The following is a 144,179-nucleotide window of genomic DNA, read 5'->3' on the forward strand; positions in this document are numbered from 1 at the left end:
CCCCTCGGCCGGATGCTCCGAGCGCCGGCGGCTTCCCAGCCCCGGCCGGCTCCAGCTGGAGCCGAGCAGCTCCCAAAACCAGGAGCCGCGTCAACGCGCCCTCCCCTGCAAGCCCGGGGGAGCCGGTCGGGCCGTGCCGGCCCGGAAAGCCCGTCGCGGCACCCTCGGGTGCTCCCCGAGGCCAGCGCGGCCGCCAGTTGCAGCTCGGCAGCGCCAAAAACGCCGAGGGAGCCAAGGAGCTTGGCAAACGACGCGCAAAAAGCAGGGCTCGCTCCCTGTGCCTCGGTTTGCCCCGGCGACGGGCCTCACCCCGACGGCGCGGAGGGACGCGGGCTCTCGGCTTTTGCCCCTTGTCGCCAGCTCACGAGATAAACGCAGCGTCGCGGTTCTGCTCTCTGCAACTCCGGGCGCCGCGCTGCTCCTCTCCCTCTCTTGAAGGCGCAAAGCGAGCGCCTGAGCAGCGGCCGCTTTCTCCGGGTGGAAAAAAGCAAAAACCGAAAAAAGGTCCTTGGAAGCGAAGGCAGATTTTCAACATCAAGACTCAACTGAAAATTTTAAGTTACGATTCTTGCAAGCCTGTTCCTAATTAACAATGAAAGGGCTTCCAGCGAGGAACTGAAAATAGTGGACGTTCGCTATCGAAATGATTATTTTTGACTAATTTTCCCTCCTCAAACCCTGAAGTACCTAAGGTATGCGCGTGAGAAATGTGCATAATAATGAAGCTGGCAAAAAGAAAAAAAGTAGAGGCAAAGAAAAGGCTGCAATTTGCAAGTCTGATTTCACAGCCAGCCCGAATTTGATGGGGGAGAGGCGGGAGAGCTGGAGAGGATGGATGTGGGGTGCCCTGGGAATCGGGCTGCTGCCCATCCAGAGCCGCAGCGTGCAGGACGGGCACGGGCACGGGAGCCGGCTCCTCCACGCGGAGGTGGCTGCCGTACGGCTCTGGGTGCGCGAGAGCAGAGACACCGTCGCGTGCTGCAGGATCCTTGGTCGTCAGAGGGAAACAAGAAATAGCTCGGGCTCCTCTGCTGCAGACTTGCAGCTCGCAGCGCATCCGTCCCTGGCACGTGGCATCTGCCCGGCTCTCGGGCCGGCCGACCCCTGCCATAAATCACCGTTTTCCTGCACAGGGAGAGAGGAAGATGTAAAAGCGGCGAGTCCCAGGGGCAGAGCCGTTTCTAGGAGAGCAGACGTGACATCTGCACTCAGTGCTCCAAGCCCATTTTCAAGAAAACGGCCCATGGCTGGAAAAACCGACCCAGAAGCCAAGGAGAAGAGGAAGGCAGGCGCTAGCTGTCACGGATGAGCGAGGAGTGATGCACTTCACTCGTAAGAGAGAAGCAGCAGTATGTTTTATTGAAATAAGTTGGTGATTAAACAAAGTTCAATGGTAGATAAGACAGTGATTCAATAAGGGTCAATGGCAAGGTTCACTCAGTTATTTACTGCAACAGAGGACAGGGTCAGACAAAATCAGCAAGGAGACCCTCCCGTTGAGTCGTGAGGTTCAGAGTGGACTCCCCTTACTTTCCAAACTCCTTCTCAGAGGAGTCTAGGTGCGGCTGGATCCAATCTTAGTCCCAGACTTGGGTTTGGTCAATGGTTTATGTCTAAAGGATTATGTGCACAATCCATCCGAGGTACAACTTAGCCAAGTTTGCAAAGTTTTCAGCATGCTATTAGTCACTTACCGAGGACCTGTCATGGGTAAGGAGCCTCTCGACCTCGAGGAGCAACCTGGAGAGGTGTCCCAACTCCAGGGGAGATTCACCGCCGTGCAGCCAGCTGCCGTGCAGGAGAGCTCAGCGGGCTCTGGGCTGCAGCGCTCTTTATGGGCACGGAGTTTGACTCATGGTCATACGACATTTGGTGTGGAGATATACCCCAGGATGCAGGGTCAGGGCTAGGAAGGGTGAGTCACTCCCCGCTGGCCGCGTCCAGATGTTTCAGGTCTGGGCACGTGGCACGGTGGGAAGGAGGCTGCTTTGGAGAGAGCTCAGCTTTTTTTTTGCAGCAAACAACGGTCGTTCACCAGCGGGGAGCCCGGCAGCGGACTCGGGATGCACGAAACCACAGGGACGCTAGCGAAACCGCAGGACCCGAGCGCCAACCGCTGCGACAAGTTTGCGTTTTAGTGGGATCGGCGCCCCAAACCAACTCCCGTCGCAGGAGCACCAGCGCAGGGAAGGGCTGGGAGCGCGCGGCTGGGCTCCGGCGAGGCCGGGGCTGCCACGACTTGTGCTCAGATTGGCCCAAACCGCTGCGAAACTGCCCTGAAGGTCTGTAAGAGGTAGCTAGGGAGAGCAAGCATGGGGTTAATCCACTGCGCAGGGGTCTGCACCTCTACTGAGAAACGCTTATGGGAGCCTGCCAGTTGGCAGGGCTCTCCTGCTGCAGGAGGAGGAGGAGGAGGAGGAGGGCTCACTTGGCCCTCCTGCTGCCCGAGAGCCCTGGGAGGGAGCTCTCCTGCTTGCAGAGGCTTTTCTGCAGCCTTGGAAAAGCTTTTGCTGTCGGAGCAGACGCAGCAGGATGAAAAGCCTCCTTTCAGTTCTGCTGCGTTGCCTTTGAGGCGCGCAGGGATGAAGAGCAACGCTGTTCGGCTGAGCTGTGCACCCGGCTCCTTCAAGGAACTTCCCTCCCCCAACCGCAGAACATGATTTTTCTTTCCTTCTTTCCTCCGCCTGCATTTCCATATCCCTGCCAGGCTTCCCCCGGCCTCGCAGCTATCAGCATCTACCAGAAGCGGCTGTTTCCTTTGCCACCACCATCTCTGGTCTCCATCAACCCCAGCAACGTTAAGGGAGGCCGAGGTGCCTCGCTGCTGAGCTGCACAGCTGCCCCCTCCCGAATTTCCCGGCTCGGAGGCAGGAGGAATTTCACAGCGGGAGCATCTCGGGGGTCACATCGCGGCACTCGCTGTATCCCCCCCTTCTTACCCCAGGGACACTTTGTTCACCTCTATGGCTTCCGTGGCTTTCGGATCACAGCAACCAGACGCGTGCTTGCCAACCGCTGGCGCGCGGCCGCCCTCGGCCTCATCCCGAGCAAGACAGTCGAGCAGATTTCAGCAGGTGTCCCCACGTCCCTCCTGCGCGCTCGACAGTCACCTGCTGCCCCTCAGCGATGCGCCGGGCTCTGTAGCCAGCGCCGCTGCCGCGGGTTCGCCGGCTCCCGACGGCAGCGTGGGAAGTGCCTTGGGGCACCGCATGCGAGAGCACGGAGCCCTCTCGTCCTGCTACAAAGCATGCGCTGCATCTTCATTTCCCAGAAAATGAATTCAGTTCGGAGCCGTTAGCTACCTGTAAATATCGGTAACGTATTTTCTTATCTTTTTTCCAGTAACACTTCTGCAAGATTTCTTTCCGTATGGCTTTCACCAGTGCATGATGCGAAAAAAGTCATTTCCCTAAAGCCTTTCCTTAATGCGTTTTCTTCAGTCAACTCTGAAAACCACATTGCAACAATAAGCAAACCCCATTCAGGCAGCACAGCAGAGTGCTATTTCCAAGGCACCAGCGCCGTTCACTCCCCAAACACCTGAAAATCAGTGCAAAACAGCACGAGCGGCACAGCCAGGCTTGGAGCGCGTCCACACGGGAAATCAGGTGGACTAAAGATCCCGGCAGTGCCAAGGCGGAGCTGTAGCACTGCCTAGCAGGATCACCGTGGCCCAGGAAAAGGTGGTTACGCTACCGTCCGGCCACGCAGAACTTCAAAAGGTATCGCACTGGCGAAGAAAAAAAGTTGCACACAGAAAACAAGTTTGCCTCGGCCATTAGGTATTCGACCTAGTTGCACTCAAGATTTGCTGCAAAGGATACGTGCTGTTCACAGGTCACGTACACAGAGGCGTGAGACTTACCTAAAACCTGCACGGAGTGGTTAAATGCCGGCGCTCAGTCACGGACGTGACGCTTCTATTTACAATTTCAGGCATGTGAAGTTGGGGGCAGAGCCCTACAGCAAGGCGTGACCGAGCTTGTGCAAACCTCTAGGCTTTCTCCGCAAAGCAAACGCGTAACGTGACCTTGATGTGTTGGGCGAGCGGCTCTAGAGAGCTGGGCCTCTAAGGCTGCACTGCCTCCTGACGCCCCTTGGTCCTTGGCGCCTACCTCGGAAACGCCCCCCGGATGTCGCGCAGGACTCGGCGCGGCAGGTCGTGCTTGGCAGCCCGCGGCGCCCAGGCGTCGCTCACCGTCTGCTGCGTGAGCTGCCGAGCGTGCAGCCCGCGGCGCCGGAGGCGAGCGGTCCTCTCCTGCCCAACGCCTCCGCCTTTCCAGCAAAAGCCTCCACGGCCACGGGAGCGGGAGGGAAGCAGCGGCCCCTAAAGCCAAAAAAGGATCCACGAGGCCGTTAGGATCCCTGCTGTTAGGCACGCCAACGACCTTCCCTTTTAGACCCGACCTCCCAGGGAAACAAGGTGCGGATCCCACTGGCTGCCTTTCCATCTTCTCCCCCATCTTCTCCCCTAGCAAATTTTAAATCAAGTCTGAAATGAGGTGGAAGGCTACGGGGTGATTCAGTTCCCACCAATTTTGTGAGAAATTCAGCAGAGGAGGGAGCCCGAGGGCAAGGCAAGCTGTCCCAGCAGCCCTCCGCGCCCTTGGGAGCAGCCAGCTCGCATGGCGGCAAGCGCGTTGTCCACCCATCCCTCGGCCACCCTGCTCCATCCCTGCTATGGCGTGACCAGCAGGGTCACGGGGAGATGGAGTTAATACTATGTGGGAAAAGGGACAATTAGAGGGGGAAAAAAAGTGACGTAAGTGAGGGGGAGCCAGACAACTCCTGTGGTGCTGCTCACAGGGCAGCCGGCGTCAGGAAGCAGAGCACTGGGACGCAGACATCTCCAGACTCGCCCCACCGATGTGGGTCGATGGACCAGCAAGACCTAGAGCACGGGCCAAGGGATGCACACGTTCATGCCGGAGCGGTTCTTCTCCTGGTGAACCAGCCCTCGGGAGCAGGAGGCACTGCGCGCTCCCAGGTGGCGTCGACCGTGCGAGTCTCAGCAGAGGCAGGAGCTCCTCCGTTGCTTCTGCAAAGCGCCCTTGTTCCTCTGACGCCGTGCCGTCACCGCTAACCATACCCGGCCCGCCACCACATCCTCCTGCCAGCAGGCGAAGCTTATTTTTGGAGCCCACCTTGTGCTGCAGAGAACAGAGCTGATCCCAAAAAAGGCCCTTCCCAAAGCAGCAGCTCCATCTCAGCATCATCTTCCTCCTCGTTCTCCTCTTCCTCCGATGCGGTTGCCAGCAAGGGAGAATGGCAACTGCAAAAAAAAAAAAAAAACCCACCACCACTAAGCTCATCTGTGACTGATGCTTTAGGCTTATAAATTGCAGCTGTCCCATGGCAACGTGTCAAACGTATCGCGCACAAGTTGCTGCGTTCGCACCATTACCCACATCGCAGTCCTACCCGTAGCCATCTGTTTGGAGCCGGGCCTCTCGACAGGTGGCTAGTGGGATGGCAAGAGGAATCATGAGCTTCTTAGGAGATCTTACCGCATGGGATACACTGATTTTCTCCCAAATACCCTGCCACCTGCTTAGGAACAGTCCCACCAGGCGCTACCTGGTCTGCCCGACCGGAGCAAGGCGCCCACGCTAAACCCCGTCATGCTGACAAGTAGCCTCGGGACAGGTATTTGAGCTCGTGCAAACACGCTTCTCCAGCAGCTTTTTTTTAACCTTTAGCCTGTGGCTTGTTTGCGCTGTGCTGAAACCAGCCCTGAAGCAGGGCAGATGTCAGCAGAAAACTGCAGCACCCGCTTCCCTCCGCGCCGTCCCCGTCTCTCTCAGCTTTCTCTGGAGACCGCAGGTAGGAGTCCTGGGGGCTGCATCGTTTCCAAACCGCCGCTTCCCCCAAGCGCTGCAGCCCCGTTCCCGCGGAGGGGTCCAGCCGAAGGGTGACACGATGCTCCCCGTAGAGGGGCTGCTGCTCGCAGCTGCACAGTCCCCCCAGAGCACCCACCAACCCCGCTGCTCCTAGCACCCCGGGCTTGCTGGAGCAGCACATTGCCCCAGCACCCAGCCCCAGCAGCCACAAGTTCTGGCAAGGACCTCCAGGCGTGAGATTTCCAGCCTTCCTCCCACTCCTTGGAGCGACCCACTTCAGCCTTTCCCAAAAAACAGACGTGCCTTTTGCTGCCGGCAAGCTCAGGGCGGGTTTCCTCCCCGACGCATTTGCTCTCCAGGCTCAGCAGCCCCGACCCCCACCACAGCGTAACCCACTCGCATCGCAGGTTTTGCTGGGAGAACCAAATTGCTCAAGTGTTTTTTGTCCGTGAACTGTAGACCTGGAAGAGGAGACGTCACCGACTGACCGCTTGGCCCAGGAGGCCCCAGCCTGGCCCAGGTAGACCCCTGCCAGCTGGTTCGTCACACTCACAGACAGGTTTCCCCTCAGTGCTAAGCCTAAGTTTGCTTTTTTACAAATTAAGCTCTTTCTTGTCCCATTCCTGCTTTGCAAAAAACCCAAGTTCCCTTTCACGTGCTGGAAGGTGTCCATCCCTCTTCGGGCATCTCTTTTCTAGACTAGACCACCGCAGTCCCTTCACCCTTCCCTGGAGGCTGTGCTTTTTTAAAATCTCTGCTCTCTCCTGTTTCCTTCTGGATTTTCTCCAGTTTGACCGTGTCACGTCCAACATCCAAGACCAGGCACAAGATCTCAGCTGAGGGCCCATCGGCGTTGAGCAGAGCGCAGCCGCCACCTCCCACTTCAGTGGGGTCCCTCTTAACAACACCACCTTTCCTCTTCCTTAGGGGCTGCCCTGGCCAGTTTATCATCTTCTCCCACCCCCCCAAAAAAACTAGTTCTGCTCTCTAAGAGCGCATGGGAAGGAGGTTTCAGACTTTCCACTGGAACTGGCTCCCCCCCTCCCCACCACACTTCCCTAAAAGGGTAATTCAAACAACTGTAATTGTACATTATTTTCTTTCTGAATTGCCCCTCTGGATACTTTATCCTCTTTCAGCATAGCTCTGAGGAGTACAATCTTATCTTTCAGCTCCAGCAACGCTGACAATTTCCTATCTTCTGACACCTTCTGCTCATCACTACGTTAGGCCTTTGTTGTATGGTTGACTAAAGCAAAATTGCTTTTTGTTGCAATTTTTCTGCACCCTAACCCAGAAATGCCCAAAGAATCAGAGTCGCCTTTCACAAGGCTCATCTGTTGGCTGCTGTAAGAGTCGCCCCTGCTCCGTCTGAGGCTCCTCTAATTCTGTACCAGCCGTAATGTTTGCCAGCAATTAAGTCTCCCCTATTGACACTGTGCAGAGCTTTTGTAGGTGAGATACTAGAGATATTCAGCTGAGCCCATGGGCACTCCCCGCTGTCCCCTATTGTTTGTTTTCTCCTATTGAAAAAACTCTTCTGCAGAAATTGCTTTTCGGTACTTGCATCCAGAAGCTTTTCCCAGCTCGCTCCGCAGCAGCTTCCTCGCTCGCTTTTGTCTAAGGAGCGAAAAGCTCTGAAGCTCAGACTTTTCCCCCTACGATACACCACATCCCAAAACTCTCCCATGGGAGACATCCAGTCTGCCTTCTTCTCCCCATTTAGCCCAGCACCAGGCCTCAGCAGGTCACAGTACAGCCCAGCATGGTCCTAGCCCTCAATCCAGCTCCTGGGCCAAAGCCCAGTCCAGCAGCAGGGCAGGACCAGGCATAGGCTCACCTGCACAGCCCAGACCAGGGCCCCAGGCCTGAGCTTAAATGGAGCCCTGGAGCAATGGGCAGAGGGTGTGGGGGGGGGTCCCAGGTGAGGCTGCTCAGGCCATTAAGGGCCCTGACACTTAGAAAAGTTTGGGGCTGGACCCACAATCCCTCCTTCCTCATGGTCACTATTTATTTTTGGCATCACGTTCCCAAGGGAGAAGGGAGCCTCAGGTTGCATCAAATTGCTTTTGTTAAGCTGCTGCATCCCTAGTTAAAGTAAACGTGGCCTCTCCTCTGGAGATCCTCTGGCTCGGGCTCTGTCCTTCCCCCCTCTCCTTTGACTCCGCGTTTTCTATGAGCTGCTGCCTTGTTGCACCCTGAAGGGTGCTGGTTCCCGCTGAATTGCTCTTAAAAAGGTTTCTTACCCAGTTTGCACCTGCGACTGGGAGGGACGTCCTCCGTCCCCAAGCCAGCGCAGGCAGCCCCAGCTCAGAAAGCCTGATCCCGGCCCGAGGAAGCAACGGGAGCCGGGGATATTAAGGCTAGAAAAACCACACATCTAATCTGACCTCCTGCAGCACGCTGGAGGTTGAGCTGAGGGCAGGCTTAGCTAAGTGTATCGCTTACCGCACTGCACAGGCAGGCTGACACCTTTAATCTTGATTTGGCTGGTAAAGGCTGACCTGCAGGGGACGCTGAAAATCAGTATCTTTGCACGCGGGATACGTACAGTCGCCCGCCGCCCATCGCTGCAGGAGAGCTGGGCCGCCGTGGGCCGGGCTGCTTGCGAGCTCTGGGCTGATCTCCTGCCCGGCCTGTCCCCTCCGTCGGCCTCCGCATGATCCAGGCCTTATTGGCTTCATTTCACTGCAATTACAGGCGTTTAGTCGAACGTATTGGCGTTTCTGCCCGGCTGGCTCCGCGCAGGCGGCTGCCGGCGGGCAGCGGGAGCGCCGCCCTCGCCGGCAGCCCGGCCGCAGCCCCGCGGAGCTGCGCTCGCGCGGGCGACGCTTCCCAAAGCGCTGCGCGGCGCAGGGCACCCGGCGGGCGACGCAAGTCAAGGGTTGGCCCGTCCTCTCCTTCTCAGCAGGCCCAGGGGATGCCCGACGGCGAGCAGGGCCAAACCCAGCCCTGGCGAGGAGGTGAGGGACCGCGCGGCTCCCTTCGCCTCCTGGGCAGCCTCTGCCTGCGGGCTCAGCACCTCTGCGGCAACACCAGCGCCCGGAGGGCGCTAACGGGCATTAATAGCCCTGAGCTGCCTCCCCTGGGACCCCCACCCACCCCCTGCCCATGGCTCAGGAGCCCATTTAAGCTCAGCCTGGTCCTCTAGTCTCTTCTTGAGTTTTGCTGTAAGAGTGCTGGTCTCCAGCTTTGCTGTGGGTCCTACTGCTGCAGGCTCCCAACTCCTAGGCTGGCTTCCCAGCTTGACCTTGGACCTGTTTCATCGCTATGGACCTGGCTGATGATGCGGACTCTTGGCTGACCCTGGCTGCCTCCCCTGGTTTGCTTTGCTCAGGTACTGTGGGGCTGGACTGTGGCCAGCAAGACCCCTGCCCTGCTGCCCATGTTGTCCCCCCTTGGCTCCCCATCCCTCAGGGAGCAGCTAGCTCTCGCTGCTGCCTGACACAGCACCCCTGCTTTGTAGAGAGACCTCCACCATCAGTGGTTGGTGCCCTTTGCTCATTGCAAGGACCTCAGGCAAGCCTGATCTCCAGCTTAAAAACATCACAGATGGCTCTGGGGAAGAGCCTGAGGGATGAGGTGCCCCAGGTCACCGCGTGCAGGACAGAGAGCTGCAATGGAGAGCAGCTCCCCGGCACCCCCGTGCTTTTTACCTCCCAGGGAGATGCCGCGGCACTCGGCACGTCTGGGCAATGCGGAGGGCAACGGGCCGCCCTCGCTGCAGGAGCTGCCCCAGCCCGGCTCGCACCGCCGCACAGCCGGCCCTGCGCTAATCCATGGGTGCCACCTGCCGTCTGGTTTTGCCGGCATCATCCACAAATTCACCTTCAGGCAAATTGCTCCAGATGTTTGGGGTTTTCCCCCCTGCTTGCCCGTCACCCGGCCCCTCGCCGTGACCCGGGGTGGGAGAGAGCGAGGCCGGGCGCAGTCTGCCTTCGCCGGGATGGCAGGGCCGGGGCAGCTCGCGTGCGTTTGCTCCTGGAAATGAAGCTGTTGGACTCAGTTTAACCAAAAGTTGGGCGGGGGAAGAAAAACATTACCGTGTGAAGGAACCAGATGAAGAATTTGCAATTAAGAAAAACAATTTTTTTGGTTGGTTCAGAGAGAAGGCAAAAAAGCACTTTATTTTTTTCTTGTTCTTCCCCCTTTCCTGCAGAAAAATAAGTCGAGGTAAGAGACAGTTCAGGGTTTTTCTGGTATAACAAAGGCAATCCAAACATGCCAACGCTTCCTGTTTGAGCAGTTTTGTGTTTATATTGCACATCATTTTGACCAAAACTACACTTTCTGTCACAATGTTTGTTTTGCTTGAAAAGACATTTCTCCTCGGGAAAAAAAATAAGTTAAAACATTTTGACCAGTTCTGACAGGAACATTTGAACATGTAGGAGAACAGGGGGGCTGCTCGAAATAACCGAACTGCCATCACCGAGTGGAGTTGACGCGTGTAAAGCTAACTGTCTCCAAAAGAGGAAAGCACATCTACACCCATCTTCTCTAATTACTTTCCTGGGGTCTTTCCTCTCTTTCAGAAACACCATTTCTCTGCCTTTACAAGTTTTTTTATTCTCCTCATTCCTTAGAACATTTCTTTTTCCAGTTCAATCTTTTTTCCTCCTTTTAATTTCTTTCCTTTGGGATTTTCTCTTCCTCCTCTGTCTTTCCCCATGAATTTTGCAAAAACCTGTCCCCCTCACCTATTTTTTTCCTGTTGGCTTTTCCTCCAAGCTCCAATACTTCCATCAGCCAGCACCCGTTGACTTCCTAGCTGTGATTTTTGGCGTGGCAGCGTTAGGAGATGCTGAATGCTGGTAGCCGGACACAGGGGAGGCTGCTGCAGCTCTGCGTGCCCAGGTCCAGCCAGCAGCGATGTCCCAACAGGCACGCGTGCGTACTGCACATACGTACACAGACAGAAAACACAGCACTCATGCAAACAGAAGCAGCACCAACAGCCTCCTCATCTTCTCTCTGGCTGATCAGGACGAAATCCTGTTGGTGGAAAATCTATACAACGCGGATTCCTCTAGCGATTGGTTTTAGACACTCGATCCAGTTGCTGGCACCCCAGACACGCGGGTTCTGGGACTTGTGGTCTGACTCCCAGGGCTGGTGCTTAGACCTCCAAACAGACACACACACGAGGAAGAGCGAGCCCCTCACTCAGAAAAATAGTTATAAATGGAGTTTAACAAAAAATGTAGTAAGACTGTGGTGATCAGCTGCAGGCCAGACAAGCGTACTGGCAGCCCCGTTTACACACGACTGGCCCTTTTTATCCCCTTTTCCCTTTTACTTTCTCATGCTTTTTCCTCCCCAAACCACCTTGGTGCCTGCCTTTCCCTGCCCTGGGTCCTTCTCCTAAGCATCCCGTTACAAGTTTTGCACAACCCCGAGCTGTTCTTCCCCCGCGTCCCGTCAGGAGTCGTTCCCCTGTGGCTGTAAGGCGAGTGGGAGAGCCACCTCTGTTGACCCACCAGGAGATGAGCGGGACGGCGAGCTGCAGAGCGGCACCCCTCCAGCACTCTGCAAGGCAAGCAACGGCCGCTGAGGCCGAGGAGCCCAGCAGCTCGAATCGGAGTCTGGCTAGCCTCACGTAATGTGTGTGTGTTGCATTACGTGTTTGTTAACTCATCTGTCTCTCTCCCCCGCACATGCAAAACAAACACAACATATATCTCGATCACGCATTTAGCAATGCAGTCTTAGCGTGCAGAGGCATTTTGGCTTGCAAGTACACCGTATGTGTGTCTGGCTACAAGCTGATTTGAGTACAGATCTGTGTTTTCACTAGCTTGGCACCATCAAAGTATTAACCAATGTTATTCAGCATTTCTCAGCCCTGTAAGACCCCTGCAATAGCTAAGTTCCCTGCTAGATGTCACGCAACGTTTCACACTCTACCCTACGTTTTCAACTTTTCAGTAACAGATTCAAAAGAAGGTGACTGCAAGTGAGATCTCTAGCGGCAAAGCTTTCTTCAGGTGCCAAACTATATCAATAAATACACAGAAATAAATACACAGGTGTCTGTTAACCAGATAGAGTTGCAAGAAGACGGGCTCAAAGACGATGCACACATAGGGGCGATGCCTCTGCTGCTCTACAATGCAGAAATAACTGAAACTGTTTCCTGAATTTTCTTCTTCTTTGCTTGTTTTTAAGTGTGAAATATTCTACGCCACTTTTGCTGAAGACCTGAGAATAATCAAATGAAGGCATCCCAGGTGGTGAAAAGATGGGCTTTGACTGAGGGGGAGGAAATAAAGGGATTTTGAGTTACAGTATTTGGAAGTTTTGACATGTCCAACTTCCCCACCCACTCACAAGGCCAGGAATCACCAGCGCTGGGATCTGAACCCACACCAGCAAAATCGTCGCCCATAAGGCCCACACTTCAAAGATTCAGTCTGGTGGAATTTGTAATAAAAACTGTTCTTTCCTCACTATCAAGCCATTATGCTCAGTAAATATTACAGTGGGTCCAGGATTGGCAAATCCTGTTTTTCTACCCAGCAACTTCACTATAAGTACGATCTGTTGTAAGAGGAAAGGCTTTTGCAGATGAAAAGAGCAGGTTTTTATTCCTTACCAGCCACGGCAGCAGCGTATGGCAGAACACATCTTACTATCTATATATAGCCCGTGCACACTACAGGCCTGGTATTAACCCCATTGAAATCCCTCAAAAAACTCTTGAAGACAACAGCAGGCTTCAGATTGGGTCCGTCGCTGGCCCTCCTCTGTGGCAGGCCAGGGTAATCCTCCGCTTCGGTTCCTCACGTGCATTGGCAGGAGCTCTGTATCAACCATAGCCCGCAGGCGAGCTGAGTCTGCACTTCTTCATTAACGGCTCTGGGTAACCATCTCCTAGCAGAGCCTTCGAGGGAAGCCCCGGCGCCAGGGATCAGCGCTCCAGCTGGTCACAGCGCCTGGCAGGCACGTGCACCGGGGCGAAACCAGCAGAAAGCGGGGCAGTGCATCTGGGGATTGCCCCCAGGGCAGAGCCAGAGAAACCTGGCAGATGGGTTATGCAATTGCGCAGAGAAGATCTAGCAAAACTGCAGTGTGCTGAACCGGTAACGGGAAAAAAAAAGCCTGCTAACTTCGGCCCAAGACTCTGGCAGGATGACTCATTGCGAGCTACCATGGTTACGAAACAAGTATTACTGTGCAGATCCAAACCATGCTCAGAGGCAAGTGCATCACTAACTAGTTCCAAACTTGGAAAACATTCGCGTGTAGGTAAGGCCTAATACTGAGTGGGTGTTTGCAAAAATGAGAGTTACAGCAAAATCCACTGGTGCTAACGTTTGGCAAGCAAAATAGCAGGCCAAAAGCAGAAGGAAGGACACCATCACGTGAAGCCTTGCTTTCTGGTTCTTCTTGCCTATTCCTTCTGGTTTTCAAGTGCTACTGTCAGAAATGTTCCACAGCATCATAAATGAGGCGAAAAAGAGGATGTTTCTGCACCATGGCAAGAAAACAAATAGTAGTGTCACAGATGATTCAGCTGGCAAGAGCACTGAGTCATGGAAGCACACCATGGCACTTCCCAAGCGCAGGATACATGGCACAGTGGAATATCTGACGCGGATCAAATTTAGTACCGAGGCATCCTTGGAGAGCTAGGGACAACCCTGACTACATAAAGCACTAAACGCATGCCTAGCCACGTCTCCTGTGTGACCTCAGCCACTCGAAGCTGCAGCGGTAAGCCCATGGCCATCGCCAAAGTCCTGAAGCACTCAAGCAGCAATTTCATCGGCCTCAACTGAGTAGCGGGGTTTTCATGGAAAAGGTGTGTCAGCTTCTCCTTTTCAGTCTGGTTTCTGAGACACACGGACACTAAAAGGACACGGATTCTGCTCGCTAAGGATCCGCAGAGAATAACCAGGCCAGGCCTGGGAGAACGATCAGGGAGGTAAAGCCAAGCAGCCACCAGGAGCCTGCTAGGGAAGAGGGAGGGGAAGGCACAATTTGTGCAGCCGGTGCAGGCTGCGCCCTGGTCAAACAGGGTGAGAAGCTGTTACCCTTCTGGAGGCTACTACCACGGAGGTGAGCAGGTGCTGCATGCTCTTCCCCAGTCCACCGCGTTGCGGGTTCACTGACGCGGCCTTCAGGGCAGGGATGTCTGCAGACAAGGTAGAGAGCAGCAGAGAATTAAGACATTATTTTAACGGGATTTAATGGCAGGGAAGGTTTCCCTGCAAAGGGCAATACAGCTTCTAGCGGTGCTAGCACGCTCCCAGAGCCGCTTCTCCGGTTAGAGGAGAGGATAAGGAATATTAGACGCTCCTTGGACAACTACCGCAGGAGTCTGATCCTGTAGGGATTTCTAGATGGGAGCGGTGTTCCCAGCAGAAAGCAGAAAACGCGTTCTCGAGGGATTTTCCACTTCTGTGCTGGTGCCTCCCACAGTCTTCTGCGAATCTCGTCTCTCCCCGCCTCGGACGCTTGCTAGAGCGACGGGTTGGCGTTCGGCAGCGCGCTCCAACCGTTTGCGCCGTCCTGTGACTCAGAGCTGTCAGCAATCCGGCCTAAACGGCCAGCTAAACCGGGTTTACAACCGCCTGGGCTCGCCGGAGCGGTACAGAGGCAACCAGAGCGCAGGCCTGTCTGCCTTTTGCAGCCAGGGGAACGAAGAGGGGACTTAGGGGACCTGCCCAAATCGGGCGAGCCTAGAGGTGGGCGCAGCCAACGGGCGGCCGGTTCCCGCTTGGCCTGCGCCCGACTCTACTGCCCGCCCGGGGCAAGCTCCTCCGCGGCCTGGGCCTCAGCGCCCTGCCCTGGCAAAACACCCAGCCGCTGGGTATTTCTGCGGAGAGAGCGGTCTGCCGTGCTGCTGCGACGGCCGCCCACGGGGCCCGGCCACAAACGGGCTCCCCGCGGCGGGCAGCGCAGCGCAGCGGGGCCCGCCCGACCCCTCACCGCCCGACCCCTCACCGCCCGACCCCTCACCGCCCCTCACCGCCCCTCACCGCCCCTCAGAGCCCCGCGGCGGCGCCCGCCCGGCCCCGCCCCGCCCCGTCACGTGCCGCCGCCGCCCCGCCCCCGCCCGCCAAGTCTCGCGAGAGCCGGCGGCCGCGTCGCGAGAGCTGGCGCTGCGGTAGGAGGTCGGAGGCAGAAGGACGGAGCCGGAGCCGCCTCGCTCCCCGGTGCCTCCCCCGCCCGCCCGCCTCGCCCCCGCGGCGCCGGCCGGCCTGCCTGCCTGCCTGCCGCCCAACACAGGAGGATGCCGGGCTCCGGGCCGCTCCCCGTGGCGCTCTCGCTGCTGCTGGTCACGGCCAGCCTCCTCCCGGGACCCGCCGCGGCGCAGAGCGGTGAGGGCGGGCGGCGGCGGCGGGGGGCGGGCGAGCGGGCCGCGCTGGGGTGGGGGGGACACGTTGCTAGGGGGGCGGCTGGTTGCTAAGGGGGGGCGGCTACGGCGGGGGCGGAGGGTCAAGCGGCGGCGGCAGGGCGGCGCGCTGGGCGCGGCGGTGGCCCGGGCGGAGGGGCCGGCGGGCCCGGGGGCGGTGGTGCTCGGGCCGCCTCCCCCCCCGCCCACCTCGGCGGGCCCGGCCGGTGCGGCGCGCCGGTCCCCCCCGCTCGGAGCCGGCCGTTCAGGAGGCTCCCGCGTTGTTTGGGGGGGGGGGGAGCGGGGCCCTCGGGGAAGGGGCGGCTGCGGGGAGAGGGGGCGGCGGGGCTCGTCCCTCCTCGGGGGCCGGGGAGGCGCCCGGCGCTCCGAGCGGCGGCCTGCCCGGGGCCTCGCATAAGATGGAACATCTCTTCCCGCCTACTAAATCTGCATCTGCTGAGCGGCTTTAAATGATTTATAATGCAATAAAATTGTAGTTCCTTAGCAACTAAGGAGATCCTCTGATAGGACCGCAGAAGGAGGAAACCCACCCTGCTCTGTTCCTTATAGGACAGCATGGGCTAAATCTAGCCCAGCAGACCTCCTCCCTGATGAGTTTGCAGCCAAGTGCATGACAATTAGTGGCAGAATGAAGCGGGGCCAAGAGGCTGGCCTAAATGAGTGCGATCCTAGCACTCGCAAGGAAGATCCTGCGGAGCTTATAAAAATGCGTGTCTTAGCATGTGATCCTGAGGCCAGAGTGCATTGTAAAGTCAGTCCTGGGCGCTCCAGAAGCGCGGAAGCGCAGTCTTTCTGACGGGTGCTTTCTTGTGCAGCATCACGGTAGAAGCGCCAAAGGGAGCCCTTCGGCACGTAACGGCTATAAAGGTCAGGGATACTGACCTCACAAGAGACCGATTTACGTGCCCTGGGAAAACCTGTCTAGGTGGGAACAATACCTCCTTACTATAACGGTGGAACACAAGTTTTCATCGTTGCTCCTTTCTCCCTCCTTCCTTTCTGCTCTGGAGGTGCTATATAGACCTAGCAGTTACCTTCTCTTGAGGTGAGAATTTTGCATTGCAGCTCCATGGACTGCATGCTCTAGAATAACCAGGAGGCTTTCGGTGTGTTTGACGATTGTAATGCAGACATAGGTTAGAGTAATAATGGCCTGAAGATCCAAAATATGAATTATTGCCTTGGGATGTGCAGTGCGAACCAGAACTGAGCTTTATGTTAACCAAATAGAAGCAGCTTGAGTAGGTTCATTCACGCTACATGAATGAAAACTGTCGGCTTCCTGCAAGACCAGGGACTTTCTGAGGAGCCTAAAGGAGTCTGGGCAAATTCCGGGGACGTTCAGTGGGAACTGGGCATGTCAGTCCTGTGAGCTCCCAGGAACGCGCTAGTTGGATGGTGCTGCGGAGGAAGTCTGGTTCTGTGTTGCAGAGATGCTGCCTGGTTCCTGTGATAGTTCTGCTATCTGAGCACCATCTTGGCAGAGTTCATCTGCCGATGTTATGTTTCCAATTTCATTTGGGTGAAGGGAGGTGAGCAGTCTTCGGAAACACGAGCTAAGTGGGTCGTGTGCCCGAAGCTTGCTAACTCTACGCAGGAACAGCAGCGTGTCCAGGAACAGCAGGGTGTCAAATGCTGGCAGTTGGTATAGAAATTCTAAGTAGCCGGCTGATAGGCAGTGCAAACATTTGTTGTTTGACAGTAATTACAGGTCTGAAGGTCAAAAATGGAATAAATTTTGGGGGGTAGATGGAAGTCTTTAGCCTTTCTGTGCGTTAATCATGACTCCCATTGCTGATGTGAAGCTAGCCAAGCAGTACCAACTGTTAGCATGAGGTAAGACTGGAGACCCCAGATGTAGTCTGAAAGCTCGTTCGTTTTCATTTGGTTAGCTAGGGTCATCCTAGCGATTAAATGGTAGCAGAGACTGAGCTTCTGTGCTGAGCTAGAAGGAAATGCGCATAGGTGTGTGGAAGCCTTCTTGAAAAGGTGTAGAGCGCTTAAATTTTTGTAAAGCAAAGTGAAAGGTGGGAAATCCTTCTGAAAGAGGGTTTATTGCCGCTAGTTGAAGCGCTGCTCCAGCTTGAATATGAAAAGAAATATAAAGACTGTAGGCCCAGTCGTAGAGGAGCTGTTTTCTTTTGGCCAGCAGTGGCCAAGGAGACGCTTACCAAGGCAAAACAATTCCTTTTTGCTTTGGTGTAAAGGATGTGTACAGCCATTTAGTAAACTGTGTATACTTCTTGCGAGTCATTTGAAAAATAGTGTTCTTTGAATAGGTATGTCTGAATACGTTAGTGACACCTTGGTTAAAAATCCCTGCATAAATACTGACGGGTATGCTCTTCGAAGGATCCCAGAGCGTACACCCAAGAGTTGCACAATCTGTTATTGATACGTAGCCATCGCTGTAGTGAAAGGTGACACTCCAAAGTGTTTTTGGAATGCAGAGTAACACTATGCCAGCTTAGGATGAAAAATGAACAGTAACGTACCTGTTGAAACTGCAGGAGAGGTCACAGTGCTTGAGGAAACCACTCACTTCACCAAAAATTATGTGCTGTGGAATCCTGGCTTTTCTGTTTCTGATAAGAGATAACTGTTGAATTGCTAGTGATTTTTTTAATTAATGTAGTTAAGAATATTTGTAATTAAAATGACCTACAGATTTAAGCCTACTAAAACTGTAAGTTGGTTTTTTGACGTTTGTATGGATTCTTTTTAGAGCTTCTACATGAGCACCTGAAGATCACAGAACAAATTTACATGTCAGAAATTAAAACTTTTCCCAAGGAGTCTTCTGAGAAACTTGTCAGGTTCTGCAAGGCTGCACTTCTGATGCGTGCTAGTTTGTCACTTGTATGCAGAGCGTAGCTTAGATGAGGTGACAGAAAGGAGGGACAGAAGAAAGATGAGGAAGCATGAGGAGGAACAGCTGGAAAAAGTCAGTCTGCCAAGAAGATCAGTGTAAAACTGTAGCTTCCAACTGTGTTTTGTTGGAAAATTACTTTAGCACTTCAGACCAGATGGTATCCTCCTGATGGAATGATGCTTGACCTGGGTACTTGTTGTTAAATGACAAGCCTTTCTTTGGTTGCTGTTTTTTAACCATAGCAATATATTTGCCTCTCCAGCTGCTTCTTTAAAACTAAAGACTTCAGTGTACTAATACTTTCACCTTAGAGTGTTTGGATTTAAAGGAGCATGGCTGTATTTTTACTCAGGTCTAAAATAGATGCTTGGACTGACTCTGTTAAATCCCCAGTGCTTCTCCAGTACACCGACGTGTGAGCTGATTCACTGTTAATTTTTAAAGTTAGTGCTTCCCTTTTCAGAGCTCTGGTCTGGCAAAGCGCATTTGAAAACAAACTCGATCACGTTTTGTGTGGAGGAGTGAGTTCTTCAACATCATATTTTTTTAAGTTGTGAATGCTGATTTAGTAAAGCTACGTAGGATATTCAAAGCTAGACGTAAGGACAAATAAAGAAGTTAGCTGGCACTTGTGTTGCATCTGCTCTTCTCATCCTCTGGTTGGGTGAGTGAAAGGGATCTAGCTGGCTAAAAACATGATGTGGCTTTTCTCATGGCAGAAACCAGTACAGACGTGACCATAAAATCGAGGTGTAGTTGTCTCCCTTTAAAAAAAGCAAGCAGAAAACCTTCCTTTTATGCTTGTAATGCTTCTTCTGACTGCTGATTCTCATCCATTTTGCACTGATTGTATCCTCTGACAAATGATTTTAATGGTCCCTAGGTAAAACTTAGGAACAGTTTCATGCCGCATTTATGGAGACTGAGTGTGGGCTGAGCACGGAGGAAAATGTTCAAAGTTCTCTTCTCTTTCCCACTGTTTCTTTTCTTCTTCCTCCTCCAACTCCCCCATAGGAAGCTTAAATACAAGCAACATGACTAATGTGTCTACACTTGAAAATTGCACTGAATTCTAACAGATCTCTGCTGTCAGGTTAGGCAGGAATAAGCACTAGTACTAATATCTCAAACAATATTTTTAATTCTGGCAAAAACCAATTCAAACCCACAAACTCAATGAAACTAGTTTTAAAGGGTGACGTTTGCTCAGAGCTTTTTCGCATCCTTACAGTATGATACTTTACGGAGACTACTTGCTGTTACGTTCAGGATTAAGGAGCGTTGTCTCCCTCACAGTGAGCTGCTTCTCTCGCTGCAAGTTCTACTTTAGAGGAGGCAATTGTAAAACACAGCATTGTAAGGGGCAGTGCTAGCCTGTGAGGAGTCCTTCTGTTGTAAAGCCAGAGCAACTGTGTGTGTGTACTGTTCTTAACTTCTAGTGTTGGAGGTGCTCCAGCTCCCCTTTACAGATCTGTTAAGATTAAAGTTAGCTAATCTGTTTCTGCTTATCTGTTAGCTGGAAAGTTCTTCTGTAAATCTAACCTAAACCTGCTTTGCTATCGTTTTAGGCTTTGTATTCCTTATTCTAAGCTGCACAGCTATGGGGAGCAGTGTATTTCCTTGTCATCAGCAGCTACTTTCAGTGCTCCTCCAGGTTACTTATCATGGTCGTTCTTCCTGACCATTCCTGTTGCTTTTCTGTGGATTTTCTCCAGTCACGTTTCTTGGAGTGTGATATGTAAAACTGGACACAATTCCAGTTGGGACCAGACCAAAGTTCAGCAGAGTGGAAGGATCACTTAATGTGTCTTGCATATGGCGTTCCTGTTTGCATCATAATACAAATGCTTTTGTGCGATATAACGTTGTTGACTCGCGTCCAGTGGGATCCCTTATGGTGGTCAGATCTTACTGTGCAGAGCTGCTACTTTACGTTCTATTGCTGCCTAAACCAAGTAGTTCTTATATGTTCTTATTAAAAAGGCATCTTATCTACTTCTGATGTTTTCTCCCAGTTGTCAAAATTGTTCTAAAATCTTACTCTTTTCTTGAGCACCCACCGCTACTTCAGCTTGCTTCTAGCCCATCATTGGCCTTATTGCTCTGTTTTTCATCTACTTGTTTGCTTGTTATAACGTAGCTTCATGTACCGTGTGTGTGTTTTAAGAGATAGAGGTCTTATTTTTGGTTGTGAGACTCTTGTATGAGGCAATATTAAAAGCATTACCAAAATTAGGAAAAATATATCTATTCCTTTTCTGGAGTGACCTTGGTGGTTTTTGTTTTTGATTGGCTTTTTAAGCAGGAGACTGGATTGTCGTGGTCAAGCTGTAGCAAACCACTGACATGGTAATAAAGCTCTGGTTCCACCCCCGACCCTTCTGCTTTTTTGAGCGCTTACGAGTAGACTCGTTCTGTTGTCTTTCCAGAGAGTGGTATTGAATTGACTGATCCACGATTTCACGGTCTTTCCATTTTAAGCATAGGTGGTCTCTGCCCTTTTCTGTTCACCCACAAGTGCTGTAGGATGACTTTAATTAAACCCAGCAACTTGACAGCATCTAGCTTTCCCAAGTGATCTCTAATGTGTTCTTAGAGCTCTTCCCCAAGACCAAGTGTTTATCACTATAATACTTCTGCTCTGAATGGCAAATGTAATGGTAGAAGCTGCTTTCAGCCTTTTCTGTTCACCTCAGCCTTGTAAGCATGTCAATGCTGTTCAGCGGTTGTTGGCAGGAACCCGTTTGTGATTAGGCCGCTGCTTCTGTCTCGAAGCGAAAAACTAGATGTGCAGATTTAGAATCTGATTCTATACGCAGTGGACTAGTCCAGTCCATTAGATGCTTGAGGATGGCCTTCGTGTATTTGGTAAGACTTTTAAAGGAGCTGTTCTTATTTGTATTTCAGAAAGATTGTGGTGACTTGCGTTTTTTTTGTGGTGGTGGGGTTAATGCGCAAATATGAAACTGGACTTGCATAAAGTTGGGGGAGGGTAGAATGGCTGTTAAAACCTAACTCAGAAATTATCAAAAGTCTATATTAAAAATTAGATCAGTTACTTAAGTATGTTTCACATAATTATCACATTTTATGTGCCTTCAAAAATCTTACTTGATATGTTAAATGGAATTTTACTCTAGGAGTTAAATACTCTTTTATGGTCTTGTACTGCATTGTCTTTTTTTAAATGTATTTAGACTGGATCTTTTAAGACAGTGAAGTATAATTTCAGCCTTGACTGAATATCTTTATTTGTGTCAAAACTTGAGAGTGTTTTCCCCCCTAGTAAGATAAATACTGTAGACTCCTAAAAAGTTATTCTGTGTTGATAAGCTTGAAGCTTTTCTGGGTCATCTGTGTGGTTGAAGTCACAACTTCTGTGCTGACGCAAACTCATTCAAGGAAAAAGGACAATAGCTTTTGAAGCTGTGAAAGGTTCTTCATCATATGGCGTCAGAAGCTTTAAAGCTCTGCCATAATTCAGAATTGGAAATATTTTGAGTGAGAGCTATAAAGTGGGAGTGAGGTGCTGATCTAATGATGGAGCCTCCAGAGAAGGCTTGGGGATGCAATGTTTTTATAGACTGTTAACTACCGATAACAGATCGGAAGCCTTTATATATGTGTGTGTGTGTACACACACGTGTGTGTGTGTGTATATATATACATATACACAAATAAAAGACAGTTTGGGTGTGACTTTAAAAGTACACATTTTCCAAGCGATAGCATCCAAAACAGATTGACAGCAGCTAACTAATTAAACAAATTTGCCTTTTGAGGCGAGTCTGTATAGAACAGGACATTATGATCTTATTTTTCTGCCTTGAATAAGGAAAAAAGCAACTTTTAGAATCCTTTAAACTTGTATAGGCTTGTTTTACATCAAATGTTTTAAAATATTGCACTAATGAATCCATTAAGACAAAGTACTCCTAAGCTTGTTGCCTGCAACTGCACTGTTTTGTGAACAGTGCCGTGTGGGTTTGAGGATGTGTAGGGATCGCAGTGGTTCTCCGTAGAGCAGATGCACTTCTCTGGAAACCTGAACTACGTGCATTCTCCAAGAAGCATATTGAAAGCATGAGAAAAATAAAAGGAAGGAGAATATTCTAGACTAGCAAAGGGAAGACTTGAAAAGATCCCGTGAGTCCGTAATTCTACACATCTGTTATGCTACAATAGTAGCATAACTGGAAAAGAACTTAATCCTGAGAGGTTGGTAAGACTGTGACAAAAAGAACATGTTTGGAACTAAGAAAGAAAAAAATGAACTAGAAAAAAGCTAGAAAGAGTTTGACAATGAGTTGGTCAGTGCAATAAGCTCCCAAAGGACATGATAGCAGAGCAAAGGCAGTTTGAAATAATTCCGAGAAGGCATACAGCAGGCGTTATTTTAAAAAAACAAAACCAAACCATACTTGAGTGATTAAAAAAAAAAAAAAAAAAAAAGCACACACACACAAATAGATATGATGCTGGCTGATAGCGTCTACATTTTTTTGACCTAGTTTATGTTAGAAAACCTCTGCAATAGTTAAATAAACTAGCTTAACAGGTTCAACCTGTGAATGTAAAAACCTTTTAATTGTTTTAGACTATAGTTGAAGTGGCTAAACTCATACCCATGATTTAAGTAGTACTGAACTGGTTTAAATGCAATTCCAAACTAGAGTTCAGCTTGTTTCTTTTAGTCTCATTCAACTCATGCACGTCTCCTAAGGTGTGTCTTTCTGTAGTGCCAAACGCAGTACATAACGACTGACCTAAGTTTGCAAAATATTAGATGATGCCTCACTTCAGTGAAATCTGAAATTAGTATTACAGTCCGGAACTTGAAAGAGCAATGAAGGTGGCTTTAGTCATGGTTGTATCGGTTTGGGTCACTTGTCTTGGAAAGGGAAAGAAGGTGTCTTGACACAGGATCTAAGATTGTGAAAGACGTTACGTGGGTCTCTTGCATGCTATTTTGAATTCGGTAAGGGATAATTAATAGAATTTTGGTTAAGAAGTTGAGGAAAAACCAAAAACTTGATGGGTAACTGTCATCAGAGGAGGAATTAAATACTGCTTTTGAACCACTTTGGTTAGGGATAACATGTAGCTCTCCATGGGGGCTTCTTGCCTTAAGGGATATGTTACGTTCAGTGTTTGCACACGGTAAAAAGGGTTTGGCAGCAAACTTTTTTCCCTGTTATGACTGCAAGGCTCCGTAAACGAAGCGTTCAGCAGTCAGTTGCTGTTGCGGCTTACCGCCTCACTACGAGAGGTGCCTTGGGGAAGCACGTTCAAAATCCTCAAGTAGCTGAACCTGTATCTTTAGTGACTCAGAAGCGGTCCACGCTTGGTCTTTGGCAGTCTCCTCTGGATGGACTCCTCTCCCATGTTTATGTATCTTGGGAAGCCGAGGCTTGCTCGGTCTGACAGCAGGGTTTTTTATTTTTATTTTTTTTTTCATTTTCATGCTGTAAGAAAATCTAACAAGTGTCAGAGCTGTTATGGGCTGCCAAGTTGTATAATATGACCAGTCACGTTAGAAACAACTGTTTCTAATTAACCTAAGAGTAAAAGCTGAGCATGTTTCAGGTATGCTGAGGGAATTGGTATAGAAGTTTCCAGCGGGTAGATGAGAAAACTGCCTTTGCCAGTTGGTTGAACAAATAGCCGCTTCAGTCCTAGTTGCTCTGTAACTGCTGTTAATTGTCAGTACTAAGAGGGAAATCCGTTCCCGTCTTTGCTGGCAATGGGGGAAAGATGAGACTGCTGCTCCCTTTGGGCGCCATGCAGTTTGCTTTAAGAAGCAATGTATTTGGTGCCCATCGGTCCCTGTAATCTAGAGAAGACAACTGCCAGTGATTTCGGTTTGTCTTGTTTCCTTTGGGTACTTGCCCTCCTCTCACAAGCGTCACCCCCTTGCGTAGGCTCGGGGGTGACCATTCGTCTCCGGTCTGGCACCGGTGTTTGCAGAATCGCCTTCTCGTGCTATTCCACAAAACTGCCTTCTCTCCTTGAACTACGTTTGGGTTTTATGATGCTTTAGACTGCCTTCACCTTTGGATTTTCTCTTTTTTCCTTTCTTCCCCCCACTGCAACTTAAGTGCTATCAGCTCTGACCTGTGTACTTTCAGAAGTGTTTGAGCTTTACCCTGTTTACGCCGCGTCTTTCTTTATGCGAAAGGGTTGAGAAGGTGACACTTGAGTCCCTGATGGTAGCTGTTCTGTACTGCGAGAGCTTTTCTGCTTGCTGTCGACATGACACTAGTATAAATGTTTCCATTTCCTTCTCCTAGGAGTGAAGTCATTGTATTATTTGTTTAGATTGGTTACAGTGTAACTGTTCATATATATGTATATATTTTAGTTTTGCGTCCCCTTCTAGAGTGTCCAGTGGCTTTCTCTTCACAGTAACAATTACCTTTGCAAGTATTTCAAGTTCTGCAAGTATGGATTTTGCTGATATTTGCTGTGAAGCCAAAAGCGTAGGATTTTAGGTGTTAATAAAGGAAGGTTTTGAAGGCTGCAGTGACAGAGCGGGAGTGCGAAATAGTGCAACTGCCTCTTCCTGGCTGTTTGCTTTCTGAAACAACTGCTCCAAGTAATGGGATAGTTCACGGCTCCCCTCAGTTCGAAGGGTGCCGAACTTAACATCGGACTAAGGTATTACAGTATTGATGATTCGCTTTCACACTTGTTTTGTTAAAATTAAATTTTTAATTGGCAAGGTTTTGAGCAATTTGCTGCAAGGTCTGTAGTGCTCTGTAGTAATTTACGGTCTCATTTAAAGGTAAAAGATAGGTTTATGCACAGGTGCCTGTTTGGGGTCTAAGAGTCTCAGTTCCTATCTCTAGAGCTATCGGGACCAATTTAACAACCCCAGTGTTGAGCCATGAAGATGAAAGTAAGCCATGTAAGATGGGAGTCGTTTTAGGTTCCTAGGAAGGGAGCTAGTTGGGAAAAGAGCAAAAGGGGCAGGGGGAAATAGCTGTGAAGCAGCTATAAAGGACGACCAAGACGGGAACGGCGGGAGGGGATGGATGAGCACAGTCCTGCTTACAGTGTTCTTCACGTGCTTTTCCCGTTTCTTCATCTTCCCCAATCTTACCTTCAGCAGATACAATAGGGACTGGGTGTGTTTTTTATTATAACTATACAGGCAGTCAGCAATAATGAGTTACAACTGTTTTACAGAAAAAATTGAATGTAGACCACTGGTAAACATTATCATTCAGTTTTTCTTTTTGTTCATTACCCCTTTATTTGTGCTTCTTCAACTACTTTGGAGGTGATTATCCTTTTCTTATGGCACCTATCGCACGTTAACCTGGCGGTGGCCGCTGAGTCAGTAGCGCAGTACGAACGAGCATGCCTCGTCCTGCGTTGCTGCTGTCCTGTTTTGTGGCTTCGGTGTGACAAAAAGGTGGATTTATTTCCCAAAGCGTTTTCCGAATACCATGCTCTAGTCCTCCTTCGCGAACTGAAACGAGATGGAAAATTTAGTAATTTTCCATTTTCTTTGTGGATGACTAAATTTGCTCTAAGGCGGCTATAAAAGCATCGCCTCTGGCTTAGGAAATCCCTCAGTAGCAAACTTTTGAAGGCAGCAGAGTGCACTGGGAGAGCATCACTGAACGTTTGAGCTGTTCTTATGTTCTTCCCCAGCCCATCACTGTTAAAGGCCAGGCGTAGGATCAGTTCTTTTGGTGCTTTGGTCTGACCTCTGATAAGGTATTTGAAAAATACCTTTTAATGCTATTGTGAAATACTGTACTATTTGAATGTGGTCTTTGATTTAAGAGCATGTGGAAGACTATTTAGTGCAGTTATATTCAACAGCTCTTTAGCAATGTTTTGCAGTCCTGTGGTATACAATAGGTGAATAAGTACCTTTCAATTTTAGCTCGGTTCAGAGAGACAATTCCAAAATACTACAATAAGAAATTAAGAATGGTGATCTAAATTTGGTTATTTTTCTCAAATGCTACAGAATCTCTAAAATGTAGTTAATCTAACATTCTTGTAAATAAATCTCGCTCATGCAGCAGCATGATGGTTCAGTGTCCCATAGGACAGGTACATACTGACTGCATAGGTGCTCATCCCATTCAGTAATGCGGTTTAAGCCTGGCAGGCGATTCTAGTGAGCTTTTCTTGGGCCTAAAATGAGGAAGAGGTAAAATGTGGTGAACAGGTTCTTAAGCTTGTTGTATCGATGAGGCAAGGCAAGTAGTTAGTGGTAGCTCTTGCTTTTGGGTGCTCTCAAGCTGGCTCTTGGACCAGGGGACCCAACCGCAGCTATCTTAAGCAGGCCAGACTTGAGTTCTTCTAACTGTGCAGGCACCCGAGATCTTGCAGATAACTTCTGTCTAGTATTTTTTTCTTCTTCTTTCATAGCTCATGAATTTTTATTACGATGTCATCTTAAACCTTGCCTCTCAAGCTTCTAGTTTTTACTCCCATCAAGCTATCTGCATGATATGTTGTATTAGAGATGTGACGATATTGCTACCAAATTCAAAAAATCAGAAGACTCTCTGAACGAAGGAGTGTTTAACTACTGCTTACTGAACTGTTGGCAGGCTTCCGTCGTTCTCCCAGAAGCGTTCTAGCACATCCGGTTATTTTTCTTCTGGAAGTAGTATTGGTCAAGTGATGTTGCTATTTGGGAAATATTCATCCATACACTGAGCAAAGGAACAGGTTTCTGTCAGTATTTTATATCGTCTCTGTTTTCCTCAGCCCGTTTGAAGAGTCTGGATGTGCGTATCCCTTAGTTGAATTGCGGCTTTTGTCATAAACAGGAGCAGGGGGTAGTCTTTGGGTAATCATGGCAGAAACATCAGCAGAGAGAGAATTCCAATCTGCCTCTAATATTGTAAGGTTATCTTTTTTTAGCTAGAGAACCCAGAATGGACGTTAAGTGTTGCGAGACAGCTCAGTGTGGACACCTGAGTTAGCAATGACTTCCTGTGGTCAAAGGCGTGTTATTAGAGTAACAGGTATGTCAGAACGGGGCGAAGCTGAACAGCATCGTAGAAACAGTTTAGGGGGGAAATATTGAAGAATGCAACTTTAAACCAAAATTTGCAAAAGCAGTGTAGATCTGGCAACTGAAAAGAACTTGAGTGTCCTCACTCTTTTTGAGTTAATTTCCTTCCTGCCTTCCTCGCTCTCGTAACTGGAGCGCTGTCTAGCAGTCTCCCTGCCTTTGGGTTGTCCGTTGCTGCTTGTGTGTACGCTGCACCTCATTTGACCAGGAAGCTCAAGACTTGACCTCTTAGAGAGATGTTTCTCTGGAGTTAATGGGTGGTGATTCTCTCCAATTGTGGAGAGCATAAACTTTTGATATAAATAAAGAATCTCTCCTCTAACTTTCACCCTCAGGTGTGGGGGCAGTTTTACGTATTGTCATTAGGCAGATCCTGCTCTGTTGAAAGTTGAACACTCAGATTTGCTTTTTAAAACGTGGTGCACCTTTTTCTCATCACATCTCTTGTGCACATATATTTTTGCTGAATGACTTGTTCTCGAGCCTGCCTCGGATTGCGTGACCTGTTACATAATCCAACGTTTCTGCAAAGGGCAATTCTTTAAAAAGATCTATGCATTAAAATGTCCTGCTTCCTCATCACAGACGAGACTGAGAGCAGCTCATACTTCTGCAGAATGCCTAAAAGGGGAAAAATAGGTTTGCCGTTCAGTATGCGCTTCCTTCGTAGTAAAGAAAAGTGTAATCAGTCTCCTTTCCAACACACAGTTGTTGGATAAGGAAAGGTCAAAGCAGAACTGGAAAGTACTTTAAACCTTTAGCTCTCTCATGGAATAGTCTGAGGATTTTAAATAACTAATCTGAACCCAATATATTTTTTGTTATCCTCATCAGCCTTTTATAGGATGCAAATCTGTTTGTTGTTAATATTCCTGAGTTCCTTCTTCAGCGTGCAGAGTTTAGTTGCTCTACTGCCTTTAAACGCTGGACACACTTGAATTGCTGTCTTCTGTAAGAAACAATAGCAGCTGAGCTGTTGGTAGCTCTGCTCATCTGTGGAACCCTGGTTTTCTGTGTTTTGCAGCTGAATCTATTCCTGCTTATTCCAGTGGAACGTGGGTTCCTAGTTGTTCAGCCTTTTTTTTTTTAGCAGTGAACAGGAGGAGCTGTGTCTCTGTTTTGGAGAAATTCTTGTATGTTTTCTAGCTACAAAAAATATTTCTGTAGTGACCCCCAAAAAGGGAGTTAAAACTAATAAATGCTGGCTTTTTTTTTTTTCCTTTGTCTAAGTCTTGTCCCTGACTTCCGTCAGAGAGAAGCATAAATGGAAAGAACTGGAGAATAATGCCTACCTTTTCTAAGGACGATGCAGGCTTAATCTTTGGAAAAAGGCTTTTTGAGAAACTAGTCTGTAGATCCTCTATGGAAGGAAAACTCTTGTTTTGTGAAATGCTTCTCGGTGGGTTCAAGCCGGCCTGCTGACAAGGAGCACTCTCTTGAATGAGCAGGAACTTGAACGCACGTAAAAGCGTGGTTTGTTACACAATTATCTAATTTTTAAAAGGTTTGGCATGACATCCTGTACTACACCAGCATCAGGAAAAGGACAAACAGTCTCACCTCATTGAGGTGATTAGATTGCATGTCTGATACCCAGAGTGAGTTTGTGTTTATTCTCTAAGTGTCTGTGGATAAGAGGTCTTTTTGCCTTCAGGCTAGAATACTAATAGCTCAAGGTTTTACTAGAGGGAGAGTGTGAATACTTAGTAAACTTGATTACAACTTACAAATGTGTCTTTTGAATCCTTACTCAGCTGATTGCAGGATGAAAACTGCCGTGAAGTCACTTGACTCTTGAATGGGTGCTGAGCCCTTCAATTCATAGTCAACCTTGGGCAACATTTGTAGCTCATACATACAGCATTCAGGGACTTGATGAAGACAAACCACTGTGGGACTTGCATATTTTGGTTTTAAACCTGGTTTGCATTCTGATGGCACTGTCCAGAATTCAGCCATGTGTCCTCTGCGAGGAGTGACTTGCCATTTTTCTGGGACCTGGGAAATGGCTTTGTCGTTCACGTTTGTTTAGCTGCTGTTATGCAAGTTGTTGGTCTGCAGAAACTGCCCAATGAAGTTAACCGGTCTCACCTATTTTTTAAGCATGCAATTGAAACATCCCATAGCTAAATATAATCCTAATGAAAGAAGTAGCCTTCTCTCATTACTTAGGATTTGTCCATTGTCTTCAGCTGTGGTATTTATAGTGTATGTGAGCTGCTCTAAAAACTTCTATGAGTAGTTCTTGGCTGATATCCTCTAACGTTTTCTTTTGACATGTGAAGCAATATGGTTTCTAAGGTGCTGAATATCTGTATGAACTTACTGTTGATCTGGATACCGTTAAGTGTACCGCAGACAAGGTAACGTATACTTCAGACTGATCAGAGCTAGCTTAATAGTGTCGCTGTTAGATAATCTCTTGTTTCTTTGGAGAGCGTTGATCCTAGCGTTATAAAGAAGCAAGGAATTTTCTATACTTCCTGCAGAAGTGAATGAACGCTTTATCGTGTGTGAAGTGATATCCAAAATATCTGTAATAGCATACGGTCCTCACTTTAACCGCATAAAAGGACATTAATAAACTCACATGACAGCAAAGCTTGGAGTTCTCTACGTTGCCCTTCCCTGCCTCCAATGAAAAAAATTGGGTTTAAATAGCAAACAGGCTTTCTTAAGGAAGAGCTTATAAACTGAAAATAGGGCTTGCGCTTAGCAGAAAATGAACTGTGTTAGGAACTTCAAAATGCTCTTTAGGGATGTGCCTATGTAAAAGCAGCATCCTTTTACCCCATATTGCTCCTTGTGTCTCTTCTGAGTGCTTAATTTATTCAGCTCAGAGACTGCATTAGTTATTGGCACTTTTGAGCCCTTCTCAGAAAAATACAGGAATCGGCATGTTATATATCCTTAGCAAAATTAGCAATTAAATATGGATGTCAATGTTTCTTCCTGCTTGAAGTGGAACATGTTTCAGTTTTGTTTCCCCACTTGTACAGTAACTGAGTGAGCTATCAAGTTTCTCTGTCCTTTGTCAATGACGTAAGCTGGTGTTCCAGTTAGATCTGCGGTCTCTGGCCTCTTACAGTAGAAGAGGTTCAGAATAAGGTTGTGCTTTAAGTGGAAAGAACAAAGATTTGCAGTCTAATAACGCTTCAGAATGTGACTGTAGCCTGCAAGCTGACGTCAATATGGAGCCAAAATGAGGGAGTAGATATTAATTTCTTGTCCTGAATATTTTTCACTTGCTAAGGTATTCCAGACTTGAATGTATTTTCAGTTCACCTACCTTATGCCATCAGAGATATACAGGCATAGGATTGCTGCAAAACAAGAACTTTCCAACTCATGAAAGCGCGTATGTATATGGAAAAAGGTGCCTAGAGAAGGTTTTTGGACCCAAAAAGATTATTTAATTAGAATTTATTTGGGGTGGAAGTAGCTTCCTAAAATTGGAAAGACATGGCTATAATTCCTACTGCATGCCGGTTTCTTCTCTAACCAGTAGCGTGTCTGTGAACAGTGTTTTGACGAGTTTTTCAGTGAATTATATCTAGCAAGATCAGTTCATGCACAATACAATGTGTGGTATCGGTGACCATAAAGTAGCAGTTATGCTTGGAAGCATTCGCTATGTGAAATAAAGTATTGTTGTTTATTAGGAGGAAACTCTTAAATAAGCGATGAAACAGTGGGATTTTTATGGGAGAACGTGAATGAACACCTTGTGTCGTAGGCCTCGGAGGTCCTCAGCCTGATCTAAGTGGGTTTTTCCTTGGGGGCGGAGGTTGGACCAGACGACCTTCTGAAATCTTTTCCAGTCTGATCTGCTTCTAGGTTAGAATCGGGGAATTCAATGTGTCCTTTCTCTGCATAGATGCAGGGAGAAAGGAAGCGTGGGTATGTGGGACCTATTCCCAGGATGCTCTTGCCACAGAGAAGGCTCTGAAGGATTTACTTCAGTCTCTCTGAATTTTACTTCAGTAAATAAGATATTAGTTTGTCCATAACTCTTCTTGTATGTCAAACTGAGCAAGATTTTTCAAATGCACAGAGAAATTGGTCTGAATCCAGGAAATGTTAATCCTTATGTCTGTGGACTTGGATAAAGTAACCCTCCGGTTTCCCCTCTCTGAAATGGATATAATGCTACATCACGGGCTTACGTGTTTTTGTATGATACTCTCCATATAATATTTTCCTTCACAACAAGGCGTAACCTACCTTTGTCTATATAAAGCTGTAGGAATTAGGTTCTTGTATTGCTTCAATTCTGAGTATTCTTGTAGGCCAATGTATGCTGCTTTTGAAACGTCTGTAGTTGGATAAAGAAGGGACAGTAGCAAAGGAAGTGGAGGCAACCTCTCGGTGCAGGGATCGGATGCCGTGCACCTGGGAGACGGTTGCAGACGCCTGCCTGGTGCAGCGCACGAGGTGTGCTGCGGCACCTCGGGGGTTAAACTCGCGTGGCTCTACAGCAAAGAGGACATTGAGTGCACTGGAAAATTAAACCAATCTCTTATCAGTGAAGTGATAAAAGAACTCCTTCTCCTTGCTGAATGGATGGGACACCTTTAAACCTGCTAGATGATAGGTGAAAACAAGCAGCATGTTTCAGTATCTCCCAGGGAATTTAAGGATCTTTCTCTCTCTCTCTCTCTCTCTCTCTCTCTCTCTCTCTCTCTCTCCTCTAGCCAGAATGTCAGCTGTCTCTTTTTTGGTAAATGTTTGACTAATTTGAAATACTTTCTTCTAGGAAAGGTCAGCATTGGAAAGAAAGCACATATTAATTAGGCTGGCTTTTTTCCCTCCTAAGTGAAATAAAAATGCAATGCTTTGTCAAAGTGATGGTGTCTTTATTTTGCTGGAAAATTTGTCACTTAATTAACATCTTTCACTGGAGAAGAAAAAAGCCTTAATTACGCCGAGTACCAGGTTAAGTAGCAGGTATTCAGGCTTTCAAAGCCCAGAGGATGAGTGAAGTGGGAAAATTGGGCAGGGGTAGGGTAGGAGGGCATCTTCTTCTTGTAGTTTTCTTTTGAAATTCTGAGGCAAGTTGCAAGCGAAATTGTTACCATGCAGTAAAGGTAAAAATGGGCTAAAGTGAGTGAGCGCTGAGCAAATCCAGCTGAGAAGCACTTGGTAGACTATCTGAGAATGTCCCTGCTTTTGTGTTTTTAATGAAGTCTTTAAAGTTACTACTAAGCTTCATCCCCTTTCCTGAAAAAGGAATCCCTCTGGTCATTCACCCAGTGCTCCGAGCATACTTTGAACCCATAAATACTGATGTCGGGATCAGACCTCCCTCAGAAAGAGGCAGTTGTTTCCAATTCTTTATGCAAGTGCAGCTGTTTGCAAGCATGTTAAGTGTTTGCAGCTGGTATTTTCTTCACTTTTGAATCCTCGTAACAGCATTTTTTTTATGGTACCAAGACAAAGGATCAAATGATTTGTCGTCCAGTCGTTTTGAAGCGTACGCCGGTGGTCGTAATGCTTCGCTTCGCTTTTCCTGTGCAGAGCCTTGGGGTACTTGGAAAGGTTTTGAATTTTTTTTTTTCCCCAAAAAACGTTCTGCTGAGAGTTGATGATCCAAAATAACAGTTAGGAAAAGGATATGAAAACAGTTTAATAAGGAGATCTCACTGAAAGCTGCAACCTGCATGCCTATTCTTGGCAGCAGAATCTCAATATAAAACGTGATGGCTTTTCCTAGAATAACGTATCTGTATCTCATCGGGGACGCTTTGGGTAGCGCCTGAAACTTCGCTTTGGCAAAGGTATTTGGGATTTTATTATTCTGCTCAGGAAAGGCTTTTCTGAAATCAGGTATTTACAGAAATGTATTGCAGTATGTGAATAACAATTTTTTTTTAAATGGCTGTTCAGAGACGAGGGGGACAGAAAAATGGGCTAGACTAAATCTACTTTATTCAGTGTCTAAACACAGGGAATTCCAGGCGAAGCTATCAACCAATACATACATATATATATATATATATATATATTTATTTATATAAACAAAACCTTCTGAGCTGTGCTAAAGGCCTGAGGGCTGTAGGGAAGCAGAGAAATGTGGGCATATGGCAGGATAATAGGACAAATATGAAGCCTCAGCCCTGTTGCTGTTTACATTATGGTTTTGATTGTAAATATACACAATCTGTAAAGCATTCAGTCCCTAAGCAGTCTACGTTTTAGCTGTGTATTGCAGGGTCATACTCTAAATCGGCTGTGTTTTTGCCCCAGCCTTGCAAACGCTTTTTTTTCTTTGAGCTTTGATTTCTCTTTTCTTTCTTCATCGTATAAGTGGAATCCACCATATGATAGAGGCAAGAGGAGCATTATCATGCATGACAGCTACACCCTGCCTTGCCTCTCACTGCAAAATTGCTTTGGCATAGCTGTATTCCTTGCGATTGAAAAACACTTTTGGAAATGCAATGCGATTCCTTAATTTGGGTCACCTTGGCACATTTGTGTGCACGCGTCCTTCTTTGAACTGTTCTAATCAGTCCTTTGCGTTCCTGAGCTACATAGTGCTCTTGTTTTTCTGTCTTTGCAGCGTCCATTGTTAAGACTTTCCTATTCCTCTTTGATGGATTTGCACTTTTTTCAATTCTAATCTTCATCTCTGTTACAGGCAATACATCTAGAGAAATTATAGCCTGGTCTACGTCTTATTTGGGCTTTTTGCAATCCTTGTATCTCATTTACTCCTGGCTGCTGTGTCTTTTTGCTGGGACTGATTTAATGCTTTTGCCAATTAGCATTTATCTGCATTTTCTTTTCTGAAGGGAAAACCTGGTGGAGTGTTAGGACTTTTTTTTCCCCCTTTTTGTTAATTTTTAGCACCTTCCTTTAGACTGGACTTGAACTTAAAAGGATTAATATTCCCCTGCTTTGACTTTCCAGCACTGTTGACGTTGATGCTCTTGCAGCCTAGTGCATCCTGTGTGAAGCTTTGATAACCAAAGGACTATCTAAATCAATAGCGTAGTCATGTTTGCAAATGAAGGGTGATTTTTGGCAGATACTGTCTTCTGGCTGTTCTTAGATTGGTAGATAACTGTTTGTGTGTTTTGTGCTAACTGTTGACCTCTGTCCAGCTCCTTTTTTGTGTGTTCATGCTAGCAGGTAAGGAAGTGGAGAAGCTCTTTGGCCTTTATGATACTCTCTTTAAGCTATTAAGGAATCATCTTCTATATAGTTTCTAAATTTGGGCTCCAGCCAAGACGCAATGCAAGCCGCTTTACGTGCTTTAGAAGCTAGGCTTGGCTTGAATTACAATTAAATATTTTTCTCTGCACTTCTAATATTACTATGTATAGATTCCTCGCTGTGTGCTGTATTTAACGCTACAGTCGCATGATCCCATCTGCGAGTGGTAAGCTCTGTTCCCTCTCTCTGCCATGAGTTTCCATAGGTGACAGGTTACTACTGACTGTCCCTGGCGCTGTCAGCAAGGGAACTAGCTGAGTTGGAAAGGGTGCTGCTACAATGTGACGTTGGAAAGGGTATCTGCTAGTGTGTAAAGCTGTGACTTAATTTCTGTGCCAAAGCTGGAACGTAGCTTAGCTTGGCATCGCTTGCTTTTGGCCTACAGGTAGCTCATAACTATTGGCAGAAGAAAAATTCATCTGAAAAGATGTCTTTCATTGATAAAGCCTCATGAATGAAAGCGGTTTGCCCAAGAGCAGCGAAGCTAGGCTTTTACACTTATTTAGACTCTCAGTCTTCAGGCTTCTCGTCCACTCCTCTCTTCTGAGCCCTAGGATTGCTTAACATGGAGCTTTCCGAGCTTTCTGGCTCTCGGTGTCTGCTGCACACGTTCCTCTTGCTGCATATGGAAACTTTTGGCTGCCCTTTCAATTAGCTCTTAGCTTCTCTCCGCTCCCAGTTCAAGTCCACCTGTCTACTTCAGAATACATATTTTTTCCTTAGGCTGGATCTTAATGATTCTTCACTGCAGTACAAACTGTAGCTTGCAGATCTAACAAATGAAGAGCCTTTGCCTGTGCACTGGAATTCATGTGCCCGTGGCAGAACTTTATGTTGAGACTAACCTGTTTCTCTAGTTTTAGAGCTTTCTCTCTTCAGAGCGTTAGTCTTTTGCTTTCCTTTCTGTCGTTACCCTCCCAATTGGTGGGAGAAGATCAAAACTTCAATAAGCAAACACTGCTGTAGAAGCAATTTAGTAAAGCTGTCACTTGTTCTTCACTTTGTCCTGCAGGCAGATAACAGTAAATTTATTTTTTTAAAAACATATCAAATTGTTTGAAAACAGTGTACACGTGAATAGATATACCTTCTGGACCATCTTGCATTACTTTCCTTGCACTCTGGTATATTGTGAAGGCATTGCAGGATTTAGGGATATTTAACGATAGATTTTTCCCTTGTTCTTTTATACATAATAAAAATTAGCCTTAAAAAAAAGAAAAACTTTTAGTGAAGAAAACTGACTGTATGCCTAATAAAACAGAATAAGTTATTGATGATAATGAAAGAAATACAACTGTCACTGATACTTCTTATCAAATCTCAATAAGAATTTTTTTTCTTGTAGGCACTTGAAAGTGTTTATTGCTGCTCTACTGAACAAGAAGGATTCAAATAAGGGTTGGGCGATTCCGCCACTTCCAGTGGGTCTATATGGTTTTATGGAGTGGTGTATTAATTAAAGTCTCCTGCCCAAACTGCTTACCTTTGCCAGCCTTTGAATGTCGGCCCCCGTTTTGCTCTGCTGTTCCATGCTGGACTGACACTCGCACGCTGAAGCGCAGGCAGCGGAGCCCTTGCATCGAGGCCCTTTAAAAATCATTCTTGCAACCAGTGCTTCCTGCAGCTTACACTTTGAAAATTACAGACAGCCATAAAACATGAATGAGGGCAGTTTTTCAGTTTTAAACTGATAATATTATAATCCCCTTAACAAAACCTTGACCCGATGCCTTAATCCATTTGTATTTTGGTTACGCGCTTGTTCATTTTCTTGGGTGCCTTTTGATGTTCATCTCTCTAGAGTTGTGCAGCACGCGATAATAACAAAGCAGCGAGTCCTGGGCTGTAGAGACGACCAAGTAAGGAAACTGCTGGGCTTCAAAAGCCTCTTATATAAGCAACGAAATCTGTGTAGTGTCGTTCTCTGGTTATGAACGATTATGGAAAGCGCCGACAGAACTGCCAAAAAGCAGGAGTACTCAGATCGGTTTCTGGACCTCTGTTGTATTACAGAGGGCGTTCTGTGTATTTTTTCTCTTTTAATACGTCTGCTTGGCACTGACAGATTTTTAGCTCGGTTTGCAGCTTCCGGCAGGATATCTTAATCAGAAATGGCCCTCTGGCAGATGTACAGTAGCTGGAAGCATGGCCTCAACTCACTGGTGCTGTTTGATGTATATTGCCTTGCCGTTTCTGTACTGCTGAAAATGCAAAACACTGACCTGAGATTCTGGAGTAGGGTTTTAAATAGCACTGCCAGTCCTTTGTAACGCTAAGGTTTTATTAATCTGCATGTGGAGGCTTTGCTACCATCTTCGTTCACATTTTTCCTTCCAGAATTGTATCCTAGTTCTCCATACTGAAAACAGTTATTCCAATCGATAGAGAGTATTGCGTTGAAATTTATGACAATCTGAGACTGCTTTTTCAAGAGGATTTGCAAGTGATGGAAACCTAGGGTTTAAAACTTAAGCTCAGAAAATGTGTGCTAAACAGGCTTTTTGATGCAATTGTCCAGTTTAATCTCGTTTTTTGACTTTTAAGCTTTGTCCGTGCACAACTTCAAACATTTTAGCAGCTTAGCTGATACAAAATGAGCTTGACAGTCAAAATTGTCAAAAACTGAAAGGTTTTGACAGCTTGCACTCTTCAAATCACAGATGTTCCTTTTAACAAGAGAATTTACCATACCCCTTCAGACTACATGTGTCTGTTGTGTAGCCCGAATAGCAGTTCAGCTAATGGTCGTTTTAAAATATACGTGCTGCTGAGCAGTATTATGTTGACTGTGGAAAATACTGGTGATGTCTTTCTACTGCTCTTTTGTCTTCTAAACCCCCTTTCATCCCTGCCGTGAAGGCTAGGTGAGATGCCTTTGATGCAGACATGGTGTCCACATAGTCTGGACAGCTGGAGAAGTAGGATCGGATGGTAGCTTCAGGGCTTTGAGTTGCTTGGCCTTTGACTTCGGTGACCCATTTTATGATGGGGCAGTTCACCTTCCTTGTGCATCAGCGTTTAATGGAAACTGGGAATCTGTAGCATTGTGGTTGTTTTCTCAGCAGCCTTCCCTGGGGTACTGTCAACTCTCTGACTGTGAGTGGTGTTTCCGTATTATGGTGGTAGGTAGGAAAACAAGACTATCGTATCCAGGGGAGGGGTTCAATAATTAAGATTTGGGGAGAAACTAGGTTATGCCACATGCTACTGCTTTAGCCTTTTGCTGCTTGTAAACCACGTTCAAATAGATCCAGGTCTTGCTGCTAAATATATGCCACCATGGGAATACAAGGTCCTCGTTCAGTGTCCCTTGAAATGAGGACAGTCCAGCAGAGCGAGATCATAACCTGGTCTCTGTCCATACCCCAAGCAGCAGTGTAAAAACAGTGTGATCCCTGTTAACCTCAAGGAACAACAATGGTGGTCTTAGCGGGGTTTGCAGCCGCTAGCAATTAAGGCTCTTCTAGTGGAATAGCTTTTCCTCGCTATCGCTGCAGCGGTGGTTTGTTTGCAGTGGTATTTCCCCTGAGCCTGAAGCTCACCTGCCATTAATGCTGGAGTCACAGGCTAGGGAATCCATGTCAAGTGAGTTTGTAATTCAAAGGACTTCGGGCATTGATCCAACTCTTTGAGCGGTTGTTCTTGTAGCTGTTACCTGCAGCCAAGGCGCAGTCGCTCTGCATGCAGCACCATGCCAGCAAGGGGTGATTTCTGCTCGTGCTTTAGAGGCTCTTGCTCTTTGTTTTGTTGCTCAAACGATTCTTTAGTGAGGCTTCTATAGTGTAAGTTCCCGAGTAATCGGCTTGTCAACGTTACAACTGTGTTTTACTGTTTCATGTGTCCTCTAATAAATGAGGCATGGGCAAACGATTTTGGGAGGGAGGGGGACACTATTCAATGAGCGTACGCTAGAAGTGTTACTAGTGCTTTAAATCCACATTTCCTTGTTTAAAACAAACAAACAAAAAAAAACAACAACCTTGAATCGTCTTCCAGCCCGCTTCCTGCAAGTAAAGAATGAATTTGAGCAGAGGGATGAAACAATCTGGGTTTTATCAGCTCTGTGGCACTCTTAACGCTGCTTGCTGGTGATAACTCCTGCTGCCCAGAGAGCACAGCAGTACAGCAGGTTTTGCTGCCTAATCTGTCTGGCCAGCTGTAGTCTAATCTTTTCATTTATTGGGAGGAGGGGAGAGGGAAAGAGGCTAGCTTTAAAAGGACCTTTTTTTCAGTAGATACCTTTGAAAATGGGATTGAAGGGCAGTTTATTATCTGTGTGCACGTGTGACACTGTGCTCAGCCTGGTAAGTACTGAAGAAATTCATGTCATGAAAAGGGTTCCTTTGGCCTGATATTGAATATCAGCACCGCATCTTTCTTCCAAAAGCAAATATCACTTGTGCTCTTGAAGCTCACTTGGTGCCGTCGGTTTCCCAAGTAACAAAGTGATCTTTTTGCCTGTGTATGTTATATACCCCTAAACTCCCTTTCGTCTTAGGAGGTTGTGAGACTCTTGCAGCTGTGGTGATCTAGCGACTTCAGGAAAGTAGGTCACTTGTATCTTGGGGAATTCCCTGCCTCCTAAGTCCAAAATAGATGGAAGAAAAGGTCAGAGCAGAGTTAGCTATTGAGAGCTGTGTAGGGCAGAAGCTTGAGGGGTTTTTTGGTTTTGTTTCTCTGTAGCTAGGCTGTATAAAACTAGCAAATTCATCTGAGAAAGACGTCTGACCTTGAACACTTAACGCTTGCCAATGACATGGTTTGCACTACTGAAAAGATTGAAAACCCATCAGTTGGCTCTGTGTCGTGGTGTTATCCCCTAACCCGGGGGGTGCGTTGCAGCGTGTGGCTGCCCTGCTTTGCCCCTCCGGAGTTGTGCGGACGAGCGTTTAATGCTGCGAAGCCATGCCTCCGGGAGCTCTCCGCTCTCAGAATAACAACCTGCAGTCGCAAGGGCTCTGTGGTGTGCTTTTTTTTTTTCCTATAAAAGTTATGTTAACAGCTGTTATTGTGGATGCTAATGTCTTATCTGATTCTTTGTTTTCTGCAACTCATTGCTTTGTTCTTTATAAGCTCTTTTGTTTTCTGCTGGTCTGTCACTGCGTTTCTGCTGCCCCTCCCTCTAGCTGGGTTTGTCAAGTCGCCCATGTCAGAAACTAAACTCACGGGGGACGCCTTTGAACTGTACTGTGATGTGGTTGGGAACCCCACTCCAGAGATCCAGTGGTGGTATGCTGAAGTCAACCGGGCTGAGTCTTTCAAACAGCTGTGGGATGGCGCTCGGAAGCGCCGGGTCACCATTAACACCGCCTACGGGGCGAATGGGGTGAGTGTGCTGAGAATAACCCGCCTTACGCTGGAAGACTCTGGGACTTACGAGTGCAGGGCCAGCAACGATCCCAGGAGGAATGACTTGAGGCAAAACCCCTCCATAACGTGGATTCGAGCCCAGGCTACTATAAGCGTCCTTCAGAGTGAGTTCGGCACCCTGCAGTAGTGGTACAGTAGTAACTAGAGGCAGTCTGGTGACCCTTACCCTCCCGTTACCCTTGCTACAACCCTCTTCTACCTTGTCTTGTTTTGCACCCAAAACTGTCCCTCCACTTGTAGAGCTGAAGTGTCTGCCGTCTGTGTCTCTTCTCCTTAGGATCAAAGGACTTGGGAAAACCTCTGGATCTGTTTTACAGCTTTTGTGTGAAAACAAGCCCACTGTTGGTTTTCTGTTTCTTCCCTACCCCCTTTAGTTTTGTAGTAGGTTTCCAGCCATCCTAATGCTGGCTTCTCCATGAGTGCCTTCCTATTTGATTTATGTATTCTTCCCAGATCTAACCGTTTTATTTTTATTTCTTCTGTTCTCTTGGGATTTCTCTGAATGCCTTCTGCCACGTGGCTTTGGCTGCCTATATACTTCTGCACAAATCTTTCCCTTTCAGTTACATGTGACCTTTAATGTGTAGATTTTTCCATAAAGTCATGGTGTTTCTTTTCCTTTCTGAGCAGCAGCGTGCTTCCTGATGAGTTCTCTGATGCGGCAGCACCGAACGGATGCAGAGCTATCTTAAACTAGGCTATGAAAGGGGAGGAAAAAAAATTCCTTCCCTAGTATTAAACTTAACTTTAGCTGAATGACGTTCATCTGAGAATGCAACTTTTGGCAACTGAAAAGCTTTCAGAAGCAGAGAATATGGTTGACCCAGAATTGCTTTTTATTCTCTGTTTTAACAAGCCTTTTATGCATCCTGCTGGCTTTTTAAGCAGTCCTCGACATGTTTGGACATTTATTCTATCAGAGTTGGTATAGAACCACCCTATTTCTTTTTTTGTAAGATGATTGCATTGTAAGATCTCTCGCATTTGCTAACAAGTTGAAGTAAATGCATAATGAGTTATAGGCAGTGTCACTTAAGTTTGCAATATGAGACTGCTGTGTGGAAGGTTTGGGAGAACTTGCTTTCTTGGTGATTTTTCAATGCCCTAAGGTGGAATAGCAGGGGGGTAGATGTTGTCTTGCCACTGCACTCTGTTCCACGTTTTATGTACGACTCTGACGCTTTTGTACCTAGATAAAAATCAAACTTTGTAATTATGTCTCGGTGATATTTTTGGGATACCTAGACAGGTGTCTCTCTAAGCACATCCACCTCTGGCTACTGTTCTACTGGGCGTTTGCTCTCTAGACTGCCTGGTGCCGTGATGGAGCTGTGTGGCAATGTTGCCAGGGCTGAGCTGGAAGAGAGCAGTCTGCTGCGGTCGGCGCTGGCGGATCAGAGAACCTCTCTCCGGGAAACGGGAAGAACATTGACATGTGTGGAAAAATAAGTAGAGAATGAACCCAATGGTGTGGATTTACTTAAAAATTTAAGTAGCATTGGGTTGTTAGGTTCAAGCCTGCTCAGCTTTCAGCCCGAATGCTCAATCCCTCCCTCATCCTTTGAGGTCCCCAAGGACTCAGATCTGTAGGCTGTTTGCAATACCTACAATAGCGAGAGTCATACAATTTTAGGAAACGATACTACCTTAAGACAAAGATTTAAAAAAAAAAAAAATGTTCTGCAGGAAGTAACATCTCCTGGATATCCCCCCTCTCCATGCCCTGCGAAGACCTTTGGCTTCTCTTGCATATGGAGATATCTGTGGTGTTTCTGTTCTCCTCTCCTTGTCCACTCAATTTGAGTAGCCTGCTGCAGAAGAAAATCCTTTTCACATGAAAAGTCAGTAACGTGTTCATATGGCATGATTTTGGGAGTGAATTACTGTGAAGGTATCTCCATGTGGAAAGCTGAGTTTTTTCCCTCCTCCCTCACCATTGCCACTAACCTGTTCTGGGGGTTGGAGTTTAACCTTTCATCTTCGTCCTCAGTTGAAGGCTTCTTGTCATATCTGCATTCAGCTCTACTAATTCTGGAGTGTGTATCATGACTCATTACTAAGTGCCTTGTACCCCGGACAATTCTTCTGGTTTTGTTTTTAATTCATGTTGATAGGAGCGACAATGTCCAGCTAATACTACAGAGCAAAAGCATAAATGTTCTGCATACATTAAGAGATCTGACCAACTACCGTTTGGGAAACGGAGCACTCGATATGCTTCTGCATGACAATCCTGGAAATAGAGATAAGCGGGGAAAGCAGACTTCCAAGCGGTCCCTGCAGCGTTGGGGGCATCTTATCTGAAGCCGCACAGAATGTCTATGCGGCTGCTTTGGGTGTGCAAACTCCAATTTGTATTAGAAATGGGAATTTTCTGATTAAACAGGGTTGACATTTCTTGCTGCTGGTGGCCATTTTGCTGCTGGCCTTATTTGACATCAGCACCATGGAAAAGGAACATCAACTGCATCAAGAGTCCAACCTCTTTTCGCTGTTGTTTTAAATCGTTGTGTCCGGGATCAAAAATAGAATGCAAAGAGATCAAGTGCAACTACTGATTTTAAAAATTAACACCTGAGAACTGGGATCTGGTATCTGTATCTATCTCATTACTAATATGGGTGATGGATTTCAGTTATGAATGTCTTTTTTTTAATAAAAAAACAAAACAAAACTGATCTTGCATAAAATTGACAGTTTAAATGAAGTACAGAAAATTTGAGCATCCCGCTCCTTCAGCGGGGCGTCTTTGGATGTCCCTGTCCCAGGAACGTTCCATTGGCAGTTTGTCTTCCCGAGTTAAACCAGGCTAGAATTGCCTACTTGTTCTTTTTTTATAGATTAAAATACAGTAAATGCAGGTAAAAGGTGTAAATGAGATTGAAGTTGCCTCTAATCGCCTTTCATTTTTGTTAATCCTAAAACTTACTTCAAAAAGTTGCAAGTCAGGCACAAAAGCCCCAGCAAGCTCCAGAAAAAGCTTTGTTACCAGTTGCCTTTATTTCAGTGTGTTACAAACCTGTGACAGATGTAAATTTTCAGACATTGCAGCTTAGCAGATAAGTGTTAGCAGAAGTAGTCATTGAAGCTCCAGGCAGCTTTTTATTTTTATGTTTAGGCTCATCAATGGGAGGAGCAGACCTGAGATCATCCATTCCTAGCAAAATGCGAAAGCTAAACTACCACTTTCAGAAGCCTTCTGGAAGAAGTCTTTAACTTTGATTTCGGTAGCCTAGATGCAATTTTTTGGGTGGCCTTTCCTCTGCTGGTAGGATTTGTAAGAAGTACCTTCTGATGGCAGCACGCACGCTCTGCTGGTGTTTGTCTGAGAAGGCACACGAGCTTCTTGCTGGGGATGGAAAAGCGGGTAGGGCAGTACAGTAATGATATAGCCGTCACCAAACCGTTTTGTGCCCCACAGGAGTCCCGAATCCGTGCACGGGTGAAATTCTCAGCATGGGAACAATGAGGCAGAAACACAGTTGAAAGCATGTGATAACGGTGAAGTGTCTCTGAGAAGTGTCAGATCAAACTCCAGTAACGGCCAGTTTGTTTTTCTGCAGTTAAATGATAGTGGAAATTTTAAATAGCTGTGAAGAAAGTTAGGTAGCGGGCCTACTGAAGAAAGGTGAAAAGGATATGTAGGACTCAAATGGCTTGGTCAGCCTATTATTAACTAAATATTCTTTCACTCTGCCTCTCTGGGCAACAGTCTAAATACTGTGTTGGAGAGATGTTAAGTGATGAAAAATGATTATGTTAAATGATGGAAAATGCAACATCTTTGATTGTCCTGGTGTTTTTCACTTTCCCTCATACACTAAAGCACTTTTGCAAGTGCTTTACAGATGAATATCCAGAAGACTGCATGGGGCATGACTAACTTTGTGCTCCAAACACATTATGCGAAGCCATACAAAACTGAGAATTAAACGGTCTTTGCTGATTTGCAAACATTGTTAAGACGTTCATGTGCATAACAGGGTGTAATTAGTGATGAGCCTCCCCGCCCTCCTGCTCTTTGCTCCCAGTCTGCCTCCTTTGCTACTGAGTGGAGAGCAGAGGAGGAAGCTCTTAGGTTCGGAAAGATTTGTGCTTTCAGAAATCTTAATCACAAGAATCCTTAAATTTCCTTTAAGCTCTGTCATTCCGTGTTTGAGTTTGTACGGACTACTTGAAACCAGCTGAGAACCCACAGGCCTCCAACAGAAAGGCCTTTTTTCCAAGGTTGGGGAGAAGTTTGTCTCAGACTGATTGAAAAATTCATCAGTCGTCTTTGTTAGGGAGCAATAACCTACCTACTGCACGGTCTTAAGAAAATTTGGTTGTCAAATTTAAGGACGGTGCCCTAATGCTAGTCTTCTCACTTTTGAAAGGCCTGACCAAAAAATAACATGAATTTGACCTTACCAGGTAAGATTGTAAAGTGAAGCAGTCTGGTTTCAGTTACCTAATGCAACTAGCAAAGTCTGCTCCGTTTATTAAATGAAGGTCAATTTTTTTTCTTCATTAATGTTTACGTTTAAGGTTACTCCAGAAACTAAACAGTTCCTGACTTTAGTTTTTCACATGGTTTGTAATTTTTTAAATTTGTTATGCATTAAGGCCCACTTTCAGCCATTCTTCATCAGACTTGTGCCTTATTCACACTGGATTTTTGCTCTAATTTTAGACATCAGGGAAGTTGCACTGTTTGAAAGATCTTGTATGCACAGAATGAAACCTCTTTTAAGCTTCATCGAAGTGCGGCTTTGCCTGCTTGCTCTGTAGGGTTTCATCCTAGCAGAGCTATGCCCGCATCTTGTGTGCAAATGTGTCCTAGTGCAGACAGGATATTTTTCTTAGGTGGACATTAGTCTTTTTGCAGAGAGGAAGTCCAGAGATATTTTTCACGAGACTGTCGCCCTTTGAAGGCTTTTCTGTATGGAAAATGGGTTTGTCGTCTTAAACCTCAAAATAGGTAGAGGAACCAAGAAGTAACCAGAAACAAATTGCTCCCAAAGGGATAGCTGTTTTTTTTACATATTGTCACAGGACACACGTTTTTTCTTATGTTGAGTAGCGTGTAAAAACAAGTAACAGTATTGCACAGAAATCTGTAGAGAGGTTAAATATTAAAACAAATAATTAAAATAAATAATTCTCTTTTTTCCATATAGGGAAGCTGATCCCTAAAATGTTGCCTTCGCTAGTGTTCAGCTGCTTTCTTGTGACTTTCTTGATGTCTCCCCAAATTAGTGCAGTGACGTTCCTTGTGTAGCCTCTTTCCCTTCCCAGTTCCCCTGACTTTTAGACTGGTGCGGCACAATTGTTAGTGAAGATTTGTTGCTATTTAATGTGTCCATTGTTTCAGAGCCCAGGATCAATGCCAGTGAGGATGTAACCATCCATCTGTATGGTCCAGCCGTCACGTTGCAGTGTAATCTCACCACAAGTCCCAGCCCCCTTTCTGCTAGTTACTGGGTGAAGAATGGAGAAGAGATCCCTGGCACCAGAAAAGCTTCAAACACTACAGAATACAAGTAAGTCCACTAGGAACCACCGTGATATTACACTGGAGAATGACAGGCTTGGTAGACTTATGACTTTGAAATAGATGATGGGATGTTGGGACTCCAAGGTCCCTGGCTCAGCTTCACAGGGATTAGACAAAGTGTGTGAACTGCATTAGAGGCTCTGCAAAGAGGGCATCTATCAGTTGTGTTAGAAGAATGATTCTGGAAAGGTTGTTCCCTGTGGCTATATCTTGATTGTTTCAAGTAAACGTTAACATACCATAAATTTCTCTTTGGCAAGTAGCCCATAACTTCAGTCTAAACGCCTTTAGTGCTTCTCTAGACTACACATGATATATGGACACAGGCACAGACACAAAGTCTAGTTTTCTTTTCCTCCAAGTATGTTGTGCAGCCTATATCCTGCTTATGTCTACATTATGTCTACATTTGTAGCTGTGATTCTTTTCATGCAGGGAAAATGCCGTATGTAAATCACTGCTGAAATTGGCTGTTTTAGTTATCTTCTGGCCTTGGAAGATGAAAGACCGTGTTCTCTGAGCTGTTAGTGATGTGTCATCAGAGGAGTACTAAGACGCTTTACCAAAGCTTGATTGAACCAGTACAGCTGTATCGCTTGTGCTTCTTATTTGTCAGTACATCCGTGTTTTAAGCATTAATCCGTTTCACACATCCATGTTCTGGCTTTGTCTCTGCGCTTTCTATTGAAAGAGAACAGAATGTATTCAGCCACCTCTTCCGTTTCATTGTAGCAGAAATTCTTTGAGGGCTTCTGTATTCCTGAAATGGGACTTTCCTGCTGTGCAGTTGGCGCGAGTGTAGGAGAGCTTGCTCAGCGATGACATTAGAGATCTATTCTGTATGTGTGGTTTTCTTGCTTCCCCCCCCGCCCCCTTTTGCTTTCTTCTCTTGATGCTAGCTTAGTCTTTGGAGATACTAGACCACTTCTGACCCTCCTACTTAGCTGTTTTGCTAGAAATAGGTGCCTACATTTAGGCAAAGCCTGCTATTTACACAGCATCCAGTTTACTATACCTTTTCTGTCTGCACTAAAGGATGGAAGCAAGCCTTACACTCACCTGATTTTTCTCTTGTCTCTAGCAGAATATGGTGGGCTTTTTATCACTAGTGTTGTTTTCTGGCGCAGGATTAAGAAAGACTGAAGATTTTCGTTGCCTTAGCAGAGTACTCACTCATAAGGTTATGGAAGTTGTTTTCCACTTCAAATCACTTTGCATTATCTGTTCAGATTTGCAATTAGAGGGGGAAAAAGTTTCATTTTAGTTCTATAATTTCATCCTGTTATTCAGTGCAATGTTTTACACTGGGAGTGTGTTTTAAAGGGTCTGCTTTCTTATTTCATACCGTTTATCAGGATCTGGAATTTAATTTAGTGAGCAGTCTTGTACAAAAGCACCTGCTTGAGTGAGGTGAAAGGCATGTTATGTCAAGATTGTTGAAAAATCACATGTTACTGTTGAAGAAACCGAGCATAAAGGCCGACTTCTCTATAACCTGTTCCAAGCCAGGGTGGACTTTTCCTTCCAAGTTCCTCTGTAAAGGAGGAATTAAACTTTCAGTTGCAACTTCCTGCAGAAGGAATAGGTAAGGTGGGCAGTCTGTAAAACTGTCACTTTGTTCTTGGTGAGTAAGGACTTTAGTAGAGCATGCTGCAAACACAGGGACAGTTTGAGAATTCAGTGAATTTGCATTTAAAAGGTAGATCTTGAATTCCTACCCATTTGCAAGCTGCTTTGCTGAGTGTTGTGGTTCCAGGCTTTGTCTCACCTCTCTGCATGTGATCACACCACATTTGGTCTGTTCCTTAACTTCTAGATTGAAAGAATTTTTTTTTTTATTTAGATCCAGGAATATCAAATTCTGTCAGTGAGGATTCATGGAAGCAATGTTAAGATGGATGTAATTAAAACAGGTTAAGTTTTCACTCGAGCAGCTTTTTGATGTTTTATGTGATTGGCTAAATCTTTTGCATTCAGTTTATCTCCCCCCCCCCCCCAACAAATTTCAGGTTCTTGGTGTTTTAGTCATTAAGTTGGTTTGCTATAAAATATAGTCATTACTTCAAGTTCAGTTTTGTTTACCATCCAGAAAGCTTCAGAACTCATAGGTTAAAACGCTTACCCTCTTAAAAAGCCCTGCCTCATATGACGTTAGAAATGGAACTCGTGTAACATTGGAAATGAGATACACCTTTCCTAATTCTTCAAATTTGATGAAGCCGTTCTTGCTGGAACACAGCTACATTCAGAAAACTCAAAGTATAGCTTTTTAGCAAGCTGTTTTAATTAAAAATGAACAAGAGTAATTAGAACTGTATTCATTCTCAAGAAGTGACAGGAAGCGTTTCTGGATGCCTTGTAGTTTGAGGATCGTAGAAATGGCAGGCTACAAACTTGTCACCTAGTCTCCATTTGTAGTTTGGAAGAGAAGAGTGATCACCTGCTTCTAAATTCCTAGTCAGTTAGTTCAGAGTTGGGTGAGGGGTAACTGAGCTAAATGGAAGGAAATATTTCTTGCATCTGCTGCGAAGTCAGTCTACAGCTGTGAAGAGCTGGGCCCTTCCTAAAACCACAGTACTGAGGGAAGATATTGGCAAAGCAAGCTTAGTTTAAGTGCTTGTCTGTCTTTAAAACTGTGCAGCCATATCAGTTTGCACTTAAGTGTGTTAATAATTTATGGTAAGAATACGCTAGCATAGGTTGCCATAGTTTCATACTTTAAAAATAAACCTCTATAAAACATTGCATTCTTTCTGTCCTGCGTTCCCCCTTGTCCCTTAGGCATTGCCTATGGTGGATAAAAGCTAGTGGTCAGATCGTGATCACTTAACTGTTTGGGTTTTTGACACAATGACAGAAAGCCAGGTATTCTTTGCCTTCCATCAGAATTAGAGAGTTTCACAACAGCTCAGTAATGGAGGAAACGGCTGGGTGGGGTTGTGCCATTGCAGGTAGGTGGGACGTGCACGTTTCCCACGCTTTTACCCCGTTGTCTCAGTGGGCTTTAGCGTTCAGAGTTGTTGTGCACTTCCAAAGGATACTTTGCTTGCCTACAGTTTAAATTACAGTAATTGCTGTGGTGTTTAATGATAATAATCAATAATTGTTTCTCTTGTTAAGTCTTTAATTTTAACTCTTAAAAACTGGGTATGTTATTGTCTGTCTGAAAGGTTTATTAACTTTTATAAATAACTTCAGCCTTTCACCAGTGACTCTGGAAAGTAAGTGCTGTAAACACAGTGAGACTTTAAGTACTCTGTTAAGCTGGGCAGCTTTTTCTGTGTGGCTAAGCAGTTTCCTTGTGCAGTTTAATTCTTTTGTTACAATATTCTTCTGCAGGGTTTCCATTCATCCGCATGCTATTCACTTAATGTGTTTCAAAAAAAAGCAAAACAAAAACCACGAAGGTGCCCTTCAGTCAAGGGAGGGATGGGAAGAACTAACAATTAGTTCTATGCTATGGAAATAAAGATTCCACATCGCATCATAGTATGTTTCCCTAGTCTAACTGAGATGTCTTTTATGGGTAAATATCTGAAGAGTATAAACCTACAGCTTTTAACTCAGTTATATCCAAAAGCTTTTTGAAGGACAGCAAAAGCTGGTGGACTTGAAGTTAGCACAATCTTTAACATAAATTCTTGATTTTTGTGTTTATTGCAGCTCCAGTCTTCTTCTGGCTGACTTGCATCTATTTTTTCCTCTACTAGTTGTTGTTGCGTTAGGGTCTTTCACAATTTTAAGTCGCAGCAGACTCCAGTGCAGTGTCTTCCTTTTGTGAGTTGACCAGCTTTTGCGGTTTTTCCATGTCCAGTCCAAATGGAAGAAGACTCTGAATGGACTAGTTGCATATCTGTTATTAAAAACTGAAACTGCTTATGAGATGATGACAGTGTCAGCCTTGGTTATATCTGTAGTCCGTCACATTTCAGTTGGATATACTACAAGTCTTTTCCATGCAGATAGTATATAGAAATCACATTCCTCTCTCTACAGGAGGTAATACTGGCCTAATCTTCCATGCAGACTAGTGACTTGAGGATGTCTTGCATCAAACTCACTGTAGTGTATAACATAACAGGTGTCAGCCTCGTTCCTTGCTTTTAAAGTCAGTGCAGGTTCTCCAGCTAAAACGGTCCTGACTTTCCAGATTAGAGCTTACCCTTTTTCTAGGCAAACGACATACCTGATTTCAAGTAGATACCCCTGCACAACATACCTTGAAATAACAATTTATAGCTGTGACCTTCAGTTAAAGGACTAAAGTCTTTGGGGAAAGAAAAAATTCCTAGCCTGCTCATTTTTGGTTGCTAACAAAGTACCTAACACGGCTCATGTGTTCTCTCCCTGTCTGCAGGATTTTGAAGCCCAGAGCAGAAGAGTCAGGGGAATACTTGTGCGTGTTTGTGTTTTCAAACTCTCCTATAGCCAACGCCACTATAGAAGTGAGAGGTACTCTTGTTTTGTTTTGTTTTGTTTCCTCTCCCCTGAAAGTGAAGTGCTTTCACCGCCTTTGCCATCTCACGCAGTGTCCATACAAGACAGCTAACTCAAGTGGCCTGTCCTGAGAAAACTTCTTCTTGAAATCATGCCTGTATCTATTTAATCCGGGTTATAATTTCTGGGAAAGTCCTGCACCAAATCTCAAGGAAGTTCTCACAGATATGGGAGTATGTACACTGCACTGGTGGTCCTCACAGAAGGTACTTAAATACCTTCTAGCACATATTTCCTCACTCTTTTGGTAAATCTGGCCATCACAAGAGAGCATGCCTACCCAGCAGAATAAAGAGGATTGCAGTAGAATATGTCTGTGCTGATGCCAAGGCATCTGTGGTTTCTACCCTGTTTCACAGTATGGCAATAAATTAGGCCGCCTTCTGAATGTATTCAATGTACTTTACATTTCGATGTTCCTGAATGAAAAAAGCATGAACCAGCATCTCAGGCATGGCAGCTTGGAACTGGTTTTTGTATGGAGACTCTACTCCAACTGCTGGGGAAGCCTGGGTTCCAGTTTGGACAGGTGCCCTATACCAAACTGATGGGATTTTTCTACTTTCATGCATGGTTTTTGTCCTGTGCGTCTTAGTGCTGTTCTGACATCTTTAGGAGCCTAAAATTGTGGATAGAAACTGCAAAATGCTGAAGTTGCCTGAAAGGGAATCTTGCACTGCAGCAAATCTGTGCTCCTTGGACTGAATTTTACTATGGATGTTGAACAAGAGAAGAGTGTTTCTTTTTATAGACATAAAAAATAGAGGTAGCATGGAGACAATAGCCTTTTATACAGTGTTAAACTGTTACTAGAATACAGTTATTTGTTCATTGAATAACTGGAAATTACTGGCCCACATAAGGATATGGTTCACTTCTCTGCAGTAGCCATTGTTTTCCCCTTGTAGTAACACAGAATTGATGTACTACGTCAGCTTTTTAGTCAGACAGATAAGATACTGTGAAATGTTAGTCTTGCAACCAGTTCATGCATGTCTGGGATTGCTCTGATGCTTGTTTTATGAAGGTGTATTGTAAATTTGTTTGAAACCTAAATCAGTGTTACTTACTATCTTCATTACGTCTCCAGCTGAAACGTAGAACTTCCTCTGCTGCTGTCCGGTCAATAGCAAGTGGGAAAGAGGATGTTTCATGTTCATTCTTGGTATCCCTGTACCAGTGATGGAGCCTCTCCTGATTTATTTTGTGATCATTGTTTATACTAGGTACCACAGATCTGTAGTAAAAGCAAAAAGCTTGCTGATTGACTGTCCTGATTTTTTTTTTTTTTCTAAAGTGGTTTTAGGGTGTTCTTGTTTTCTGTTTTTTTTTTCATAAAGCAGCTTATCTAAATATGCCCAGTGTTTAGCCAAATCTGGCCCAGATGATGTCTCTGCAAGGGGAAATGAAGTCCGTAAAAACATACGCTCATGTGAGTGCACCACAAATTCCTGTTGCCCTAGCCGAAAGGTGTACAGTATGTGAACACATGAGGAACTGCCTATTACTGCTAAAAACTTGATTGCAGCTTCAAAAATAATCATTGTCTTGCTTAGATCAAGTTGAGTTCAAGTTTATGCTGTACTTATTGAAAAACCAGAAAACAAGCTCACTAAGGTATAGAAGTGTTTGGTTTTAAGAGCTCTTATGCTCTTATTTTGCCAGATCTTCTGATACTATCTTACTGAAGATCTCACTCCTTTCTGCCTTCTTCCAGCTTGTTTTCAAGGGTGACAAAAGCCACTCCCAGAAATGGGAAACTTAGCTTTGAGAGTTGATTAAGACCTTCTCCAGCTTGGTATAATCTGTCAAAAGATCTTACAGAAACACTTGGCTTAAGGTTCCCCTACTGTACAGTGGGGGGGGGGGGGGGAGGGGGGGGGAGCACAGGGACCCCTAGAGAACTTGGCGGAGGGACACAGGCTTTAGGATTATAGAAAGAAAATTCAATATATGTGACTGAACTACTGGCACAAAGGGCAGGAACAGAAAAATAACTGATCCTACTAACAACTTTCCATGCATCATTATGTATAAATGCCAATGAGTAATCATCAGTCAAGTTCATGGCTCCAGCACCACTCCTTGGAGGTATAATGCTTTTTGCTTGCTCAGCAGTCATAATTTGAGGACTTGTTAACCCTGTTCTCTGGCTCCTCCTTACAGCGTCACAAGAGTTGTTCCTTGGCCTTGAATCTTCCTTGAACGTAGAGAAGTAATCGCGTTGCCTAGAGCAGGAAGTACCCTGTCAAGTCTTCTGCAAAGCAAATTGGAACGTGTATTTTTAAACTGAAGACATGTTTTCCTCTCTAACTTGTATTAAGTAGAAATTTATGTAGTGATAAACTGTGACCATATTTAAAGCATGAGTTAGAGAACTCTGTAGTCTCCCTGCAATACTAGGGCTGTACGTAAATTCATTCTGATCACAGAGTATTCATCTAAGTTACAGCTCCTGCAAGACCTATGCAGCTAGAACTTGTACGATATGGCATATATTCTCTTGGATGTAAACGCCTTCTCTTCATACTCTTCATGGTAGTTGTCCAGAATGCGCAAGATTTTTTTTCACTTTTTGCAAAGGAAGACATCCCCTGTGGTTTCTGCGATTTAGTGGTAGATGTTGTCTGCATCCTGCTTAGGCAGTTCTAGTTCTGCAGGCAAGCTGATTTTAATACTACTTCATCTGTGGATATGTTATATTCTTGTTAATCAAGGAATGTGTAATACATCAGTGATGTTTGTTTGACTATGCAGACGCCAGTTGCTTACCAGTGTGTGTGTGGCCTGTCACAGTACTTGTGTACAAGCAGAGGTACACAATTTAACTGGTTTAACTGGTGACTGTAATTGTGCTGCAGCTGTTAATTGCTGATGCAGTTAGAAAAAATGGTTCTGAATCTGAATGTGCCTGTGGACCAAAATAGTGACTTTTTGACAACTTGTGAACAACTTTAACAAATACCTCACAGCAAATGAAAGCCAGGATACACCAGTGCCATTTGCCTTTTATGTAATACTGCCTATTTTCTTCCTGTATATGAGTGCTGTGTATATGAAGATAAAATTGTAGAAACACAGGTGTTGCTATTAGAATTGCTATGTGTGCTTGCATATTACAAGCAGCTGCTCTTGGTTAAAAAAAAAAAAAAATTAGTAGGCTAGAACTAGTATAAAAGCTGTTGAATTAGAGTACGCACAGCTTTAAGCCTGGAACCAGAAGCCGAGCAAGTGTAGATATTGCAAGGATTCTGCCTTGGAATAGGGGTCTTCTCCCACCCTTTGTTTTCGCAGAGAGGTCAGCTGGCTGAGAGTATTGCTAGTGACCAGCCCGTGTTGGATGATGTGGTTGTTGTCAGCATGGACCACGAGGATAATCAGAGTCACTAGTCGAGATGCTGTATGTTTAGTACTTTCTGTCTCAAAGTAAGCTGCTTCCTTTAATTGCTCCATTGCCACACAGTGGAAATACCTGTAGGGCTTTTGCTGTGTTGTTACTATGCTGGCGCTCTACTGAAAACTTGAAGACTAAAACAAAAAAAAAACTTTGCAACTGTTTGAAGGGTTTTGTCTTTGCAGTCCTTCTGCTCTTGCCCAGAACTTGGGAGGAGGAGGAAACAAGTTCACCCTGTGTCTTCTGATGCTCTTTACCCATAGTCCTGGGCAGGGCAGCAACAATGTGAACACGATGGGGAAGAACGTGCTTCCAGTTCCCTCTGGCTGCCCAGAAATAGTGCAAGGACCAAAGCATCGAAGTGCATAGGATGACATACTGATGGTGTACATTATCTCTTTCAGCCCTGCCTTCCCATCAGAGGTTCACTTCTTTCCACCTGGAAAAGCAGAGCTTTTTATTGCCTTTTCCTATAAGGCCTTCCTGCCATCATTGAATCAAGGAAGTTCTGATTTGACTCCTCATTCCCCACTCCAGAAAGCTCCTTCCTCTCCTCCTGTCTCCCCCCGTTAGTTGATTTTTCCAGTAGCAAATGCTCAAACCAGTCCCATTGCTGCCATGGCAGCATAGAACTTAGCAGTTCTGAAAAACACCCTGACTTACCCTGAGCTGGAGGCTTTTGTTTCACACATGATACTGCAACATGATTCTTCAGCCTTTGCTCTGGTTCCAGCCCAAGTGGCATGCTGGAAAATGAACGGTTATTTCAGCAGCCTTAGAAGATGTTGGTTTCTTAATTTCTGGCTGTCTCGGGAAACCTCTACAGCGGTTTAACAATGTTGTACCAGAAGTGAATGAAGAAATCTGGCATTTTCTCATCACAGTTGCATCTTGGAATGGCCTTATGCATCAAAAAGAAAGGGGAAGAAAAATGGCGTTTCACATTCTCCCTTTTTGCAGTACCTTTAGCGTGCCTTTCTAGCACCGCACCCAGACTGTGAAGGTAGAAACTGATAAGAATTCTAGTGTAGAAAAATAAGACTTCTAGAGCCCTTTTACTAGGTCATCTTTAAGGCATACTGGTTTTGACATGCAAGAATATTTTTAGGTGCTTTTGCCCTTGCTTTAATTTTTGTCTTTTAATGGGAAAACTTGAAAGGGTTTTGTTAACTGGGACATGGTTGGGAAGTGTTAGGCAATTAGTTCTCCTCTCCTTTTTAGTAACTCCAGTAAAGTATCTTGAAAACCAGGAAAGGAAGGACTGAATCCTTTCTTTATATTAAAAATTGACATTGCATGCCCTTTAACAAAAAAAAATGTTTTTTTTCCTTTTCAGGGCTCTATTGAAAGTGTACCATTCCTAAAGTTGCTGTGCAGTGCATTTTGTGCCTAGTGTATACTTGATACTTGAGGATGCAAAGGTTACTCTAGACATAAAACCTTTTTCTGTTGTGATGCCTTTTAAAACTATCAAAAGAATGATACTTATAAAAGTTGACTTTTCTGTTAAGAATAGCTATACCTATCCTAACTTTCTTTTTGTGTTTTTTTTTTTTAAACAATTAAAACTCATCCTGCCTCTCTTGGCTCTTCTATGTCCTGTTTCAATCCAGATTTTAGACTTTCGGTATTTAGTCTTCCTGTTCATAATGTAAGATAAAATAAAGCAAGGTTTTTAATCAGGGGCATTGACTTGGTTTCATTAATGGGGGAATTGATGGAGAGTGTTTTGTATCTGAAATCTCCCCAGCAAACTGTATCTGAACTGGGAGGTGAATGCTGCTGAATGTCGCTGCTTAGAAGCAGAAGTGAAATCTAAATCCTTTATGAACACAGTCTGCTTCCTTCTGTGCTTTATATCTTGCTGGCACTGGAGCAGAATGGTATAAAAAAATCTTGGCTGGAAAGATTTGGCTGCACACGAGAGTGTTGTTCTGTTGCTAATTCTGTGATTGAGGTCAGCTACAGTGATATTTTAATTGTAGTTTGCACAGCAGAATGCAATTAGCCACTCATTTTGGTAGAATAAGTACTGGATTAATATCTCAGACGGAGCTTGAAACCAGCTAGCATAGGATGCCCTGAAATATTAATATTCCATGTAGTGCTCCCTTCAGACTGTGTACAAAAATAGTCACTGTCCTAGTAGAGCTGGAAATGGCTGCTGCGTGATTGTTCCCAGCGATGGAAAAAGCAGAATGTCTTCTTGTCGCTTGTGCTCTCCTTGGGATAACCCAGCAAAGATGTCCTCCTCTTAAAGAAATATAATTATCTCTTGGCTGTAGGAGAACACTAGGTGACCCTGCAGTAGAAGTTACTGTGCCCTAGAAAGCCTTCCTTCTTCCTTTTTCTCTCTGAACCTGCCAGCAACCTTGGAAAAAGTGGGCCAGTTTCGTAGTGCTGACGTACTGCACGTTTTTCCTCTGCAAAGGTTCTGCTTTGCGTCTCGGTCTGCTAGTAGACGGCAATGCAAAGCTAAGTGCTGACAGATGGAGACTGTGGGGCTTCGCTTTAAGCTGATGAATCCTATTTCTTCTTTTCCTAATTGGAGTAATTTGCAATCGCTTTTGACAGTCCATCAGTGCCAGTTTTGGGACTGTCACCTTGCTGCCTTAAGTCTGCCTCTTATGCTCCACTTCTGCTGGCTTTTCATTAAGTTGGAAGTAATCTCTGCATATCGTCTTCAAGTAAGCAAAAATCGCAGGGAAGTCATTGGGCCTATGTAGCTTCCGCTTAAATGAAAACTTTCTGAACTTAGCAAGGAGGAGATGAGCCCTTTCAACAGATCACAAGATGAAATTACTTCTTACTGAAGAACCACCTCCTTTTAGAATAAATATTATAATCCTCTTTTTGAGGCAATAAACAGTGTTTCAAAAGAACATTGCAGGTGCTTAGTGATTCTTAATAAGACATAATGCAGCACACTGAACCCTGCAGCAGATTTTTTTTCTGCTTAGACACTTTCAACTTGAAGATTTCATGCTTCTTAGAAATACTGCCTCTTGTAGGCACAGGTAGTGTCTGTGGTCGCTTAGCAAGCCTGCAACACTCCTTTCCAGCGTACTTCAGTTTATATATCTAAAAGCTGCTTTTTGCAGAAGACTACAGAATTGTCATGGCCTGGCATCTTTGTTCAGCTCATCTTTTCTTTCTTTCAGAAAGATTTTCATGCTTGGCATCTGTAAAGATGCATTTTTTTAGATGTATTTAAAAAAAAAAAAAAAGTCCTAGCATATTGTGATTATTTATCACGGTTATGGTTAGCAGCACCTTGCAACTACTCAGTGTTTGTCTAGCATCACCCACCGATCTTGCTGTACCTTTTTCCACGTATATTGAAAATTGCTGGCAAAGCTCTTGTTTGTCCGTGTGAATACTTAAACGATATGAATCGGGTACTTCCTTCACCTTCTGCCTTGTAAGTTGTAATGATGTTTCTCTTAGGTAATGAATAGCCCCTTGCTGAAAAGATGTTCAGCTTAAAATCAGAAAAAGAATTTGCTTAACATGTTAAAATACTTTAAAATGGCATAAACTCCTTGAGGGCTCTACCAGAAATCCCTGGGGTTAATTTCAGTTTCTGGTGGGCAGCATCTCTGCTCCGTGATTGGGCTCTGCTTCCTCTGCAGCAGCGTCCAGCACGAGGAATCTGTTCAGCCTCTCAGTCCGTGCTAACAGCTCTGGCTGTTGCTGAGTCGGAACAAATCCTGCGTTGGAAAATGAGACCAGGAGTTAGGATTTCTGTCAGCGGCAAGTCCACATTTCTTCATGTGGCAAACGGTCAGAATTTCCGCAAAGGTGACAAATGTATTGGTAACCCTGTTTGTTAAAATACCTGTGTATATTCAAGAGGCTGGGTGGATGAACCTCTCCTGATGATACCTTTTTGAGATGAACAGGCATGTACTGAAGAATGCTGTAGCTTAAGTATGCTAATGAGCATGGGTTTTGGTGGCTCGGAAATCTATTTTATGCTGCCTTTAACAATATTATCAATTAGTGGCACTATTGTCCAAAAAAGATGTTCCAGGAGAATGACATGGGGTGTTTTCTGCATTCAAAAAACCCTTGCATTCGAAACAGAATTCCTTTAGCGCTTAAACTGGCTGAATATTTTCCCAAAGAGTTGTGATGTAATTTTTGGAAGAGCAGACTTTTTTGCTATTTTTTTTCCTTGCTGCAACTGATCAGAACTGTGAAATTTGTCTAATTCTTTTAACTTGCAGTTGTGGATATGCTGTCATGAGCCCATGCTCTCTTTCTACCTCTCTCTGCAGAGGCTGCTAGTGTTAAAAGGAACATTCCTTGTATAGGCCCTTGTAATAAATTCCCATGCTGGGGGGTCTCTTTCTGGAGCACTCAGATTGGACTTTGACTGGATTAACAGATCAGTGTCCAGCGGTCACACAGCAGGCCACGTGTGACATAATTAGCAAGCTAGAAAGCGAATGGGCTTTAAAGGTGGTCACTGCAGCACCAAAGCCATCCGCTTAAGCAAAGGTTCAGCTCAGGCAGTCCATTGAGCCATGGTAATCTCTCGTGACTTATTAGACTGCAAGAGGATGCTGTGACAAATATGGCAAGGAGCATTATTTAGACAAATTAATTCAGAATATCCTCCGCTGATATTTGAGGCTGTATTTTGCTCAGGGTTGCCTCCAGCTTATCTGCAACCTTCCTTAGGATATATATTTGTATATAGGGTGAATGAGGAGATTCGGTATTGGAGTGATTTTGACTTTTGTTACTCTGACCGCTCCAAGGAGAGGTATTGCTCTAAGATGCAAGAAGTGTAAAGTTGTAACAAGTCAAAGCAAGTTAGTGGATCAAACCTAAAATCCTGCTGCAAGGAATAATGGCTTGATTCAGCGTTCAGAAGTTCACGTTAAGACAGTATCAGTTCAAAATCCTCAAATGACGGGCAGATTGTAACCAGAGTCCCTGCCTGCTGAGCTGCCAAGCTGAAAGTACCTTCAGAACCACTAGGAGCTTCTGAGCAGGGAGGGAAATGGGGTGCTCCTGGGCAGAGGGAAGCTTCCTTGCTTCATGTGCTGGTGACCAGCTGGGCCACTTTGGCTTTGTAGGTTTGTGCTTTTTGGTAGATAACTGAAGCTTGATGTCGAGATTTCTCCTTTGTCCCTCACCTTGTCTGGCAAATCAAACCTGAAAGACGTTCTTGCAGGTTTGCAGTTGAGATGCTGGTTGGAGGGAATCACAATTTCCCTCTTTGACGTTGGGTTCAGCTTGGGAAAGGTGATAGCTTCCAGGGAACTTGTTGCTTGCATGTTTTGTTCAAATTCTCGGGGCTTAAGATCGTTACTTCTTTAATGAATAGCTTGTAAACACCGAGCTGTTTTGTTTTGCAGCTACTCCTGACATCACTGGCCACAAACGAAGTGAAAATAAAAATGAGGGGCAGGAAGCAGTCATGTACTGCAAGTCTGTGGGCTTCCCGCATCCTGAGTGGGTGTGGCGCAAGAAGGTCAACGGGGTATTCGAGGTAGGTAAACTGGTGTGAGGCACAAATTACCCTGTTGAAACCCCCAGTGAGGAAGGAAACGAGCACCTTAGTTTTGGGGGTATATTAGTGACTTGTAACTTCTCAAAATGCAATTCCTCAAGAGTCTAAGATGCCAGTGAGCAGAGCAGAAACTTTTCAGTAGTAATGAATAGAAAATGAATAAATACTTAATAACTGAGTTGTGCACATGGAGTTGCTTACTGCATTGTTACTGGACTAAGTTATGAATTGCCAAGAAAGATGTGATATTCAGGGTGCCTGCTACAAATTACAAAAAACGAGTTGTGAAATGTACCTTTAAAACGCATTTAGTTTGAAGTTTCTTAAGCTGTTTTTCAGTTTTACTGGTTGAGTTCACCAGACTTTAGTATAAGGATGTGACAGTGATACCTGTAGTATGTAAGTGGCCATATCTTTTCAATGTGGTGACTTATCTGTGGAGCAACAGATTTGACCAGCAATTGAAATAGCAGAAAAGAAGTTGGAATATGTTAAATCCTGGAGCCTGTCTATTTTCATATTGCTAGGTGATCTGCCATAGACTTGCTTGATACATGGGGGGAAGAAAAATGATCAGCAAGTAATAGGATGGATTGATTGTTCACTGTTAGGTACCAGCTTAAACTTTTATGGGGCCGCTGAATTTGAACTGCCATGTGAACGGCTTATCAAGTTTTGCGACTCATCAAATTTGATAACCTTAAAGTTACTTGATAAATTCATCCAAGGTTAATTTTCAGGGAGAACAAACTTGTGTCTGTTCTCTTGTACTTTACTCTGCCAAGGTTTTGTCCCCGCTTAAAACTTTAAAGCATAAGCGGCTCTGAACTCTTTTGCAACCTGTAGAAAGGATGTGGTGCCCCAAATTCCATGTTGCCTGAGTGTTTCTGAAGTAGGCACTTTAGGCTGCCTTGCCCACAAACCTGTAGGAAATACCTGTGTTTCTTTGGAAAACGTAACAAATGTAAGATTTCAGTAGGACCTTCGTACCTTAAACAATTTTTAAAAATGCTGCTTAATGCTATATAGAATAATCTTAATTTGTTTTTTTTCCCTCCCTCTACATTGAAATCTGGTTTTGTCCTCTGCTAGGGAACCTACCTTGTGTCCTGTTACTTCTCTCATCTGTTCAGCTCAATCTGTTTCATTCCATTCACCAATTTACAGTAATGGGATATAACAGTTTCTTTCAAAGCACAAGGCTGAGCACGCTGTAGCTTACACAGTCACAACTGTCTGCATTTCATGGCTGATGCAGTTATACAGAGCAAATGCTGGCAGTGAACTGTTCTGCTGTGTGAAGGAACCAACCTCTTTGCAGGAATCCCTCAGACCTCTTCCAGCTTCTATTACACAGGAAAAAAAAAAAAAAAGAAAGAAAGAAAACCTTGGCACCAGAATCTACGAAAACTCTCACTCTTTCCTCTTCCATCTTTCTCCTTTTATCAGGACATCAACAACTCCTCTGGCAGGTTCTTCATTACAAATAAAGACAACTATACTGAACTCAGCATCACAAACCTACAAATAAATGAGGATCCTGGCGAGTACCAGTGCAACGCAACCAACCAGATTGGCTCTGTTTCTGTCACAACCATCCTCCGTGTCCGCAGCCACTTGGCTCCCCTCTGGCCCTTTTTGGGGATCTTGGCAGAAATCATTATCCTCGTTGTCATCATAGTTGTTTATGAGAAAAGGAAGCGGCCGGATGAAGTCCCAGACGGTAAGTGTTCTCAAAGCCACTTATAAGGCAGGGGAGGCAAAAAAGACGTACGGTAGCAGAACAGACTGGGGCTTCCTAGAAGGAAGGATCAGCAGTGCAGTTCGTTCAGCTTTGAGAAGTTCTTTGACTCATCAGCTGTTTGCTCTCCAAACTCTAAGCCCAGTAAGCATGCATGGTCCAAGTGCTGTGCAAAGTCACCGGATTTCCTCAGATTGTCAAACTATGGAATAGGAGGGCAGTTATTTCAATATCTTTAAAGCTGTTGTTGCAGAAAGTGGGCCTAATGCCTCCTTCTGCCTTTCCTGCTTCAGCAGCCCTGGAACGCTGCCTGTCTGCCCTAAGGAGCCGAGGGAGATGGCTCGAAACCCACTAATCACAAATGGTGCTCCCTCTTCAAGTCTGGCATCTGGTTTGGACAAGTGCAGGTTTTGAAAAGGAACGTTACACTTGAAGGGATTGTGCCCACAGAGATGTTTTAAAAACAGTGAATGTTCTCAACCAAAAAAAAAAAGAGGCGGGGGACAGTCTTTGGTACATAACTGAGTATGTAATGTATTTAAGGAATGCTCTGGAAGTTTTGTCTAACTGTAACGTCTAGCAGGTTGTGTTTTCTAAAGACTAAGTTATTTTACCAGGTTTGATGGTAGCATTGATAACTGTGTGTGGTATACAGAAAAGTTCTGTTTGTTTTATCTTTGAGCTTCTGCATATCCCCTTCTTTTAAAGATGGGGAAAGGGGCAGTTGGAGGCTAAAATGAGTGTTTGAAAGAACCAACTCAGTGAACAGACTTGAGTGTAACGCCTAGTTGCTTACTACAGCGCTTAACAAGAAAATCTGTCCAAGGAGTCTGTGTGAGAAATGGATGCTATGCCGTTTTGCTTGCTGTAGAAACGTTATGCATCCAAATAATGGAGCGGGTGCTGTATAACATGCAGTGGGCTACCCACTGAGTCAGTTTGGGGAAGCACTGAATCATTAGTGTTTTCCAAGGTTGGACAAACCTATTAGCATGCTAGAAAACTAAAGACAACTGTGTGTCATACCTTGTGCAGCAACGACTAGTTGTTGTCGAGCCGCACAAGAGAGCGATAACAACACAGCAAGACATTCACCTTTTGGGATGAAAATATAGGTGCTGAAGCAATGATCTACTTGTGAAGTTTGGGCAAAATCAACTTCACTGTTCCTGAGCTATATTTCAGAGAAGCGGGGGGACACAGAAATCTTACTAAGCAGATAACAAATTTTAATACCTTGTCTACAAATGGCTGAGGTTTGGATCACGTCCATAGCAAACTAAAATTTCTTAAAGAATGGTGCATACCTAGAGGAAACTAGCTTTTTTTATCTTAACCACTTTAGTAGCGTATACTAACTGCTTATAGAGCATGCAATTGAGACTGTTTATGTTTTGTTGGAAATGCACCTAGGAACAACGTAGTGCATGTACATCTGCATAACTAACAGCTTTACAGTTGCTAAGGGGTTTGTACTGCCAGCAGTTTGTTCTCAAAGTGGCTCTCAACCAGCCCAGAAAACTTCAAATTTATTTGAAAAAAGTAATTCAAATGTTCTCTTGCGCTTCTCCCGTATTGCTGTGCCATGTTTGCCTAACTTTGGGTATCAGGATGGCCAGGAGGAATCTCACCTCACTGGTGGCTCTTCGTAGTTCCCTGCATTTTACAAAGACTAAAAAAAGGTATTAATGGTTGTAATTTAATATGGAAATACTCATTGTAACCAGCTTCAAATGGACTTGATCATCTGAAAGGAATTGGTTTTGATTTGACTGACTGCAAATATTATGATGCCTACGTTAGCCCAGTGAAGCGCACACCAGAGGTGAAGTGTATATCTGAGTTCACTGCCTGTTTATTCCAAAGGCTGAAGTTTTCCTGATTGGTCTGGCCACTCTTCAGATGCTTGAGGAATCTCAGGATCATCATCTCTGATGGCAATGTCCAAGATGATGAACCAAGTAACTGAAGTTACTAAATTTGCTTGCTTGGTCTGTTATTATTTTAAAGGCACCTAAACTTGAGTTGTAGAGAGTGATGCGCCTCTGTGGTGGAAATGTTCTTTCTGCCTGCTTTCCTGAGGAGGAAATCAAATACTGTGATTATCACAGTCAACATTTGTCTATTAGGTTTGCTTGGATGAAGAGACACAATTGGCATAAAATCTACTCAACTTAAAAGCTGACTTAAGTCCTACATTCCCTTGGTTATTCTTGTGCTTTTTGTAATTGCATTTAAAGCTTTCTGTGATATTGCGGTAGGAAGCGCCCTATAAGCAGGGGCAGCGTTTACAAATGCATACGTGAGAAATCCTTGAGAGCCTGCTGATTTCCACACTGGAACGTTTTACTGAAAACTCGAGTTATTCTTAAGTTTATTGTTCCTCTTACACACATGGTTATGAAATGCCAAAGTTAATGTTTAATGGAACTGTGTGCTTATCATTTGGAATTTAAACTTGGTGCTTCCAAAATCATATATTCCCCTCTGCGTGCTGCAGTGAGCAGGTAACATCAATGGTCTAAGGTTGGGCCAGTGACTTAACGCAAATGCCTGTCATAACTCTTCATTAATTAATACTGCTCTAAACACCAAATTAATTAATATAAATATCATTGGGAAACAGCTGTGGTCTCTCTAGACTATCAGCTAATTTCTAAGCTGTTTTAGTGCTGGTTTTGACATTTTAAGCTTTACGGACAAGGGCTGTGGCTGTGTCAGATGCTCATATGAGGATGCTGCAGCAATAAGCAGTGATTGAGCTGTCAGTGCCTCCTCTCTTACGTGGGCAGAAGCTAGTAGCAGAGTAACTTCCCTGATGGCCCTTCTTGCTGGGCTGTATATTTTATCCTTGGACCTGTCCAAGTTCTTCCTTAGCAGCTATGAGATTCCTTAACATACCCCACCACCACCCTGCTCCCTGGTCGCCCTGTCTTGGAGTAATAGTGGACTCTGCTTAGCCACTGGATTTCTCTGAAGCTCTTCATTTTCTCTAGAGTAGCAGAAGGAAGCAGCCAAAAAAATGAGTCATATTTGAAGATGGATGGCCGTTTTGTGTGTTACTTTGAACTGCTGCCCAGTGGATTGTTATCATTTGACTTGGCACGGCTCCCTGCTGCAGGCTGTCTACCTTTGCTGATAAGACGTCTGCTACCAGTAAATAGCCTAAATGTTGGGGTGCTGTTGTGTTCTGTACTCACCACTCTCACAACTTAGATCCCACTTTAGGGAGAGGAAGGGAGTTTGTGTGGTTTTGTTTGTTTTTGGTTTGGTTGTTTTTTTTAAGAATCTAGATGTATTGGCTATTGGTTATGGGGGGGGGATCTTTGAGGGGATCTTCGAGTAATGATTTCTGTGCAGACTTAGTGCAAAGATAACTTTAGATATTCTTGCGTGTCCTGAAATAGAAATTACAGATCTGGAGAAAGAGTTATGCAAAACATGGCAACTTCCCCTGTACAAGTTAAAATCAAAGCCTTCCTTAAGCTGAAGGAACTGTTCAATTGACAGCCTAGAGGTGGCATGCTTGCAGCCATGCAGAGCCTGACTGGTAGCGGCTTATATAGCCGAGCTGTGTTTTGCCAGGGTCTGGGCCCTGGCCTGTGCTGAGCTCTTGCCTCATATGGTACCCAGGTGACCTAGATTTTAGAACTAGCTCAGTTAAGCCTGCACAAGTTACCAGCACCCTTTCAGAGTATGCTGCGTTTATACCCTCTTATAAAGCCAGCCCAAGCTGCAAGTTGGAGCAGGATTGCCTCAGACCTGCCTAATAAAGAGGATTCAAATCAAGTGCATCTCTTTCCCTTCCCCAGCCTGCCCTCGCTAACAATTCATGGTGCCATCTTCCAGAAACTGCTCATCTTGCTGCTCTTTTTTGAGAAGACTATACTTAACTGCTTAGCATTTCCATACCTCTAACAAATCATCCAATTCAGTGCAGCACAAGTTGGTGAGGCAGTATGCCCTGAGGGTCCCCCTGCTACCCCCTGACGGATAGAGAACTGCTTTTAGAAGAATATGATGTTTCTCAGGCAAAGCACAGAGTCAACCCTTCAGCAAACCAGATCTGTTATTGGTTGTGTTTGCCGTGCACATATATACAAACAAGAAGGTATTTGTAAGAACTTCATAGAAAAGTGAGTAGTGTTTACAGCTGCATCAGCCTTAAAAAAAAAAAGTAAGGCTTGTAGATAAAGAGGGCAGTACTTATTTTGATGAAACTAAATAATTAAGCACTAAAACAGGCTTTGAAAACTAATCTGAACAGCAGCACTCAGTTACTGGCAGGGGGATGTGACTGGAGAGAAACATTGTCTCTATCCTGAAGATGCCTGGGATGCTTTCCAGAGAGCTTGGGAATTCTACCTGACCAGCAAACATAAGATCAATTGAATTATTTCTTTCCTTCTCTATAACCTGTGTGTTCCGCAGGCCAAAAATTGCCAGTTCCTCTCCTAGGAGGTAACTTTGGTATTGTTCCTCTTCCCCCATCCTACTGACAGCCTTTCTATTCTGTCTGAGAGAGAATGTAGTTGGTACGCTAAGATGGGTAAAGCGCCCAATACCTAGTTCAATTTGGAGCAGTTCTTCTCAACTTACTGTTTAGCTGTGGAGTTTGCCACTTAGGTTTCAGAGTCGGGGGAAGGTGCCTGCATGCTACAAAATACACTTTTCCAATGTGCTAGCTGGCCTTATAAAAGGTGTTACCTCTGTCTAGAAACACTGCCATGCTGGAAGAGCAAGGACAGTCCTTTAACTTTGGCATTTCCTGACTGCAATTTTAATTTTGCATGAACCTTGCTTTTTGTTTGGTTTAGTTGCTTTTTCTGCCACAGAACAGGGCTTAGTAGCTCCTTTGATACTATTTCCTCCTTCACGTAATTCAGATGTTTGTGTGGTGTGTTGTTTTTTTTTTCCCCCCTGCTGATGTGTAGCAGAAAAAGGAACTTCTGAATCCTGTGCAATCTGTATTTCCACCAAAAGCTGTGCAAGGATGGCATTAGTGGATGCCTGGTACAGGTCCTTGGTGTAGTGCCTGTGGATTAGGGGGCATTCTTGTCCTGCTGGAGGGGAGGTTACTGCAGTGAGTACCTCTATGAACTTGCTTACGGATGCGGACCTCCTTGCATTCAATTATGTGCTGGAAGGAAGAAGGGAAGGGAGATTGCACTTGAATTTCTGCATAATTTCAAAATCGGAGTTTGCCTTACTTTACACATGACAAAGCAATATGGATTACATACCTTTTTCAGAGTGGCTAGGTTTTGTAAAATCATGGTGGCTGAGTAACAAGGCAGCTTCCAGTGGCTTTTGGTGATGAAAGCTGCATGAACATAGCATGTTTAGGCCAAAGATGTTGGCACTTCACTGCATGTGTGATCAGAAGCAGAGTTTCGGTAGAGGATTGCTGATGCATTTTGCTCAGAATGCAAGTTGCTTGGACTTGACTTTACAATCAAAGGAAGCCAATAGCTGTTTATTCCTCTGTGGTATAGCTTAAGCGGCTTATAGAAATAGTCATCAGCCGTTATGACCTCAATATAATATATGAAAATTTTTTAAGGAAAGTGATTTTGTTGTTGTTGAATCAAATAGCCTAAAATTGGCAAATACGCCCTTTTAAAGGGTATGTTCTGGGGTAAGTAGAAAGTAAAAACTTCTTGGTTGCATTCCCCTTTAGGAATGTAAATAGTTTTTACTTTAAAATCCATATTCTGCATAATCTTTAGCTCAAAGCCTTTTGGTAACTGGGTTATAAAACGTGCTTTTTTTTTTTTTTATTCTTCCCTTCTCATTTGTCAGCTTAATACAAAGGCTTTCCATAAATGTATTTCTGCTCTGGCTGTGCAGAAGCTCCATCCATATCCCCACATTCTTTCTAATACTCATGTTTTTTTCTTGACTTTTCTCTGTTCCTGCTATTACTGTAAGTAGTTTAAAGAACAAAATGTTTTCACTTAAATGGTTTACCTTGTAACAAGCTAATATTTTTTTTTTCCCTATTACTCTCATCTTTCTCTCCCACGCCTAGAATTTATCAAGGAGAGAAAATTCAGGCCTGCACATTATGAGACTGTATAGCTATGAACTATACCTATAAGCAAGGATCATTGTATCACAGCGGTAGTCAAATAGCCTGGCTTCTATGGCCCTATATACTAACAAGTTAGTATGGTATTATAGGATCAGAATTCCTTAAGTCTAATGTAACTTATCTTGGCCAGATATTCTTCATTGCAAATACAGTTATGCCTTCATTCCATTTCAGAGCAACTGCTTTATTTTTATTGGTTTGTTTTACGGAGCCTGATAAGCGTCTCCATTCATCTTTTCTTTTCCCCTTCCCTCCAAAATATTCCCATTGTTAATGAAGCAAAATAGAACAGCATTAACACTAACCTGGTGTGCATTGCGTGTAGTGGTGACAAATATGGCCTTTAAATCTTTGTATGCAACCAAAGCCCTAAACTGTTAAATACAGATTGTAACGGCTGTACCCCTGTGAACAGCTACTTTGTGAGAATGCACCACAGACCAGCGTAGCAGAAGTCAGCAGAACGCTTTGAGTGCTCATCATGCCTGATTTGGGAAGCTTCTGAATGTATTATGAGTTAATAACTGAAAAATGTATTAAGTTTTGCAACTTGGGCAAACACATCAGAATTCTTATAATTGTAAACAGTTTTCTCAAAAGTCTTCAAACCACTGCCAATTTCTCTCTTCTCAGAAAACAAAATATTAAGCTAGTTTTTAAATATCAAAATTTTCCAGCAGTTTCTGTAGTAGCTCTAAAAAAAAAAATTGCTTTGCAGGTTGTAGAGGCTGTATTGTAACACAAGACTGAAGCAGCCATAGATACTGGCTTTTTCTTTTGAGGGTTTTTGAACAGAAATTTAACATAGACGTTTTCCTGCTTGGGTGTGTATTTTAATACTACTCGAGTTCACTACTGATATATAACAGCAGGTTTCACTGTTGCTGTGTGTCGTCATAACAAAGACTGAGGCGGTCTGTCTCCTAACTCCTCCTTGTGTGGATTGCTTGGAAATTTTTTTCATTTTTAACTTCCACCAATCCTAAGAGACTACAAAAGATTAATTTGATGTTAAAAATAAATATTGTAATTTTTCAAAGGAGATAAATTTAACTTAGTAACATACAAAATGACTTCTAAATTAAGGGTGAAAGCAATGGCGGGGGGGATGAGGACACAAAAACAAGACCCCTTCTCAGACTGTTGCAGCAGGAGAGTGCTGCTGCCAGACAATTAATATACACATGACCTCACCAGATGCACAAGTCAGAGGAAAGCTAAACTAGATCTATTTGTCATCATCATATAGTTTTAATGTCCAGTTTTTGTTTTTTTTTGGCTAGAAGGATTGATTGTACTTGTTATACAGTGCATTACAGGTAGTAGCAATTCTAAACGTTCAGTTTTGAAGTCTGCTATTTGAGGGCAACATTAAGCAGATAATCACTATACCTACAAGGAAGGCTTGGTAGTATTTTTCATCTTATATTACATAAAGAATGATTTATTGGAGCCTGCAGATCTGTTCCAAATTAAAACGCAAATTCCTGAAAAATGAGGGTCAATTATAAAATTAGAGCTCAAGTTGTAGTATTTCAGGAGCCTTGCAGGTACTGAATGGAATGAAGAAGCATACTCAGAGGCATGTTCTCTATGGCCATATGTTTCAAGTATTATTGCATTAGAGACAGTCGGTTACTAGAGCAGGTCTTCTGGCATAAAGGTTTTGAGTTATATTGATATTTGTCGGTTACTATGACTTCTTTTTTTTCCCCCCTTCAATTGCATCATACCCTTAAAAATGGTGGTAAGTGAGAGATCTGCATGCTTTGGAGTTTGTTTAATCTCCGCTTCAGTCTATACAATGCACAAGTCATAACGTTAACACTTTTTCTTAAAACTTCTTCATTCACGTTCACAACTAATTTGGATTTCAGTTTGCTGTTTTTAATCTTTATTTAGTCTAATTTTGTACTTATTTTTCTGTTGTTCTGTTCCCCCTGATTTTGCTAGGATTTTGATTCTGTCTGTACTGTATTGTACTGTACTGGGGATGCTTCTTCAGCAGTTAAATGGCTGTCCAGGAGAGTAATGCATAGAGAAACTTTCCTTGGCCTCATTATATCACCTGTTAGATTATAGATGGGACAGAGGTGAGTGGTGGTGATCCACCAGTCTTAGACCTTATGCATAATCATAAGTATTCCGATAGGCATTTTTGTTGGATCTTTGCTAGGAAAACACTTGCTGGCAGCCTTTATAAACCTGAAGCATTTCTATTGACACACAAAAATTAGCTATCTGAAATATGCATCTAAATATTTTAATCGAGAGGAAAAATGGTTATTATTAGCAAGAGAGAGCTTGTATCTTAATGGTGCGGTTTTATATTTCTGAAGTTCAGCAAAACAAACTCTCAAAGATGTTGCTTATGCTTATAGAAAGCTGAGATAACCAAGTCTTAAAGCAGAATGGCTTTGGAAGCACTACTGAGTGGGGGGAGAGGGGGATTAAGAACTTGCTGTCTGTCCAATTCTGTTAAAACATTCTTCCCACGGAGCATACAGAGTACGTAGTCTAGTCTGTTTTGAAATCTTCTGTGAGTCAAAAGATATTTGTGAAGGGAAGATCTAGATTTATTCTACTGTGCTTTGTGTTTCAGTACCTGATGTGTCTCTGTATATCTCCACTGTTTATACAACAGCACATTGATGTCTGGTTGTCCTTACTAGTCCTAGTTTTCTCTGTATCTTGTCCGATAGTGTACTGTTGCTGATAATGGACTTCTGTGGACACTGGTGTGTCGCTAGTATGTTATTTTTGGCTGTAAAGCTATTGGTTTGTGGTTAGTTCTTTATTTTTTGAAATATTTTTTTTGTTCCGGTCACTGTCTGTGCTAGCGGTGGCTTTGCCTATCCGTTGCCTTGAAGGTACAGGTGGAGTAATGTCCCATTTGACAGACATTACTCCTAGTGTGTGCTCATGCGGATGCCTACACTGTTTTAAGACTGTAATCTCCATAACTGCTTCATGTGCACTAAGCCCCCTTGTGGAATCCTGCTGAGAGTTTCTTAAAGACTTCAGTGAAAAAAAACTACTAGCACGAGGGGGAACAGCAATTGTTAATATGCTAAAAATAGCAGGTTGTGAATTGGTCCCCCAAAATAGTTCTACAGGAACGTTTTAACTTTCTGGATTAATTTTGTGCTGCTATTTAAATGCACTTAATTTTCGCCTTCTATACTGCAACTTGGGGGCAAAAACATATTTATAATTCAAATAACGTTCAATTGGTCATGAAAGAGCTAATATGAAACGCTACTCATTGACAGACTTTTTCCTAAAAGAGACTATTTTTCCCTGGCTTTTTGCCAAGACACAGGCAGAACAATGCCATCAGTCTTCTGTAGCTGAAGTCTGTTGTGTCTAGGGGTATTATTACAACACCGTTATTTTTTCCTGGTGTTTTGGGTCCTGTTTTCTATTAGAGGCACGCACAATGCCTGCTGCTATCTAAGGACTGCGTCTGGATATTGCAATACTTTATTCCACCTTCAACTTCCTCCTAACCTGGTCCAGTATAAATAGACATCAAGAAAAATGGGATATGCAATGGTTGTATGATCCATGGGAGATGATGTGCATATGGTATATACCATGCTGTGTATATACCAATAATTACCCATCAGCAGTTGAAGAATGGGTTAAAAAAATCAATGCAAGAAAACAAACAGCAGGATTTTACAACTGAAATGTTGGTTTGTCTTCTCATCTACTTTATGAGATTGAACCACTGGAACTTGGGGACAAGATGAGTATGACCATATTGCAACAATCTGTCCGCTACAGTTGCAGTTCTTCATGACAAGCATTCAAAGTGTTAACTAAAACCATTGAAGCAACATACTTGCCATTAAAACTTGAATCCAGAAAAATAACTCCATGAATTTTGCACTACCCAAGTGGAATGGCCTTTAATGCTGTAGGTTGTACTGTACACTAGTTGAATTGAAACAGCAAACCAAACACTGACTTTTTTTTTCTTTCCTTTCCCTGTCTTTCACTGGATTGCATCTGAACTCTTGCTGCAGATGATGAACCAGCTGGGCCAATGTAAGTGCACGTTGAGTAATCTCAGTAATATTTTTCTTAAGGGGATCTTTATGGGAGTTTACATTGTTTAAAACTTATGTTACATGTAACATTACTGACTGGGACACTCTAAAGCTTTAATAAAGATCAGTGGGCCATGTACTATATTGCTACATAAAAGCAGGCAAAATTCTTGCTCTGAAGACCCTGTAAACTGGCCACTTCTGATTTCTTGTTTGAGCAAGAGAGTTTAAAAAGTCTGAGCGTAAGGGGACTAGCCACGAAAAAGTCAACGCTTTCAAGTAAAACAAGCCTTTCATCACTGACGCTTGGGAACCCTAGCATTTTGTCATTTGTAAGCACTGGAGTAGAGAAGATTATTTTTATAGCAAAGTTACTGGAAATGTCAATGTTGTTGAAAGAGCTGGAAACAAGTATTTATGCAAGACAGTCAGGAGGCCACTTTTTGCTTTAGCATGATGTATTTGATATAATACTGCAAATATAATAAGTAATTGGCAAACTGGAAAAAGAGGCTGCTTCAATTGTAAAATATAAGTGGTAAAACTAGGAAGCAGAATGTTAGATGTAGGAGACTAATTCACTGGACAAGAAGGTATCAACATACATGGCTAAAAGTTTTGTGCTGTCTTTAACCACCTAGAAGGCAGGAGGAGGAAGAATGAAATGTGATTTAACTGTGCGTTCAAAGAAAACTTTTCCTACGCTTGGGAATGACTTTGCATTTTCTACCTCTTTCTCCAGGAAAACCAATTCTACAAACAATCATAAAGATAAAAACTTACGTCAGAGAAACACAAATTAAAAACATTGATAATGTAAGTACGACTTGCACACACTTCAGAAATGGTCAGGCTGAAGTCCTCCTTTTTGTGTAGCAATTGGTAGGGACTGGGCTAAGTAAATTTAACTTGTCCATGCATTTAAGAAGTTGTCAGCTGTTCAGTGCATGGCACTAGTCTTCCTGACTCTGTCATGTTTCAGAGAACATGGGGGCTTTATCAAAAGATTTTTGCGTAAAATATGAAGGTCTCTTGAGTTAGCTGCAGAACCCTCGGCAATCACAACTGTAGCTTAGCACAACATAGTTTAGCATTTTTGGTAGAAAAATACTACTAAAAAAGGCTCCTTGTTCAATCTTATATCGGGAAGCTAACCGTGGTTGGGAAACCTTTATCTCATTTCACAGCAAATCAGATGTTAACCGCTTTTTTAACGTACTGTTATGGCACATGATGTTGAAAATGCTGCCAGTCATTGACTAATACCTTTTCTCATTTCTTTTTTTAGAGCTTTAAGTTTCTGAGAGACTGATGGCAATATGACCTGCTAAATTTAATGGTTGGAACTCTTGGTTCTAGAACTCCAGTTCTGTCTGGCTTTTTTTCTTCTTCTTCCTTTTCAAGTGAGCAACAATATGACTGTCTAAAGCATGCCTTATTTAGCCTCTCCTGTAAGGATGACCTAGCCAGATAAATTTTAATAATGCTTCAGTGTAGAAGGTGTAAACTATTTTGGGCTTGATGTGCTGTGAATGTTGCTTTTTTTCCTTAATATATTTAAATGGTAGAAGTAGTAAGTCAGATCATGCATGCACCATTTTTTTTACTTAAGGTAGCTGTTAAATTGGCCAAGCTCTAAAACGCACTGCTGCCATCTAGTGATACTTTTTTGTAAAGTACAGCAAAACTTAAAAATATATACAGTATATATTTATATTTTTGGGGGGGGGGAACCAAAATACAGTAAATGTGTTTCATTTTTAAGCTGCTGATATTCATTCCTTACTGTATGTCTGAAAGATGAGAGAATTATGCTGTTCTGGTACTTAGAGAAGTAATATAAATTGAAATTATCTTAAGGGCTTAACCTATATAGGGAGACTTGGGTGTCCAATAATCAGACTTCAATGGCTGGAATGGGTCAACAAAATGGTGGTGGTGAAATGCAGTTAAAAACAAAAACAAAACTTCAGTTTATAAATATATATATATGATTGCTTTTTAAGTGATTTTTTGTTAAATCATGTAAATTCTCAAATCCTTTTGCACTGATGTGTTCAACATATCCTTGTACATTCAATTCAGGCAAACTTTTATAATTTTCTTTTTTGTTTAAATGATGATGAAATGTTACGGCATGGTGATATTCTATGCAACTAGTTATACTCTTTAGTTTGACACTGTAATTTCTCATGATTTAAAGATTGTAGAAATAGACCTAACAGGGTTCTCATGATGTGCATAACTGTAGATGCATGAACTTGTGTTCTGTGTATTTGTTGAAGTGCAATGATGTATAAAAAGTGGATTCACCTGTTTTTAAAAATAAAACACTGACAAAAATGTGTGAGATTTTTTTCAGATATTTAACGATATTGTTTGTGTATCCTGAGTGCTGTATATTCTAATGGTAATAAGTTAATATTTCTCAACCTTCTGTTAGTTTTTTCAATTCCTTCTCCACATCTTCCACAAAAGCTGGGAAATTTTGATCCATAAGACATAAGCGAATAAAAGGCCCCAACTCTTGTGCATTCCACACAGAATGCTGATACACAAGGGGGAGCTCAAACTTCGATTTCAGCACAGACTGCAAAAGTAAAAACAAAGGTGTTGTATTAATCTTGTACATAAAAGGTAATATTACATGTTTTTGTAACAATTCAGTTGCATCAGCTTTTTCCCTTCAGTCTATAATAAAGATGCATCTGCCTTGTTAATATGCTTTATGAATACTTTCAATCACACGTGCTTTCTGTATAAAAATTTTTTTCTGATACTTAGCTCTAATTCTAATATAGCTTTTATGCAACTTTGAATTCTTGACTGTGCAATTCTTTAATGTTAATTTCCTGGGTAACAGTGACTTTCGGCCTCATAGTGAATCCATTCTATGTAACAAAATATGATCTTTTTATAAAGTGTATGTAATGCTGTTTGAATTGTGTAAAGATAAACTCTCTAAGGTCTTAGAAGCTAGAATTGTCAATTTAGCAAGATGGCTTTTATAAGTAAATTATGGGGCTTTTAAAAGCTAAAAACCACTTTCAGCCCTACTTAACCCCCCTCACATCAGCTGCTCTTGTGATGGTGATGCAGTGGGAGGAGAATATGTGCATTGTGCCTTTTTTCAATATAAAACTGGTAGCAGCAAAATGGGAGATGCACTACCTCATGCTTGAGGAAGCCTTGACTACCTTCTGTTGTTTGTGGGAGATGCCAGCTCTCGTGCATTTCTCCAGTGTATCTAATGGATAAGTCTAATGGACTGATAGGCTAGTGGGTAACGCCTAAGCACTTTGTTGTCACAGTAGCAGCAGCACAGAAAGTGCATCTGAACCAGCTCGACTAAAACTTTATTTTGGCTGGCTCCCAGTTTTCCCTGCTGGATGTGAGCCATATTGAAGAAATGGCAACTTCAGTTTAAGGACCCTGCTGGAGCCAGTATTGCTGCTCCTTTTAAACTGCATAATTCATAATTGGCGCACAAAGCCTCAGCGCCATTAATGCATATATTTTTCCATTATTTAGGCTGTGTATCTTCTACAGCCCTCACCTCCCACTCACCCTTTAATGTTGTTTACCTATCTGTACTGTAGTTATAATAGCAGGTGCATCAGTTATACTGATGCTTTTTGGATACGCTGCAGGAGAGAGGAAAGTATTATTAAAGAAAGACTGAAACTGTACTTTCATAATGAGGTAAGCATGCTGTGCAGAGGCAGCTGGGGATCATGGTGAGTTTTTGCTGTGTTATTTTGGGGCAGGAGAAATGCCTGTCTGTATCTTGTTTTAGGGAACTTCAAATGCCTAGTTAGGCTTTTTTTTTTTTTTTTTAATGCACCAATTGGGAGATGCAGAGTAGACTAAGCTGCTCCATCTGGAAAAGTCAAAATTGCTATAAACTGTTAAGTCAGGCCCTAGCTTCCATGGCTTAAAACTCTAACAGTGTAGGACAACTGCCAGATGGCCTGGGCATGTTAACAGGTGGTGAATATCTACGTTTGACTGGGGAGGGGAGGACATATCCTAGTATTTTTGCTCATCTTATTGTTGGGTCACACTGCAGTATATTTTTTTTTTTCCCCGGCTCATGTCATAGTCCTGAGTAGGAAACAATATCCTTAGCCAACAGACTTCAATTTGTGTTTCTTTTCCAGTTTTTTTTTTTTAAACATAGAATGCTTAAAGTAAAGCTTCTGAGAAATAACTTTAAAATGGTTAATGAAGACCACAGAAAAATGTCTCCTGAGGTGGCAAAAATGGGAAATTCAAATTCCAGAGCATAAATAAGCCAGCTGAAAGGACCCTGAATGAACTTCGTATTGCAAGCCCGTAGGCCAGAGGATGGGGAAACATCATTTTGGAGCGCAGCTGTTGTTAAGCTGACTGAAAAGCAGAGAGACAAGTGGAGGATGCTGTATAGAGAAATACTACATCAAGGCATCTTTTTTGTGCCAGGGAACTTCCTATTTGTTTAAAGGAGAAATGGATGAATGTGTATGGCAAATAAAGGTCTCAGTACTGGAAAGTTTTCTGCAGAAGCAGGTATCGGGCACCAGCCTTACACTTAGACTTAACAGTAGGACTTTTTAAAAGAAGTAAGTTTTTCTTTTATAATGCTAGTTTAAATTTAGCTTTTTCTAATATTGCCTCTTAAAGCAGAGCTTAGTCATGAAAAAATACAGTTGCTATACTGAATACTGAACACAGACCTAAACTAGCCCTAGGACAGGAAGGGCATACTGTGCCCTGTGCAACCACTGTCATTAATTCCATCTGTTCAAGGCACCTGCTCATGGTAACATCAGACTATCGAAAAGGTCAGGGATGGTCCCAAGGCTGCCATTCAGATTGTCAGTAAATCCCATCTGCCCTTATTGCAGACAAGAAGTGTACTAAACACTGAACTATAGGTGTGCAAAAAAAAAAAAAAATTTAAGGTGGTGTCAAACTTCTAGCCTGCTTTCTCAGCTCAAGCTATGGACAGGCAACAGATAGACCTTAAGTCTGTGCTCAGCTGCACAGCAGTCTGTACATACAGTTTTCCTAGTGACTTCATAATGTACTGCAGTAGAGCAAGTAACTCAGTCCCACCTAAGCAGCAACTGCTTTATTTCAAAGTACCTAATTCTTTGAAACGGCAGATAAAAATTAGAGACTGTTCTTAGTTTTGGATCTAAGTGAATGTTAGTAATTTTTTTTAATTTTTTTTCCTGCAAATTATCATCATGCTTCAGCATAACTGGAAGTATTAGAATATAATCCCCAGATCTGTGCAAGGACAAGAACAAAACTGTTGATAGTTGACCAGCAGGACATATATACAGCTCTCATCATTAAGATGAGTTCAGAGAACTCTACTTTGTGGAAACAGTGTGTTTGGTAAGTTTGGTTATGCTTAAGAGGCTTTTGGGTTTTGGAGATGACAGATTTGTAATAGGGCGTATAGGAATTGTCCCTTAAACCATTGATTTGAAACATTGACTTGATCATTCTATTCCTAAGGAAAAAGTGCAAGAAAGATCCGTTGGGAACTTGTAGAAGCAACTACAAAAAAAAAAAAAAGGTTAGAAACGGTACAGTTGTTTCTTCTCGATCATCCTATTGTGAATTTTGGACAATACAGGAAAAAAAAAGTAACATTAACTTCAAACTCTTTTTAAAACATCATTTTAACCTGGACTACTTGGTGAAACTGTCAGTTGAATTACAGATGCTCTTGCTATGAGTCAAGGGTGATTGATATTTTCAAACTTACGCTATAATTGCAGGAAACTGCAGAGATAGATAGCTCTGCAGACTGCAACAATGGCAATCATTTATTTTTATGTAGCATGTGGGTATTTGCTCTTGGCATGGTGGGGTTTTTCTTAAGCAAATGTTTAAATTATACCATGAAATCTCCTTTTTTTGCAGCTTATTTCCTAGGTCTATATCAATACACGCAAGATCCTGTGTTTTTGTTGGTATGGCTGTAAGTGAACCACAACTGCTGATAGCATACTGGTGCTCAGCGAAGACCCTTATCAGATGTCAGGGTGGGTATGAGATGGCTTGCTCTCTCCCCATTATTAGAGAAATGAAGATACGGGATCCAAATATTAGATTTTTACCTGTGCTAGCTGTGTTACAGATCTTCTTTCTCCAAGGCTTGTGCATGAATATGGTGGAGGCTCATCTGGCTGGAAAATATCAAATGCAAATAGAGGCTTCTTAGCAAGAAGAGTGTGGGTATGTGCAAGAAGGGTAGTAGTTCCATTTTTAGAGATGACAGGAAGAGAATGTGCTCAGCTACCTTATGTAGTAAAAACACATCTTTTTCTGAAACTTGAATGCACATCTGTTCAGTCTTTACTTTTTAAAGACATGAAATAATGGCCCTATAGTTAAATTGTCATGTCTAAATCAAGATAATTTTTAAATTACTTATACATTTTTTAGAATTTCTTCTACTATGTACACTCACCAGGAGCATGCTTTTTTCCTTCTTATGGGTCATACCACCAAAAAAAATAGTTCAAGTTTGCATTTCTGTTTTCAGAGCAAGGTTTTCAGTCCAACTTTTGGAGTGAGAGCATAATTAACAATTGTATGACTGTTTAATGGCATTCTGCCATTACATTCTTTGCCTTCCATTTGTTTTAGTTCATCAGGAAATGAAAAAAGCCCAAAGGAGAGGTGATCTGCTTCATGCTGAACCCATAAATCTTGGAGATCCACTGTTGAAGCATTTCCCAGAGGGTGTAAGTCAACTTAGCAATATAATTTTCCCTCTTTCTTTACCAAATCTGACTCCACTGTCCAGTATTACAGGACTTGCCCAGATTCTATCCTCAAAATCAGGTAAACGAAGACTGAGATTTCCCCTTCAGTGCATTTCCTAGAACAGTGACTTTAACAAACAACTGAAGCTTTTCATGATTAAAAAAAATTCTAACTGTGGCTAGAATTTTCTTAATAAGAATATGGGCTGATAATAAACACCTAGAATAGTTTCCCCCCCCCCCCCCCCCAGGAAGTTAACTTTGTAACAGCTGAGACAACCCACCAACCATCAACAGTTAAGGAGACATTGTTTTAACTTGTTTTTAGCAGGACTTGAATGATAGCTTGTTACTCCGTTTTCATATATATGTCTAGCAGTTGCAAAAGATTGTTTTGGCAAGGATGCACTAAGATATCATTTATAGATCTAACACTAAGAGTTAATTATTTTTCTATTTTCCAGTCCATGTAGTCTTGTTTACTTACTGTATGTAGTATGGATGCACTTTGTTCAGAATCCTTCACTTGACTTTCACCATTAGCCAGCTGACTGAGACTTTGATAGAGCTTCTGGCTTTGTTCATCAGTTACTTGAACTGGTACATACTCTGCAAGTTTCCGCACGCAATTACAGCAGTGTTCCAGCATCTGTTCTTTTGAATCTCCACCAAACTGAATACGGAACATACGGCATTCATTCTGTTCCAAAGCAAAGAGAAATTAATTTAACTCTACAGCCCCTCAAACAATTTTGATTTAATTAAATTCATATTCATTATCATTAGGAAGAAGGTGATAGTTCTTAGATCATTGCAACAACTTAAATACAAAGAAACCTGTTCTCCCTGCTGTATCTTCATTTATCCCCAGCAGCTAAACTAGAAGAGTATTTGATTTCCAGTTTGAAAGTAAGTAAAAACCAAGGAAATGGTAAGCAAGCAGGATCACTTGTCAGCTAAGCAAAAGTTTAGCCACATGGACAAAACTTGCCATGACAAGAGGTTTGGCTGGTTTGTTTGTTTGTTTTTAAACATGAATATTGCAGGGAAAACAAGTTCTTATTGCTCTAAGTAGTATTCTAAAATGAGAAGCCTACTCCGATCAGCTGTTGATAATTTAAAAAAAGAAAAGAAAAAAAAAGAAATGGCACTGAAGGAAGCAAAGTTACTAACTTTGGAACCTAAGCTAAAAGTTAAGAAAACTCTGCTTTCCATTTAGGATTTATGTTACTGTCTACATCAAACCCAGCCTTACCAACCCAATTTGCTTGTGCATAGCTAAATATACAAACGCAATCTAGAACTCCAACTGAATGAAGCTGTTACTTTAATAGAAGCCAACATAGGCCATTAAGTGTGCCAGAAACTGAAATGATTTAGGTAAGACATACTATGCAAATGAAAAACTATTCTCTAACCTTTCCTTGAAAACAGCCCTTGGAAATGTTCATACCAATAATCAGCCAGAAGTCTACTGCTCCAAGAGCGGTGCTGTCAGGCTAGATTAAGACAGTTGTCCTTAATCATGAAATATGGCAGATTCTATGTACACCAGTAACATAGGCTCGTGGAGAGCATCTCTTCATTATTTAGTAAAATAGAAAATTCCTTCAAGTAATGAAATAATATTAAAAACTAAAGAAAAATACTGGAAAGAATTAACCTCCAATGCAGGTTGTCATGCTGTATAATAACAATAGAAATTTCTTCAGCTCAAGCAAACTGCACTGAAAATGGAGGGCTGAAAAGCCTTGTAGTGCATGATAAGCTTGTCCTTAAGCACATTCACATGACATAAGGCAGATACAAACTGAACATTCTTGTTTAAAGAATGAATTCCTGGGACTTTCAGGTTGATCTTGAAATTTCAAATGTGAAATAGCGTTAAAGTACCAGAAAAGGAGCAAATTTTACTTGGATTGACCTAGCTTATTTGACCCTTTCTGAGACTTCAAAGCCAGTTTTTTTAAATGGCTAGACACAGCCTGCTGATTTACTTGATAAAAGGCCATATTTCACTTTCAAGATTTTTGTCTCAAAGATGAACTAGCTCTTCATGGCACAGTCTGTTTACATGCATGTAATTTTAAGACATACCTATGTGACTTTTAGGCACTACATGCCTAAATATATAATGCAATTTTAGGGCACTTTAAGCATAAAAGCTTGTTCTAATGCCTTTTAAATGGAAAAACGTCAGTCCTCCTTTTACTAATGCCCTGTTAACTTTTCCTCTAATTGGCTAAGATGTTCTGGCAAGTGGGTCAACTTCACATAACGGAAAGCTGATTTGGGGATACGCCGAACAGGTAAGTTCTCATTAAAATGAGAGGAAAAGTAACTTGCACCTTCGTTTGAACTCGTTCTGGAGACCTTCAGAATGACATCTATTTTACTTACTCCTAAAAATCCCCAAATCCATTTGCAGTCTGAGCTAGTTGTATTGCTCTCTACTTTTTTGTAAGTACTGTGAAATGTTTAAGATTACAGTTTGTAAACAATAAGTTTGATTTATAAAACTTTTTCCCTTTTTAAAAAGAGGTAGTAATAATTAAGACAAGACATGCATCAAGTTTTAGCATTAACTGCAAGTACTGGGCTACACAAGAGCCAAAGTATTACTGAGCTTTGAGATCACTTGGATCATATAATTTGCATGTTTTCCCACTCTGGGGGGTGGGCTCAATGAAAACAGTATGAAGAGAAATAGCTTAATACAAGATTATTATAAGTTATTGTCTTGGTACCGTTTGCAATTTTTATATTAAAAAAACCTGTTCATATTAATAGACTTAGTCAAAGACTAACAGAACGTCACTGATTACCAGCGACAGATGGATACAAAGGGCAGTCATAGCCATGGAGCCTTTTGTTTCAGATAAACAAGACATATATAGCTCTGACAGATATAGCTTCAGAATTACATAGCCATACATGTATGCTTCACTGAATAAATTAACTTCTGATAGTACATCTCACTTTCAATAGTATACCTGTGAAAGGTATCTACTCTACATGTCTTCCTCTCTTAAATACAAGTTTCTCAAAATACAGTTTAGAAATTCATTCTGCTACCTATGAGTCCATAAAGCCCTGTCAAAAGAATATTTCATAAGAAATGTTTCGCTAAAAATGAAATACTAATGACTTATGAAAACCAATCTGTTAGTGTTCACACTGTTTTTTCAAATGTACGTTATCCCAGTGATTAACCTCCATGTTTCTTCTTTGACATGGGTTACTCAAACTCTCAACAGCTGCAAAGCAGGTAACAAGGAACAAAAGAAAACAAGAACAGAAAAGCAGTAATAACTGAAGCCAGTGAAATAATGACAACAGAATGAGAACACAGAGCAAAAAGGTAAAACAGAAGTGATAGCTAGTAAAATATTTAGTTGCATGTGCCCCATAGTTTCTATATATGAGTACAGAAGGCAACTATGTTTTGAAAAGGTAACTCACTTTCCTCTGCTTAAATGGCTTCTACTTCCTTCTGCTTGACTCTTTCCTTTATAGTACCTTTTGTACTTATATCTACCATAAGATGAAACATGCTCCCTACATGCTGTGGCTGGCTTCCGGAAGTGTTCTTAACTATATATACACTCACAGTTTCAGGGATTGCTCCAGCTACCATTTAGGATATAAAGTAGAGAAACTGTATGATAGGACCATTGTAATACCACTAAATGCAGTTTAGTTGTGAGGATTTATGGTAAGCAAGCATATTTGGATGCATTGAATTCATTTAAGAATGTAAAATGTCCCTTAGAGCGTTGTTCAAGCCTTAAAATGCTTGTGATGTTGATTTTATGTTTCTTCTGAGATGCAGCGCAGTCCCTTAACACTGTGGTGGGGAACTGCGTCTATTAACTGTAAAGGAAACTGATCTACTGATTCATCTAAACTAATTACTGCAGCAGCTCCATAGTCTTCTCCAGTGATGCTCCAGATTTTTATACAATCTGACAAAAATCAGAGAGTGAAGGTATTTTGCTTTCAGGCTACCAGAACCCATGAAATTTAAAATAGGTTGAGATACTTTTGCATTTCCTAGTGCCACTAGCCTAGTGCCTAGGCTAGGCTTATTCTCAAATGAGATGATGACTTTTTATTTGAACAATATTTACTATGCCTCACATCGGTTCATATTTTGCAATTAGCAAGACATTCCTCTCTGCAAACTATAGTGTTTTGTTCATAACATCTTTTATAAGAGATGTAAAACTGTATAATCAGCCAGATAAGGGATCCCAATGCAAGTAAACAGGCACTGGTGCAGTTTTCAGCTACCCTTGGTGTTGCGATTATCTATGATCATAATAACCCAGTCTGTACCTCCCACAAGAGTTCCTGGCAGGGAGAATGCTAAAACAACTTAGAATACTTGGGATATTTTTATGCCTTAATAGTCCTGTGAACTACGGCAGGAGCTAAAACCAGTTTCTCATAGCTACTGAACAAGAGACTTATAATCTCCCTCCAGAATTCCCATTTCTAACCTAGAGATGAATTCTCTTGTCAAGTACAAATAGTTGAAATGAAGGCAGCTGTTCTGCTGAAACAACAAAACCTAGAAAGCATCAGGGGAGCAGGGAGAGCTTTTCTCATTTTGAAAATCTTTTTTTCTGAATAACCTGACAAGTGCTCAGCATAGCTTCTGAAAGTTCATTTAAGAACTAGTAAAACTGAGATTTTATACATAAGCTGGTAACAAGCAAGTGCCATTTAATTATTTAAAGGCTAACCAACCACTTTTCATGAGATCTGAGGGGAAGACCAGAAGTCCCAGGCTCTTTCATGAGCTTCAATACCAAATGCCTGAATCACTAACAGAGCACTACTGTGCCAGGCCCCAGGGGCCAGAAAATGACCAATTGTTTGTTTTTAGATATTCAGTTGCCAAAGTAAGGTGCCAAAATGAAAACATCGGTTCTCTGAGATGTAACCCTCATGGCAAGCTTAAAAAAAAATGGGAATACATACAAAACAAACCTGTCTTTCACACATTCTCAAGCAAAGAAATGTTGAAATTTAATCACCAGGGTGGGTGATGTTATATATGCAGTTCAGTGTGTTCAAGCACCCCGTGTTACACAAGCCTCCTAGGTCTACTGAAATGATTGATAAGCAGCATTTAAGAACGTAAGACGCAGGTAAGAATCTCTTGATCTTTTTGATGGTTAGCAGTGTGGTTGTCACCATGCAGGCCCATTTTCAGGTTTTATACATTCAGACCAGCAAATTCTACATAAATATCGGTCTAGCTATTTTAGTAGTTGACTCTCAGAAAGTAGTCCAAAAGATGCAAATAGTAGGAGCTGCAAAAGACATTAAGATAACTCAGTCCACTTTTGTTCTTATCTAGAGTTAAAAAAAATCACTTACTTTATATGGACAATTTGCAATAAATATCTCAGCATTTCTGGTTTAATTTGTTCAGTATTAAATAACCCTATATAGAACTGTGCTGGCTATTAGAAATATCAGAAGCAACTGTACCAACCTTTGACTCTGCCCCAAACAGCAGGCAGTCTGCTCTTCTTACTATCTTCAACCACTTACGGGAATCAATTAATGAAAAGCCTTCCTGAAATTAAGCAGAACATAAAGTACTTGAACAGTGAATAGGCCACACTCAGAAGTACGCGCTCAAGTTATCTAACATAATTTCATCCCTCATAAAGCTTATTTACGTCTACATGCGTCTTACATATCCTGTGGGTCTTATTCTGCTGTATTAATCGTAAACATAACAAGACTTCCCTATGCCCTCCCACCACACAGCCCAAGGAGCCTCCTGGGGCCACCAGTGAAGTGAGAGGCATGTGTCGCTGTGAATTCCATACTACGATGATATGGCTTCCTTTCCTAGGGAGCCAGCCAACAATATTTATCGCATCCTTGTAAAGAGATGGTACTTAAGATTTCAGAAATAGCCATCAACTACAAACTTTAAAATATTTTTTCATTAAACCTGAAAAATTTGCTATCTGTAAACCTAATGGAGAATTACATGGAAAGCATGCAATTGCCAATACTTAATTTTTACCATACTATGAAGTTAAGTTAGAATCTGTAGCTCTAGTGACAACACTATGTCAGGGTACATCTTAATCTGCTTATATATTTCAGAGTGTATATATTATGAAAGTCTCCTTGACATGCATGACAAAACAGCTGCAACAGAGAGCTTTAAATTCTCCTTCCACATCCCATGAAGTTGCTTAAGAGGGCAGCAGAGGGCAGGCAAACCTGGAGAATGGGACAGCAGCTGGCTTATCTAAGACCCAGACAGGCGTTTTCTCCAGATGGAGTTCAGGTAAACAAGCCACAGCTTTTATAACTTGATAAAGCTGTTTTTATACTTCAGTTGTGTTAACTGTTAGTCTCTTCAAACAAGACAGGCAGCTTAGCATTCTGTAAAAATATCCCAGGAAGCTGAAAACATCATAAAAACACTGCAAGGCAATGGACTGTGCAATTCCCAAGGTATTCCACAGAGTGCCACATAGTCATCATTTGACAAAGTCAGGGAGAGGGGGGATTAAGGGCAGGAAGGAAATTACTTGCCCGTTTTATTTCTGTTTTATCTGAACTAATAATGGCTTTCAATTGCTGTAACTTTTCACATAGGCTAGCCCTGGCTGCTTTCAGTATCCTAAGGGTCAAAAAAAATTCAAGCCATACCCATCCTGAATGACCAGCAGTATATTTTTGCCAGTCAATATCCATCTTATGCAGGTCCAGGCTGGGAAGCCATCTGCCATTCTGTTTTGGTACAAGAAGTCACTGCAGTAAGACGCTACCCTTTTAAGGTGCTGACACTGGCTCTACAGCCTCACACAGCAGTTGCATGTGGACCTTAATGGAACTGAGCTTCTTTGAGAGGGATGCCTAAGAAACATTGAAGGGTGGAACTGAAGACAAACTGGTTCAAGGACTCATTGCTGAGCAGATGTTTGCTATTATAGACTCTGGAATGGTAAGACAGCATGCAAGTTGATACTTGCATGCTGCCCCAAAAGATTTAAGGTCAGAGGGAGAAAATTTCCCTCTGCACTGTTTTTGGAAAGGCCCTGATAGCAGGTAAAACAGGGCAGTCACTTGACAGCATGTCTGCTTGCACTGCATCCACTCGAAATGCTGCAAGGTAGGAGGAATTGCTAAGGTGTGAAAGGCCTCAAGGTCAAAAGAACCCCTGGCTTTGGGGTATGCACTGTTAGGTCTCTGATAGGCCTGCTGTAATCAGAGAAGAAGTAGGTATGCAGACATGTAAGTCATCTGCTACCTTACGTTTCAGAAGGAGAACAGAGAAGTTGGTTGCCTTGGCTTCCTAGTAATTGCCAGATGCCATGTTATACTTAACTTGGGAGCTTGTGCCTTGTCTGAGGCTTGAACAACCTTCAGGTGTTTCAACCTTGGGTGTGCAGCCCTCACCAAGGCAACAAAGACAAGGATCACAGATAATTCCCCAGTAATCTCAATAAGACCAAGCTTACAAAAAAAAAAAAAAAAAAAAAACGAACAGAATTCCCGAGGAGGGCAAAAAGAAGCTGAAAGTAAAAGCAGAAAAACAATACTAAAAATCGGCAGAGGAGGCGGCATTAGTTAAGCATAATGTGAACTATATGTGATTTAAAAGATGAGCAAGTATAGTCCTCTGCTTCTGCTAGAGCTTACTATGCAGATTTTTCTTCTGTTTTACTGTAATACATGACTTATACATATTACTGTGTATTTTCTGAGTAAAAATCTTCAGGAACAGAGTTTCTCAGACAAGTGATGCAAAGTGGATCAGTTATACCAGGGCTTCCTCAGGGATCATCTTTCCCCCCCATTTTCAAAGGCAAAGAAATCTTTTTGTGATTATAATAATCACTTACATGGAAAATCTAATCTTAAAACTATTTACTTTATCTTAGGTACCTCTTCCTGAAGATCACAGTGGGAAATCAAGCAGACCTAATACCATGGTAATGGCCAACTTTCCAGGGGCCACAGATTTAGAGTCATTGTCCTGGAGTCAAACAAGTGAAAAAGCAATAACTCCAGAAAACAAGGCAGCAGAAACCACAAACAAACGTGACAGATCCAGAATGAATTCCCCAGCCAAATCAGTATAAGTGCCAGCAAGCTAGCTGCCATAAATACAACACTGTAATGCAAACAGATTTTGCAATAAGTTTTTACCTCAGCTCAGCTGCAATTTCAGAAATGTTGTAGCTCCCATAACTCCTGCAGGAGATTTTATGCCTATTTTCATTCTTCAGCTCTCAAGGAGCCATATAGCACATGCAGCTCCCAGCTGTGTACAGTATCTCACTGACCAAATACACTGAAAGCTGAGAAAGCCTCAGTGAAATTTAGCTTCTTGTTAAAACTGCTCAGCAGACCTTGGCAAAACTTAATGATTAGCCTTATTATGAAGAGTAAAGTAAGAGTAAAGTAACATTGACAAGAAGGATACAGTGGCATAGGGTTCATGGTACATACACTGAGAAGATGCTAATTTAGCATCTGGTGCCACATATTTCTTCACTAAGCTAATGAGTTTGAATAGCAGTAGTATGTCTCTCCAGGCTAAAATTTCACCTCTCGTTCAATTCAGACTGGAAGGTCTGAAGTAGGGAAAGGAAACTGAGGACTTACACTACAGCTGTTGGGAAGGAAAAGGTGAGGCATTACCTCACCTGCTGTCAACAGGTTCCCTTAAGAAATGTTGCCTGTTAATCAGACTAGAGTTAGTAGCATTCCTTCTGCTGCAGTGTACGTCAGTGTATCATAACAGTTACACGTTCTGTGCAGTGTATGTCAGTAAATCTTTACATTTACACTTCAAAACATTCACCTGCTGGAGTGGAACTACTCTTTCCTCACTTCTACCAAATGCAAAACATCTGAATGTTTGGGGGGGGGGGGGGGGCTAAAAGAATAGTTTATTTTCTTGTTATTTCTGGAAATTTATCTTAAAATATTACTGATACAGACCTGAAAGGGATACTTTTTTCATGATACAGCTGATTAGAAGAAAAAGTAAGAGAAATTTTTTTGTAAAGCTCTTGCTGTGGCACTAAAATGAGAAGATGCTGAGAATCTGTTGGTCTCAGCTACTGAAACTATTTTTGAGCTGCTACTTTTCAGCATATTCTCACCATGTCCCCTGATGTCATTCAGCCACAAAGATTCCCTCCCTATTCTGTCAGAGATATAAATTAATTCTCCAAAGATCATGTGTTTTTGTGTTGATACACATAAGAGAACACTACTGAACCTAATTCTAGATGAGGGTTAATCAGCCAGCGGCACTCTAGCAAGACTTCCAACCAATCCTTGATCAGAAAGTCTTTTTGTATTTGTAAAAACTTTAAGCAAACAAAACAAACACACACAAAAAGAATGCTTTTCAGAGAGTGAATTTTAAGTTTTTTAGGTTACATCTTCACTCGCTATCATTTTCCTTCTTAGAACCAATATACAAATACACTTCCTTTGGAGGAATTATGTTATCATTTGTTTACAGCTTTAGTACATGGCCAGACATTTTGATTCTATGGCCTATGTTCAGAAACCTTTATAGCACTGAGAGCCATATACGCCAATTACAGCCCAACCATTTGGCATCCTACATATAACTCCAGAACTACAAAAGCTCTGAACCCTGGCAACAAATGTGAGCATACCCTTGCAGCTAGGGCTATACCTGACATTTGCAGTAAATGGAGGCCCAGAGAGAAGGAATAGCATCTCATGTAGGCTACCAGTGTAGCCCTGCTAAAAGGCAAGCTGCGCCCACAGCCCTCCCTCAGCACATAGTCTGATCCTGCAGACAGACACCTTTCCAAAAGGACAGAAAACTTCAAGGGCACCAGCACCAAGCCACATCCTTGCTGGTGTATTGTGGAAGTAACTGCAGTAGCATAGCATGGCTTGCCAGGTTTTAGTCCAAATAAAATTTGATTTGAAAGCAAGCAGTCAGACTTCTCTGAAATAATTTAAAAACTACTTTGATTTCCGTAAGAACAGATACCCAAACTATCAACAAAGAACAAAACAACAACAAGCAGCAATTTTAAATTGAGATTCTGAAGTCATAGTAAAAGCTAGACTTCATTCTCATCATGAATACTGAAATACAGTATTAAAACTCCAAGATAGACATCCACTGATTGACCGCCCAAAAAGAAAAAAAAAATGGACTGTGAATCAATTCTGCCAAAAGCTTTGCAGCAACTCTGAAGTAGAGGTTCTAGATGGAAATTTTAGAGGTTTTATGGCTTATCAATAAATAATAGATATTTCCAATGTTTTCTGTCCAGTTCAAGTTGCTGTTAAAGTTTAGTAGGTCACTCTGAACAGGTCAGAACGTATTTCAGATATTCAGTACAGATTAGTTTAGAAGGATGTTTTGCCATAGAAAGTTACAGAAGACAGTAAGGTGTACTTTTCAAAAGATGTTGCATCCAAGAGCAAGAGGAGAAATGTACTGTGCAAGGCACTCTGCGCATTTGGTGCGGCAGTAATAGGGACATGGCATACATGTAAATACTATGTACTTATGCCCCCTAGGACTGCTCGCGTCTCATAGCGCTCTGTTCACAGCACACCACTGAAGGACCACTTCAAGCTAAAAGATGCAAAACTTATGACATGCAGCACTCCAGAGAGGCACCCTCTGGGTAGCCCTGCTTGCACCTTTCTGAAACGGGCTGCGCAGCAACATAGTACACAACGGTTTCCCAGAAAACAGAGCAATTTCCTACTCAAGAAGGCCGTGCTCGGTTTCCAGGGAGGCACCTGTGGCAGTCCCTTAATCCATCCACTTCGCAAAGCAAGCTACAAAGACATAACTAAGGAGCACAACCAGCAGAGTGTTCTTCACAGTGCATTTGCAGGGCAGAAAAAAGGGTTTGGGAAGGTCCTTTTCTGGGGAAGGCTGGATTCTCTCCTCCTCTGACCACCCCACTTGCAAGCTCATGCAAAACTGCATAAAACCAGCAGCAATGGCCTCAGCAACCTGTTATTTTCCCTGGATGGAGAAAGGCACTTCCCAGTTACTATGTTATCCTATCCAGAACTCCACTTTATGGGTCTGCTCACCATGCTGAGGATATAAGGCACAATGAGAAAACTTTTCAGAAATTAGGTTCACTATCTAGATATTAAGCATGATATTTTTAAGTTACAGACATCAATTTTTTGACCTCTAGCATTCCAGGAACTAATCGTTTAGTTATAGTTCTAATTCTTTAATTATCTAACTAGTATGTATTATATTGTTTTAATTATTTTATATCAATACTGAAGAATACCATCCTTACTCTTTGAAGACACTAATTTGGAAACAAAACAATAGTAATATTATTTCCAGGTATCTGCAGAATATGCTTAATACATCTGGTAAAAGCCTGCAAAAGACTAGAAATTTTTTTTATGTCTTATGAAACACAAACATCAATGCGCGCTCAGTTCCACATTCCTCAGAGTTGAAAAGACCGTTGTTAAATATTACCTCAAGAGATCAGAAAAATAGGGATGTGAAAGCGGACAGTCTGAAAAAGGTGGTAGATTGTTTTAGGCATTACACTGAACGCCAAAGTGTGTGTGTAAGTTAGATCTTAGAGTAAGTATTAACAGTCTCAACCAAATCTGGGGAGTATAAAGTAGGAAGTGGAAGGGGGAGAGGGGAAAGGCCAAAAAAAACTGAGACAGCCAGTCAACAAGCCAGCCAACAAGCTAAATAGCAATAAAAGGATAATAGTCCTTAAACTTCTAAGGTATCCAACTCCTGAAAGCGCCATCAACAGCACTTGCATTGATAGCTTGGCTGAAAAGGAATGAAATAGAGATGACAAACCAACACTATAAAAGGCATCTGGCTCCAGACAAAGACAGATTAACGTCACTCATAACTGAGAGGTCCCTTTTACAAGTTCACTCAGAGAAATCTTAATTGTTATATTCTGACACCGATGCATGCCAGAGAGAAAAAGTTTATTCAGAAGTAAAGGCAACGCTTGTAAAATACAACATTGCTGCGATCACCAAATCCCTTGTCCAACAGCTCTCTGCTACTTTGCAGTTCTAAGTAAGGGAAATACAACCACTAATGAAGTATCCATCCAACTGTTAAGCTCTGCGCATCTTTTTGTGTATAGTTTTTTCATCCACAATCTCTTAGAAGCCTGATCATAAACCTTCCTATTAAGCTTGTTTGATTCTGGAGAACTGATCAGGGTTAGACTCAGAAAACTCTGTCTCTGTTGGGGTATGAAAGCTAAATGAGGAAGCAAATACAGTACACACAGAGGCACCCGAGAAACAAAAGTGCTGGGTGCAGGAGCACATGCCGCCAGATGTCAGCTTTCTAGAAAGAGTTCCCCCAGAAGGGTACAAACTACAGCCTCTTGAGGAAACGGACAGCAAAGATAAGCTCCTAACTCAGGAGAAGCCTTGAAATTTCGTAAGAAGAAACTGGAAAAAAACCATATTTTTAATTATGCTGTAGGACAATGAAACTTGACCAGGGACAGAGAGGTGAAGAGGATGCTAATATGTTCTTCCTGTTGATAATGTATTGTAAAAGTAGAGGGAGAAGAGACAGCAGACACGTTGATGACTATGTCACAACCAAAGTTACTGTTCTACAAAACAGAAAGATACAGTGAAAGCATGCACTTAAGCTGTTTGAATTTCTGTGATTAAAAGATCTATAAAACACTTGCTAGAAAAGATGATTAAGTGCTTGGTTACAGATTAGAGCCTTTTTGGAGGTATATAAGGACCTGAGCACCCTTCTCCAAGTAACGCTTTTCTGTAGGCACTCTAAACTTTGCAGGACCATGCTCTTCAAGACATCCCAATTTCTTCAAGTGTCTGTACTTCATATATACTTCCCTAGATCAATACCACATGCTAAACTTCAACTATAGGGTAAACATATGTCATAAATACATGTCATAACTCTTTAAGAACTACTCTAGCAGTCGCGTTTAGACAAGCTGGAGAAGAGAACAGTAAAGGTCAGAACCTTTCAAAACTCTTTATTGCTGACAACCATCAGTGCATAAGGATTATACACAGGAATGTATCATTATATCCAACGTAAATGGGGAAACTGATGCAGAAAGATATTCAGCTTGTCCAAAGCAATCATCTCAGTAGCATATGCTGAAATAAAAAGAAAAAAATTGATTTTTGAACTAGAAATTGGTGTTAAATGTGTCAATAAAGCCAAGATTTCTTCTACACTTTCCAATACCAATCATGGGACCTTTTATTTAAAAAAACAAACAAACAAACAAAAAAAAACAAACAAAAAAGAACCTCCCTCTGGCTTTGCAGTGGACTACCAGTAAGCAGGACAGTTTAACAATCTCTTCACTTCCCTAGGGGTCAAATGTCCTCATCTATTGCACAGGGACCTTTGACCACTCAAGACACTGCTGTGAATATCATCTCAAAAACTCAGTGCATAAAGTTTTAGGCACCGCAAAGAGAGCGTCAAGAACATCAGTTCCTCTGCTGAATGCTTGCCTAATTAATGAGGTTAGAATCTGCTGTATTCTTAGCACTACTAGCTTATTAGAAGTCACGAGGGGACCAGGAGGGCACTAAGGACATTTAGTCTACACTTCAAAAGATCAGGTCATAAATCAATTACTCTGGATTAATTTCATCCTATTTAATAAGACCTCTTCACAACTTCAATTTGTTTAATTTGTAGGATATTAAGAATTCCAGCATCAGAATTAATTGCATCCAGTAAAACAACAAAATACAATTTTCATGATGTGCTGATTTGAAGGAAGGAAAGAAGCAGAGGAAATAAGAGCTGTGTGTGGTATGCAGAACACAATGTATCTTGATAGTAGGGCCAGGAATGGCCAGAGATGTCGTTGAGATGCTTCTGTTAAAATCCTATCACCCACAGCGTGCAAGAATGAGATTTTATACTGTAAGTTAAGCAGTGTGGCAGGCCACCCTATAGCAAAAATATGTCCCAAAAACGTTATGCAGTTTGATTCCAAATTAAGAACTTTATTAAAAAACAAAATACAACTTTCATTTGCATTACACTTTAGAGCTTTCTATGTTCCACTCCCTGAAGTTCCATTTACCCTCCTCTTCACTCCATTTGACTGATCACAAGAAGCAGATTGTATTTTTTAAAGGAAAGCAGTTGTTTCCTTCTTAAGATAGATTCGAGTAAGTTTCTGGCACTATCATTAAAGAATGTTTAAAACAATCTTGAAAGTATAACTCATTCCCAAGAACAGTTTACCCGTCCAAATAAATTGTTTGTTTTCTTTGCACAACTGATGGAAATGCTAAAATTATACACAACTATTTGTTACAGTTTCATGGAGTTGTGCTTTAATCATCAATTCTGAAGTATTTTCCGATGCTATAATCAATTATGTCAAAGCTATAGCACCTCATCACCCAGCAATGTACACAGCACAAGGTATTTTAAATCAGTCAGATTAGTATAATAAGTGCTGAGACTCAGCATATACAGTGCAGAATTCTTTCTGGCAAGAAAATGGTCTTTCAAATTCCATTAGCAAAAAGGTTGCTAGAAAGGCATTCATTAAGCATCCTACTATTTTAAGGCTCAGAAAATTATATAGTCTACTGTATGTATTTAAAAAAAAAAATCAGTTGTTAGGATGTGTGAAAATTTTATTGCTGTTTTATAAGTATTCCTCTTAGAAATGGATCATAAAAGAGTCATAGTCTCATCTCACTTGGCTCTAAATAGCTACAAGTCTTTAAGAAAAGTAAAAGGTTTATCACACTCCTGCTTTACACATTATCCCCTTTTTATTTTCTTAAATATATCCATTGTAGAGAAAGTATTTTGGTATGAAGTTAGAAACATTTAAATATTTTTCCCAGAATGGATGAGATTAATCCAACCATCAATTAAATAAAGATTTTCTATTTCTAAATAAATACGTTTTTCACCTCAGTTGTGTGCATATGGAGATGCAGTTTCATAAATCAGATGTGTTTCATAAATCATCACTGGATATGAAAAATGTTTCAGGAAGAACCACTACACAACAGAGCAAAAATACCTTCATCCAAAAAAGGGTAACTCTTGGGATTCACGATCACTAGGAGAGCAAACACTCGGAGCTATCACTAGAATGGTGGTCAACTGAGATCGGGTTTGCAGAAAATTAACAATAAAGCTGATCAGCACTTGAGTTTAGGCAAGCACTATTCCAGTTAACACTAAGGTTTACTGCAGAACAATAAACAAAGAAAAGTCCTATGTGAAACACAAAACAGCCAAAGTCTGAAGTTCAGAGTTTTTAGTACGTGCCTTGGATATTTTGCTGGACTTTTTAAAAAGCATCCACCCACAATATTATCAGCATAAAGCAGAACTTGCTGGTGGCTAAAATGTTGCTTTTGTAAAACATACACGCCACTGAAGCACAGATGTACTCTCACTTTTATTTTAGTAGAGAAAATAGAAGGTACAAAACAAGATAGTCTGAATCTACTAATGCATGCCAATTTTAAACCACAAGAGATAAGAATAGTTCATAGTGCAATATTGTTCATTTTTAAAAGAGTCCAATTAATAAATTCTTTATTAACTGATGTTGGATGGAATTTTTGTGAGCTTTTTGGGGTTTTTGTCTTTAAACATCTTGGAATAGTTCACAATAAAACTGGGGGGGGGGGGGGGTGTTCCTGCTCTTCTTTTACTGCTACAGTCAAAAAATAATAATATTAGGCATTTTTACCACTAATGATTTCCTGACTTTAATCAGCAGTTCAGTTCATTCTTGGATTACTATTAGAGGGAGAAAAGGAAAAGTCACTTTATTACTCATCCACAAAAATTTTACAAAACTTCAGTATAGTTATTCAAGTTGAAAAGGAAATGGGCAATTACTCTGCTGTCACAGGGACCACTGCTGGGCTGCTTCATCTATCTTTCAAATGACTGGCTGTAACTGGTGGTTGAGATAAGATACTAAACTTGAGGAAACATTTGCTGGTGTCAGATTGCAATTTCTGTAATCATACAGTGGTGATTGCTTGATGTTCTCCCATTAAGAAAAAAAACAAAAAACAAAGAACAAAACCTACTTTTCCAGAAAGGTTCTATAATAAAAGACCTAAATATAGGTTTGGTATTTTTTTAATACATTAAAGCAAAGTCTTCTGTCATTCAAAATATTAGCATGAAATCTCCAGCAGTTCTTGACCTAAATGACACCTCCACAGTAAACCAAGCCTAACCATGTCCAGACCAACCATGCTTAAGTCAAGGAACATCATTCCTGGGAGAAGATCTTTTCTATCATTCTTTAATATCTGTAAACTGCAAACTGTCTTTATGGCACGCTATAAAGAGAATAACATCATCTATCCTTCGGTTTTCTCCAGGGTGTTGCAGCCAATGGGAGTTCCATGAAATTCATGCATGCGCACCCCAAATAACCCACAAGAATTTGTTCAGAAGTAGCGTTCAATAGGGCTATGCACAGATCTTGCGCCTCACTGTCTTCCTCTGCAGAGGTATAAGGCACAAAGCAACTATAGTTGTTACCCAGCTTCCTCAAAACCAGGAGCCTATTGTACATCAAAGGGTCTGTAAAGTAAGGATTAGAAGATAGATCAAAAGACTAGGCTTCAACAACTTAAAGGATGTAGTTACTACACAGCAAGAAACAGTTTTGTAAGTACATCAGAGGGAATTCCACTGCAAGTGAGTAAGGCAGCAGGTAGTTGTTGGAGAACACTTTGGCATTTAAAAGGAAAGAGTCAGTGACTCGTGTCAGCAAGCACAAATGAACTACGCAGTAAGAACATCAACTGAATCACTCCAACTGTAGCACTCTATCAAACTTGATACATTCCCTCTGGAGCAGAAATCTGTGCATTTCACATTATCCTCTGTGACAAAACATCCATTGTAACGCAACCCCAGCGAGAAGGCTTGGTCTGTGACAGTTTCAAAGGCTACTTCTAGAGTCTGATTATTTCTACAGCAATAACATACATTGCCCGGTAATGCAACTTTTTTGTTGCATGGCATCTGGACAGGGAGTTTGCAAGATTTCACCTATTGTTTGTGAACGTTTGGCTAGGTTTGGCAACATCTCATATCCCACACGTCACCAGAGTTCATCCAAGACATTGCTGAGTTCAAATTCAGAGTTTTGCTATTTTCTGGAGAGACAAAAAAATCCTCTTCTTCGATATCTAGTTACTAATCTGTTGCAGATGCATAAACACTTTATTTAACCTATCACCTTACAATGTTTGGGGCATAATTTAATCAAAGCCAATGTAAAAATCCCAGTAAAAAACAGAGAAGCATTTTAAGACTTCCAAGATCTGTCTTCTAATGGGCTCTACTTCTTATCAGTCAGTCTTAATATAGCAATAATCAGATGTGAATATCCATTTTAATTAACATGCCATCATTACTGCCAGCTATTTTATACAAATTTCATATACAGACATGCTGACTTGTGGTCAAACTATGAGATATCTCACTGAGGTATTTAGAAGCTGAATTGCTTCTACCTCCCATTGCATGGCTGGAGGAAATAAACAGTCTGCCCAAAGGCGGGAAAACTGCAGTTGAAAACTACTTTGGAAGATTAATACATCCTTAACATGGATGTTTACTTCTCGTCAGATGAATCACACCCTGTGTGATATGCTGACACAGGATCAGCTTACGTCCTAGTCTCAAGCCTAAGCCAGGACTGGACCACAAAAAAGTCTGGTAGAGTCTACTGCATTATAAGCTGCTCCTTCTGTCCAGTTCCTATTTTCACCAGGGCTTAGAAGACCTCTGTATAAAGACCTTGGTATATCTGTCCTTAGATGATGATACTTAATTTCTAGCATCCTTGCCTGTTACTTGAAAAAAAAAAAAAAAACATTCAGAGATCAAGTAACAGTTATACTTACTTTGATATTAACGCTGATACCAGCTTCTGGCCAACAGCACCAGTGCCTGTGCTGTCCTTTTCAGCACAGCCCTATGCATCGCTTTTCCATTTGATGATGCTGGCTTCTCTACTAAATAGATTAAATTGTTCCTCAAAGGTTGAGGAGATACTTGTGGATTGGGATAGTCCCAGAAGGGGGAGTTTTATCACCACATGGCAGTCTTATATAGCGTGCAGGAAAGGGAAGTCTGTCTGGGAGGACACATACCTAATGAATATGCCTAAGCAGTAAAACTAAGCCAGATGTGTTGGACCAAATCACATGTAAACAGGAAACCCAACATATTCTGGAGACATCTGCCCATATTCAGAACTAGCTGATCAGATATTTGCTAGGTTTTTCAGCGAGCCAAATATATTTAAGAGGGAACTGAGGGAGGACTGCAACTGCTCTAATCTCTGAGCTCTTACAAAGAGATATAAATAGGTATAGGGCACGTTGCACCAGTGCATTTCACACTACTTCAGTTCTGTATGCTCAGAAGGCACCTGCAACATGATCCTAATTACATGGAGCTCAGAATTGCATCCAAAGAAAGGTTGGTGTAGAAGCATTACTGAAATAAATGATTTTGTTAAAAATTTTTTTACTCTTAGTATCATACATCTGTCACATTTATCTAGCATGCCTCTTCTGTCCCTGTTCTACATTATTCTTAAACTGTGATCATTACTGCAATATCAAAGTGTCTGTTAGAAGCTGAAACCACCAACAAAACCTCCTCAGTAATTCCGCAGGTTGCATTTCAAGCGAGGCAACTACCTTATGTTTACATTAGCCACTAAACTCAGACGTGCAAGAAGGTACGTTTCTCAGCCAAGTCCTCATAAAGCTTTCTTTGTAATTCTTGCACTCAACCCTTACAACAAGTTTTTTTTAATTGACAAATTATTATTTGCCAGACACAGACTTTGAAGGACAACAGCTTTTGTCTAAGGCTGTTTTGCTCTTTAGTTAGTTAACAAAGCTTTTATATCAGTTAGCCTTTGTACGGTTATTTCAGGGATGCTCTACAAAGTAATACAAGTCTACTAGTTACTAAAAAATTATAGCCATCTGATCAGGATCCTGAAAATAGGACCAGCCCCACGAGAGGTACATTCTGCACTAGTTCATTCCGAGCAGAATTTGGCAAGAAATGGCAGCAAGTCTCATTTCAGTTGCTTTTATTTTAACTATCTGGACTTTCAATTATACCACTCTTTTTCCTTTTCAGCTCATAACAGCCAAAACACTTTCCATGTTCCATTTTTACTTCGTCCAAGGACAGTCAGCTTGTCCTCCCTAAATATGACAGGCAAATGCCATATGTTGTGTTTGCGGTTTCCAGACTGACAGCTGTCTGTTAGCTCATTAATTATCTATTCAATACCCTTAACACACTCAGTCAAACATCAAAACAACCTCAAGGGTGCCTTGGCTCTCCCCCTGTACTTACAAGATGTTTCTGTAAGTTTAAGACCTTTTAAGACGCACAGCAAAAACTAATTTATAACATTTTAGGTATTCAAATCTACAACATACACTCTTACACATTCTGTATAAAAATTTTTCTCTATCTTAATAGTGCAGCATTTTCCAGTAGTTTGTAATGTTCTTCTACTATTTATCAGACATTTCCTACTTCTTATCATCACTGTGTATCTATGATAGGCACTGAACACACTTGATCCCACTTTCGAGCATGGGCCTTTTTCTGTCACGAGGCATAGTACAATACCAGGATCAAATCAGTTTCTTCAAAATGGAGTGTTTCTGCTCATCTCTTTGGCATCACTGCGAAGTCTTTACAATTTAGTACCTGAAGCACAGGCTACACCAAACCAGTTAATACAATTTTGAAGTTGTTTTGTGTCTCCAATGTTATAAGACATATTTAGATCACATAACCCAACAGGAAAAAAAAAATCCCCCAAACCTGATAAACCAAATTATCAAAATAACGCTAGCAGGTTATTGGGAGAAGACTAGTTGGATTATAAAGTGAGTTTTACAGGAATTTTTCACATTGTAGTTATATTTTTATCCACTTCTTAACAGCATATATAGTCTATTTTCTTAGGTAGAAGAATTGTGTGGAAAAAATCCATATCTTTCAACATCAGCAGCACCGAGTATTAGGTCTTACTCTACATTTTTAGAGCCACAGAAGAAATACTATACTTCAGTATGAAATAATGCAGTTAGCATTATTCTGATAAACACTGAGGAAAAAACACCACATGAGATTTTCCATGAGCAAAATAAAACTGGCAGTTTCCTCTCGTTGGGAGAGAAGACAAAGCTGAAAAGGGAAAAAAGTCAAGAACAATGCTAACGTGCATGGAGAAACGTTCTTTACATATGAGGAAGAAACACTTACCAGTACTGCTCGCCCTTGGGAAATAAAGAAATGGCTAGATACAACAATGGTAAGGATAAGGTGGCCTGATTCTTCATTTGACTCAAAAACCTTTAAGAAGAGAGGGAAAAAAAATGGCCTTATAAGTGCAGAATCTACATTTGCCTTTGCTGATGTAAAGCAAAAGGTTTGAAATGCAGGTGCCAGAAATCAGGCATATAGAATTACTTCTCAGTAACACAAATTGCCCTCCACTCCCACAGAAAGCAGGCACATTCAAGCAGTTCTCATAAATTAGAAAACTCCATATATGAATTCAGCTACTTAACTCTAAGCAACCACATGAACCCTTCCAACTTAATCTATACTTTTCAACTATTTTTAATAGCACAAGTCACTTCTAAAGGAGAGGGGGAAAAAAGCGGGCCACTACCACACTACTGAACTGTTTACGTTAATAATTCATGAGGTAGAATCTCTTGACTCCTGCATTAATTTTGTATTTGCAGGCCAAACTACAGTACAGACACCCAAGCCATCTCTAAGTAAGCTAGTGCACGAGCAGGAAGAAGCCTAGTATTTCCACAGATAATATATTCTACGTTGTCTCACATTGAGCTTTAATGTAGTTATTGCTAAAAAAAAAAAAAAATACTTCTACAAGTTATCTTAATGGAAAGAAATCCCACAGTTTGGGTTATAGCTACAAATTCACCAGCAATCCTAAAATATGGTACATGAAGAACCAGGGACTGGGGCTATGTAACACACTAGGTAAATTACTAAGCACCTGAGACTAAACAATAGCTCTGGATAGCCAGGATTTATTAAAAAATACACGCATAGACCTCACTTACAATTATTGCCTGTCACACAGCAGCCTCCTAGATCCCGCTGTAGCCAGTTAGGGCAAAACCAAGCAGCCAGCCCACCTCAGCACCCTCCAGCCCAGCTCCTCCCCAGCACACAGACCTCCTCGCCCCGCCGACGGCAGAGACCCCCTCCGCGAGGGGGGCTGCGAGGGGGCGCGGCCGTTGGGGCGCAGCCGTTAGGACGGGGCGGGGCAGCCCCTCCCCCCACCGCCTCTCACCTTCCATGAGGCGCCGCTTCGCTCCTCGTCGTCGTCGTCGTCTGCTGGGGGTAAGAAGCGGCCGTAGCGCTTCAGGGGCCAGGTGGTGGCGCTGTCGAGGAGCGAAGTGGTGTCGGCGCCGCTTGGCCGGCCGGTGGCACGAGTAAACGCCTGCGCCGGGTCCGAGCTGCGGTCCGGACACTGCGCGCCCGCCGCCATCCCTGCGCTGAGGTGACAACGGTGCCCGACGGGGAGAGGCTCTGCGCAAGGCGGCTGTCAATCTGAAGTTGGGCGGGAAGCGAAGCGGGAGCCAATCGGCGGGAGCAGGAAGGGTGTGAGGGGAGCTGTTGACCAATCAGCGGGCGAGAGGGAAACGCGAGCCAATGTGGTTGCGCGCTTGGGCTCGCGCTCGTTTTCCTCAGGCGGCCGGTCGCTCCGCAGCTGTTCCTCTCGCCTCAGCAGTGCGCCGCGCCGCGGCGTTTCCTTTCGAGGCCGCCGCTTTCCCAAGGGCGGCGCGGCTGCTGCGTCCCCCTTCTCCTAGCAGCGGCCGAGGGCGTGGGCGAAGCGGGAGGGAGGTGAGGGAAGTGCTGCTGAGGGGCAGGCGCGCTGCCGTTTCACAGGGCTGAGGGAGCGCGCTGGGGGCCGTGCGGCGGGGGAGCTACCTGCGGTCCACGGCTGGCTCAGTGAAATGCCTGCGAAAGCCAGGGGCGATGTCGGCATCTGTATGTCCTCAGCATCGCTACTCAGGTGAAATAGGTCTGAGTCCCTGTAGAAAAGTTGTCCTAAACTCCAGCCTGCCTTTTCAGTTCTTGGGGCGGGGGGGTGGGGTGTTTTCTTTGGCGCTCTCTGCTGTTTTACAGTCTCTTCTGGATAGTGACTGTAAAGCAGTCTGGGATATCTGAATGAGGAGCTGTGTTAAATTTTAAAAAGTAGCTCTTTTTTTCCACTGCGTCTTGCCTGTCATTAGCCAACCCCGATTTGTATAGCGGGATATAAATAGAAATTGCACTTTTCTCCCTATTTTGCTTCCTCTCTTATTAGCATTATATAATCCTAGGAGCAACCTACATTTTCTTTAGAAGAAGAGTGATGGTGAGATGACTCATAATAAGATGGCAGTTATATGTTCCATTTATAGTATGTTCCTTGGCTTGTTAACAATAAAAGCATGTGCATTAGCCAACCCAGATCACTGAAGTGGGCATGAAAGAGCCTGTGGCTGTTCACAAAGATGTGAATGAGAGTTTGTACTAACCCTGAACTGACTCAGGGATGCCTGGTCACCAGCAGCCCCTGTTAAACCACTTCTTCCATCTGCGTGCTTGAAGGTGTCATGCCATTAGCATTAATCCCAGATCTGAGCATTGCCTGTCACTAGCAGCATGTATTTGACCAAGAAGAGGCTCGGCTAAATAGTCACCCTCCTAAATTAGGCAGGTCAACAAAGCTTGTGCCGACTTTTTTGCATTTTGTCACCTTTATAATTTGTCCTTATGCTGCTGGCATAGACCATGTGAATAAGGTTGAAGTGGAATGAGTAACTACTACCTCATCTGAAATAAAGCTTCCAGGTGCAGGGCTAACCTATTAGTTATTTTCTAACAGGTTGAACCATTGCTGTATACTAGTTGGTGTTTTTGTCCTGTGGACCTTGTGTTTTTCATCTGATGTTACAAGCTTGAAAGCCAGATTAACTACTTGATGAACCGTTTCCATTGTAAACAACGTTACAGTGTTTCCAACAGGAAGATGTTTATCTGAATGTTTAGTCAGTAGGGAAACCCAGGCAGAAAGGAACAAAATGACTTGACATGGTCATTGAGAAAAATCAGTAATGAAATGGAAATACAGAGTGGGCCTCCTAGCTGCTGGTTGCTTTCTCTAATCGCTGCTTCCCGGAGAGGAGTTCTCATGTTGCACTTGCCAAATTGTTCAGAATTGGTCTATAAATTCAGGGAATTCCTTGGAAACCACAGAAGAAGGTAACATAAATGTCAGAGAAAGAAAGTGTGAGTACGTATATTTAATATATTTTTTCATTGAAAATTCAACTGAATTTCTAACTAATTCAACTGAAGTTGTTGTGGAAAATGGTTTGTTTGCAACGTCTTCTAGCGTCTGGTTTTGCGAGAATGATTTCTGACAGACCTGCTAAAGGCTCCTGTAGGAGGAAAACAAAAAAATCAATCTTTTAACAAAACAGAAAATTCAAAATGTGATTTAGAAAGAAGCAGAAGTAAACCAAAACCATCAGATGCTCCCATCAAATCCTTAAAAAATAACCTATTTTGAAATGGCCTGTGAAAGGAAGAAACTATTAGCAGGACATAAAGCTAGTTACAGCATGCAAAAGGCTATACAAATTATACAAATTCTTTCCTTCACAGCTTTCTTAGGGCACCTCAGTCAGGTATAAAGTATCTGCAGTTAGTTTAGACCATCCAGTGTAGCTCAGCCTTGATTCTGCAATATCTCTTGCTCCCCTCATGCAGAGATATCACAGCCATGTTTAATTCGGATGTTGACCCTTCAACATGATTCTAGTACTGTTAATTTCTTGATCCTAGATTTTGCTTGAATGGGGAATACTATTTTGCTCCTAGTTTTTTGACATGAACGAGTTACAGGAGGAGTATCGCATTCTTTTTTACACATTACAAAGTATGATTGGAAACAGGAAATGAGTATTTCCTTAAGACTGATCCACAAGCTCTTGCTGATTCAGAGTTCCTTGGGAAGTTGCTTCATTAGTTTTCTGGTCAGAGGGTAAAGCTGCAGGAAAGTAGTGTTGTTTTGGGGGGGAGGGGGTGGTTTGTTTGTTTTTTGTTTTTTTTGCAAAAGGCTGATGAGGTTGCCAATTTTTTAAAATTATAAAATAGAATATAGAAAAAAGAGACTTTGTAGGTGAGCTTGACAGAGATTAAAATGCATCCCATCAGAAATGAGATAGCAAATCTCGCATGTGTGACAAGGACAGCCATTGTTGTTGCGGTGCACTTCAGATTTGCTTGAAATTTCACAGACAGTGGTGGTAAAAGTTAATTCTGGTGCTGCAAAAAAATCCTTATTAGATATATAGTATCCGACAAGGTGAAGCAATTTTCTGTCTGTTCTGTAAAAGGCAGTAGTATATTTAAAAAAAGAAAAAACAAAACACTCCTGTCCACCTTCTAAAATGGCCCTTTTTGAGAGTTTGGGGAAGGGAAATAAGGGTGAAGGTAAAAGCAGTTTTTTAAAAAAATTTCCTATTCCTGTCCCAAATTATAATTTATGTGGTGTCTTTAAATGGTGGATTGCCATGAACAGATGAGGCATAGAATTCCTTCCCTCTTTTGTCAAATCAGTATGTGGCTTTATTCCTGTTTCTCTCATTCTTTCAAAAGGTTAAGGCTGGTTTTGGGGGTGTGGTGAGGATTTTGTGTGTGTATGGGGTTTTTCATTTCGTTTTGGCTTTTTGTCAAGGTGTTGGTTTGAGTGTTACCTTTCAATCAGCTAGCAATATACTCATCAATTTCCAGCAGGAAAAAGCAGATAGACAGCACATCTTCTTTTCTGCTTTAAAACAAACAAACAAAAAACAGTTATACATTGGTGCATTAGATTATTAAATCTACACAATGCCTCTAAGATTTAAGAAGAAAGGGAGCCTTTGGTAAAGTTAATTTGTCTTTGTGAAGGTGAATTGTTAAAGATCTCTTACATGTTGCTCTGTTAGCTCTAGAATTTTCTCTCCGTCCCCAACTGCTTTTGTTCTTTCAAGTGCACCCTTCCCTCCTCATTTTTCTTGTTTCAAGCATTTCTTTTTTTCATTTTGGAGTGGATTAAAGCTTGACTCCATGCAACCTCAATTTGCCTTCCTTGTGATCAGCACTTAAAAATTTGTTCCCTCTGCAAGCATTGCCAGTAGGGAGTTAGTGACCAAGGAACTTTGTTACTATCTACATTACATACCTAAAGGGTATATAGATATAAAATCCAGAAGGAAAATGTTACAGAGAAAAGAGAGTGTAAAACAAAAAACATGCTTTCCTATCTTAAAGCTGACCATTAAGCTTACCTCGATTTCCAGATTATCCCATTAGCTCAACCTTTCCTGATAAATGTTCTTGAAATTGAATTCTGGTACTTCACTAGACAGTTCAAAAGCTTTCTTGGGTTGTTTTTATTGCTTTTCATATCACTGCCAAAACAGTTGTGTCCATTTAGGTAAGAAATATTCCCTTTTATTCTAATACCTCTGTTGTTTTGTTTGAGATTTCTTAATTTATATATGTCATTTCACTTTCCAAATCTTTCTTCCAGTGGTCTCTGGTTAGACTAAAAACGTAATATGTGAAAATTTTACAATCCAATATACAGGGGCTTTACCTCATTGAACATTAAAAGGTTTTAGTTCTAAAGAGGAGGAAGCTCTTTAGAGGTATGCAGAAATGGAATATGGGTTTGATAATGTGCTAATAGCTTTTTTTTTGTTTGTTTTTTTTTCATTAGCAAAGACCAAAACAAATTTGTGATTATTTGGGAATAGAGCAAAATGTTACAGTAACTTACTGCCTTGGATTGTGTAGGCTATATACCTGACTTGTTTTTGGTACTAGGCATTTTGCTGAGCCATCTACAAGATAAATTTGTAATAATAATGCCGGTGATAACAGCAACAATAAAATCACAGTAGCATGTTTGTTAGTGTGGGTGTTAGGTTTGCCATAAACGTAAATGATGGATTTGATTAAGTTATACAAATTGGACAAATAATGCATTAACAAAATAGAGGCTACTAGATGCATGGAATTGATAAAACAAGCAATCAAAGGTGTGTTGGGAAGATTTGGGAGGTTTCCCTGTGGTACTGACCACATCATCCTCTTCTACCCAGCTATGTTAAAGGGAGAAATAAGATTACTCAAAATGACATAAATAACAGTTTGATGAAAATGTTCTTCTATTCGGAATACTTGACTAACTGCTTTGATTTTTTAATAAAGTGTTACCTTATGCATTAGTTGCTGCCACTAGTCTTGTGACTCCCTCAGTACATGACAGATTCATTCCATTAATCAAGTAGCACGTATCTGGATGTAATCTAACAGTCAGCAATCTCACTGCCCAGATCTCCCAGTGCTAGTGAAGTTACAACATCTCAGTATTTGATTATTACACAGCAGTTCTGCACCCACCTCAAAAATATGTCAGCGTTGAGGAAGATGAGCTTGGAGAAGTTCTCATACCCAAGGATTTGGAGCCAAGGAGCGTGTAGCGTTGTGGGCTTTAGTGAGATTAGTGAGATGGCCTCTGTCTTGAGGAGTGTCAGAAGTTCGCTTCACACACCTGTTAACAGAGAGCTTTTTTCCCAGTAGTTGGACTTCAGTCACTGAATTTTACTCATGGCTTTTATCCTGTTTCACATTTTTGTTTGCCAAAATCTGTCCCTTGCAATGAGCTCTCAATGTTTTAAGTTTAAAAAAAAAAAAAAAAAGCAACACAATAGCTCTGTTGTACTGACTGTACTTCAAATATTATTGTAAAAGCAGAAGTGAAGTCTGATGACTTATATATTAGACATCAAGCTCAAATGGTATCTTGCAGATGTACGTCATAATTTGTCTTTTCTCTGTGATGGTTGTATTGAGATTAAGGAATGATTGAGAGTTCTCCATTTAGGGATCACAGGAGTTAAGGGGTATTTTCTGGCTCAGGCTCTTCTAGAATTTTAAACAGTTGCTGCTTCTCTTTCTCCAAAGTCAAAACATTTTCTTCAATGAAGTTTTCAATGCTCCCTTCTTTTCAGGAGTTATTCACTCTTAGTGTGTCTCCAAAAATTTTTTATTGCTTGTTTATCTGCTGGTGGCGTTCCTAAATACAACTAAATGAAACATTCAGCTCAGTCTAAATATCCCTTGAATATTTCTCTTTCAGGATGCTTAACAAGATTTATAAGGAAGCTAATGAAGCTGTAGAACCTCACATAGCAGTGCATGCCGATGTGCATGTTCCTAGTTATGCAACAAGAAAGTAGCCATGCAACGCTGCAGTTTATCTGTCTTAACTGTCACTGCCATGGGGCTTGCTAGACAGTTTCAAATTGAGTCAGAAGCTTTAAATAGGTAGGTGAATGTAATTGTCAAAAAAAAAAATCTATCTACATGAGGTCTCTTTGGCTGCCATGAAACAATTGAAAGATTCCTGTATCAGTTCTTTCCGGACAGCATCAATAGAAAGCAGAGCTTGTCTGCTTTGAGCAGGGACAAACGAAAGACAGCGTAATTTTTCTTGACCCTTGACTTAATGATGTCTTTGGCTTTATCGTGTGTTTTGACACTCCGTTACCTAAAGCCTTGGGTTTTCTCTAGGGAAGGTTACATTTATTCAAAGCGTGATTTATTTACACTGTTTTTCTTTCCTTTTAAGTTTTCTAGTATCAGCACTCCTTTGGCACAGATGAAGGAGCCTCTGCCTCACAAATTTTCTATTTACATTTGAAAAAAAAAACCTTTCACTGTCAGTGCATCCATTTTGCTGAGTGCCTTTCATTTTCCATGACCTTGAAAACCTAAGGGCGTTTATTAATTAATTCAAGTTTACAGATGGGTGGAGGGGGGAATTACAGATCAGAGATGAGCAATTTGTTGTATGCCCCTTATATGATGAGGATTGTAGAAGGAGAAATAGTCCTTGTCTTTGCCAAGATTTCCCATCCTAATCAACTAGGAAACTTATCATTTTAGCACTAGTTAAATAGTGACCCTGGCAGAAAGAGAAGAAGTCAGGACCTAGAGTAATTATTGTAAGCTAAATTCTTGACACTCTTGGACATGGACAGAACCTCTGGTTATGTCTGCTGCTTTAACTTTTCAACTGATTAACTCTGATGTTTCCTAATGTCAGCCCACATATGCTGGTATAGCCTCAACAGTCATGAAAGGGACTTCTGAATATGTGACTCTGTCAAAGTTCATTTCTGCTGAAATATATACCAGACCTTTGAAAAGAGAGAAAACAAATTTCATTCTCAGGCTGGTTTGCTGCTTTTAGCAGTTATTGCAGTGAAATCATAGGGAAAATGCCCCTTTGATCCTCTCTTTATGTCTCAGCCCAATAGCTGATGTCAGTGAGAGTTACGTGTGCATAAAGAAGAGAATATGGCTTGAGCTCTGGTGCATCCTCAAAGAGGAGTATTCTCCTCTTGCCTCCTCCCCCCCATTAGTTTGGCATGTTCTTTCTTTTCTACTGGATTATAAGGTGTTCAACCTAAGACTTTGTGTAGGAACAGGTGGAAAGAAGTCCCTGAATATGTATAGGTAGTGCCCTTTCCCTATGGGCTTTATGTATGTTACCATAATGCTCATTAGAGCTACTCAGAATTTAATGATGATAGCTGGATCCAAGACTCAAAGCCTCCCGTTTCAAATACAGTCTCATTTAAACTAGAGGAAATCTGTTCTAGTTGTCAAGGTCATGGAACTTGGACATGCAACTGAGCAGCTGCTGTGCTGCTATGTCTTCCAGTAAGAAGTAGATTATATGGTACACTTAAACCCATCTTCCCAAGATCAGCAAGTGGAATACTAAAACGGGGCAAGTATTTTATGCATCAAATGCATATTGGCTAAAAATCCCTTAAGGAGAAATAAATATCAGTGCCTTCTTCATGGTTTAGGTTCCTACATTCATAGGCTAGTACTTGATTCCTTTACAGCTGATCTGATTACTTTTTTGGAGTGTAACAATTCTACTGTTGGAGAAAAGTAGCCTCAGTCTTGCACTGAAAATGAATAAATGAAAAGAGGTTAGGAGTCAAGGTGTTTGCACTAGTCACAAATAAGTAAAATACTGCTTATTCCCAGAAAGAAACTTGATAAAGTTTTCCTTTATTTTTCAACATTTTCTAGTGTTTTCATTTACTTTATAGAAACTGTATGTATTTTGTTAATTGAACTGAAGCTGTCTAGCTTCTGAAAGTCCTACCATCTTCTGCTGAATTCTGACTGATTTTTCTATACTAAACCTTGTCCTCAAATAGTTTAATCATTTGCCTCTAAGAGAAACTTATTTGGGGGAATGCCTAAAGACTACTTTTCCTGTCTGTTCTGCATAGGAATAGAGAAAGGATCCAGTTGCATAAAATCTGCTCCTGTAAACGTAACTACTGTGGTATACTCTACCATAAGGTATACTCACTGACACAGTGTTCGTTGACATCACTGAAACTTCAGCTGAGTCTCAGATGAGCATTTTTCTAAATGACAGAAAATAGGACTGGAATGAACCTCCCTCCATCGGATCACCCTCGAGCTGGATCACTATATCTGTGTCATTTGTGAAGCAAGGCTTGTAGGAGGAAGCATGAGAAAAAACAGATAAACCTCTGGGCCCGCAGTTGCTTCTTCATGGATCTGGAAGCATACTGAAAGTGTGTCTGTTATTTGTAAGCTAGGCATAATGAAAAATTTGTTCATTTCCTACAGGCTTTACCCCTCTTAACAGACCTGTTGGGAAAATCTTCAGTGACAGAATTCCAGAATCTTCTGAACAGTCTGTTCCTGTGCAGAGCTATCGTTAACGTTTAAAAACTTTTGCTAACGTCTAAATGATCCTCACTTGCTGCAGCGTGGAGTCATTCTTTTTTGCCCTGTCCACAACAGATGCAGAAAATGGTCTATAGGTCACAGCCTCTCTTATTCCGTACCTTTATCATACTACGTGCACGCTCAGCATCATCTTAGTCACTACTGTCAGTACCAACATTATCATATATTTGTGTCATTTCTTTATGAGGAGGGGGAATGATGGAAGGGTGGCAGCAGCACAATGAGGTGTCAGCACAATTTACTGCTCCCAGATAGTCACTTTACTAACATATGAAGATAAAAGTCATCCAAGGTATCCTCAGGATTACAGAGGCACCAAGAGCTGAATGCGGCAGCAATGATAATGCGACCACATATCAGTTTAGCTGCCCGTCTGACACACAGCCTGGAGTACATGCCACACCAGAGGAAGTTTCCAGTCCCATAAGATTCCACACTGTTTAGGAAGCAAGCAGCAGAGCGCTAATAAATTTAATTTGCTTGCTTAATCTCCCCTGTGTTTTGCATTAGTACGAGTAGCAGCAGGGATGTGCTTATATAACAAAATGTTCTCCTTCAGCTTAAGGTTAATGGAGTTACTCGTATTTACCACGCTCGTAAAATGGAGGTCTTAATCTCCTGCAGCAGGATCCGAGTAACCTCCGTGAAAGTTAGTTATAGCCTGTGAGCCAGGCATGAAGTATCAGTTACTAGCAGTTTCCCCAAATCACATAACGGTAGGTACTGGAGATATTCTTGTCTCACCAAAGATGACAGAATCAGTACGTGGAGGAGAAAAAGAATCTTGAGCAGGCGCGTTTCACATGTGAAATCTTTGCTTATTCTGATAGCCTAAACCAAAAAATTTCAAACCTATTCCTTCCCCAACACTCAAGGACTTTTGCTTTGACATTGAATTGCATATGATGCAATGCGGAAATTGCACTATACTGTATTGTATTTACACTATGGTTTTCTTGGTAATTAAAATATGTATGACTCATCATTTTTTCCTTGTCAGTGCTTTTGGGTCAGGTTCCCTTTCACCCGCGTTGATGAAATCTCACTGATGTCAGTAGATTGTAGTAGAACAGTGTAACACAAAAGAGAATTTGGCTATTTGTATGCATGCATAGGGAAGAATTAAGGACAACGCCCAGAACACTGAGTGATCAAGCTGAGGCCTCATCCCAAAAGTTGAAAAGTGTCTTCAACAACCTCAAACTTGGAGGAATGCATAAGCTATCCAGTGGATCCTAATGATGAGTGTTTTCAGACCTGAAATAGTGGACGTTCACAGAGGACACGCTATCCACAGTTTCTTGATGTTCAAAATAAGAGAATGTTCTGTCAGATTATTTCTTCCAAAGCCGTAACATACATATGAGCTCTCGCAGTTCTAGAGAGATATCTTCCTATATATCATAAGGAACTCATGTCTGAAGTTGTAATTTGGCAAACTAACCAACCAGTTAACTCTCTTTAGAGGAGGAAGCTACTCTTTTGGGTCTGGTATTTCTCAAGTAACCACACATTTCAGATACTGCTGCACCTAAGTGAGAAGACTCTTCTGTTATCTTTCATAGTACTGGATATTTAAGGAGGATTTCTAGAGTTGCCACAGAAGCAGAGTCTGGGGCATAAAAAGTATATAAACATACCTCAATTTCTCCAGTTATTGAGCATGTTTCTGAAGCTTTCCCAAAACTAGATATACGGTATACAGTCAGGCGGGTGATTCAGGCCCCAGCAAGCAATACTTTTTCCCATGCAGAGCTTAGAGAAAACTCCGTTTATTGCAAAAGAATACAAGAATAACCAATGTCCTTCTAATCCAGTTCCCCCTTGGCAAAGGATGGTGGGCTAAGGAGCATGTGGGGACAAGCCAAGGATACAGTAACACTTTCCTGGTGCATTGTCTTGGTCTCCAGCAATTTCTGCATAAAGAATTCCTGGGCCAGAATTGTTTTCTTTGTGGTTTTTGTCCGTAGATATGCATATTTGTTTTTTTAACTCCATGGAAAAAGTTAACACTCACAACTTGTGGATCAAGAAATGCCACACGTGAAGGATGCACTGTATGAGAAAAGTACCCCTTTTGTTTTCTTTGAACCTACCATGTGCCAGTTTCATTTGATGCCCTTAATACTTGCATTGAAAGAAACAGGAAATGCATCTACCTGCAGTCTTTTCTTTCCCATGTGTGACAACCTTTCTTATTTAATGATTTCTTGTGTGCCAAGTGTTTTATATCTTTGATAATCATCCCATCCTTTTCTTGGGTATCCCTTTTGAAATGATTTTGCCAAAATACATACAGCATTCAAGGTACAAATAGCACCAGGGTTTTTCATGTTGGCATACAAATCTTTCTTCTCTGGTTCTATTAACTCCTCAAATTTTATTTCTTTTTTAAAACTAGTGAGTACTGAGGTGACAGTTTCACAGAATCACCTAATATAACCCCATCATCTTGTTCCTTAGTGGTAGTTGTTACTTGAAAGCACATCACAGTATAAATAAAGTTGGGGTTGTTTTTTCCTCATGTATATAGCTTTATAAACATTCAGTTTCATCTGCCATTTTATTGCCCAGCTGCAAGGAATCACTATGGCTAGAAATCATTCCATTAGTATGTTCAACTGTGTTTCATACCTACGCTCAACAAATGAAAAGACGATATCTAGGCTGAGATTCTGCAGGAAATCTTGCACATTGCAAATTATCCATGGATAGCTGGAGAACAGAAGTAAAGACTCAGTGCCACCAGTCTGTTTCCATAAGAACACTTTCCTGTGTGAAATCAGCTGACCCTGTACTTGAGGGAACTAACGGGTTGTGAAAGGAAAGAGAGAGGACTGACCCTGGCTTTAACTGCAACTCCTCTACTCTCCTGCCTCTTCTCTCTAGGGATTGCATCTGCACATCAAATCTTCAGTAAGTTCTGGAGAGGCCTAGGATGGGGGATTATACAAAACACATTGTATAGGATATGCATTCGGTACCTAAAGCACTAATTACCCAGAAAATATTACCCAGAAATCTGGGTTTCTGGCATTAGTAAAAGTCAAATGTGATTTGCTACCTGCTAACAATATTTGCTTACTCTGGTTCCTGTTATCACTAATGATTCATCAAAGCCTCTGTAAAGAAGCTGCTTTTATGTTTTCTCCTGTAGCTTGCTGGATTTAGATTTGGGCAGCAAGCTAGGCAATACAGGTCTGAAGACTTGGGTCTTCTGCTGAAAAAACCTTGGTATTCCGCAAGTGAATACACTTTTGCAAGTGAATACAACCTGGTCCTCTTCCTAGACTATCAATTAATAAAAGAGACTCAAATAACTTGATTTTTCATGTATGAATTTGGCCAAGGTGTTCCTCCAATGAAATCTTTGAATTCTACCCAACATACAGAAATGCTGTGATCTAGAAAATGTTCTTTGATATTCACAGACACCCAGTCTCTAGTGCATCATTAGGGATAGCATGTAAATATCCTCTAACAAACTAGACCCCATCAACTTGAGAGGCCTGCAAGGCTTAAATAGAAATATCGATATCTCATGCTCCCCTGTGCCACAAAAGGCCAAACACAACTCTCCTCCATTGTCCCTGATTTTGCTAGGGCTCGTTGCCAAACAGGCAAGCATGATTAAGCTTTGGATGTGTCTTCAAGAGATACTTATTTTATAATAACACATTGACTTCTCTGTTGCCTGCCATAATACCTCTGGGATAAGAACTGTTTTTGTTTTTCCATGTTTATAGAGCCAAGCATACTGTCAGCACTTCATAAATATGGAATATCTTCTCCTTACTGTATTTTATTTTAGTTATTTTTAATACAGAAGGCATTTGCTTGATTCAGCCTAAGATAATTGCTCTCTGAAAACTGAGAGATATCCGTTGTCATTCTTTGCAGAACCTGGGTATGATTCTGATCTTCCAGTAAATCTACAGAACAGTTCTGCCAGCTTCAGCTGATTACTTCCTGATGTCCATTGACAGAAGGTAAGAATGGTAACCTGTCTTCAGTCTTATTTCTAGTTATTAAATGGGACCTGAATAGACAGGGACTCAAATAAGCATAATCTTAGTTGTTATTCTCAGCAAAAAAATCAAGTATGATAGACAGAATGCCATCTGGGATAGAAGATATTTTGTTCTCCTATCTTAGCATTCCAGAGATAAGGTATTTGCTAATATTTAATAGTGGCCTGGTGTCAGTGGAAAGCTAAGATGTCACTTTACATAAGCTCTCACATTAATCAAGAAAAATGTAATTTTTAAGAGACATTTCTGTTACCTGCATAGAGATGAGGCTTAGGGTCAAAATGGAAACTTGGAGATCATCCAAAAGCTGCTTTTCCTCCTCAAGTGCTGCAAAGCAACTTTTTTCAAAACCAGCCCCTTTGCAAAGTCATACATCCTGATGATTCCACTGCATTTATTATGAAGGTAAAGTAAAAATGTATTAATTACGGTAGTGCTAGTCTCAAATAATTGGAACGTGTCTGTGTTTTAAGAGGCTGATAAGAGAATATTGTACATTAAAGAGTAAGGGAGTGGAGAGGGATGGTTTTAGGTTGTGCTAAAATTTTCAGTGCCTCAGAATCCCTTCCACGTTCTGTAGAGTTGTATGACTCCCTAACTGAAAACCACTTCTGCAGAGAATCTACAAACCACCTCAGTTTTCTACCACTGTGGTATTTCCAAAAAAAAAAAAAAAAAGATGATTTTGGAATGATCTCCACTTATTCTTTACCATTTTTTCATATTCCCTGCATGGTCAGACAAAACCACGGCAAGAAAGGTATGGTAAAGGCTCCTGCGTTGGATTACATTCAAAATAGATGCATGCTGAAGAGCTTTACCTGTTTGTCTTGGCAGTAACAGCTGGAAAGTTTTTTAGGATTTGTACTTCTAGCTGTGAAAGGATAGTTTGATTCCATAGAGAAGATACTGGGCAAGATGGCCCTGATTATATCATAAGTGCTGTCCTTTCTACTTGTAGATGTCTCACTCGAATAAAAGCTGTCATTCCAAAGAGGATCAGTACTGAAAATAGTAAAATAGCAGCAATTTGAGCATATTTGGCTATTCTTAAGGCATTATTGAACAATGCACAGCAGAGAATACTTGATTTTGCTTTTCAGTGCAAGTGCAGGCTCATATGTTTGCAAATAAAACTACGCATTCTCCATATTTACAGGAAATGGTCCTTTAAAACTGTCTCTGCTTTTCCATTCAAAGCAGCATAGCAAGGTGATGCAATCTGTAGCTTTTCATTTCTTAAGGTTTGAAAAGCAAGCAAGGAAGAGTAGGCTGCATTAATCGGAGAACTTTTTGTAAAACAAAGAAAATATATTATTTCATATGTTTAAAGTTTTTATTCTTTTAAAGAAAAATGTATAAAACTACAAAAATAAAACATACTTCACTGTAGAGCACCCAATTATAACATGGGCCTCGTTGCCATAGGATATGGAGGATGCCAGAAGTTTACATGGGTCGGAAAAGCAATTAGATAAATTCAAGAGGAAAAATCTACAATGGGCTGTTAAACATAGGGATATCTGTTATGACCAGAAAGTCTCTGAACCACACCTTGCTAGAAGCTTTGAAAATATGCCAGGGAAATTTTGTTACAGGATTTTCCTCTTATTATATTTTCCCCCAGAGATCCACTATTGATCACTGTACTCATTGATTCCCTCCCTTCATAATAGGCAGCGGCCTTTGCCTAATGAAAGTAAATTTCCTGTTTCCCCCTCCTTCCCTCAAAAAAGCAGGGAGAGAGGTACAGGAAACAAATTGGTCAGGAAGAAGTATAACAAAAATTATTTCAGGGGACAACAAATGAAAAAAGGGAAGGTGGTAAGGGTTAAGGAGTCAAAAGCACAGGGACAAAAAACAGATGGAGACACTGAGTAGAACACTCTCAGCAGTGCCCCCTGTTCCCTGAGGTATTCAGTGAGACAGTAGATGCTGACCAGTGGTGCTCTGCCTAGAGATGTGGCAGAATTAAGAAAAAAAAGAGAGAGAGGTAGGCTTCACAGTCATTTCCTGGTTGCTGTGGAGAGTGGGCTTGGCTAACACCAGAAGGAAGCTGACAAGGAGGTCTTGCAACTTGGTGCAACTTTGAATGGGTTGAGTATAAATAAAAAGGTGAGGATAGAAAAACAGCTGAAAGAATGACTGCAGCCTGGCACACAGAATGTACACATGTGGTTTCCCTCTTTCTACAGAGGAAACATGAGTCAGGAGACCCTACGAACTGCACCATGAACATGACTGTGCCCTCGCCTACTGGCCACTGCTCGAGACAGGATGCTAGCTAAACAAATCTTTCATCTGCGCCTCTTTGTCCACTCTTCTACTATACAATCTTATTCTTCCTATGTTCAAAATCATGCTTTTCTTGTTGCCCCTTTGAACTGTAGAAACCATATACACAATGTATTACCCATGCGTATTTTTCAGGAAATTATATCAGACACAAAATCCAGGCGCCAGTCTTTATCAATATGACAAAATATTATCAATATTATAAAAATGTCATTTTATTCATCCTTTAAAGAACTCAGACAACCCAGATTAAAAGAAACTTTCAGTATCTCATATACAGCGAGTGGGAAACTACAGTTTTGTGAATTTCACACACATGCACGCATATTATTCATTCCACCAATGTACATATGTACAGCCTCTATCTCTAACCTGCTCTAATAATAAGCTTTCGTGAAGCAAGAACACAGGTCCTGAAATTTCTTCTGTCAGTTACTAAGTGCTAAGTGACCTTTTCTAGATTTGCCAAATCACTTAAGCCCAAGCACCGCTCGTCAGTATTTAATATATACCATGAAATGCTACTTGACTCTTAGATACTTAGCTCTGAACTCAGCTCATCTCTTCATACAACTTCTTTGCAGAGTCACTGTTTCAATGAGGAAGTAATTCCAAATTACTGCCTGTTACCAGAATGGAAATGGGCAAAACTGGGTAAATCCATAGCTAAGTGAAATTTGCCAGTAGGCAGCCATTAGAATCAGGACTTAAAATGTCTGGTGAACACTGTCATTTACTTTAAACTGAGATTTTTGTCTTGCCTTGAAACTATTGCAGTATTGTGAGGATGGCCTTCCGAGTCAGGGTCAACTCCTGATTCAGCTAGTGATGCCAGGCATGGGGAGACACTGCTTGTAGTGTACAGCAGGACAGTAGTGTGAGGAAAAAGGTATGCAGTGGACCGCAATTTCCTACAGCTCAGAAGAGATTATTCTGCAGTTCTGACTGATTTATACGGCTTATCAGAATGTAGGCACTAGCTAGGTCTCCCAACAGTTGCGCATCATGTACCAGCAACGTTTTAGGTAACCATCCGCCATAGCCTGTACCTGTGGGCCAGAGAAGGCATGTTGGAAAAGAGTGCATACAATAGGCAGCTTGACTTGACCTGATTCAGAATGCAGGATATCTTTACCTGTAGTATGAAATGTAAATGTAACTCCCTATTGTTATAATAGGAAATAAAATAACAATAGCCACTTACATTCGTAATGCTGGTTGACCAGCCTCAAATACAAGCTCACAGACTTAAACTGTCAGGGATTTTGTTTTGTTAAAACACAAATAAAGCAGTCTTTTTGTGACCCAGCATCAGTTATCAGTTTTTAAAAATTCTATTATCTGTTAATAGATGTGTAAATTAATAATAGTTTTCACCCAACAGTGTCTCTGAAGAAAACAATAATCAAGAATAGATAGATGAGAGTTAATAGTGTCCTGTTAGGGTGAATTATGCAATTCATTGTGCCTGAGCAGAATAACATGTTTGCTTGTTGCCTGAACACTGCAGGATTATTTTGTTATTAAATAATAATGAGACTTAATTCTTTTCAGCCTTACCATAACTTCCTGTGGAATTCGTACTGGCAAGCAGCTACCCTCTTACTCCATTAAGGCCATCTTGCTTGCGTTTTATAGACGCCGATGGACAATCTGTAGCATCAGTTCATAAGCTAGTTCACTGGCTTTTTTGTTGTTCTAGGGTGACTGTAGACTTAGAAACTTAGAATCTCGTTGTGTGTACATAGTATTTCCAAGCTCCAGTTTGCAAACATGTGGGCTAGAGATACAACTCTTTTATACAAGAAAGGTGGGATCATATATTAATGGTATGACACTAAGAACTGAGGACCTTAGCATTTGTAACTTCTAAAGCTTAATCTGCGTCATGTGCCAGAAAGGTCGTGAAACACATTATTATTGAAGTGTGATTAAAAGGGTATAGAAGAACAGTCAAGAAAGAAATTTCAAAAAAGGTATTAAAGTCAAATAAATAAAAGACAAAATATTCCTCTACCCAGGCACTTCAAAGTGTCCTCTGAAAGAGTGTACAGATCCAGAAGCCACTTTGGCAAGTCATTGCTGATTAAGAAGAACAAGTCGGGGAGTTCAGGTTCCAGCTGATGACTTTTTTATATAAAAGTTTACAAATTCCATTACACTCATATTAGCCTCAGAATTGTTCTCGCTAACTTTCTCCATTAAAGTGCATGGCTTGAAACTTGATAAAATAGAAAAAGTAATTATAAATTTGGTTCAGAGTCAGACAGGAGCTATGTCTCGTTGGATCTGTGGCTGTTCAGTATTCGTTTTTTCTTCTTCCTTTTGCACAGTGAAAAGGCACAATTTATTTTTACAATTGTATTGAGATATTTTGTTGGTGCTATCAGATGAACCCTTTGGTTGGAATCTTCTTGCTATACCTAGAAAATGTCTTGGTAAACCATTTTATTCCTACACCATAGAATTCAGACCTCAGGGAAAAAGGGAGGAAAAAAGAACAAACTTCATGTTTTTGTCACATTACTTAAATATACAATTGGATGACACTCAGATACACTGAGGAAGGCAGTACAGGAATCTACAGAACACCAATGCAATGCACTAAGAAACACTACAGTACAATTCAGGATACAATACTTTATAGTAAAAGACTCCACTGGGAACATTTAGCCTGAGTTCTTGTAGACCATAAGCAGCAGAATTTAACCCAGTGCTTCTTGGTACAGCTTGTAGATGAACTAGAGTGTTTCTCTTAGATCAATTCAGTTGTGCTTTAAAGCAACCAAATGATGCTGTGCCGTTTCAAAACAGCCAACTCAATTAGGAAGAGAAAAGTCGCCTCATAAAATAATACTCCTCAGCTTGGCTGTTCTGTGAGGAGTAGGGAAGGCAGACACTGAACATTTTGTATACAAACTCTTGCAGCATTCAGCAGAAAGAGTATGGTCCAGAGCAGGCCTTTTACTGTCACTGACTATATACGTTCTGTCGAGTTGCACATTGTTCTTGCTGTCATTATCAGTACCTCTCACTGCCCTCAACAGATGATGCTAGCACTGTGACTGCTTTTCCAGATAGAAGTTAAAAAACTTCTTATTCCTAATCCCCAGGCAATGCCAGGTACCTCCTTAGATATTGCACCACATATTTTCTTCTTTGGGTTTATTATTTTCAGACCTGTTCCAACATTAGAAGTTGTTCCATTCCTTGTTGAGGAATGAGTGTGGAAGCAGTTCAAGAGAATTATGAAGTGGTGGAATGAAGCTGAGTGTGCTTCTCACTGGGAGTCTAAGGAAGCCCTGGGTTATGACATGCAATGTAGGATAGATAGAGCAGTTTGCCCTGACAGTCATTCCTGCTGGGTTTCATGTAAATGCCAGATGCTGGGGTTAAAAAAAGAAGACATGAGTCCAGCAAGAAATTCAGGAAAGAAACCAGTTTCTCAAAATCCCTTTGAACTAGGTTTGGATAGGCAGTGACTTGAACACTAATGATTCTGCTGGCTGATGGAGAAAGGTGGTGTAATCTTCCTCATCTTGTGAAGGGTGTCTAGATGTGTGTATGCGTATGGATAACGCGCATTGCTATCGTCAAACCAAATTCATGCTTACCTGCCATATTTTAAAAACTAGATCCTAGAGAACATTAGAAGCCTAACAGTAGAGTAAACTTAACGGTCCCTACTTGTCCTGCAGAGCAGGTACAGTTCAAGCTAGAGCATCATAAACCTCTCTCAGCTGCTAATGTGCTCAACCCACTCTGGAGGAGACAGCACTAAGTAAGAGGGAATTCATACACCAACTGGAATAAAAGACTCCAGTTTTCTGAGGCAGCAGTCCAGTTCTGAACTCAACTGTCAGTTTAGTCTGGAAACCATGGATGCTATTATAACTATCTGTAGATAGGCAGGTGGGAGGAGAACATGTTCTTTCCTCCATGAGGTCTTGGCATGAGATTCCACAGGAACATAGCCACTTTATACCATTCAGAGATAGAAACCTGCAACAGATGCCATGTCCTGACTGGATCTGAAGTTGTGACCAGGGGATCAAGGGTGTCTTAAAGAGTTCTAACTATGCTCCTCCAGTATCCTCCATTTAGTCTGGTCACCTGTTTGCTTCTCTCCCCATTACCTATATCCAGCTGTTAGCATACAAGTCAGAAGCTTCAGTGTTTGCTCCTAGCCTATCAACTAAGCTGCAGTTAGGTACTTGCTTGCTCCTCATCTGCCATAAAAGCAGTACTGACTCCTGCAGTAATTTAATGGAATGTTTCTACTCCAAAGGCATAGTCTGAAAAGGCTAACTTGTTCTACCATGGATGGCAAAAGGACCCGTCTGCTGAGCCACCTGGAGGGCCTCTATTTTTAGGCTCTTTCCTCGGAGTGGTTGTAATTTGAATTGACATATTGTTGACTAGATGCATGGCACATTGAGCAACAATTCCTCTGGAACTGTGCAAGTAGTTAATTGGTTAACAGCATTAAAAACAGGAGAGCCAATGTGCTTTTTCCAAGCAGGGAAACAAGCACAGAACTTTAGATGGTGTAAGACTTGCTTTCAGCAGCCGGAGCTGAACAGTCTGAACAAATCAGTTGTTCAAAGAGAGCAAAAGGACTAAGGACACATCTTTTATCTGTCTAGGAAGAACGCAGACTGTTTCAGCTACCAGTTGATTCTCGAGGTACGCTGTTAGGTACCTAAAGCCTAATCTGTACACAGCACGTACGCACTTTTGGCTAACATTGTTTTTCTTTAATAAATTTAATAAAACTAGTACCAACAGCCTTTATGAATGTATATAATTATGAAATGATTTCTTCAGCATGTTCACACAGTTTATGTGAACTTTATTTTGAATTAATGTACATTAAACCATACAACTTTTTGTGCATGAATCAGCTACCTGTACATACTTGCCTGTTAATGTCATCTGAATGGCTTCTTGCTTTGGCAGTTACTGTTTTATACCTGATGCAAGGCTTCTGTGTGTATGTACATTTGCCTGGTCAGAAAAGAGCGTGTGTTGCTCTACAGTGTTTCCTCCACAAAGATAATATGCATTGTACACCTCTCCTAGATTCACGTAAGTGAAAAACGCAGGGGACCATTTCATCCATCTCTTCCTCACTGAAATCAATCTGGCTAAACCAAACGTTCCAGGAGGACATCCAGTCCTGATATAAAGATATTAAGTGACAGAACTTGCCATCTTCTTTAGCAGTTTGTTCCGATAGGTAGTCAGCTTGCTATTAAAATGTATTCCTTCTTGTTTATCTCACTTCTACATCTAGATATTTGTTATTTTTATGTGTTTCTGTGCTTGCTTATAAAGCTCTTTAGTTACTAATATAATGCTTCTTCATAAACGATCACATGACCTCTTGCTCTCCTTTTATGATAAATTAAACAAACTGAACTCTTCTCTCACTTTAAGGCATTTTTTTCCAGATCTTTTCACTGCCTCATCACTACACTGCTGCTTATAGTCCAGGGTCACATAAGCCTGTAGGGCTTATACAAGCAGTCCTTTACAGGGTCACCACTTTGTCGGGATACAATCCCCCAGTCTGTGGATACTTCCATATTTTGTTTGTACATGTACAACCTTGCATATTGGCTGTGTTAAAACACATTTTGTTAAATCATCTCAATTTACCAAAATGCTCTTCGCACTGTACTTACAGATAAATCATTGTGTTGCTTCTTTGTGGATCCTCAGGAAGTAAGTTTGTATATGTTTCTGTGTGTATTTGTGTGTGTATCTGTGTGTCTGTGTCTGTGCCTGTGCGTGCGCACGCGCATTTGTTTGCTTTATCTTGCTTAAACGTCAGATCCCGAGCCATTGTTTCTGTACTCTTTTTCCCATATCCCCTTTGACAGCAGCTCCACAAAGAGAGGTTTGCTTGGAAATATGATTTCCTGTTACTTCAGGAGGTAATACTTGTGTTTTAAGAATAGAGAAGTCTAATTTCTGCCACAAATTTTAACTCTGCCGGAAGCCACTTGATGAAGTTTTACTGAATGGAAAACCTATGGATTCCCAGGAAAGCATTTGTGGGTTTTGTGTATCACTTGTACAACAAGGACTTGAACAAATGGATGCAGTTTAGGTGCTAGTTTTGTTAAACTGTGAACAAGGGAGCGTTTTGACTCCACTCAGTCAATTTGTAGCAGTACTTCCTTGGTCTGAAATACTGTCAAAATCTCAGTAGTCCATATCCTGCCTCTAAAAAATGCATTCATTGAGATTAAAATGATTTCCAATTATTTTTGTGTTCAGAAGGCTGAAAACTTAAATATTATCCAGCAATTTGAACTAACTGAGGTAGTTTTCTTCTGTAATATGCAGACATATCTGCAGCAGTACCAAGGTGAGTAAGTCGGTAGAGTACTGGTCTGTTTGATCTCAGACTTGTTGAACTAATGTATTTCCCTAGATGTGCAATCGTGTCTAGAAAATAGGTAGCCTAAGGCAGTTTATGCCTGCTGAAGTGCAGAACTGTTCTTACAACACTGAGGGAAATTACAAGGTAATAATTTCTGTGGTGTTATTGATACAAGGGCAAGGATAAAGATTATAAAATCTGCTTGTTGATATTGGTTGCTAGGCAGAGCGGTGCGATGGTCTTTGCATCTATTCAGAACTCTACAATTCCAGCAAGTATTGGAGAGTCATTGTTAATGTAGAAGTATAAAGACTAATAACAAACGAATGAGGATCCTAGAACACAGAGATGTAGGAAACTGGTGATCATTTTCTGGTTTGCTCACAAAAATTATTTGCACCAAATATATATGTGTGTGTGAGTGTGTCTGTGTGTGTGTGTGTGTGTGTATAAAAATATATATTGAACTATATAAATATAAATACACACACACAGACACACACACACACACACACACACACACACACACATATATATATATACATACATATATATATATATATTCCTCAGTCTGTGCCTCGGTCCGCTATTCAGAAAATGAGTATGTTAGCACTCTGTTTTATGTTTGTGAAGGGAGAGAGGTAAGGTTAAAATGAATCACAGCTGTGATGCATTAATATAGCAAGCAGATGAGGGCAATATGACTATGATTAAAGCTGTTTCCTAAGTAATGATAAATTATTTTATTAGATCTGTATTAATTACAGGGAAATCCAGCTTCAATGTTGTTACTCATTGTGATCCGAGGGAAGATCAAGAACTCCCACAAACAATATACTGCCACTAGAATATATCTGCTTCCAGATAGTGTAGCAAATATTTCCAGTCAGATACTGCTACTGTACCTCAACTCACCAAATACTGTAGCTCTTCAGAAATCTAGGGTAATTGTGGCACACACTTTGACCCTACTTGTCAAAACAATCAGTAACTCAGAGAGTGGATATCTACAAAGGCTGTGGCGTATTCCTGTGGGTTATGGAAACTTCTCCCCTGAGTAACGAAGGACATGATTAATTCTGACTGTGTTGACACAAAAAGTTTATTGAATAGAATTTCCTTGTAAATGGGTAAATCCATTCCCAACAGAAGACCATTACAAAGATGTCAAACATACTCCTGTTGTATGTTAAAAAAAAAAACACAGCAGGGCTACATAAAAACAGCTCAGAGTATCTGCAAGTAAAAGTTACAGCGAAGCGTCTGTGAACTTGTGTATTGTGTAGTATTGTTCATTTAGGAAAAAGGTTAGCTCTGCAGCCTCTCTCTGTCTCTTTCTCTGGGTTTGCAGTGGCAGCTATCCATTAGACTCTAAAATATTCTGTGATTGAGGTTCATACTCCTCTGTTTCCAGATACTCTGGCTCCCAGTTAAGGCGATATATAATCACATTCTACATTTTAGGCAGCTTATCAAGTCTCTGGACGCTGTCCATACTTCACCACATACAACCACTTTGGTACAATCTAGATTGAGATTAACCCATAATGGAAGAATAAATGACAGCCCTTGAAGCTGAATGAGGCAGCCATGATGCTGTCACGTAGAGAGAAGTGTTCCTCAGCGCTTGTAGCCTCTGCTGTTTGAAGGCACACGCCTACGACCACCTCACTTAGTGACTCAGAAGGCTTCAGGAACCTTTCCTGAGAGTGACGGTAGGATTTGTCTCCCTCAGAGTCAGATGTTCACATCAATTCTGATCACAAAATAGCTCACTTTATAGCCAGTGAAAAGAAAGAGATACTGTTGGGGCGTCCAGCCCATTATAGATGAAATTGTGCCTGGAAATTTCTGTTTCTCTCCATTGATTATAAAGGGAGATGAATAAATAGCTTAGATCTACACTGCAGACATCCATGTTTAGCCAAACAAATCATATATCTGCATTTGCTAGTAAGCGTATGTGCTTGTGTGTATGTATGTGTTGGCAAGGGAAAAAAGGGATCAGAGAATCCTCTGATGTTTCTGGTCATGAGGTACAATAGTGGCCATGCAATTTTGTAGCCCTCCCATATACATCAGAGCTGCATCCAACTTGTTCCCATCCTGGAAAGGCATGATAGTGCCACCATTATTTGTGCTTTTGCCACCTGTTGGATGGACTATAATGACGCAATGGATTTTTCCTTGTTTCGCAAATTACAGCTATTACGGGACCAGGCTGAATGAACAGTAGTTCAGCCCAGTGGCATTGCAAGAAAAAGAAAAAGGAACCCGCTATTCCAGATCAAACCAAAAGAATAATTAATAAAAAGCTTTTTGCAGGTTTGAACAATGGAGCATAATTTAAATATCAAGTCAAGTTTTAGCATTTCATTTTCAATTTGAGGAGTATTATTTTAATCTTGTAATTAAAAGAAAATTAAAGGAACTATTTTAACAAAATACTATTTTGAATAGAAAAATCGATACGTTCTTAATGTTTTGAAATATAAAATATATGTTAGTGTTGCCAAACTGCCTTTTTTTAGTGAAAAGGGTTTTATTTTCAAAATCATTTGGAGTTCTATAAAGAATATCTATCACAAACCTCTTTTGTGCTCCTCTCCCTCAATAGGCTTGGCTTAAAATGTTAAATCAATTTCTGTGTCTTCAGGGCCCAAAGGGTATCTAAATAATCTTCCTAAGTTGTGGAATGAATACTGTGGCTATCAGCTTTGTTCTTTAAAGCACCGTGGAGCTTTCTACGACAGCTGAAGTTCTGAACAGAGGGATTTTCCTGAGAGCCTCCGCTGTGACAGTGTGGGATGAATTGCTCTAGAACTAAGGTTCTTCACAAACCTGATCGCTTTCTGCTTCAAATGCAAGTTGCACATCATCTTTGTCATTTGTCAGCATATCTGTGCATATATAGGTGGGTAACAGTTCAACTGCATATACTTTTCCCCCCAATGAGAGGATGTGTAAACAAGTAAGTGACAGATATTACTCATGGTGCTTTAAGCACTGTTGAAAGATATTCTGGTGCAAGGTGATGAATGCAGTCTAGATGTGTAGAATTCATATTGAGTTCAGTAAGATTTAAGTATACATTAAAATTACTTGAGTGCTACACTGAATAAGTAAGCTTCCCTGAGACAGCAGTTGCCTTTCTATTACTCCATGAAGCTCACTGAAGTCAGTGGAAGGACTGGCAGGGAGGTAACTGTTACCTCTCCATGAAGTTCTAAAATCCTGCTTTAGCAACTGTTAAAAGCTCTGCCTGTGACTCATAAAGACTTTCCTTTTTTTGTGACAGTTTCTTGCTGGTACGTTTTGATGGGCAAAGCTGTATGTCCTTCTGCAAGGTAGAGATAGCTGTGAATACTATTTGATAGTTTTCTCATGCCACAAGAGGGCCAAATATATCAGCACAAAGTATTACAACAGTTAATGGGATTGGGTACAATTGCAGGGCCCCTTTTACTTTCTCTCTGGTTGCGTAGATTCCCGTGGAAGAGTTTACTATTGATCATGGTCATAATGTGAAGAGTCCTTGACAGAGCACATAAAGTCTCCAAATGAATAAGGAAAAAATTAGACTGTTCCTGCCATCTGAGTCATATATTGGACATCTTCTTCCTAGAAAATAGAGGACCCTGTGAAGAATCGAGAAATTTTGTACGTTTTCTGTCCATAAGATGTGCTAGACATGTGGTGGGCTTTGAAATTTATTTATGAACTGTCTCAAGCCCTGCCACAACTTTCTGCGAGCAGCAAGTCTCTTAAAAGATTACCAGGAAAGATACTGAACGGTATGAGGAATCTCACTGTTACTGTAAGGATGGTTTTAGGAATCTCACTCTTTAATACAAGTTCAAGAATGCAATGCATAGAGTCTTGTGAGGAAAACCAGTTCAAAATATGTTTCCTGTCCTCCAAAAGCCAAATTAGGCTATGGGATTTTTTGGAGCTTTGAGTGCTGGCTAGTATTTCCTATACATGGATATAACTTACATATCACAAATTCTTCAGTAGCAACTAATATATTAAACCCTGAAAATACATAAACCAACTAAATTGTATGTTTTTACTCATATTGTTGTTAGTGTGATATTTAAGAATCTATGCTCCATTCTACCTGGGCAGATCCTACTGACCGAGTAAGATTAGTGCTTGAGTAAATTCTAAATAAAGATTTTAGTCTTTGTTGCAAAAGAAAATAATAAACAAGCAAATATATGTATCAATCAAATAGCATTGCATAGCTTTAAAGCATTGCATGAACACAAAATGGTGTAGTTGAGGCTGTAAGCAGAAATTTAAAGCAGTGTTTTTGGTCTTTATGTGTTTAATATGTTATGCTATTAAATGTTACTTTCAGTATTTTACTTATTTTAGAATTTTGTGAAACTCCAATTAGGTGCCTATTGATCTATTTACTGTTGCTTTTATATTTTAACCGTTATATCATTTCTTCTGTTCCTGGAGGCTGGAGGTGGAAACTTTATAGCTTAACTATTCAGTGCTTTTGCTATTTTTATTGTCAGTGTGGGATTTGGAGTTGGTTAAAGGTTTTCTTTCTCTTCTTAGCAATGCTTGGACCCGTTTGTTTCTCACCCTATGTGTACGCAAGAAAAAACTCCAGGCCTAAAGAACTTGATTCACAGAGTCAGGGGACACTAATGTTCTCAGAAGCATAAGGTCTAGTATAAGGATTTTGAAATGTATAACTTTAAGCATCGAATTCAATTATACTGCAACACATATGTAAGGCCAAGCATGTGCATAAATGCTATCCTGATATTACCTCATGAGCTTGGATATCAAAATATAATTTTTTGCAGATATAACTTCTTTGAAATACCATAATGTTCGGGTCTTTGTTTCTTGACTTCTACAAGGCAGGTCTTGTGCAATTAACCTGTCTTCAAGAGAAAGGTATTGGTGACAGAATGGCTGTTTATTTAGAGTAAATCTTTTCCAAAGCATGGTCAACTTTTGTCCAGAATGTCTGGGTTTAAACGCTACTCTCAGACTTACTGGGTAAATACACAGGAATTCATCCCTATGTCATCAATGGAGTTACTCTAGAGTTTCCTGTATTGGAAAATGACCTGTGCACTGGTAGAAACACTTTAAGTCTGCCTCTCTGATTGAGCTTATCAGTTGAGGCAGTTTAAATACAGTTTCTTCAACAATATAGTTAGATATCTTTTTTTTTTTTCTTTTTGAGTCTCAAAATAGGTGGTATTTCTCAATGGAACATCTTCCAAATTAATAGTGCAAGACAAATATCACAGGTTCCCTTTGTTACTTCTGGTATATGTTGGGCAGGAGGGAAGAAAACCATCTGAAGATGTAGAGAAACACCAAACAGATTTTTAGAGAGTCATTATTTTAAAGCGGATCTCATGGTTTTGAGGGCCCAATTCAAAACATGGGAAGTGGTAATGTTAAAGTAGAAGCTGTAGATTCAGTATCATGCAAAGTATGTCCAAACCTGAGTGAGGACATCCACGTACATGTGTAGGAGGTGGTAGAGAAGCGTGATGGCAGGAGAAGAGAGTAAGACAGTCAGGTGAAAAGAAAGATAATCCTGACAATGTTAATTGGCTTTCTTTTGGAACAACTAGGTAAGACAGTTTAAGACTGAGATGCTATTGACAGTCAGGAGACAAAACCATTCATTTTGTACTGACTTCCAGGGTATTTATAGTCCATGTTATTCAGCCTCTGTTGTTTTATGCCACAAGTTACATTTACTTGGGGTGGAGGGAAGAGTGGGTAGGTTTCTGCTGTGTTGTGAAATTCCCCCTTTCGCTTTAGAAGGTTTCTTCCTGTAGCTGAAAGGAGTAATTTTTGATGACAGCTGTAGTCTACTGCAGAAGGAGTAAATCCTTATCACAGGCACCAAAAAAAAGCAAATTCTTGGTATTCTAGATATAAGGACTGGGTACTTGGAGGCTGTATTCAGCCTTGTTGAATATGTCGGTATCTATCAGCATAGCAGTGGATGTGACGTACGAATACCTAAGTAAAGGTTATTTTTAAGTACAAATATTGAAATTTGGCACATATTGAGTAGGAAACTTTACTATTGATATGTATTTCTTTGTGTTCATTGCCTATGTACATACATATATATTTATGCAAATGTGCACATATGCATGCATATTGATATTGATTTTGAACTTGCAGCTTGTTTGCAAATCTGCTTATATGACTGGGAGCGAGTAAGGCAGAGACTCTGGATTACTGCCAGAGATGGATTGTTCCTTGTTTTCTGACAGTATTATTGCACATATTTCAAGGCTAATGTAAATCTCAGACAAACCCATAAGAACTCCAAAAGATTCACTTCAGTGGGGACAAAAAAAAGCAAAAATATGTAGTGTAGAAAATACCTTTTATCACAGCTTGATTACCAGTAGGATGCCTCTTTGTCGAAGACTGATCATCATTATCAATTGCACCTTTTCTCCTCACACCTGTATACCGTAAAAATCTATTTCTAGACCTATATGTAGTAGCAATAACAAGAGAAAAGGCAAAAGAAACCAACATTTTACCCTTCAGATACAGAGAAAAGGGAGCTATTAGTGGTAGGGGATTCTATTTTAGAAGTGTTACCAGTGTCCCATTTATTCACTAGTTTGATCCATCCATCTACCTTTCAAAGACATGTAACAATGGAAGGAAAAAAAGCCTTTAGAAATGTATGTGTGTCTTGCTCCTGTTTAATTGGTGTGTTGGGTGACTGAGCTCAAAAGAGTTTTTCCTTGTTAGTCTCTGTCCTAGTTCCTGCACTGCCGTGAGAGGCTGTCCTCACCATGTTCCTGCTGTGTATAACACAACGCTCAAGCACAGCTGCAGAAGACTTTGGGTCCCTCTACTGTATGCTACTGTCACTGACAGCAGGAAGGAAGATGAACTCTGTTATACAGCATAGAAGTACATATTGCTTTTTTAACCCTGCAGAAAAAATGTTACGTATTTTTAACCACACTAAAGAATTTAGATACTTTAAGGGCACCAGAATCCCCAGTCTGTCCAAGCCATGCTCAGCCCAAACCTGCTAAGGCTGTTGGCTGATTTTGAGGCTCCTTGTGTTAGAAGCATGCTGTGCCAACAAGTTCTCGGGGGGGGGAGGGGGGGAGGGGAGGTCTGAACAGCATGAAGTTTGATCGAATTTACATTGTCCATCAAGTAGCTTTAGAAGCTAGAAGTCATTGGGGTTCAGTGCACAAATCCTGACCTTCCTTTTATCTAGGTAAACCTGGAGCAAGAAAAGTGAATAGCTTATGAGTATGTGTGACAAAGAATCCTTACGATGTTAGATCTGCTCTGGCTTTAAGGCAGTTTTGTTTCTGTATATCTTCCCCGGTGTGGCAGTTACACTTGAAATGTGCTTTGCTTAATGATAGTCTAGTGTTTAGACTGGAATTTGAGACACCTACATTTATTTCTCAGCTTGGACTAATGTGTGCAGTGTAGCCTGCCTGTGGTGGGGAAGTCACCACATTGACTGTGACCCTGTTTGCAAGTTTAGCAGAATAATCCTCTTCTTTCAAGAATGGCAAGAAAAAGTATGTTGTGTTCATAAAAACATGAGAGTTCCTGGGAGGAAGACTGCTGTGAAAGCGAGCAACATTGCAATTCACATGCTTGAGTGAGACGTTGACTGTAATTTGCTGTGAGCTCCTTTGCATTAGCAATATTTTCTTCATTCTTTTTTAATGAGATTTTTTAGTTTCATTACTTTATAATCAATGTAACATGAAGCCAAAGCACCCTATGGAATGGAAGCATACTTCAGTGCATACACGCCTCCTTTAATGCCATTAAACAGGGGTACATCCGGGTGGAAGTAGTTGTGTAAAGCTTAAAATTGGAAATTCAGGCACACAAGTCCTTCTTCAGGTTACTCACCTGCCCAAAAGCTTGCCCATTTTTTTTATAATTATGACTAAATATTCCACTAAATGTGTATAACCTTCGTAATAGTAAATATTTAACAGCCCTGAAGAACTCAGGCTTTTACGTGTCTGCCAATCCATTCAAGCAGAACAAACTTGTTCTATCCTTGCATGTGTCTCTCTAAAAAGGGAGAGCAAAAGTTTGCTTTCAACGGCTTATCCAGTTCTTACTCAATATGAGAACTAGTTTTGTCTGGCAACAGGACTAAATTTTCTATCCAATAATCAAGAGAGGGTATCTGATGTGAGCTAGGTTTATTCCTGAGACTCTGATTACCAGTCCCATTCTCTGTTCGCTCTGTCTTCTTTGTAACCTCCATTCCAAGTTCATGAGGCACCATTTGTCATATCCCCCATCCTACTTAGTTCTGAGACTATTATTTCATTTTGCTACTGACAGTGAATTACAGCTGCACAGCAGAAGTCTGTGGAAGAGAAGGGGACTATGAGAAAGTAATTATGGGAGAATTGCTTCTTTAAGCCACCCCCCCACATCCTCTCCCTTGAAAACACACCTTGCTATCACCAAGTGGGTGTCGTTCTAATTACTATCAGGGAGCAGCAAGAGTGGGGCTGTTCTGCAAGGAAAGGCAAGCCAGCAGCTGAAGATGACAACAGCACAAGCAGGGGCAGTGCCCTCACCAACAGGGCACAGTCTCACAGCTGGGGAAGCAGGAGAGGGCTGCTGACAGTAACAGGTTCCATCAGCAGTCCAGCCATCATCAGGTAAAGCAACAAGTCAGGTCTAAAGTCAATCCAGGAAAGCCAGACAACAACTCAGGAACAGGTACACCTACAACATAGCTCAGGCCGGCACTGGGTGCCCAGGCTTGAGCTTAAATTGAGCTGCTGGAAGAAAGGGCAGAGGCTGTGTGGGTGGGGGTCCCATGAGAGGCTTACTGGGGCAATTAAGCCTAGTGGTGCGCTCAGGACCCTAACACTAAGAGCTGAAGATCTAATAATGCTCTGTCTTTCAAAGATCAATGCTAGCTTTCCTGTCTCCTGGTAGAGCACAGTGCTGGCATTGTGAATGCAGAGTTGTTGCTCCCTTAGTTCAAATGAAAAGGATCTACTAAAGCCAGGCTCAGTCTGACCGTTGCAAACAATTTATGGTAAAGCAATTCTATCGTTTTCGAAGGTTTTATCACCAGCCAGTCTGAAATTCAGGTTTGTCTTTCCATTTCTTTAATTGCTGTTTCCTGCAAATTCACATGATAGAATAAATGAAGGTCACATAGCAGTAAATTACTGTTGTTGAGACTGCCTGATGTCCGAAACACTGCAGATAGAATGAAGTGTCACATCATTGATATGGTGACAGCACAGTCAGTAAAGGATGATCCTTCCCCCACCCTCAACTGCAGTCATGAAAATTCAGCTATCACATCTTTTTAGTCTGTGATGTGTGCCAGCTGTCAGTCATTAAGCAGCAGCCCTAGAGAATTTGCATCCATCCCCACCACATGCGACTTACTAACCAACTACTGGGAACCTGTTTCAAAAGAAAGAGGGCAGCTTGTTTTCTACCCTCCTTTATACCTATAACCACCTGACATGGGCTATCTGTTCTTCCCTAATTTCGAACTATTTATTTCTGAGGCAACCAAACAGCTGACTTATTTCCTAGCCACTCTAGTGTCTTTAGAGCTTACAGGCTCTTCCAAGAGTTACTGCTGAGCTGTCTCTTTAGACATTGCATCTTCGCTTCTGCTCCACAGGATACTGGGAGTTTGTCAAATGTCACAGTGCTGCTTGCTCCTCAAAGGTGTTATGCCACATGGGGCTGACTGCAGAATTTTTAGCAGGCCTCCTCCAGTTGGGTTTCCACTGAAATTTATCACAATGATTTTGCCACACAAAGAAATCACAGCGCACCATGCTGAAGGCAGCCCAGGTCTGTAGGTCTGCAAAGGAGAATGGGTCCTGAGGGGCCTCAAGCTCCTGAGAAATTTGATAGTGCAGTAAACAATGCAAAAAGTAATGCAGGCTTGAAGTGAATCATTTTGAAGGTTCTGAACAAAAAGTTTACTCTTTTTATTTTTTACTCCAATTGAAGACTGAAATATTAGACTATTTCCCAAAAAGAAAATTACATAGTTCATTCAAACACTGCAGCCCTTTCAGCTCCATACGGAAGAAGTGCTACAGAAGTTGCTCGTTAAGAGAGAAGCTATGTTTTCACCTTTGGTGGCCTTGTTGTGAGGTGCTGCTTAGTCATATGTCCTGAGCCTTGGGCCTGCCTGAGGCATTGTGTCTGCGAAGGCTATTTTAAAGCATACTTTACTTCAGATTCCCGAGAGTTAAAGACAATTTGACAACATATACTGCCATATCTGGTCTTCTTGAGTGTCCCTCTTTTAGTTCATTCTCCAGTAAGAAGAGCTTTGTGAAAAAGCTTTGTGGCAACCCCCCCTAATCCTGCAGAAACTTGTTTTTTACCAGACTGCAAGTATTGTGACCTGTAAAGGTGGAGTAGATGTACACAGGAGCACCGTCCTTCTTACACCTGACAGGATCTTCCCAAGAATGTTCATCCTGGTTCTCAGCCTCTGCTTTTCAACCCTTATTTTTGGCTACTCAGAATTGTCTTTGGATCCACGGAATTGTCTTTGGATCCACAGGTTTCTTCCACAGATCAGCCATGACAGAACTATCAGCCTTTCTCTTCCTTTCTGGTGAGAAATGAGCCCCACTTTCACCTGCAGTTTATTGATCAAAGAGAAGGCAACTGCCTGAGTTACAGCTTACCCTGAAGGACTAGATAGATCTCTTAGCTGTATGATTCTTAGTGATATAGAAATTAGCCTCCAAAATAAAGATGTGGCAAATATTACCAGGCATATAGTTTGCAATCAATTGGAGGAGTTGGAATGAAATAAAATACAACCCAAAACTCAGTTTTAATATCAAAGCTTTTTTCCCCTGGGGCTCAGTAGAGTTTAGAAAATTTGTTTCTTAAGTGATCTACCATTATCATGCTTCTCTCCACTGCCTGCTTATAACTCAAGCTGAAATATCAATAATATTGTGAAGATTGAATTTTTTAACAGATATTTTCCCGCAGGCCACCAATCAAACATTCCTGTGAAGGCTAATACATTTAGTCATTAGAAATATACCAGTCTGACCTAAACTAGGACAGGTGACCCATGAGCAGAAGTGCAGTATCTTTTCGTCCTACCGAGTCATCTCATTTCGGAGAAGAATAATTGGTGTTCTGATTAATAAAGGAACTCATCTTCCATTGTCCCAGAAGGAACCATTGATTGCTGTAGAAATCCAACAATCTGTGACTCAGACCTGTTCCCTTTGAGCTACACTGAAAGGTTTCCTATAAAACTACGGAGTCAGGAATTTGATCTTGAATGATTCATGAAATTCAGAAGGAAGGTGGTCCCAAGGAAAGTCTGATGGGTATTTCACAGTTGCATGAGGGTCCTCATAGACTTTCTTCCCTTTGTTCAAAGAACAACTTTGAATTCCTTCTTACCAGTCCGATTTCTCTCTGGCTTACCCATAACCTTCTTGGCTGAATCCAGGGAATGGCAATTCTGTTACTGTATCTATTAAGCTCACAGCATTCTTTTCTGAGTTACCACATCAACAAGGATTATGTGACAAGCAAATGAAGAACTGGTCAGATAATGGAGTTTTTAAAATGGGGATTATTGATACTGAAGATGTAATGGCCTCTTTGATGCTGTTACTATCTATAGCATAAATCCTTCTCAGTCTCTGGACTATTGACCTGGCACACTGAAAAGGCTCCTTTGCAGCCCGTACTGTCCAAAGAAAGGGAAAAGCTTTGAGCACAGGCATCGTCAAGGCAGAGGGAAAACACAAGGCCAAGAGATAAGCTTGGTAATTTGAAGGCATTTTATTACTTTCAAGCACAATCCCAACATTTTAGCTGAAACCGATATCCCGATTTTATCTGTGTTGCCTTTTCTCTAAGGTGTACACTCAATACTTTGTAATTTCTAAAGATATCCTGAGCTGATCTCCTCAGGGCCAGAGCGAATCACTGTCTGCTGAAAAGGACTGTCTAATGAGATTTTGGAAAAGCAGTTGTCACTGACACTTCAGCTACTGTATCTCTTTGGCCTCTCGTACAGGATCTCTTGGATATGCAGTTACTGCCCAAGAATAAACAAATAGCTAGATTTTGGAATAGCTAGGTTGATTGCTCTTGGTTGGGAGATACCGGTTAATGGTCATGGAATAATCTGTAGAAAGGTGAGAGTTTTTAGCCTTTATCGGTAACATAATGCTAACACCCTACAAACCTGTTAGTGTAAAAAGAGCCTTTGCTGAACTCTCTGAATAGGAACTGTTTGCACTTTCATGCAGAGATCTCTGAGTTCTTCACTATTTATTTATATATAGCTTATCAGCTTCATAGAATTCTGAGGAAGTAGGAAAATGTAATTTTCCCTATGTTACACCTATAAGACAAAGTTCTTTCCTGAATTAGGGCAACATTATCTGGCTCTATTGCAAAGTTGTGAAAATTGCCTGCAGGGACACACACTGCTAATGTTCACACACACACACACACACACACACACACACCCCACACACTTGGACGCTGCCTGGCCAGGGTCTCTGGTTATTGAGAGAGCTCTGTGGGATCCCCGGTAAAGAGAAAATGTTGGACCAGTTTCAAGTTCCTCTAACTTCCATGGGTAAAAGAAAACTAAGGGATAAGGTCGAAAGCTACACTTGTATAAATGTTGCCAACCTCAGTTTTGACTCTGTTTCTCAGTTGTATTCATGGGCAGGTACATGGGAACCAAGAATAGTGGGAATCATTCAAGTGCCTTTTCATAAAGCTACCTTATCATCGCTACCACCATGAGTGTCTGTTACAGAACAGATGCTGTCACTCAGTGCACGAACAAGCCTCCTGCTGATGCTAACACATTTGTTATATTACACTGCCCATGTTCACAGAGACTGATGCTTCCTTTTCCTTGATGCTGCATTATTGTCTGTCTGTAACTAAGGATTCAAAAGAGTAGTCCAGTAAGGTGAAGCAGGTGAAGTGTACCTCTGCAGTGACTTAAGAGTGTTTTCCAGGGCAAGATTGCTTTCCCTTTCTATGCGCTAGTTTGGTGTATCAGAGCTGTTTAGGCCTTTGTGTTCAAGACCTTTGTTTCCTTAAGTTTAGAACATGTCTCTCCTATCAGTTGCCCTGTTTATGCAGCAGGAACATCTTGCTGTCAGGAAGCTCTCCTGGGGCTTCAGCCCACACTGCCATTTCTCCACTTCCTTTACCTTTCTTCTCATTACAGCACTTCCTAACATACTAAATACCCTTCCTTCCTTGTATGCAAAACTTCAGCTATTTGTAGATGGTTATCATGGGCCCCCAGTCATTGCTGAGCCAACATATACATATTTAATACTGTTAATTTAATCTTTATTCTCAAGTCAGTCCCTTCAGCTCCCTAATCGTTTGTGTTGCTTTTCTCTGAACTCCCTCCACAGTCTGTCAGTGTCTTAATGGTAATGAGGAGCCCATCACAGAACACAGTGTTATGAACGCATTTTCACCACAGTGGTAGAGAAGACATTTTGTTCTTCCCTTGTTTCGCAGCACAATGCTGCTGCAGTTTCTCCCTCAATTTTTTTGTTTTCCCATACTTTTTGCTGGCATATTTCAGTGAATATTTCTGATTTTCTGTTTACCTTAAAAGGCCTCAGGTTTTGCTCAAGGTCACACATAGTGTGTAGGACTTGGGGAAGTTTTGGGGCTTAGGTTATTTGTGAGAACCATCCATCTTCTGTTGATTGTATTTTGTCCCTGGTAAGCACTGCAGTCTTATTTGTCAGGGTGGATAGAGCTAATGGCAGGAATCTCTCAAGGCATACCAGTTTAAATTGAACTAAGTTCATGTAATGAGTCATTACCAGAGCTGAGAAAAGAAGCCAGAAACTGGTTACTAATTTTTTGCTTCAGACTTCGACCTTGCGCCTCAGATACTCACGCACCTTCTAGACTGAGAAATGACCCCTGTCTAAAACTGCTTGCTTTTAATTGCCCATGGCAAACTAAATTGAATCAAATACAAATGTACGCATAGCTAGTGTGCAAGCACACTGGAGCTAGTTGTCTGCAAATCCCAGGGGAGGGAGTCAAAGCTTGTTCACAGAAGCAGCTATACGCATTCTAGACTGCGGCCTGTGAACTGATCAGTTCAGGCCAGAGCTATTTTAGGTGTTGTCTGTTGCATAGATAATGACAAGGTGAAACAGTGCAACTGGAAAATTAGTTGAAATGTCAGAAGTGTCTTAACAAAGAAGAACATTGATATGTTGAATTGGATCAGTACTCAGGAGACCTTTTCCCTACCCCTGCCTCCACCTCTGAGCAGCTATGTGAGCTTGGTCAAATCACTTTGTCGCCCTGACCCTCTGACCCTTTATCTAGAACATGAGCCCTCTGGAACAACAACTGCCTGTTAGGGTATGTTTTATGCAGTGCCTAACACACCAGTGGCCTGATTTTAGCAAGGATTCTCCTATAAATCTTCATAATGGAGCCCATTGCAGTAGAACAAACTCTACAGAAATACACTAGAGTGACTGTCCCCCTCGCTAAGTTATGTGAACAACAGTGGGGCTTGGTTCCACAAAATCCACAGAAGAGAAGACTGATAGAAAAGGGAATGCCAATAATCTAAAATATACATGGGCTAAGGGCAACATTGGTACAGTAATACAGACCCAGAATTTGGCCACAAGTAAAGTTTAGGCTGAAAAGTAGGAAAAAAGCTTTCTAAGCATCTAACCAGGGATGTTCTGGAAGAGTCTCACAGTAAGGGTAGTTGGAGGCGAAGGCCCTAACTTTTTAGTTGTTTAATTTGTTTAATTTAGCAAGAGCTAGATATTTTCATGGAAAGAACTGTATCTTGTGGTTGCATGTTGCAAAGATGATGGGAATTGATTTCCCATGAAATCCCTTACAGTTCTTTGTTCCTAACTATCAGTGCCCCCTTTGAAGTTCATTAGTAACAGGATCTAGGTCTTCCTTAATACTTTATTAATGTATGAGCAAGTCATGAAATTTAGAGACAGATTCTTACTCCACACCTTCCTTTCCCACAGCTATGTCAGCTCTTCTTCACTTCTCTATTCTTTTCTAGCTTTAATTTCTACAATTAATTTCATTCAATTCAGTTCATTCTTGAGCAAGAATCTAAAACAAATTTGTGAAATAAATTAGGCTCACATCAGAGAGTTTGTCCTGTCCATTCTAAACTGGCCTCACAATGAGGACTCTTAACAGAACTTTTATCTGGAGCACATGGCTGTAATGGAGATAATTTGTCCTTCGACTTCATCAGTCCACTTCAGTAAGGATGTCTGCAAATTAAGTGTGCAAACGAATGCACATTCTTCATTATGATGATGAATCCAGCCTCTTCCCTGCCTGGCACGTTTGATTTATGCAGCACACTCCCTAGGACTTGTCTGTTTCTTAAATAGGTCAGTCAATATGTAAAGTAGAACAGTAGCTAGTTATCGCAGGTGAGAAAATCCGTGCCTTGGGTTTCAGCACAATCTGCTGATACAACCTGGTGGGAAAATGACTTCTGTGTAAAAAGCTACTTCTGTGAAGCAACAAAGCAGAGAGGAATTTGAATCTACTTTCGAGCAGGTGAGAAATTCCACTTGGGATCTGTCTGCCTTTGTCCCACCTGACAAAGCATTTGCTCTACAGTATATAGCAGAAGAATGAACCCAATACTTCTTTGGCTGTAAAATCATAGGAATTCTACCTAAGCAGATCAGTATTACTCTTGGGCCAGTAGCGTGTCTCTGACAGAGAAGACTGCTCGATGCAGTGTTCAGTCCAAGCCAATCGAAACCTCAAGGCCCAAACACTTGCTTGTAAGAGCAGGGTGTAATTTACAGCATTTGTTTCCAGTGAGTTTTGTAGAGCAATGCTGGCTGGCAGGCTGCACAGTCTCACCCCATATATAGACCCTGCACTTGAAGAATTAACACAGTGTGCAGAATGGGAAATATAGTCTGGATCTGCTGTTTCTGCCCTCTGAGGTCTTCCTCCAATCTGTGATCCATTGCTTTGTGCCTTTTCACATGATGGCTGGTCCTTCAAGGAGAATCACGGCTGTTCTGTTCTGTGACTGGTCACAGGAGTTACTGAAGATAATCAGAAAAGCAAAAACAAATCAGTTTTTGTTGGAGAGAATAAAAGTGCCTCTGTGGAGTTCTTGGGACAGCAGAACATGCCTAGGTCACAGGAGTGCCAGAGAGGTGGCTTGTACTTCATGTTTTTGTCAGATACAGGCAGACTTTCACAGATGACTCTTAAGTCAAGGAGAGATGTGTATTAAATAGCTTCTGAGGAAACAAAACTTTGTCCTTTAAAAATGGGGGACTGAAGTCCTCTGATTAGAGAGCACATACTGAAAAATTTGCTTCTGGCTTTAAAGCCTGTCCCTTTCTCACACGGAGTTATGTATGCTACTGAAATTAGAGTGAGAAGACTCCTGTAAGGTCCTAACCAACACTTCCAAGTCAGAGCCCAGTATAGAATGTCGCTCAGGGCTTCCAGCACTTCTTTCTGAAAATATCTCAGCAGTTTTCCTGGCAAGGAATCCTTTTCTGATGTTTGTCTCTACCTAAACCTGTAGTTTTGTGTGTCAGAGTGAACCTGATCCAAGGGGTCACTGCTGCTGAAAGAGGGAAGTTTCATTCCTCAGCTCCCTCCTCCACTTTGTTGCTTACCTTTTACTGCCTCTGGTGCTCATCGTGCGGTTTAATAAATTGATATCGTCCACTAATCTGACAGACAACTAACCAACAAAACCAAAATATTAACACCTTTTTTGGATTAGTGAATAGAATTTTGGGGCAGGTCCAATGAGTGCTGGAGCTGGTACAAGAAGGAAGGAGAGCAGGGAACAAGGCCTCACCCCTTTTGGCATATGCCAGCTGGTAGGTCAGCTTGTGAAACCACAGCCATTGTTTTATCCCATTATTTTCTCCATTTTGCACTATTCTCCCTCTTCCTGCTTCCCTACCCAGACCATCCTGCACCCCCTTTGTGTACAGTCCTTCCCCAGGCCCCAGGGCACATATCACGGATCTGGTCAAAGGACCTCCAGGCCCCATTGCTCCCCAGAGCCAGCATGCATCCCTTCCCCCATGTCTAACATGGCCATGCCATGCAATGCACAGCCATATCTGCAACCCTGCGTAGCACACTGACCCTAAGCCTTCACAGTCTGCACAGTGCTACCTACTGTTTGCTACCTCAACTTGCCCTTCACAGCACAGAGCTCTTCCAGTCCGCAGTGCCTGCTTACAGGCTTTGCTCTTGGGAGCGAAGAGGGGTGGAGAGGGAGCCTCATATTTCCTTGATGTCACACAACATTCAAAGTCACAGGCCATATTCACAGAAATAAGCTGTAAGTTCCTTATGCTGTTCTAGACATATTCTCTCTAATGGTAACTTTTCCTAAGGGTCAAGCCATCTGCCTCTTTCTCCTCCTATTTCTCACTTGCTGTTTCTTTTTTTTTTTTGGGGGGGAGCAAAACCCACAACTGTCTTACACTCCCAGGGCACAGCAAATTAGACTGTGCCTGGGAAAGTGGTTCATAGGAGGATCTCGGGGGTGTCATGTTAAAAAAAAAAGGGGGGGGGGGACTAGCTTGTATCAGTGAAGCACAGGGTGGTGAATATTGATATGTCCATACTGCTGTTAGCATCTTTTAACATATTACTCTGGATGCAGGCTGTTCTCTTCTGCTTCATGCATAGCCTAGTTTCATCTATCTGGAAATGGCAACTGTAAGAGCTTTGATAAATGAATTGGAAGGTTGTCTAGCTTCACTGTGAGTGTTAGCCTCTGAAATTCAGTTATATAACAAGCTCCTCAGTGATTCAGAGCAGCTCTCCCTGCTGGAGCTGCGAGAGTCAGCTGGGAGAACCGTTCTCCTGCTCTCTAGTGGCAGAAGCACCAAAAAGCCAGAAATATCTGCTTGTTCGGAACACCCTCATACATACATTCATACACTGATTCAGTGCAGGCCTGAAAATGGCTGACAAATTCCAGGATGGTAACTTGGAAAATGAAAGAGTCTAAACTACCCCAAAAAGAACAAAAATTAGTTTAATCTGGTGTATATGTATGTGCGTCGTGATACCCGAGAGTGTCAGAGCAATCCTTATGCTGAATCTTGGAAGCTTGAAGGATCTCTTAAAGCAAGAACTTTTTGCTTTCCTAGGAGCCTATCCAGAAATGATTTTGCAGAATGAAAAATTCTTACTACCGTGAGCAGTAGAGGACCCAGGACACACAATTGCTCAGTTTGGTTCCGGCCAGCAGGTAGCAGCAGTAAGCAGACTTGCTCGCCAGTTTACTGCTGCTGTGTGCCTGGAGAGCCAGGGCAGCACTTGGTGAAGCTATAGAACCTGCTTCATGCCTCAGTTGAACAACTGTGTAACATGGTTTATTGCAGAATAAAAGTGGTGTGTGAGTCCATCCTACAAGCTAAAAGAAATGGTCAGAAATGGTCAGCCTGCTGCAGAAGATGGTCATCAGCACTGTCTGCCGGAGGCAGTTTTTAAGCCATTCATGGCAATTCATGGAATGTCAGGGAAATGTTTTAGCCTCCTCCTCAGGAGAATAGGACCCCCCTGTATAGTCATATCTAACTGACTTCTTGTAAAGGTCTCTAATCACAGAATCACAGAATGGCCAAGGTTGGAAGGGATCTCTGGAGATCATCTAGTCCAACTCCCCTGCTCCAGCAGGCTCCTCTAGAGCACATTGCCCAGGATCGCGTCCAGGTGGGTTGTGAACGTCTCCAGGGAAGGAGACTCCACTACCTCTCTGGGCAACCTGTTCCAGTGCTCTGTCACCCTCACTGTCAAGAAGTTTTTCCTCATGTTCAGATGGAACTTCCTTTGTTTCAGTTTGTGCCCGTTGCCTCTTGTCCTTTCGCTGGGCACCACAGAGAAGAGTCTGGCCTCATCCTCTTGACACCCTCCCTTCAGATACTTGTACACATTGATCAGATCGCCTCTCAGTCTTCTCTTCTCCAGGCTGAACAGGCCCAGCTCTCTCAGCCTTTCTTCAGAGGAGAGATGCTCCAGTCCCTTCATCCTCTTTGTAGCCCTCCGCTGGACTCTCTCCAGTAGTGCCATGTCTGTCTTGTACTGTGGAGCTCAGAATTGGACACAGTACTCCAGATGAGACCTCACCAGGGCTGAGGAGAGGGGCAGGATCACCTCCCTCGACCTGCTGGCAACACTCTTCCTCATACAGCCCAGGATACCATTGGCCTTCTTGGCCTCAAGGGTGCATTCCTGGCTCATGTTTAACTTGTTGTCCACCAGCACTCCCAGGTCCTTCTTTGCAGAGCTACTTTCCAGCAGGTCAACCCCTAATCTGTACTGGTGCATGGGGTTATTCCTTCCCAGGTGCAGGACCCTGCACCTGCCTATGTTGAATTTCATGAGGTTCCTCTCCGCCCAGCTCTCCAGCCTGTCCACATCCCTCTGAATGCCAGCACAGCCTTCTGGTGTGGCAGCCTCTCCTCCCAGTTTAGTCTCATCCACAAACTTGCTGAGAGTGCACTCCGTCCCTTCCGCCAGGTCATTGATGAAGGCGTTGAACAAGACTGGACCCAGCGCTGATTGCCCACTCCCCCCATCACCCTCACCCCGTCGGGGGGACACCGCTAGCTACAGGCCTCCAACTAGACTTCGCGCCATTGACCACAACCCTCGGAGCTCTGCCATCTGGCCAGTTCTCAAGCCACCTCACCGTCCACCCGGCTAACCCACACTTCCTGAGTTTACCTAGGAGGATGTGATGGGAGCTAGTGCCCAAAGCCTTGCTGAAGTCCAGGGAGACAACATCCACTGCTCTGCCCTCATCTCCCCAGCCAGTCATGCCATCAGAGAAGGCTAGCAGATTGGTCAAGCATGATTCCCCTTTGGTGAGTCCATGCTGCCTACTCCTGATGACCTGCTTGTCCTCCAGATGCTTAGACAGGACTTCCAGGAGGAGCTGTTCCATCACCTTTCCAGGGATGGAGGTGAGGCTGACAGGCCTGCACTTTCCTGCCTCCTCCTCCTCCTTGCCCTTTTTGAAGACTGGAGTGACACTGGCTTTCTTCCAGTCCTCAGGCACCTCTCCCGATCTCCAGGACCTTGCCAAGATGATGGAGAGTGGCCTAGCGATAACATCCACCAGCTCCCTCAGCACTCGTGGGTGCAGCCCAGCAGGGCCCATGGATTTATGGATGTCAAGTTTGCACAAATGATCTCTAACCTGATCCTCCGCAACCAAGGGAGAGTCTTCCTTTCTCCAGCCTTCCTCTCTTGTCCCCAGGCTCTGGAAGCCCTGAGGACTGGCCTTAGCAGTAAGGACTGAAGCAAAGAAGGCATTCAGTAACTCTGCCTTCTCTGTATCCTTCGTCACCAGGGCACCCGCCCCATTCAGCAGCGGGCCCACGTTTTCCCTAGGCTTCCTTTTGCTAGTGATGTACTTGAAGCAGCCCTTCTTGTTGTCCTTGACATCCCTTGCCAGATTTAATTCCAACTGGGCCTTAGCCTTCCTCCTCACATCCCTGCACACTCTGACAACGTCCCTGTATTCCTCCCAAGTCGCCTGTCCCCTTTGCCACACTGTGTACTTCCTTCTCCTGTTGGAGTTTTTGCCAGCAGTTCCTTGCTCATCCATGCAGCTCTCCGTCCCGCTTTGCTCCACTTCTTACTCAGAGGGATGCACTGCTCTTGAGCCTGGAGGAGGTGATACTTGAATATGAACCAGCTCTTTTGGACCCCCTCTTCCTTCTAGGGCCCTATCGCATGACAGTCCCCTAAGTAGGTCCCGGAAGAGGCCACATTTAGCTCTCCTCAAGTCCAGCGTTGCCATCCTACTTATTGCCCTGCTTCCTCCTCATAGGATCCTCAACTCCACCATCTCATGGTCACTGCAGCCAAGGCTGCCCCCAACCTTCACCTCTCCAACTAGACCTTCTTTGTTTGTTAGTACAAGGTCTAGCAATGCACCTCTCCTTGTTGGCATCTCCACCACCTGTGTCAAAAAGTTATCCTCAATGCTTTCCAGGAACCTCCTTGACTGTTTGTGCCTAGCTGTGCTGTCTTGCCAACAGATGTCAGGGTGGTTGAAGTCTCCCATGAGCACCAGGGCCTGTGATCGTGAGGCTACTTCCAGCTGTCTGTAGAAGGCCTCATCGACAACTTCTTCCTGATCAGGTGGCCTGTAGTAGACCCCCACAACAGCGTCACCCATGTTAGCCTGCCCTTTAATCCTTACCCATAAGCTCTCAACTTGCTCTTCATCCACCCCAAGGCAGAGCTCCATACGTTCTAGTTGCTCCCTCACATAAAGGGCAACTCCACCACCTCGCCTTCCTGGCCTGTCTTTCCTAAAAAGCACGTAGCCATCCATGACAGCATTCCAGTCATGCGAGCTATCTCACCATGTCTCTGTAACTGCAATAAGATCATGGCCTTGCAACCACACACAGATCTCTAATTCTTCCTACTTATTCCCCATGCTGCGTGCATTGGTGTACAGGCATTTCAGAGAGCCAGTCAAGCATGCAGGCTTCTCAGGAGTACAAGAGGATCCTCCATAGCCGTGTCCCGTGCTGTCTCTCAGTTGTCTCTAAGCAAATGAGTACTTTCTTTTTTAGAGTCTGGGAAACTTGACAGATCAGCCAGTAAAACTGGAGGCAAAACTAGAACTAATATCCTTAGTCACCTCTACCTCTTATCTCAAAGGTGGCTAAATCATAGTTTAATGTGGTTCACAAGAGTCCACTGAAGACATCAGCTGTCATGCACATCATCTGTGATTCTTTGTGCTGTTGTACCCGCCATGAACTGCATAGGGTGATCTGCATAACTATTACTCTACCTGAGACTGGGCTCATGCAATAAAAGCAGTAGTAGCAGGGAGCCTACAGATTCGTTGGCTGCCTGCTGGCTGAGGAAGGACTGGATGCACTATCTTAGAGACACGTACATATAAATATAGTTGAGTCCATATTAAATTAAAGGTGGGTGTTGATTTCAAACATACAAACATTAAAGAACTGTGATGTGTACTGGAGCTTCTCTACTCCAGCCTTGTATAATAAAGTAAACAAACAGTTCCCTTTAAGGCTTGCTTTAGTTCTGGCAACAGATGAATCAGTAATGGAAAATTGCAAGTTATTCCTTCCTCCCTCCTCATCCATTCCAGTCCTATCAAAATTGGAAAATAAGAAATAAAGCTTTTCCTGTACCAAATTGCAGACATGTGAGTAGGACATGGTTTGATATATTGATAGACAAACCTCAGCTTAGCTGCCTCAGTTGATAAAAAATCTATTTTAATAAGGGTTGCACAGCACCCTCTTCTGCTGAGATATGATGAGAAGTGGAAATCCGTGGTCTAGCTGTCCTTTCCTGTCTGATAGGCATTTATATACTGAAAACAGAGTAAGTATAAAAACTCAATTACAGCAAATAGCGGAGAATCAATAAAGGAATGAGAAGCTGGCAGCCACACGGATGGGGGTATTATCTCAGCAGCAGAATCCTGACATACAACATTACAAGAACACAGAGTGCTCAGATGAGTTATGAAGACTGATATTTATGGTGATGACTTGCAATTGTGTTATTTAAAAAACCCACCTATTTGGTAATGAAAACCTGTTGTCAAGATCTGATCAAAGAGGTGAAATTGCAGCAAGAGTAAAATAAGATCAGTAAATCAAATACTCTAAATCATCTGTGAGGCACACTACAGTTAGGGATGAATTCAAGAAGGCAGAATTATTGGAATTACAAGCATAAATCCATGTCATGCATGTGCTGTCATTTCTGCTGGGAAAAACATGCTTATGTCTAGCATTTCCAAACTGACCTCTGTCAAGGGCAAAAAGGTAACCATCTCTTAACATAAGGATTCCCATTGACTGCTAAATGTTTCAATTCAACACAGGCTACGCAGGCTTTGAAGATCTCCATCTTTCTTACCTTAGGAAGGCTATCACGTTCTGTTTCTTCACTTGGCAGCTTTCACATCAGCATGGAAGGCAGTTTGTGATCATGATGTTCACCTGCAGAAGTGGCCCAGGACGCATACAGTTGGATAGGAGAGGAGGGACAAGGTGGCTATTAGACGAGGCTCAGAGGTCTTAGCTGACTGTGGCAGGGAGATTGTTCATTGTTATTGATCTGATATGCAAAGTAGCCTTGAAACAGCAGTGTTTCTTTCCTTTTCTGACTACAAGCTGTGTCTCTTCTTTTTAATTCCACTTGCTCTGTTTATGTCACGAAAACTTCCAGTTCCTAATAATGTATGTGCTAGTGTACAGTAACTATAACACAGGAAGCAAAAGTGACTGAGGCCCTCTGAATAATGCAATATACAAGTCAAGACAGCCATGAAAGAAAAAAAAGTTAAAATGTCTGGTCACAAAGTTGCAGGCTGGGATTTCTTCTTTGGTCTGAGATGCCTGGTTAGAACATTCACATCAGATGGAAATAGAAGTGGGTCCTTCCAGTTTTAATGTTTGTGGCAGCTGGTAGATCAGGCTCAGTGACAACAGCTTATTTTTGGTTTTAAGAGGCAGTGTTGAACAAGCACGACTGGAAAGAAATAGCTTGTTCCAATGGAATAATTATATGATGAGTTAGGAAATCCTGCATTTTAGTACCTGGCCTGCCACTGCTTTGCTGAGAGGCCTTGGTGAAATCTTCAAATTCTCTGTAGCAAGCATCTCAATTATTTCATCTTAGGTAGCATTAAAACTTGCTTCAATGAACACTCACAAAGGCTAGCTATATGATACTGTCTGAATGTGCCTTGCACTAGAAAATGAAGCAGCGCGTATGGTTTCTCTCTTTATTTTTAGTAGAGAGAAATATACTGGCATTGTGCATTGTCCCAGTAGTGCGCAAGAGAGTGATATGTGTAAATTGCCATTTTTGTTGGGGTAAAAGGGAGATCTAAGAGAGCTTCTGTCTTGTTTTCCCCTTTTCAGGAAATGTTCTCTCTTTGGTCCCTTTGCAAAGAGCATCTAGAACATAAGAGTGAATTTACAAATTAAGAGCCCCTCAAACTAGTTTATTTTGTGGGGGGATTGTTAACTTTTTTACTTTCTTCCCTTGTAATAACTTACAGGACA

General features: G+C 42.3%; 2 protein-coding genes and 1 long non-coding RNA gene across 5 annotated transcripts; 2 read left to right on the top strand and 1 right to left on the bottom strand.

The window, feature by feature from the left end:
• Positions 1-5,720: 5,720 nt before the first annotated feature.
• LOC138068918 (uncharacterized) lies at positions 5,721-12,291 on the top strand. Its single transcript, XR_011143780.1, has 3 exons — positions 5,721-5,823; positions 9,057-9,177; positions 12,009-12,291. It is a non-coding gene; the product is annotated as an uncharacterized lncRNA (long non-coding RNA).
• Positions 12,292-14,868: 2,577 nt separating this feature from the next.
• Positions 14,869-72,896, top strand: NPTN (neuroplastin). 2 transcript variants are annotated; one of them, XM_068958790.1, is made up of 8 exons: positions 14,869-15,166; positions 45,064-45,232; positions 49,604-49,698; positions 58,507-58,640; positions 60,111-60,384; positions 70,528-70,549; positions 71,294-71,367; positions 71,840-72,896. In XM_068958790.1, exons 1-7 carry the CDS (start codon positions 15,079-15,081, stop codon positions 71,352-71,354), a joined length of 843 nt encoding a protein of 280 aa, XP_068814891.1. In that variant the 5' UTR covers positions 14,869-15,078; the 3' UTR covers positions 71,355-71,367; positions 71,840-72,896. The 2 variants fall into 2 exon arrangements, with proteins under 2 accessions (XP_068814891.1, XP_068814892.1); XM_068958791.1 differs by having other exon boundaries at positions 14,921-15,166; positions 70,540-70,549.
• Positions 72,268-99,230, bottom strand: REC114 (REC114 meiotic recombination protein). 2 transcript variants are annotated; one of them, XM_068958789.1, is made up of 6 exons: positions 98,744-99,189; positions 97,675-97,764; positions 82,825-82,908; positions 77,806-78,018; positions 76,668-76,736; positions 72,268-73,141 (listed from the first exon to the last, which is right to left on the bottom strand). In XM_068958789.1, the coding sequence occupies exons 1-6, from the start codon at positions 98,939-98,941 to the stop codon at positions 72,980-72,982; spliced, it is 816 nt and encodes a 271-aa protein (XP_068814890.1). In that variant the 5' UTR covers positions 98,942-99,189; the 3' UTR covers positions 72,268-72,979. The 2 variants fall into 2 exon arrangements, with proteins under 2 accessions (XP_068814890.1, XP_068814889.1); XM_068958788.1 differs by lacking the exon at positions 72,268-73,141 and adding an exon at positions 75,237-76,101 and having other exon boundaries at positions 98,744-99,230.
• Positions 99,231-144,179: the final 44,949 nt, after the last annotated feature.

Source organism: Struthio camelus, chromosome 12, assembly GCF_040807025.1.
Source record: "Struthio camelus isolate bStrCam1 chromosome 12, bStrCam1.hap1, whole genome shotgun sequence".
Taxonomy (NCBI): Eukaryota; Metazoa; Chordata; class Aves; order Struthioniformes; family Struthionidae; genus Struthio; species Struthio camelus.

What these genes read in the sequence shown, in the direction of transcription:
- NPTN (XM_068958790.1), top strand. Translation starts at nt 15,079, where the DNA reads ATGCCGGGCTCCGGGCCGCTCCCCGTGGCGCTCTCGCTGCTGCTGGTC. An exon ending in ACCCGCCGCGGCGCAGAGCG is followed by an intron (nt 15,167 to 45,063) that starts GTGAGGGCGGGC and finishes CCATTGTTTCAG; the next exon opens with AGCCCAGGATCAATGCCAGT. An exon ending in CGCCACTATAGAAGTGAGAG is followed by an intron (nt 49,699 to 58,506) that starts GTACTCTTGTTT and finishes TTTGTTTTGCAG; the next exon opens with CTACTCCTGACATCACTGGC.
- REC114 (XM_068958788.1), bottom strand. Translation starts at nt 98,941, where the DNA reads ATGGCGGCGGGCGCGCAGTGTCCGGACCGCAGCTCGGACCCGGCGCAG. An exon ending in GAAGCGGCGCCTCATGGAAG is followed by an intron (nt 97,765 to 98,743) that starts GTGAGAGGCGGT and finishes CTCTTCTTAAAG; the next exon opens with GTTTTTGAGTCAAATGAAGA. An exon ending in GTGCATCCATACTACATACA is followed by an intron (nt 76,737 to 77,805) that starts GTAAGTAAACAA and finishes GATATTTTCCAG; the next exon opens with CCAGATGAGCCTCCACCATA.